Source organism: Pelophylax lessonae (genome assembly GCF_965119305.1).
Source record: "Pelophylax lessonae genome assembly, chromosome: 11".
In the NCBI taxonomy this organism is placed as follows: Eukaryota; Metazoa; Chordata; class Amphibia; order Anura; family Ranidae; genus Pelophylax; species Pelophylax lessonae.
In genome coordinates this window covers 161,171,111-161,293,006 of record NC_138778.1, presented here as the reverse complement: position 1 = coordinate 161,293,006, position 121,896 = coordinate 161,171,111, and the positions used below count along the sequence as shown (strand labels likewise).

At 46.1% G+C, this 121,896-nt stretch overlaps 2 protein-coding genes across 2 annotated transcripts; both read left to right on the top strand.

The window, feature by feature from the left end:
• Positions 1–2,361: 2,361 nt before the first annotated feature.
• Positions 2,362–47,993, top strand: TOP2A (DNA topoisomerase II alpha; the record flags this gene model as incomplete). Its single annotated transcript, XM_082272843.1, has 30 exons — positions 2,362–2,491; positions 11,312–11,467; positions 12,906–12,996; positions 14,092–14,155; positions 14,240–14,385; positions 14,625–14,722; positions 18,035–18,247; positions 18,330–18,503; positions 19,814–19,915; positions 19,991–20,128; positions 21,114–21,252; positions 22,670–22,827; positions 23,792–23,917; positions 24,004–24,114; positions 24,217–24,322; positions 26,087–26,196; positions 26,304–26,396; positions 28,168–28,282; positions 28,367–28,637; positions 28,741–28,972; positions 29,146–29,280; positions 29,368–29,568; positions 31,933–32,128; positions 32,206–32,297; positions 32,940–33,086; positions 36,261–36,344; positions 41,529–41,729; positions 44,246–44,381; positions 44,467–44,616; positions 47,818–47,993. The coding sequence occupies exons 1-30, from the start codon at positions 2,471–2,473 to the stop codon at positions 47,991–47,993; spliced, it is 4,182 nt and encodes a 1,393-aa protein (XP_082128969.1). The 5' UTR covers positions 2,362–2,470.
• Positions 47,994–48,392: 399 nt separating this feature from the next.
• Positions 48,393–62,677, top strand: LOC309567452 (uncharacterized protein; the record flags this gene model as incomplete). The annotated part of the gene is made up of 5 exons (XM_082272841.1): positions 48,393–48,490; positions 53,189–53,334; positions 53,653–53,847; positions 54,685–54,869; positions 62,534–62,677. The coding sequence occupies 5 exons, from the start codon at positions 48,393–48,395 to the stop codon at positions 62,675–62,677; spliced, it is 768 nt and encodes a 255-aa protein (XP_082128967.1).
• Between the last annotated feature and the right edge of the window lie 59,219 nt (positions 62,678–121,896).

Sequence of the window (121,896 nt, the reverse complement as noted above, 5' to 3'; positions counted from 1 at the left end):
GAACTGAAAATTGCTGTTCACAAACGCTCTCCATCCAACCTCACTGAGCTCAAGCTGTTTTGCAAGGAGGAATGGGAAAAAATGTCAGTCTCGATGTGTAAAACTGATAGAGACATACCCCAAGCGACTTACGGCTGTAATCACAGCAAAAGGTGGCGCTACAAAGTATTTACTTAAGGGGGCTGAATAATTTTGCACGCCCAATTTTTTTAGTTTTTTATTTGTTAAAAAAGTTTGAAATATTAAATAAATTTCGTTCCACTTCATGATTGTGTCCCACTTGTTGTTGATTCTTCACAAAAAATTACAGTTTTATATCTTTATGTTTGAAGCCTGAAATGTGGCAAAAGGTCGAAAAGTTCAAGGGGGCCGAATACTTTCGCAAAGCACTGTATGTTTCATATTGCCCAAATCTGGGCAACCTCAGAAGCAGTTGGACGGGTATGATGGTAGACAACCTTGTCATTTTTAACATGCTGGAGAGGTAAATTTATCTTTTTTTTATTTTTCATGTTTTTGATATCAGTGAAATTTTTGTCATTTTTTTATATCACATTGGGTCCCACAGATAGCCTAGATATTGTGACCAAACTTTCTCATAGGAGCAACTTTTCACCTGACACAGGCATACCTCCCACCTTTTTGAGATGGGATTTAGCGACACCTTTTAGCAAAAGTATGTAGCCATAAGACACACCCCCTGCCATGCCCCCTTAAAGGAGAATTATACAAAAAAATGGGAGAAACTCACAGGTGTTTTTTGTTTTATCACTGCTATTCCTTTATATTGGCTTTTGAAGTTTACAAATGCAACAGTTATCAATTGGATGAAAGTTTTAGATCTGGAAAACACTTTTTGATAGATTATTATAATTATTATACAGAATTTATATAGCGCCAACAGTTTGCGCAGTGCTTTACAATATAAAGGGAGACAGCACATCAACAGTACAATTCAAAACAAGAGGGTTAGAAGAACCCTGCTCACATGAGCTTACAATCTAATAGGGAGGGGCTGGTACAGCATATACATGTACTAAATGTAGTGACTGTAAAGGGATGGACTGATGAGGAAAGTAGAAGATTTGGTTGTTAGCTGAAGGCAGGATAGACCTCCCTGAAGAGATTAGTTTAGGATTGCCTAAAAGTGCACAGAGTAGGAGATAACAGATTGGGGTAGTGAGTTCCAGAGGATGGGAGAGGCTCTGAAGAAGTCCTTGTGACAAGCATGGGAGGACGAGCTAGAGAGCAGAAGGTCCTGGAAGGAGCGGAGAGGACTGTTTGGGTGGTATTTGGAGATAAGATTGGTGATGTAGCTCAGGGCAGAATTGTAAATGACTTTGTATGTTATCGTTTTAACTTTATTCATTGGGCAATCGGAAGCCAGTGGAGGGATTGGCAGAGAGGTGTGGCAGACACTGAACGGTTGGTAAGGTGGATGAGTCTGGCAGTGGCATTCATGATAGACTGAAGAGGGGATAGCTGTTGTGGAGAGGTTGGCCAATGAGAAGGGAGTTACATTAGTCAAGGTGAGAGATGACAGGGGGGTGAATAGGTTGCTTAGTGATGTCAACGGTTGGAAAGGGGCGTATTTTGGAGATATTTTCGGAAGTGACGTCTGCAAGATTTGGACAGTGATTGGATTTAGGGCTGAAAAGACAAGTCAGAGTCCAGGAATACACCTGGTATCCTGGAATGAGGGGAGGGATTGATGGTTGTATTGTTGATCTTGATGGAGAAGTCGGGAGGGCTGGAAGAAAAATGATGAGCTCAGTTTTAGAAAGTTTGAGATAAGTAGTGCATTATATATACAACTATATAGATCAGACCAAAATGAGGGACACAGGAGGAGCAAAGAGGGACAGAGGGAGATTGTTCCAAATCAGGGACAGTCCCTGGAAATGAGGGACAGTTGGGGGGAGCTATGCAGTATGCCCACATTGCACACAGGTACACCATGCTGCAACATAACAGCTGGCCAGAAATTCTGATGACACATAAATCATAGAATAAAGAGCTCCCTGCATGCATGCCATCTGCACACACACACTACAGACAGAGAGGAACGATTTATGGAAAACATGGATGTACTTGTATTTGAATGTAACCGATCGGACTTCTAAATACATTAGGAGGGGGAATGAAAACACAAAGATTTCAATCTCATTGGCCCATCCATCACTAACTAATCCCTCCCCCCATTGCCGATTGGTCGGTTCTCGTACACTTTAACTATTGTCATGAAATGCGCACCGATTGGGGAATTCATACCCAGCTCCGCCCTCAGAAGTGTGATTGGAGAATTCAATGGCCGGATTAGCGGCGGATTGGTTGTCGGGTTTAGGCGGGTTGGAGGGGTTTTGAAGTTGGTGCGGTAACGGTCCGCGCTCAGTATAGGACTGGGAGTCGCGTGGAGCCGGTCGGTGCTTTCTGTTGTCGGGTGTGCTTTGTTCGGGAGATTGCGTTAGCCATGGAGACCGAACCGCTGAGAGTGAGTACAGCTGGGATCCCGGTGCGGGGAAGGGAATAATGCAATGTGCGGGGACGGGAGTTCTTTAACTTTAAACGCAGCAGGTATCTACATTGCCGATCACAGGGATAAATATTGGAGGTCATGGCAGTCCTCGTATCCCCGTATAATGCAATCAGGGACAAATCCTAAATAGACTCATTTATCTCTGGCCAATCAAATGATTCATTATAAAAAGTGCGGGGGAACCCCGACATAAGACCTGATCAGTCATTGGTTGTAGGGTGACAACGCTCCAGCAACGTCTCCTGATTGCACATGCTGGGTGTCCCATTGTGTAATGCTCAGAGCACTCTAAGGCTATATAAATCCTCTATAATAATTGGATGACAACAATCCTTTGTGAGACTGTAGATGATGGTTGTGGGGTGACACCTCTCCCATCGTGCGATTGTAGATTATGGTTGCGGGATGACATCGTGTGCGATTGTAGATGGTTGCGGGGTGACATCGTGTGCGATTGTAGATGATGATTGCGGGGTGACAACGCTCCCGGCGTGCGATTGTAGATGATGGTGGCGGGGTGACAACGCTCCCGCCGTGCGATTGTACATGATGGTTGCGGGGTGACAACGCTCCCGTTGTGCGAATGTAGATGATAGTTGCGGGGTGACAACGCTCCCATCGTGAGATTGTAGATGACGGTGGCGGGGTGACAACGCTCCCGTCGTGCGATTGTAGATGATGGTTGCGGAGTGACAACGCTCCCGGCGTGCGATTGTAGATGAGGGTTGCGGGGTGACATCGCGTGCGATTGTAGATGATGATTGCGGGGTGACAACGCTCCCGTTGTGCGAATGTAGATGATAGTTGCGGGGTGACAACGCTCCCATCGTGAGATTGTAGATGACGGTGGCGGGGTGACAACGCTCCCGTCGTGCGATTGTAGATGATGGTTGCGGAGTGACAACGCTCCCGACGTGCGATTGTAGATGAGGGTTGCGGGGTGACATCGCGTGCGATTGTAGATGATGATTGCGGGGTGACAACGCTCCCGTTGTGCAAATGTAGATGATGGTTGCGGGGTGACAACGCTCCCGGCGTGCGATTGTAGATGACGGTGGCGGGGTGACAACGCTCCCGTCGTGCGATTCGTAGATGATAGTTGCGGGGTGACAACGCTCCCGTCGTGAGAATATAGATGATGGTTGCGGGGTGACAACGCTCCCGGCGTGAGACTGTAGATGATGGTTGCGGGGTGACAACGCTCCCGGCGTGAGACTGTAGATGATGGTTGCGGGGTGACAACGCTCCCGTCGTGAGAATATAGATGATGGTTGCGGGGTGACAACGCTCCCGGCGTGAAACTGTAGATGATGGTTGCGGGGTGACAACGCTTCTGGCGTGAGAATATAGATGATGGTTGCGGGGTGACAACGCTCCCGGCGTGAGACTGTAGATGACGGTGGCGGGGTGACAACGCTCCCGGCGTGAGACTGTAGATGGCGGGGTGACAACGCTCCCGGCGTGCGATTGTAGATGACGGTGGCGGGGTGACAACGCTCCCGGCGTGCGATTGTAGATGATGGTTGCGGGGCGACAACGCTCCCGGCGTGCGATTGTAGATGAGGGTTGCGGGGTGACATCGTGTGCGATTGTAGATGATGATTGCGGGGTGACAACGCTCCCGCCGTGCGATTGTAGATGATGGTTGTGGGGTGACATCGTGTGCGATTGTAGATGATTGCAGGGTGACAACGCTCCCGCCGTGCGATTGTAGATGATGGTTGCGGGGTGACAGCGCTCCCATTGTGTTTAGATAAGGGTTGCGGGGTGACAACGCTCCCGGCGTGAGATTGTAGATGATGGTTGCGGGGTGACAACGCTCACGTCCTGATACTGCAGATGAGGGTTCCGGGTGAGACCACCAGATCTGTGTCCCTGGTTATTCCATTTTGGATTGCTCTTTGCAATCTGTTAGCACTCTAAAAATCCTGTATAATTGTTTAATAATCATGAGAGGTGACAGTGCTCCATCCCAGTCTCCCAATAGAACTGTAAACAATAAAGATCAAGCGCCAAGGTCCTCAATGGTTGTAAACCACTATTGGGGGAGCTTAAAGCGGCGTTCCGGCCGAAAAATACTTTTTTTAAATAAAAATACCCCTTTATTACTAATCAATCGCCCTTTACAGTACCACTATTCTCAGATTTAGAAGTTGTACAGTATTGGATTGTATTCAAATTCTTACTTTTAAAAATGCTGTCTGAGCGCGGCCATCTCCAATGTGGGCATCTGAAGCCGCTGTGGAAGCTGCTGTGTCCTTCTTCTTCCTGCTTCCAGTGCAAGCTGGCTACCCAGAATGCACCTGGCAATCACGCATGTACTGTAGATTGCGATCGGCATAGTCGGGTTTCCATAGCGACGGCAGCTTCACATCACAGTACCCACATCCATCACAATGCCCCCATCACAGTGCTGCCATCCATTGTGCTGCCATCCATCACAGTGCCCCAATCAGTGCTGCCATCCATCACAGTGCCCCCAAAAAATTGCACCATCACATTGCCCCATCAAAGTGCTGCCATCACAGTGCTGCTGCCATCCATCACAGTGCTGCCATCACATTGCCCCATCAAAGTGCTGCCATCACAGTGTTGCTGCCATCCATCACAGGGGAACTACAAGGATCTCAATGATGTGATTAGGTTAATTCTGGCTAGGAGACTGGAACTCCGCTTCAAAGTACTAGTGCAACAAGGGCCGGGGCATAACTATTTTGTGCCCTAGGCAAGACTAACACTCCCAACCTGTGGGGGTCCTCGCCCGCCCACCTGCTGGGGGGTGCGGTCAGGGTGTCGTTGGTCTTGCCTAGAGCCATGCAGGTGACAGGATAAGAGAGCAGACATTCAGAGTCCCGCCTTCTCCGCTGACCTCCTGCCCGCCTCCACTGACCCAGCTGTGCCCGCCTCCTCCGCTGGCCACATGCCCGCCTACTCCACCACCTCCGATGTGCCCTCCTCAGTCTGAGCTGCTGCTGACCTCCTATGCAACAGCCATGACAGGCCTCCACAGCTGCTGCTTTCTCTGCAGTCAGTCAGTGCCATAGCCCTGTGTATGGCCCCTCGTTTTTCCCAGCCAGGCTAACAAAGTCAGTGGGCTGTGGCTGCACCCCTAGGCAGCAGTGCGCCCTATGCGGCTGCCTAGTTCGCCTAACGGGTGCGCCGGCCCTGAGTGAAACAATTTTTGCAACAATATTCTAAATGATCTGAAATAGAATATGTGCAATAAAGTAAATATAACCTATAAGAGCCAATAAAAATAATCAATACTTGTAAATTCATATCATGCATAAGGAGCATGTACTGTGAATCTAAAATTAAATAACCTATTAAAGTGATCCAAAAATTCATAACCAATATCCCATATTGTATAAAGTCCAAGATAAATGTTCAAAAAGTGTATAGATCACTGTGCAAATTCTTCTGTAAACAAACTAGCGCAAAACACCCTGTGTGATCCTTTCACCGATCACCTGAACTGACTCACCAGATGGAGTGGCTGCTAAAATGATAAACCAGCTAATGCGCCTTTTTGTACAGAATATCCAGCAGGTCGCTTCTTATTCTAATAGTTGTTCCACAGGCACTCTCATGGGGATATAATTTTTAGGAAGAAGGGAGAACCCATATAGCGTAAATCCATAAAACTTGACACGATTATTTAAAAACAATTCTATGACTCACATTATACAAGTGTCTACCCGACACTAAGGCCCCGTTCACATTGCAGCGACCCGACTTTGCTGGGCGACCTCATAGGTCGCGGCTCGCCCCACGACCTCGGAGCGGCCGGCACGGACTTCATAACATTGAAGTCTATGCAGGTCGCTCCGGGTCACCCCAAAGAAGCTCCGGACCCTTTTTCTAAGTCGGAGTGACTTGTGTCGCTCCTATTAGAACGGATCCGCAGCTTCTCTATGGAAGGCGACCTGTCAGGCGACCAGGTTGCCTGACAGGTCGCCTCAGTGTGAACGGGGGCTAAGAGTCGGTTCACCCTATGGCGACACGACTTCGGGGCGACTTGAATAAGTCGCTGTGCACCGCAACTTCGGCGCGGCTTGCACTGATTTCACATAATGGAAGTCAATGCAAGTCGCTTCGGCCAAAAGTAGTGCAGGAACCTTTTTCTAAGTCGGAGCGACTGGAGTCGCTCCTATTAGAACGGTTCCCATTGCACAGAATGGAGCACAACTTGGTCGCCTGACAAGTCGGAGTAGTGTGAACCGGCACTAAGGATTCAAGCAGAATCGTTACAATGTATCCTTATCACCTCCGCCTGTGACTTTGAAGCCGGGAGTGCCAGTCTGCCAGGAGTAAGGATACATTGTAACAATTCCGCTTGAATCCTTAGGCTCCGTTCACATGTAGGCGTTTTGGGGCGTTTTTCTGCTCTAGGATCAGCTCTCAAAACGCCCAACAAGACAAATCCTATTCATTTCAATGGCCCCTGTTCACATCTGAGTGTTTTGAAGCTGTATACAAAACGCCCAACGCTCAAAAAAGTACATGAGCTTCTTTTTGGGCAGATTACAGGCGTTTTCCATTGATCTCTATTGAATCTAAAAACGCCTGCACAAAAATCGCGGTAAAATCGCGGTAAAAAACGCGCGAAAAACGCTACGCTCAGGTGTGAATGTAGCCTTAGTGTCGGGTAGATAATATGAGTCATAGAATGGTTTTTAAATAATCGTGTCAAATTTTATGGATTTACGCTATGTGGGTTCTCCTTTCTTCCTAAAAATGACATCCCCATGAGAGTGCCTGTATGTGGAGACGGGGGAACAACTATTAGAATAAGAACTGACCTGCTGGATATTCTATACAAAAAGGAGCATTAGCTGGTCTGACACTGTTGATGACAGCGCTCAATCCTTTTATTCCCAGTTGTAGATGCTGGTTGTGGGGTGACGATGCTTGACCTCGGCCTCCCAGCTGCAGACACTGGTTATCCTATTGCTGTGTGTGTAATCTGTTGTCACCCCATTATACAAGATTTTGATTCTGGTTATGGGGTGACAACGTTCATTCCCCGTGTCCCATTTGCAGACACTAGTTATGCCATTTTGTAAAGCTGGGCAAACTGTAGATGACATATCAAGCCTGTATGATAATGGGGGGAATGTAACAGCCCCCATTCCTTGTCTCCAAAGTGCAGACACTGGTTATGCCAGTTGGCAAAGCACTATGCAAACTGTTGGCAATCTATACATCCTGTATAATACCAGGGTGACCAGACTCAGTTGCAGACATTGGCTATGGAGTAACAATGCTTGATCTCAGTCTCTCAGTTGCATTGTGCAATGCACCGCTGCTCGGGACTGTAGGGGACAACGCTGTTTCTCTTTGCACAGATTTGTTCCACGTTGTCACCATCAGGAATCTGGTCCAGAGCGGTGATGTATAGGTGCCACTGTTGTGCATGCTTATAGATGGGAGTTCAGAAACAAAGATGCAAAACAAGGACATTGAGTCCCGGTTCACACGTATGTGATGCAGGAACCCACAGCGGATTTGCGCATCGCACTCGACTCGCAGGCAGTTAACACTGCCATTTGCAAATCACTGGGGATATCAATACAGAATGAACGACACCCCTAGATCAGTTTGCATAATGCAGTGCGAACTGTCAGTTTGGACATGAATCGGATCGCATAGGTTTGAACACCCATACAATCTGATTCTGGTGCAGAACAAAAAAAGGTCCTGTGCGACTTTGGTCCGAATGCATTGGGAATTCAGCCATACAATCTGTATGGCTGAGTTCGTAATGCACAGACATGGCAAGTGCTTTGCAGATCAGTGTGCTCTGAATCACATGTGAGAACCGACACAAAAACTATTTGTTGAAAATAAAATATTGCAGTCATTTGATATTTATTAAAAGTCTCCCTCATAATGGCTGCATACAGCTGATTGGATGCAGTGATTATTTGGCTGAAATGTTTGGCAAAAGTGAAATGTGAGCGGGGACAGCAGGGCCACTCACTGAGAAAATTTAGGCCTGGCATTGTCTTCTGAGATCCACCACTCAGCTACTACATGCTGGGTCCTGTCCAATTCCCCCCCCCCCCCCCCCCCCAATCAGGGGGGTAAGTAGTAGAGCACCGGTTTATGGTACTGGGTCCTGTCCAGTCCCCCCCCCCCCCCCCCCCCATCAGGGGGTAAGTAGAGCACTGGTTTATGGTACTGGGTCCTGTCCAGTCTCTCCCCCCATCAGGGGGGTAAGTAGAGCACTGGTTTATGGTACTGGGTCCAGTCTCTCCCCCATCAGGGGGGTAAGTAGAGCACTGGTTTATGGTACTGGGTCCTGTCCAGTCTCTCCCCCATCAGGGGGGTAAGTAGAGCACTGGTTTATGGTACTGGGTCTTGTCCAGTCTCTCCCCCCATCAGGGGGGTAAGTAGAGCACTGGTTTATGGTACTGGGTCCTGTCCAGTCTCTCCCCCATCAGGGGGGTAAGTAGAGCACTGGTTTATGGTACTGGGTCTTGTCCAGTCTCTCCCCCCATCAGGGGGGTAAGTAGAGCACTGGTTTATGGTACTGGGTCCTGTCCAGTCTCTCCCCCATCAGGGGGGTAAGTAGAGCACTGGTTTATGGTACTGGGTCTTGTCCAGTCTCTCCCCCATCAGGGGGGTAAGTAGAGCACTGGTTTATGGTACAGTAGCAGTTTCCTCCACATGCAGGGCGACACAAGGAATCTGCTGTGACAGATCTATCCGTTCTGGTGCACTGATCCCTACTGCCCCTCCTCTCCCATCAATCTCACACAAGCTCCTGGGATGGACAGGAGAGACAAGACGGCGGGGATTAGCACAGTATTCTCAGGCTCGTTGTTTCCCTGAGTCTCAGGTTGGGGAGGACAACTTTAGGCTGAGGTTCAACGAGGCAGGGATGCAAACGCATTCTACCCATCACCTGCCTGCAATTGAGGGGTAGCTGACCCCTGATATAGGGCATATACATCTTAGTGTAGTGTGAGGGTAAAATTGGGATTTTTGTATCTGTAAAATCTCTTGAAGGATACAGCTGAACTTCTTCATGGATGGGATTGATGCTGCCACCTTCAAGAGCAGGACCCTAGGTGCAACTTAGAACTAAAAGCATGCCCAAGGTGTGGCCCTCTGGTGGTGACCAAAGCCCTGCAAGCCCAACACATGAAAGAACGGAGTTGTATGTTTTCTGCCTAAAGTGTGGTAATACCAATTTATATGCATTAAATTAGTTCAAACTGCATCAAATTCTTGTAATTTAATTAATTATTTTTTAAACACACACACACTCACACAGTTATCTGTTAGTTTGCAGCACTGGGTTTGTAGGATTACTAGCTAGGTGCAGGGCTCAACAAAATCCAGGTCGCAATGCCGACTGTGAATTGCATCCTCCCACCTGGAGTACCTTCTAAATAGAACAGAGAACCAATCCCAGGCAGAACTCAAACTGCTGCTGGCAAAACTTTCCAGCCAAATCTGGCATCTGCCAAGGCAGCTTCGTCAATTTTATAAAACTTGGTAAATGGTATGACCTGAAGACCAAATGGCTGCCTTCCAAACCTGTACATCAGAAGCAGAAAAGTGAAAAGCCCAGGACATGCTCGGTGCCCTGGTAGAATATACAGTAATTGAATGGAGCCTTGCGGCCTGCAAGAACATACGCTTGGATCACCGTTCTATATATCCATCTTGAAAAGGTGGAAGACAGGGCGGCTTGACTTTGTCTAGGACCTTCCAGAATGATGAACAGTGCACTAGACTTCCAAATAGAAGCAGTAGTTGAAAGGAAAAGTCTAATAGCCCTGACCACATCCAGGCAATTAACAGACACTTCTCCCTGGTGAGGGACATTGACACAGTGCAAAACTACATCTTCGTTAAGATGGAAGGCTGACACCCCTTTTGGCAAAAATGATTGCCCTGGACAAAGAACCACCTTGTCCTTGTGCAACGCCAAATGGAGTTACCGGAAAGAGCCATGAGCTCGGACATGCAAACAGCTGAAGTGATGGCCACTTTCTGCGATAAGGTCAGAAGGGGGATGTTGCAGATAGTTTCAGAGGAGCTATTTACGAAATGTCAAACCAAACATGAATGTATTTGAGGGTATATTCACACTGAACGCAGGTTGGAAATCGTGCGAGTTCAGGGGTGATTGGCATGACATCTGTGCGGGTTCATGCACAGATGTCTGTTGAAAGCGCCCCAAAAGTAGTGCAACAACTACTTTTGGAAATCAGTGCAGCGCCGCGAAGTTGGCATCGGACCAATTGGGACAGTGCCATTGCCGGCAGAAGGATGTGATTTGACATGTCAAATTACATATCTAATTGCGCTGGTGTGAACAGGGGCTGAAACACTTTGGAAATCTTTCATGGCAGGTTTTAATAAAGTCTCCCATTTCCTGCCACCTGAACATGTTAGTTACCTGTCTGCCTCTGGCTTGAAACAAGTATGCAGCAAAGCCAATCAAGTCATGTGATGACTGACCTGTTGTCTTGTTGGAGGTAAGTGACAAAGTGCAGCTGGCATTTTCAGAAAATTGGTAATGGCGGTCACCATTTCTCTAATGAGAAGATCAAATAAATGCATAAGCTTCATAGGCAAAAAAAAATTGCATTTCCATGTACTGTGGGTGACCAGATAAAGTGAATGCAGGCTCCTGGGTTTCGGAACATTTTAATACCCCTCTGTAAAATTAAGGGGGGAACAAAAAAGCATCCTGTTTTAGTAATGCATTTGTACTCTGCAAATATTGTAATATCTATGATTTTGTGGTTCTTTCAGCCTCTCTTTGATGAGAACAAGACTGCGGTGCAGAAGGTGAAGAAAGGTGATGACAGACGCCTTTCTGTAGAACGCATTTATCAGAAGAAGACCCAGTTGGAGCATATATTGCTCCGTCCAGATACCTACATTGGCTCTGTAGAGCCTGTTACGCAGGTAAGCGAAAGAAGACCATTTATTCTGATAGGGGGGATGGAAGATCCATTGGGTTTTTGTTTGCCATTACTTGTGGTGCAGTTTATACAAGGGCGCACGCTGCATCTTAACTAACAGAGAAAGGCTACAAGCTTTTTGGTGTAGTGAGGATGGAATTGGAGAAATCCTAGTCACTAACTTTTTGGTTTCTTGGAGTTGCATGTAGATCTCCAGAGAATCTTGCAATTCAGAAATACGAACGATTGGCATTAGAACGATTCCTTTCTTATTCTTAGTACATAAATTGTAGAGGCATGTAAATATCTTCGTTAGACATGGCTTGGTACCCAGATGGGGAAGAATTAAGCCTCGTACACACACAGATTGTTTGGCCAACCGATCGGCCGTCTTTTGTCTAGTGGTGTTTGTTGGTTGAAATGTGCTCTAGACTTCCACTGGACTTTTGTTGGCCAACAAAAACCAACTTCAGAAGTGATGTCATGTGATGGTTGACTTTTCGTGTGTTTTTTCTTCTCTGAGCATGCCCAGTCTTGCTCATCTGATTTTTGTCTGCCGAAATCTGTACTGACTGAGGAACAATCGGCCGTTCTGTTGTTGGCCAACAAAAATTTTATAGCCTGCACACCAGATTTTTTTGGGCCGAAAATTCGCAGTTGGTTGTCGGAAGCATCATACTAACAAGCCTACAATCGGCCGATCAGACGTTGGCCGACAATTTACGGCCGACAATCTGTGCGTGTGTACGGGAGCCTCTGACATCTTTTCAATAGGCACTGGGACAGAAAGTGGTGGGACATCCCAATGATTCAGTTGTTTTCCAATGTAGATTTATTTTCTGACAAATATAATGGGAAAGTATTTTGTATCCCTTGTTTTTTTTTTCTTTGGGTATGAAATGAAGGGAAATGTCACCTAAGGGTTTAAAATGGTTCATAATCTATCCAATGTTAGAAGTACAGCCAAAGCTTGTTTGGCTGTACTTCTCCTGTGGCTCACAGGAGTGCAGGTCGTTCTGCACTCCTGTGACCTGTTTTCAGCAGACGTTGAGCTGAAGCTCGTTGTCAGCTGACGCGGGTCCAGGCTGGGGCAAGATTGCAACAGTAAAGTGGGGATCTGCCCACAGCTCTGGACCATCACCTGGCAACCACTGAGGGCCTGAGCTGGCCACTCCTGCCCCCTCCACAGCCCAGCGATGGCAGGGGGGTTGCAGAATAGAGAGCCGGGGCCCGACAGTCACCAGCACTGCTTACGGAGCTCTGAGAATCAAGTGATTGGCAGTCCTTGATCAATCCGTTCTCAGTCTTTGAGCCGGCGGGGGGCCATATGCAGGATCCACCTAGGCAAGTATGATTTTTGAAGAAAGGAAAAGAAAAACGAAACACTCCTTTTAAGAAAAGATGTGGCTTGTGAATTAAGTAAATGTTTAATTTCTTTCCAGCAAATGTGGGTGTTTGATGAAGAAGTCGGCCTAAACTGCAGAGAAGTGACATTTGTTCCTGGCTTGTATAAAATCTTTGATGAAATCTTAGGTGAGTTTTCATCACACATTTGATGTTTTGGTATTGTATACTTCAGGGCTCAACAAACCCCTGCGCCGGGTCGCATCAGCGACTAGAATTAGCAGGCTGGCGCCTGTGCTACACTGCGGCAGGTGTCTTGTCCCCATGCGAAACACAGTCGAAGGCCCCTTTCACATGGGCTGTCCGATTTAGGTCTGCCTATCAGTTTTTCACCTGGTCGGACCCTCCAGTCTCCTCTAAGGAGCGGCAGATGTCAACGGACATCTGCTGACACCCACCGCTATCCAATTTTGATCTTGCTGGCCAAAATCGGATAAATGGTAATCCTATTTTCCATCCGTCGGATGGCTTCCGATGCCCATAAAGGAGAGTGGAACGGTGCATAGCGGAGCAGATATGGACCTGTCATCCGACTGCTCAGCGGAGCGATTGTCATTTGAAAATGAAGCTGTGTTACAAAAAAAAAACTGCCTCCTAGCTTTTAGCTGATTCCAAGCAAATTTGTCAAGCCCTGGTATGCCTTTTTAAAGAGGAAGTAAACCCTCCTCTGACACTTTTACCTATAGGTAAGCCTATATTAAGGCTTACCTATAGGTACTGTAAATATCTCCTAAACATGCACCGTTTAGGAGATATTTACCTTACATGCAGCCAGTGACGTCACTGGCGCATGCGCTCTGAAGGAACGGCCGCTGGTGCCGTTTCTTCAGAGCCCCGTGCCGTGACCGTCGGCTCCCGCGCGCGTGCGCGGGAGTGACGTCACCGCGGCTCCGGCCAATCAGATGGTCGGATGCCGCGATCCCGGAAGTCATACAGGTGAGCGGGCAGCACGGCGGGGGCTCGTTCTTGGGTAAGTATTTCATAATGAGCTAGTATGCGATGCATACTAGCTCATTATGGGTTTATCTTTCAGGTTGCAGCAAAAAAAAAAGTTTTGAGGGTTTACAACCTCTTTAAAGTAGTGGGCAACATTGTGCAGTAACTCATTGCAGCCAATAGTAATGAATCCTTAATTGGTCTGGCTTGAGAAAAAAACAAAGGGCCATGGTGTCCTCTTGCATTGTATCAGGCTGTTGGTAGCATGTTGTTTTTTTTTTTTTTCAGTAAATGCTGCTGATAACAAGCAGAGGGACCCAACAATGTCCTGCATCAAGATTGTTATTGACCCGTAAGTAGAATGTTGCATTTAAAGGCAGAATATTTTGCCAGATTTAAAGGGACAATTCTAACATTTTGTTATGTTTGCTTCTAGTGAGAACAATACAGTGAGTGTGTGGAATAATGGGAAAGGTATTCCTGTTGTTGAACACAAAGTGGAGAAGGTCTACGTTCCTGCCCTTATTTTTGGACAACTGCTGACCTCCAGTAATTATGATGATGACCAGAAGAAAGTTACTGGTGAGTGCTAAAAATTGAAGTCTGAACACCTTATCTTGCTCTTGTTTCCACAAATATCTTTTTTTTTTTTTTTCTTACAAATTAGGGAAGAATGCTATACTTGTATTTGGATAGAGTCGAGAAATGTTTAGGAACTGTAACGTTTCTATTGCTGTCTGTAACCCGGTTGATTTTGACTTTATTTACCCAATTTATGTATCTGCACGGCTTTGCATGAGGTATTTTTCTCTCTATTTCAGGTGGTCGTAATGGATATGGTGCCAAACTGTGTAACATCTTTAGCACCAAATTTACAGTGGAAACTGCATGTAAAGAGTACAAGAAGGTCTTCAAACAAGTATGTATCTCAGGGGCTGAATAAATGTTTCCCTATAGTGACAAACAACCAGGCTGCCTTTTAATGACCTAGCATGTTCTTCACTGGCCCTCTGTCTAAAGTGCTTGGAATAATTGGCCCAGAATTAGTATGTAGCTAATGAGTAAACAGTACTTGCCCTGGGTCAATGATGCAAAAATACTGAAGGCATCAAATTGGCATTGTAGACAGACAATTTCATATTTTGGAAGCAGAGATCAGAAATGGCTTCTTCATTCAGTTCTGGCCAAAACTTTTGAGAATGACACTAATATTTATGTTCACAAAGTTTGTTGCCTCAGTTTTTATGATGGCAATTTGCATATATTCTAGAATGCAATTGCGATTTATCTGATCACTCTTCATAACAAAGGGCCTCTTTGCTATGAAAATGATGATGATCCCAAAAAAAATAAAAAATTTCACACTGCATGTCTGTCCTGCCACAAAAGGACTAGCTGACATGTCAGTGATTCTCCCATTAACACAGGTGTCAGTGTTGACAAGGACAAGGCTGGGAATGCTGATTGTTAGAATAAGACTGGATGCTTTAAAAAGAGGGTGGTGCTTGAAATCCTTGTTCCTCTGTTAACCATGGTTACCTGCAAGGAAATGTGTAGTCATCGTTGCTTTGCACAAAAAGGGATTTGCAAGTTAAGATTGCGCCTAAATCAACCCTTTATCAGATCATCAAGAACTTCAAGTAGAGCAGTTCAGTTGTGAAGAAGGCTTCAGGGCGCCTGAGAAAGTCCAGCAAGCACCAGGACAGTTTCCTACAGTTGATTTAGCTGCAGGATTGGGGCACCACCAGTGCATAGCTTGCTCAGGAATGACAGCAGGCAGGTGTGCGTGGAGACTTTTTTGGAGGATGCCCACTTCTCTTTAGGAAAAACATCAGGGACAGACTGATATTCTGCAAAAGGTACAGGGATTGGACTGCTGAGGACTGGGGTTATGTAATTTTTTTAGATGAATCCCCTTTCCGATTGTTTGGTGCATCTGGAAAAAAACCTTGTCCGGAGAAGAAAAGGTGAGCGCTGCCATCAGTCCTGTGTCTTGCCCAACAGTAAAGCATCCTGAGACCATCCAAGTGTGGGGTTGCTTCTCAGCTAAGGGCTCACTCACAATGTTGCCTTTAAATAAGAATAGTACAAAAACATCCTCCGAGCAACTTCTCCCAACAACAGTTTGACGAACAATGCCTTTTTCCAGCATGATGGCGCACCATGCCATAAGGTAAAAGTGATAACGAAGTTGCTTGGGGAACAAAACATCAAAATTTTGGGTCCATGGCCAGGAAACTCTCCAGGCCTTAATCCCATTGAGAACTTGTGGTCAATCCTCAAGAGGCGGGTGAACAAGAAAAATCCCACCAATTCTGACAAACTCCAAGCATTGATTATGCAAGAATTGGCTGCCATCAGTCAGGATGTGGCCCAGAAGTTGATTGACAGCATGCCAGGGCGAATTGCAGGGGTCTTGAAAGAGTCAACACTGCAGATATCGACTCTGCATAAACCTAATGAAATTGTCAAAAAAAGACTTTGTCACTTATAAAGAGCTAGTAATAATACTTCAGTATAACATAGTAACATCTGACAAAAAGATCAGAAAATGATATTTGTCATTCTCAAAACTTTTGGCCAGGGCCGTATTACTTTTACGGGTGTGCTATAAATCTTGAAAGACCCAACACTATATTACACTACACTGTATTGCATATTCCACTGCTCACTTCTAGTGAGGATTTCAGGCAAGGCTGTATGGTACTATACCCTCCCTGTTGTCGGAGCTAGCACCGTGCAAGTATTTTTCTAAAGTCATTTCTAAAACAGTTGTAACAAAGTGTCTTCAGTTTATTAAGCGGAGCAATGAGGAGCAAAATTTCATTGTTTGGCTTTACATACATTTATTTCTCAGCTGCTGCTGTACTAAATAGTGGTCTGAATGAAGGACGTGCTGTTTTCCTTATGCTAGCAAAGATAAGCATGTCCTCACCGGTGGATTAACAGCCTGGGCTAATTAGAATGTATAGCATGCCTTGCACATGTTTGGGGTAAATGGGGGTATAAACTGATTATGTAGCTAGCGAAGAGGATTATAGAGGCACAGTAGGACCTGATGGACGATGAGGGGTAGAAAGATGGTAGATTAAGTTAAATGGCATATAGGTGACGACTAAAAAGCTGATTATGGCAGGGGGAGGATTGGCAGCCAGTCAATCATGTCTCATCAGAAAAAGGCAGAGTATGAACTGACTAGGGAGGAGTGAGCTGATCAAGGCCCAGGGAAAGAAAAGGTAAATGATCTGCGGGTAGGCAGTGAGATCTGAAGGTTATAAATGATCTAATCATTAACCATTGGGAGAACAGGTAAAGTGGACTAAATGTGATTGGGTGCAGAGGAGATATGATGGTCTGGGAAGTGGAGATTTCACCTCATTGCAGAGGGAGAAGGCAAATCCAAGAATGGATATTTACTGTTGAGTATATAAGAAAGGAGCAGCAACTAATCATGTTCCAGTTAAGCCCCGTACACACGTGTCAAAAATTGGCAGGGAATTTACGGCCAACGACCGATCTGCCGATTTTCGGCTTGTTAGTATGATGCTTCCGACAACCGACTCCGACTTTTCGGCCGAAAAAAATCTGGTGTGCAGACTATAAAATTTTTGTTGGCCGTCAACACAACGGCTGATTTTCGTGCAGTCAGTACAGATTTCGACAGGGAAAAATCTAATGAGCAAGAGTCTGGGCATTCTCAGAGAAGAAAGAACACAAAGAAAGCAACCCAACACATGACATCACTTCTGAAGTAGAATTTTGTTGGGCGAGAAAATTCGTGTGCAGTCTAGGCACATTCCAACCAACAAAACACCACTCTGGACAAAAGACGGACGACCGGTTGGCCGATAATCGTTGCGTGTGTACTAGGCTTTAGAGTGGAGGGACTAGTAATTGAGTAAAGGGTGAACAGGAGTTAGAGGTAGCTGGACTGAGGGTAGTGGCTATGTACAAACTAATTTTCCTCTTAGGGGAAAAAGAACAGCAGTTAATAGCCCATCCCACTGAATTGTGAAGTTGTGTTAAAGCTGTTAGCACCCACCATGAAATGTTTCCAACAAGGGGTAGCAACATGTAGGACCGCTGCAAAAAGTAGGGGGAGAAGCTGTTAAACATGCAACAGTGGCCTATGTGCTATGTTTGTTTTTTCTTCTTTTTCTTTTCTTGAAATCATAGCCCCAAAATCATTGTATATCTTGTATGTACTTACAATTCTTACTCTTTTCAACAGAGTTGGACCAATAACATGTCAAATGCTGGTCAAGCGAAAATTAAACCATTTGATGGAGTTGAATATACTTGCATCACTTTCCAGCCAGACCTTAACAAATTCAAGATGCAGATTCTGGACAAGGACATTGTGGCTCTGATGTCTCGGAGAGCTTATGATGTGGCAGGCTCTAGCAAAGGAGTCAAGGTCTTTCTCAATGGCAAGAAGCTTCCAGTAGGTGGTGTTTAAAATATTCGAATGTCTTGGTGGCAATTAAGGATTTAATTTTGGTTCTAATGAAATGTTTGCCCCTCAGGTTACTGGCTTTCGCAGTTATGTGGACATGTATATTGCGGATAAGGTGGATGAGACGGGAAATTCTTTAAAGATTGTCCATGAGGTGGTGAACGATCGCTGGGAAGTGTGTCTGACCATGAGTGAAAAGGGCTTCCAGCAAGTCAGCTTTGTCAACAGCATTGCTACCACAAAGGTATATTTTGCTCTTTCTTATTTCCACTTTTCACTACAAAGGTGCTGTCTTTAGCCCCAGGCCCATTTTTGACACATTTTGATCACAAGTTTAAAATCAGTATTTTTTGCTAGAAAACTTAACCCCCAAACATTATATATATAGATATATATATGTGTGTGTGTGTGTGTGTATATATATATATATATATATATATATATATATATATATATATATATATATATATATATATTATATTTTTTTAGTTATTGCTCTGGCGATCGCAGTAATACCACACGTGTGGTTTGAACAGCTATTTAATTTGCAGCGCAAATTCCTTTATAAGTTTTCTTTCGTGCGCACAGCGACGGGGGCAGCTTATATATATATATATATATATATATATATATATATATATATATATATATATATATATATATATATATATATATATATATATATATATTTATATTTTTTTTTTTTTTTTTAATTTTAGCACAGGTTAAAAAAAAAAAAAAAAATCTGACCACTTTTTTTGCTGTCACAAGCAATGTAAACATCACTTGTGACAGGTACTCTTTATGGACCCTAGACCCCCTCCACTACACTTCAATGTATTCAAAATGCCGGAAACTGTATTTTTGAATACTGTCACTTTTTAAATCAGGTGCCTTTTGGCAGCCGAGTAACCCAGGTGTGACGTCATGGATGCCGCCTCCGGGTTACGTCATCGGAAACCCGATTGAAGCCGCATCCGGCTTTGATCGGGACTCCATCCAGCCAGCAGATGTGCCGGCTGGTTGATCGGGTCTCCCGGCGGGACGGTAGACCCGGGCAGGGCTGCGGGAGGTGGGGGGGTATCCTCTCCCGCTCGCTGGGGTAATGATCGAACGGCTCTAAAAAAAAATGGTACCGGGGTGATGCCTCTAGCTAGAGGCATCACCCTGGTACAACCACTTAAAGTCAGCCGACGTAGATCTACGTGGCTGGTTAAGTGGTTAAAGAAGGAACTTTTATCCTGTCAGGTTTGTATGGCCATCTGTATTTTGTTGTGCAGATTTCACCTTTCTGTCCTGCTGACCAAAAGTAATTTGCACAACTCCATACAGAGCATGCAGACTGCTGAATGATTTAGCTCAGTTCCTCTTGGGGACCACATGGGAAGTGAAGAAAATGGCTACAGAAGCAGTAATAAGAACTTGAGAGATTCTAACCCACCTTATCCAAAACCAATTTCTGTCTGGTTTGTGCTTTAATATAACCGCATGGTGGCCATATTTATCAACTTTTGATTTCTGCTCCAGTAATGGTTTTAATTTTGTTTATAACAGGGTGGTAGACATGTTGACTACGTTGCTGATCAGATTATCGCCAAAATCATTGATGTTGTAAAGAGGAAGAATAAGGGTGGAGTGGCTGTTAAACCTTTCCAGGTATGTATGTGGTTCAAAACCGTTTTTAAGCTGCGTTTAACATTTTGAGTTGTGTAATAAAATCTTTTCTTGCAGGTGAAAAACCACATGTGGCTCTTTGTGAACTCATTGATTGAGAACCCAACGTTTGACTCCCAGACCAAGGAGAACATGACGTTGCAGTCGAAGAGCTTTGGATCTAAATGTTCACTGACTGAGAAATTCATAAAAGCTGTAAGTAGTGTTTGGGTGGGGGGGGGGGGGGCGCCGGGGTTGCCTCTCCTCCTTAACATGTATACATTGAGTAACTGATATGCTAGACCTGTTTGTAGGTTTCTTTGAGGGAATTGTGATTTTTGCACTCTGGACAGTAAAATGAATAGCGTTTTGTTACTTTCTTGGCCAAGAATGCGTTGCATCCAGTGACAAATGTTCACATCAGTGATTCCATTTATCAGGACTTGTAATTCTATGCAGCAAGTTTTGTGACTTCCCACTGCCCAGTTCATCTTTCTGGTGCAACAGTAAGCTTCCTGTGTCACCTGTCTACCTCCAGCTTCCCCATTGGGTAGTAAATTGGCATTTTCTCTTATGTCAGTCGCCGCCCACTCGTACAGTCTTCACTTGTGGGTATTGACTTCATCTCCACAGGAGTAGCTAGGCATAAGACTTGTTAGAAACAAAACATTTACATAGACACACCTATGGGGGCTGTCCCACTGGTCTGATACCCCCTGCATCAGCCATCCCAACCCAGTTTGTCTTCTGCCTAGTTAAGGAGTAGATAGGCTTCCCTGTGCTGGGGCTACAGTCTCAGCCTTCTTCTATTTTTTATGATTTTATTTTCTGCAAATGTCATTTTTTTCTTTGCATTACTAGCTGTTTATTTTGTCAGCGTTAGTCAGATCTTCGGATGAAGACTGCGTTTGCGGAGCTGGGAATCGGACTGATCGTCCTGGCTCTCCAGGACAGAGGGTCAGATGGAATCCCAGCCCGCCACCGAGCGTTTAATAGGCTATGCGTTCCGGGGTGTGTTCGGTCCATCACTAGTAGAGATGTTCTGGATTGTAGGGATTGGGTCCACAGCGGCAAACAGAAGCAAATGATTTACTATTTGTCCAACAAATCTGCCATATTGGTTAAATCCACAATAGATTAGGCTAGTTGTGAGCATGTCTTAAAAAAATAAATAAATATTTTTTTTGTTCTCTACTTTTAGGCCACAAGCTGTGGGATTGTGGAAAGCATCTTGAACTGGGTGAAGTTCAAGGCCCAAACGCAGCTGAATAAGAAATGCTCCGCCGTCAAGCATACGAAGATTAAAGGCATTCCTAAACTTGATGATGCCAATGATGCTGGTACATATCCCTGCAGATGTGGAATAATTCTGCTTTGTTCATTTTTTATTCTGGGGTTTTGTAGTTCCTCTTGTAATTGGTTCTATTGTAAACTGAAAATAAGCAGTGTTGGTGCTATATCAGATATATAAATTCTCACACTTTATTTCTGCTGCAATTTAAAATACCATACCCTTAAAGTAGTTGTAAAGGCAAAGAAGGTTTTTTTTTTTTTTTTTTTTACCTTAATGCATTCACTGCATTAAAGTAAACTTTTTGGTGCAGCTCCCCCCTCCCATTTATAATTGTGATCAGTAATGAGCACTTTCTTCCCAGCACTTAGTACTGAACAAGAATAAGTCCTCTGCCATTAATCTTTCTCTAAGGCTTCATGCACACTGGGGCTATTAACACTTGTCTCCTAGCACAATAAAAGCTGCTTCAAAAACGTGCCTAGGTCTTGTTTTTGCAAAAACTTTTGGGTGTTTTATTTCTTTGGGCCAAATATTTTATTCTGGCAATTGAAAAAAAACCTTTAAACGATCCACCTAGAGCCTTTAGACATGTCATGCGTTTTGTCTGCCCAAATGCTCCTCTCCTGAATGAGCTTTTAGTGTGTTCAAATTTCTGCCTCTAAATGCCTATGTGTGCATGGACACAGGCTAAGGTAGAGGGACGTTTAGGGGCAGGGAAAAAAGTATAATGCTTGTTAACCACTTCAACCCTGGAAGGTTTTACCTCCTTAATGACCAGGCCGTTTTTTCCAGTTCGGCACTGCATTGCTTTTACTGACAATTGCGCGGCCGTGCGATGCTGTACCCAAATACAATTGAGGTCTTTTTTTTTTTTTTTTTTCCCCCTCCACAAATAGAGCTTTCTTTTGGTGGTATTTTGATCACCACCTGTGATTTTTGTTTATAGCTCAAAAAAAAAAAAAGCTTTAGGCTCCGTTCACATGTAGGCGTTTTTGGGGGCGTTTTTCTGCTCTAGGATCAGCTCTCAAAACGCCCAACAAGACATCCTATTCATTTCAATGGCCCCTGTTCACATCTGAGCGTTTTGACGCTGTGCGCAAAACGCCCAACGCTCAAAAAAGTACATGAGCTTCTTTTTGGGCAGATTACAGGTGTTTTCCATTGGTCTCTATTCAATCTAAAAAACGCCTGTAATAGCAACGCCAAGATGTCAATGTAGCCTTAGAGTCGGTTCAGGAAGGGTTGTTTTTTTTTTTTTTTTCTTCTTTTTCTTCACCACTTGATCCAGAGGAAGGCAAAATCCCAATAAAGCATGATCCAATTTGTTCACCTGTGTAGGTATAGGTTTGTGTGTAATATAGAGGTTTTCTTCTTCCTTTTTTTTTTTTTTTTTTTTTCCAACCTATGTAACTGTGTAAATGGCAAAGCAGAATTTCCAAACCTTTCTGGATTTCATTTTTCAGGGAGCAAACTCTCCAATCAGTGCACTCTCATCCTAACTGAAGGAGACTCAGCCAAGACATTGGCTGTGTCTGGCCTGGGTGTGGTTGGAAGAGATCGGTTTGGTGTTTTCCCACTGAGGGGTAAACTGCTCAACGTTCGGGAAGCCTCACACAAACAGGTAATGTTCTCTCATCTCGTCAAAATGAAACTCCACCTTGTTCTTCTGAGAATGGACTTTGTATCATAAGGGAATCTATTGCAGAGTCCTTTTGAACACAATGTGATGATTCCATATCTGAACATTTGCTCGTAAGCCATATGGATGGTTCCCTTTCAACTTCCAGTACAGATAGTTAAAGCGGAGTTCCAGCCATTTCACTCACCTGTCCAGCGATGCGGCCGCCCGAAGCCTCAATCCTCTCCCTCGGCGCCGGCATCACTGCTGTGGGCACCCGGCTGTGACAGTTTGCGGCTTCACAGCCGGGTACCCACTGCGCATGCGCGAGTCGCGCTGCTTGTCTTGATTGGCCTGCAATCTTCTGGGACCTCTGGCGTGTCCCAGAAGATTGAAGGGAGGGGGAGAGGAGAACTTCCGTTCAGGGCGCCGCGGCGCTCCGAGCGGAAGTGGGAGCGGGTACCTGTCAAAACTAGGTACCCGCTCCCCCCCCCCCCCCCCAAAAAAAAAATGACATGCCAAATGTGGCATGTCAGGGGGTTAGAATACCTAAAGCGGAAGTTCCACTTTTGGGTGGAACTCCGCTTTAAGTAAACAGACTACGTTTTGGTAATTGGTAGAACCGTCAAATATTGGAGATTTAAATCCGAAACCTATATTTGCTTTCCTACTTTTTTTTTGCCGATCTGACTGCGCACATTATTCTATCCACTCACCCACTCATGGGATGTCATCTGACACTGCAGATCCAATGATGGGTGAAATATATGATCGGACTGCATTCTAAATCCTTGTCATAGTTTATTCAAATAGCTTATCTCGAAAATTTTCTTCATCTATACAAAACACCAAGCTAACATGTACAACATCTATAATATTTGGTGTACCACATTATCTATTATATTGTATAATGTCCAACTTGGGTATAATGTGCTGCTGACTTTTCTGATTGGTCTATACATTTTAGATTATGGAGAATGCCGAAATAAACAACATTATTAAGATTATGGGTCTGCAGTACAAGAAAAACTATGAAGATGAAGAATCTTTGAAAAGTCTTCGGTATGGAAAGATCATGATTATGACAGATCAGGTGAGGAGAGGGTTACAACTTCTCGGGCTGACTAGATATGTTCATTGTGCCCTTTTGCTTAATTCTGAAAGTTTTTTTATGTTTAGGATCAAGACGGTTCCCATATTAAAGGCTTGCTTATCAACTTCATTCATCACAACTGGCCGTCTCTGCTGAAGCACCGCTTCCTGGAAGAGTTCATTACCCCCATTATTAAGGTGCGAAGACTTTACTGCAATGCTTCTAGAATGTTTATACTGTATATGTAGAAAACTAAAAAAATAAAATCTGTATATCTCAATTGCTGTTTTCCCACATAGGTTTCCAAAAATAAGCAAGAACTCTCCTTCTACAGCATTCCGGAGTTTGAAGAGTGGAAGAACGGCAATGAAAGTCACAAGAGCTGGAAAATAAAGTACTACAAAGGTTTGTTCTAAACCCTGTGTGGTAGTGCTCGGCAGGCAAGTAAGCACCGACTTCTCCCATGCTTGTGGTGGTGGGGTATCACAGTGGTGTGGACTTGTTTCCTTTACTTGTCACCCTTCTGAATATCTATGTACACTAGGGGGCAGCAATAATTTTTGTACAGAACTGTAAACCTTTGCCCATAGTCTAAGTAGTAAATGCTTGACTTCAAAGTGTAATCCTGTGAGCCCAGAAATATACCCAGTTTTGTTGCATTACAGTTTACTACAGTGTAACATGGTGCTCAAAAATTCTAGGCAGTTATCTCATGACTGTTCCCTTTTTGGAACAGGTGGAAACATACCCTAGGTGAGCACAGAATCTGAGGAATAATTCGGTATTTTTACATGTGTAGCACCCTCCTAGATAGGTGCTAGGTAAAAGCATAGATTTTGGCTCTGCCTGCTTGTCAGGAGAGTCTGATCATTAGTTTTGCCTGTTACATGTGTCCAGGTGTGATTCACTTGGTCTGAGGGAGTGTCCCCACTGTATCCAATAGGGAAGCCTGTTGGACAGTGGAGGAAACCCAGCCAGTGACACACAGGCTTTTGTGACTGTCCCAGTGGGAGGGCACAACCGCAGTGCATCCTGGTATTGCTCATAAAAGCTGAGGGCACATGTGACAGGGCGTCTTTGGGCTGGAAGCCAGGTACCAGGAGGAGGGTGACGGCTTTCTCTCCTCCTGTCAGCAAGGAAGGTGGCCACAGGCAGTCGGCCTGGTGAGCCAGAGTGTGGTGCTGAGCTAAGAGGTCCAGGATGCTGACGGCGGAGTTGAAGGCAGAGCTACCTGAGGAAAAAGTGTCCATGAGTACCAGGGGGTCTGCCCAGGAAGGGGACCACTCCAGTGGGGTCAGAGGACAAGAGATGGCACACACAGTCAGTGAGAAAGGGGGTGCCAAGTTAGACCCTGAAGAGTGATCTACAGAATAGTCCACCATTCCTATGTTCACTTCAGTGGTAAGGTGAAGCAGCGGCCTTGCCACATTCAATCCAGTTAGAAGTTCCCAGAATTTGTGCATAGTTGTCAAGTTGGAGTATCCCTCTCATCCCTTCTCCTATCCAAGTTCCTAAATAAAATACAAAAAAACAAATCCCCTGGACTGTTTAATTGACTGAGCCAAGAGTTAAAATGTCAAGATTTACAGACTGTTGCTATGGGTAATCCAGGGGAATCAAATTTAAGCAGCTCCCATGGGACACATGGAATACTGTTCAAACTGAAAAATGCATATAGAACTTCATCCAAATATATAAGCTTTAGGATCATTTGCAGTCCTTTATCACTCAAGGGCTCTAGTTCTCCTCCACATTTCCCTGTTCTATCATTGCTATTACAAGGCTAAAGGGTTTTTTCATGTTTCAAGTGATGGATTATCCATAATGTGGAATCTAGCTGTGAGAGGACCACTGTTTTTGTTAGCAGTGGACACACGTTTTTGAAGGAAATTTCATCTTTAGAGCTTTAGACATAAGAAGCCAGAGAAAAGCATGTTCTCTGCTAAAATGGAGCATACTCGGCCACATACAACGTATAAATCTGCTCAGGGCTCCTGCAAGTTATATGCAATTGTGCAGAGGCTAAAATAAATCTATTAAGTCACGTGAGAGAAATAAACAATTCATAACTGGGGTTAATTTCCTTCTTCACCTTGTGCCTTAATTCCAAAACTGTTATGCATTGGCATTCAATTTCCATGTTCTTTACTTATGACTGTTCTTCTTTAGGTCTGGGTACCAGCACAGCTAAAGAGGCGAAGGAATATTTTGCTGATATGGAGAGACATCGAATTCCTTTCAAATATAGTGGCCCAATAGATGATGCTGCGATCACCCTGGTAAGAGGATGTTTTTGCAGGGGGCTGTATACTAGAATGCAGGTGTGGTCTATATACTTGTGCCTTTAGCTGCTATGAAGCACAATTAACACTGGTACTCTGTTTAGGCCTTTAGCAAGAAGAAGGTGGATGACCGTAAGGAATGGCTGACAAACTTCATGGAAAACCGTAGGCAGAGGAAACTGCATGGTTTGCCAGAGGTAAGATTTACCACTCTCAAAGTGAAATTTCACTCTTCTAAAGTCGTCTTCCAGGGCAGCATAGGATGGGGAAATATCCTGCAGTTCTTGATTAATGGAAGTCACATTATTAACTTCACGTTTTTCCCTAGTCATCGCCCAGGGCAGCAAGGTATTTCCTATCCTATGCTGGCAGCAAGGTATTTCCTATCCTATGCTGTCATTGAAATGAAAGTGATACTAAACAGTATCTGTAGCCTTCAATAATAATCTATACTTATCCAATTACCCTATAATGTTTTTCGTTAAATCATTTATTACTTTGTTTTTCTGCCTACTTGTAATGTCCTCTCTGAGCTCCAGAGCCTATCTTTAGGTCCCTCATGTGCATTAGTTTGGAATGAGCAAGGCATATTTGTTGTCATGCGCACTACAGATCCTATACTTCCTAGTCCATCTCATGAGCAAGCAGGAGAAGGGTGGCTACGTTCCTCCATGATTTAAAGCTTGGGGAGCAAACCAACTAAAATAGCAGCAAAAAAAAAAAAAATGAAATTTGGAGGAGACTGGGAGCAATACAGAGTCCGTAAAGTGATTTGTAAGGTCTTGTTTTAAAACAAAAACCTGCTATACTTACCTCCTCTGTGCAGTTGGTTTTGCACAGAGCAGTCCAGATCCTCCTCTTCTCGGATCCCTCGTTCCTGCTCCTATCAAGTGCCCCCTTAGCAAGCAGATTACTATGGGGCACCTGAGCTGCAGCTCCTGTGTGTCCATTCAGACACGGAGCTGCATTTTGCCCCGCCCCATCTTCCTCCTGATTGGCTCACTGAGTGCCAGGGCGGCCAAGGGACTCCTGGACAGAGGGGGGCACAGGTAAATATCAGGGGTACTGGGGGGGGGGCTGCTGCACACAGGACAGCAAAATGACCTCTATGTGGGCCCTGGTATAGCTCCTTTACCGAGGTGGCCTCAGTTTTTTAATGAGTATTTGCCCTAGGAGGATGGATGTTTGGTGTTTTTTCTTTTTGCTCCACTGAGAAGTCTTTATTTTTTCTTTGCCCACTCCTTAATTGAGTGCTTCTGGACAAAGGATGCCTGTGACTCTCAAATGTTAGAGAAAAAAGGATTTTTTTTTTTATTTGCAGAATAGATTGAGGGACATGGACACAGATTTCACCCCATTCCATCTTTCTATTGTGGTCTGCTATGGCTTTGTTACACAATTGAGACATGCTGGATAGAGAAGGGGCTATGCTAGCCTAGGGACCTTTTGGCCGGTGTGCAATTCCTCCCATAAGTGGCAGTACAACCCGATAGTCTTAAGAATTTCTGTTTCTCAAGGCTTGGCCTTCTCTTACCCTTTTGTGAAGCCTTAATAGTTCTGCTTGAGCCTAAAGAGGTCCCTCCTACTCAAGCAGGCATTGGAAACCCCTGAAAAATCCAGCAGGGTACAGAAGTTGTACCATTTTTATTCTGTGCCGTTTAGTGAGCTTTTTTAACATGTGTATATAGGGATGAATGGAGAACAAATAACCCCAGAGGCTCTCCTTTTAAAAGCTTAAATTATAACCACTGTTACAACTGTCAAAGTTGAGAGTCCCGGACCATTGAGTCTTGCCCCACTCCATTCAATATATATATATATTATAATTGTGCAGTTTGAAAACCGACTAGGAGAGTTCAGTGTTTTGGCGCTTGTATGCGTTTCTCTGCATTTGTGTTTGATTGCTCATATAATAGGACTTCCTATCTATCAGTTCTTTTTATTTTGCACCTTTTTTGCCATCCTCAGGAATTCTTGTATGGAAAAGCCACAAAGTACTTGACCTACAATGACTTCATTAACAAAGAACTCATTTTGTTCTCCAACTCTGACAATGAACGTTCCATCCCATCCATGGTTGATGGTATGTATGTGGGTTTAATATCTAGCTGTTGTGCTATATATATTTATTCATGAAACTCCTATTAAAACTTTACATTGGCTCTAGGTTTGAAGCCCGGGCAGAGAAAAGTGCTGTTCACTTGTTTCAAGAGGAATGATAAGCGAGAGGTGAAGGTTGCTCAGTTGGCTGGTTCCGTTGCTGAAATGTCGGCATATCATCATGGTGAGGTCTCATTGATGATGACCATTATCAATTTGGCACAAAACTTTGTGGGTAGCAACAACCTGAATCTTCTACAGCCCATTGGTCAGTTTGGCACCAGATTGCACGGTGGCAAAGATGCTGCCAGCCCTCGATATATCTTCACTTTGCTTAGGTAAGTTTTCTGGAAGGAATGAAGAGGAAGTAGTGGTACAGATTTTATCACATGACTCATCTGTACATTCCCTCTTTATAACCTATGCTTGTTTCATTTCCAGCCCTCTTGCTCGCCTCTTATTCCCTCCAATGGATGACAGTGTTCTGAAATTCATCTATGATGACAACCAAAAGGTCGAGCCAGAGTGGTACATGCCAATCATCCCCACCGTACTGGTGAACGGTGCAGAGGGTATCGGTACCGGCTGGTCCTGTAAAATCCCAAATTATGATATCCGGGAAATAGTGGGCAACATTCACAGGATGTTGGATGGAGAAGAACCCCAGCCAATGGTGAGGCTTGTAGTATGAATGATCAAATTGCTGAGTTAACATACATATGTCTGATAGAATATATATATATATATATATATATATATAAACTTCTCTTTCTATATTAAAGGGTGTGATGGTATCAATACTATCTCACTCTAGCTCTAAATGAGATTGTCTCTTTTCTTGAACAGCTCCCAAACTACAAGAACTTTAAGGGAATGATCCAAGAGCTTGGTGTTAATCAGTTCATTATTAATGGTGAGATCTCCGTTCTTGACACAACTACTCTTGAAATCTCTGAATTGCCGGTCAGGACATGGACGCAGGTAAATGCCAACAGCACAATTCATTCCTTTTTCTTCATTCCTGTTCTGTATGGTTTATAATCTGTAATCTTGAACCTTTTCATACAGAACTACAAGGAGCAGGTGCTGGAGACAATGCTAAATGGGACAGAAAAGACTCCTGCTTTAATTACGGACTACAGAGAATATCACACAGACACCACAGTCAAGTTCATCATCAAGATGACTGAAGAAAAGCTGGCTGAGGCCGAGGCAGTTGGTCTGCACAAAGTCTTCAAGCTCCAGACACCTCTTACATGTAACTCTATGGTAGGTTTGCATGCTGTAACTTGCTCTGGACTTTTTGGCTAGGTTCACACTAGATGCGGTACAATACAAATTCATGTCTCAAATCACCCCGCAGAGACACCGCGTGTAATTGGCACAGGAATGTGCTGCGATTTCTGATGCAAATTACATGCAGTGTGTGAATCCAAGCTTCAAATTGTCAAACCATACACAATGTTTTATGTCCAGTTATCAAACCCATGAGAAAAAAAAACATCCTTCTGTTCTACTCTTGATAAAGCCGAACTACTGGGTAAGCAAATATATTTAAACACACAAGCCATATACACTGCTTAAAAAAAAAATTGTTTTTTTAATCTGAGTATAGCATCAAGTCAAACTCCTGGGATATTGATCTTGTCAGATAAGTAGCAGATGGGGTTGTTGATCAGTTTCAGCTGCTTTGGTGTTAATGAAATTAACAGGTGTACTAGACGGGCAACAACAAGACAACCTCCGAAACAGAATGGTTTTACAGGTTGGGGCCACTGAAATTTTTTTTCCCTACTTTTTTTGACTGTTTTGCATTTGGCTAGGGTCAGTGTCACTACTGGTGGCATGAGGCAATCAATACCTGGACCCTATAGAGGTTGCACAGGCATTCCAACTCCCCCAGGATGACACATCAATACGTGCCATTGCCAGAAGGTTTGCTGTGTCTCCCACCACAGTCTCAAGAGCATGGAGGAGATTCCAGGAGACAGGCAGTTACTCTATGAGAGCTGGACAGGGCCCTAGAAGCTCTATAACCCATCAGGAGGACCTGTATTTGCTCCTTTATGCAAGGAGGAATAGGATGAGCACTGCCAGAGCCCTACAAAATGACCTGGTGTAAATGTCTGACCAATCAGACTTGAGGATAGTGGCCGAAGGGCCCAACATCTTCTAGTGGGCCCTGTGCTCACTGCCCGGCAACATGGCACTCGATTGGCATTTGCCATTCAGCACCAGAATTGGCAGGTCTGCCGCTGGCGCCCTGTGCTTTTTCACAGATGAGAGCAGGTTCACCCTGAGTACATGGGACAGACATGAAAGGGTCTGGAGAAGCTGTGGAGAATGTTATGCTGCCTGTAACATCGCTCAGCATGACCGGTTTGGAGGTGGGTCAGTGATGATCTGGGGAGATATCCATGGAGGGATGCACAGACCTCTACAGCAGTGGTCCTCAACCCTGGCCTACAGGGCCCACTAACAGGCCAGATTTGCAAGATAACTGACATAATCCCAGGTGATATCATTTGCTGCTCAGTGATTGCAGTACTCTAGTCTGCATCTCCCCAAGGTAATACTTAAAATCTGGCCCACTCGATTACTTCTGCGCGTGGTGGAAGGGGCTACCTTCCGCCGCTGCCTCTCCCGGGCTTTCCTGTCCCACTGCGGTGCCCGGAAGCGATGCCGGCGGCAATGACTGCTCTGTACAAAAGAACATTCCCCTCTCTGGAAACTGTGAGCAACGAGTAGTTTGTCCCTTCTGGTTCCGCTCCTTTTGTTTACCTGGCCACCAGCGGCCAGGAAAGCTGCCGATCAGACCAATCTGTGTCTGATTGGCTGCATGGGAGGCCAGAGGAGAGATTTGGGGTCTAATGGATCCCAAATCTCTCCATAAAGTGGACCTGTCATGCTGTCACAAGGGATGTTGTTCATCCCTTGTAATAGTAAAAAAGTACAAAAAAAAATTTAAAGCGCTCCTGTCCCACGGTGCTTACACGCAAATGCCAACGCATGCGTTACTCCCGCACGCATATGTAAATGGTGATCGCACTACATATGTGAGGTATTGTCGCAAACGTCAGAGCAAGAGCAATAATTCTAGCACCAGACCTTCTGTGCAACTCTAAACTGCTAACCTGTAAGTGTTTAAAGCGTCACCTATGAAAAATTTTAGGCACCATAGTTTGCCCCAATTCCACAAGCGGATGCAATTTTAAAGTGTGCCATGTTTGGTATCTATTTACTCAGTGTAACCTCTTTCACGTTAGACCAAACAAAATTGGGATAACGCTACTTTCATATGTCTGTGATAGATATATCTATCTATCTAAAATTTCCCCCCCAAAAAAGTTGCACTAAACCGCTGCGCAAATACTGTGTGACATAAAGAATTGCAATACCCACCATTTTATTCTCTAGGGTCTCTGCTAATAAAAATAAATATTATGTTTGGGGGGTTCCAAGTAATTTTCTAGCAAAAAAAGTTGATTTTTACATGTAGGAGCGAAGTGTCAGAATAGGCTTGGGAAGGAAGGAGGTGATTAAATAAAGGTGGTGGTCTAAAAAAAAAAGTTTGGACAACTGTGACTAATCACTTGATATGTTTTAAATGTACATTAACAATTGGAATTTTAGGTGCTGTTTGATCATACGGGATGCCTGAGGAAATATGAGACCGTGATGGACATTTTGCGGGAATTCTATGATCTGCGTCTCCGCTACTATGGACTAAGGAAGGATTGGTTATTGGGAATGCTAACAGCTGAATCCTCCAAGCTTAGTAACCAGGCTAGATTTATTCTGGAGAAGATTGAGGGCAAAATAGTTATTGGTAAGAGAATGACAATACAAGATGTACTAAATCTGATCTGTCGGGGACTAGTTTCTAAAGCTTCTCTATTTTTCTAGAAAACAAGCCCAAGAAAGAACTCATCCAGATGCTAGTCCAACGAGGTTTTGACTCTGACCCAGTGAAAGCCTGGAAGCAAACGCAAGAAAAGGTATTATTCATATATCTGTATAGATAAAGTGCTGCATAAAGTGTTGCTTTTATATAAATCCCATACAATATAGAACGATCTGGACTGCCAAACTCTGTTTCCTGGCTGTCTCATACATCAGTACTTGGCTCACTGGCCCAGAACTTCTATACACCATGTAATGGCAGAGTATTTTCTTTGATTTTATAGTAAAGCCTTTTGGCCATCCTGGAAATCTTGAGTGCCAGAAATGTCTACCACACCATAGAGCACCCCGTGTACCATAATTTATAGTTCTATATCAGGCGTTCTCTGTAGACACAGTGGACCTTGTGTCAAGTTTGATGCATCAAATGCTACAGGTAGCTTCAATTAAAAGCTGCTATGGCATGGAAATGGCAATAAAGTCTGATTACTTTGTATACACAGAGAAGCTACTTTCAGGCTGATGTTGGGTGGCTTTGGGAAAGTTAGGCTGGCCATAGATGCTTTGGAATAGCAAAAATTGGTGTTCTCCTGGCAGGGATGACTCCCCTGTAACCAATGGTTCAGGAAAAAAAAAAAAAAACGCATTATCTTTGGCCTGCCTTACATTTCCTACAAAATGCACTATATTTATATATCCTAATGGAAAGCTAATGTAATTGTATTTTGTCTTCTCAGGAACAAACTGGAGAGCTGATTGAAGAGGAGGATACTGAAGCTGAAGCTTCTAATACAGGTCCAGATTTCAACTATCTCCTTAACATGCCCATGTGGTACCTGACCAAAGAGAAGAAGGATGAGCTGTGCAAGCAGAGGGATACTAAGGTCTGCTTCAGCGAGAAACATTTGTGTTTTTTGTTTTTTTTTTGTTTTTTTTTTTCCCCCCTACTCCTTGCCCACAGCCATTTCAAATTCTGTAATGGGTAAAAATCAGGTCCTGTTGTGGATTATATCCCTTTTTTAAAAACTTCATATGTAATAGATTAGGAAGACCTTCATTAAAGCGGTTGTAAACCCTAAAAAATAAAAAAAAAAACCTGCAAGACAAAGGCATAATGAGCTAGCATCGCATACTTGCCCATTATGTGTAACTTACCTTAGAACGAAGCCCCGACACGGACCCCCGGACATCGCTGCGGGCGCTGCCATGATCCCTCGCCGTCTCTTCCGGGTTCGGCGGTGATTGGCTGGAAGAGACGGCTCCGGCGTGGTGATTGGCCGGAGCCGCGGTGACGTCACTCCCGCGCATGCGCGTGGGAGTGATTTTCCGGCAAGCTCCCGGCAAATAAATTGAAGGTCCCCCTGGACCACTCGCGCGAGCGGCTGCACGCACTGTATATATCTTCTAAACCATGCCGGTTTAGGAGATATTATTTGTACCTACAGGTAAGCCTTATTATAGGCTTACCTGTAGGTAAAAGTGTCAAAAAGCTGGATACTACCGCTTTAAAGCGGACTGTGTAGTACAGCTAAGATCTGCTTATTTATGGGCGCCACTGCAGAATTTCTAAATGAATACTAGATGGATAAACGTGGAAGCTACCTGCTGTCCATGCAGTAGTTAATTTTACAAAAATTGTGTATGCTGGAATCTACACTAGGATGTGTTGGGACATAAAGGCTACCTGTGAATCACACCTTTCCTCATGTCATTGCTGTCTCCCAGGGACTGTGTATTCTAGTCCATCCCCCTTGTTAATTTTGTTCTCCCGGTTTCCCTATTATGATCTACACTGATTTTGCAGTGTTTTTACTTGTTTGTTCCTTAGCCTTGCATTGCACATTTTTCCTCCCATTAACCTTTAGTATAACATTGCTATTCAGATTCCATTAACCCAAGTTTCTCTATTGTACATCACAGGATATCTTTATATCCATCACAATAGGGGGGGCATGCTGCCACCTACAGATGGACACTGGCGAAAAGACAGTAGTTCTCCCCCCCAGCTAGACAGTTTTTTGGTAGAGTTGGTGGTCATGTGTGCAGTCTCTGCATACCCCCCCCCCTGCTAGCATTTCTCAAAAGTTCCCGTTGGGAGCCTGGAACTGGCTCTTTCCTGGATATAAAAACAAAATACACTGCGCTCAATAGAAAAGGTTACAAGGATAAAGTATCAGCTGCTAGTATAAAACAGTTGTAAAATCTCAACTATAAAAAGAATAAAAACAAGGTATACAGCGCTTGACACAGTAATCTCAATCTCAGCAAAAGCTTAAGATAAAAGGGAGTCCATACAAACTATATGTCATTCCATATCCATGTATCCATTGGGGGATATGAGGATTTCCTGTAAGGCGTACTGAGATCCCTGTAATGAGGATCATTTGACTCCGGTAAGAGGCCGCACAGATTGGTGTTTGGAGGCTTTATCTTTATAATTACCACCTGGTCTGCGGGATTTCCTCTTGGACTCCTTTTTTCTATATAGACTTTCATTTGAGTGATTTATGGAATTACATATAGTTTGTATGGACTCACTTTTATCTTAAGCTTTTGCTGAGATTGAGATTACTGTGTCAAGCGCTGTATACCCTGTTTTCTTTCCTGGATATGTTGCGTACCAACAGAAATTATGCCTAGTCACCAAAATTATACGTGCTGGATTGGTCTGTAATGTTGCCATTCGGCACCAGACCCTGTGCAATTTTCTATTGCCTGGTGGGCTAGCACAGTGCTATTACAGGTTCCGGGTGATGATCCTGAACCAGACATTCGTGTCCCTGAAGGCCCTAGTGGCCTGCTCACTGGGATGCAGCGTAGAACGGTAAACATTGTTTACTATGTCCTCTGTTTTTCTCTCTCTAATGTCTTTAAGGGGTTTTTCTTTTACATTGCGTCTGCTGGAGACCTACATTGCAAAGCAGTGTTCCATGTGAGGTTGGAAAGCTTTGACACCATTTGGTGACACAGGCCTTTTATCCACCACCTGCTCCTAGCAGGACCTGTGGTGCTTGTGGCATGCACCTGTGGCACAATGGCATAGGCAGAGCTCACTTGAGGCAGCCATTTTGAACACTGCTGTATGTGCTTTAAGGAGCAGCCCTGCCCTGAGGGTATAAAGTATTTGACGCAGGAACACCAGACAGATGGTTCCCTGCTTTCAAGGTGGGTCACTGGCTTAAAAAGCAACCAATTTTCTTCTGCTGGGGTGTGGGTCTACAGCACTGAGGGTAAAAGTTTTTAGTGGGTGTTAATACACTTATTCCCCCCCCCCCCCCCCCACCTGAATGAGATGCTCTTCACAGCCCAAGTTCACTTATTTTGAACAGGCCATGTGTCAGTGACAACAGAGGTGGGAGGAAGGTTCCGTCAGGTAGGGAAGAACTTTGCTATAGCTGCTCTTGCAAAAATTCCTTTGGGATGCTAATTGGTTCCTTGTGATTCTGATTTCCTCCTCTTAATCAGATTTTTAAACTCCCATCTAGTTGACTAGTTATTCTGCATTGGTTGGTACACCTGAGGTCTCCAGTGCAAATCCATTCAGACAGTGCCATGTCGGTGAGGTACATCAGCTGGGTGGAACCAGAAGCCATGCCTACTCAATAGGAAACGGATCTATTTCTGGCTTGGTTTGAAAGCCACATATGGGGCAGGAACGTTTCCCAGTGTGGCAAATTGGCAGGTGGACTTCCTCACCAGAGGCCTTTGGGAGAGGGAGTCCTTCACCCAGAGTGTTTGAGGCATTTTGCCAGGGATGGGGGATGCTGGATGTGGATCTTCTATCATCCAGATTTAATGCAAAACATTAGATTCTGTGCAGGACCTTTGGGGACAATTTGTTCCCTAAAAATTATGCTTTCCCTTCTGCCAATCACCTGAAAAAAGTTGTCAGCATAGTCCCATCTTGTATATGTCCTATGAAGATGTCAAGTGATATACTCCACAAAGGGATTTTACACATAAATAGGCTTTCTTTTTTTTTTTTTTTTTTTTTTTTTTTTTTTTTGTGTTCATGTGGAATATTTCTCACCTCACATCTAACTTTATATTTATTTCAGATCGCAGAGTTGGAAGATCTTAGGAAGAAATCTCCATCTGACTTGTGGAAGCATGATCTTGCAGTCTTTATTGAAGAGTTAGACGTAAGTCAAGTTGGATAACCCAAGCAGCTGGAACTACACTTCAAAGAATTTGAATTTCGGAATTTGCAGAAATCAAATTTTTCAGAATCTGTGCAAATGAGGCATAACACTAATATAATATAATATATATATGTATGTATGTGTGTGTGTGTGTGTTATGCCTCTTTCGCACAGATTCTGAAAGCTAATATACATCAAGCATGCATAGTATTCAGCAAGATTCAAACAGGTTTCCTAAAATGTTTATAAAGGCTGAATGTTTTTTTTTTTTTTTGCTCTAATGCACTTTATGCATGAAAGTAAAAAACCTCTAGAGGTCGCAAAGACCGCAGCGGGTGCCATTTGCTCCCACTTCTGTAAGTCACAGCCAGGTAACCAGAACCTCTCCCAGCGTTTCCCGATCACTAAGCCCGGGAACCTTCCAGCAGTGTAGATATAAGCGATGGCAAGATGCCCACCGCTCCTCTCTATGCCCTTGGAGGACCTGAGAGATGTCATGACGTCGCTTCCGGTTCTCAGGCCGTGTAAATTTTATTTTTTTTCTTTTAAGGTTAGAGAGATTTGGGGTCTTCTAGACCCCAGATCTCTCCATAAAGAGGACCTGTCATGCTATATTGTCGCATTATTCCTTGCATTAGCAATAAAAGGCATCAAAAAATGTTTTTTCGCTTTTGTTCACTGACAGACACAGCTTCAAGTCTTCAGACCACTGGGCTTATGCTCTTGCTCTCTAGGAGTAGGACTAAGCGTAAACCTTTTGGGTTACGCCCCCTGGGGCAGGCCCAGAGGGTATACCATCACTTCCTGCTGTAGTACTTGCAGTTTTTTTTACCTAGTTCTCAGGAGCAAGGATCTGAATCTCTGCTGGGATCTGCGGTACTGGCATTTTTTCCTTCTTTAATTGATTTGTTTACATTCTTTTGTTCCTGTGAGAACTACAATCAACAGCCATACTGGGCGACGCACTGGATATTCTAGATTCTTATGGTCTTCCCAGTCTGGCCGGCCAGCGTGACCCAACTACTAGCTCCACGCTATGTTGGTCGCGACGTAGTCTCACTAGACAAGGGCTGACCGGTGAGTGAAACACCTTGTGAGATCGCATAGCACTGGTCACGACCAGAGTCGCAGCGTACCGCAGACCAAGATGGTGCGGTGGACTGCTGGGAGTGGCGCCCGCCTGGTGGTATGGTGAGTAGCGTCCCCCTTCCTTTCCTGCGGAATTGTCAGGGTGGTCGCATCTGATTTCCGGTTCGGCGGCAATGTTTTTGTAGTTCAGCGCCCATGTTTTTGATTTCCCCATAGACCTGCATTGGTGGCCATTTTCCTTTAGTCAGATGGTGCTGAGACTGTGGGGGGCCTCTAGTGTCAGGTCAGCTTTTCCACTTCCTCTTTTCAGCAGTGTGGCAGATAGTTTTGGCGCTTTCCAGCTCAGGTGGTGAGTCTCTGGGGGTGCACTATCCTTGGAAACTTCCTCTCAGGGACGATCTGTCTCAGGGACCAATCCTCCATCCTGCTTTACGGTCGCTGGCTTTAACGGCATGGCTATTGAAAGACAGAGGTCTGTTAGTCTGTGATTCCAAAGCTGTTGAAGGCTAGGAAATATACTTCCAGGAAGGTTTATCATCGCGCTTGGAAGGTGGACATTGGTGTGAGTCGCAGGGAGTTTCTCCCCACTTTTTTTCTTTCTGTGTCTCGCCTGTTGGAGTTTCTACAATTGGGTGTAGATCAAGGTTTGGCTCTACGGCACTATCAAGGGCCAGATTTCTGCCTTATCTATTTTTTCCAAAGGCTGTTGGCGGCAAAATCCTTGGTTCACACCTTTTGTGCAGGGAGTTGGCCATCTGGCTCCTCCGGTGCGATCCCTGGTACCTCTGTGGGATCTCAATTTGGTACTGTCGGTGCTTCAAAGGCCTCCCTTTGAAAATATTTGAGAACTTCCTCTGCTCACTGTGTCGCAGAAGGTGGCTTTCTTAGTAGCTATTACTTTTGCACTTCGCGTGCCGGAGTTGGCTGCGTTGTCCTGTCGGTCATCTTGGTGATTCATAGGGACAAAGTTGTGTTATGACCCTGTCAAGCATTCCTTCCTAAGGTTGTCCTGGGGTTTTATTTGAATGAGGACATTGTGCTACCATCCTCCAGTAAGGTTTTCCTCTACTGTACGGCTGTCCCGCGATAGCTTGCTGGCGCTCTGTTGGGCAGTACAGTCAACAAGGCTGGACCTAATTGCCCTGGAATCGGTTCGTATGAGGGTGGCTTCCCATCATCAGGGGGATTCCTGGCCTCCATAGACATCAGAGATGCCTACCTTCACATCCAGTTATGTGCAGGACACCAACGGGTTCTCCGTTTATGCCATGGGGGAGGATCACGCAATGGGGGAGGATCACTATCGGTTTGTGGCGTTACCCTTTGGTCTCGCCTCTGCTCTTTGGGTCTTCACTAAGGTGTTGGCTCCGGTGCTGGCGCTGTTGCGACAGCAGGGTGTATCGGTCCTGGGTTCCTGGCCGATCTGCTTCTCCATGCGAAGTCCCCTACGGTGCTGACGACGAATTTGGAGGTCACCATGAGACCTCTGGAGTAGTTCGGGTGGGTTCTGAACCTTCATTAGTCGTCCCTGGTCCCCTCCATGAGACTGGAATATCTGGGCCTGACTTGGGATTCCTCTTCAGCCAGGGTGTTAAAACTCCTGAAACTTCCGTCTGCGATTCAGCTGTTGCTGTCCAGCACATGGTCGTCCCTTCAAACCTGCATGCAAGTTCTGGGACTGATGGTGTCGTCTTTCGAGGCGGTCCCTTTCGCTCAATCCCTCTTGAGGATGCCCCAGGAGGCAACCCTTCTCAAATGGAACTAGATTCCAAACTCTCTGGACATTCGGATCCAGCTGAGCCGATGATCAGGGAGTCTTTGATCTGGTGGCTTCGGTCCCCGATGCCCAAGCAGGAAATCCTTCCTTCCCTTATACTGCACAATTGTACCACAGATGCAAGCCTGTCCGGATGGGGAGGAGTCCTTGGCAAGTTCTCTGCTCAGGGAGTATGCTCCCTGGATGATCCAGGTTACAGATCAATGTCCTAGAGCTGAGAGCGCTCCGACTTTGCCTAGTTCACTGGACTGGGCACCTGCAGCTGTCCAGTGCGCATCCACTTGGACTATGCCACGACCGTGGCTTATGTCATTCACCAAGGGTGTCCTTGGGCCTTGGAAGTGACAGGTGTTCTTCTGGCAGAGCGCCTTGTTCCAGCTCTCTCCGATGTTCACATTCCAGGTGTGGGAAATTGGCAGGCTGATTACCTCAGTCGACAGACCTTGGATGCAGGGGAATGGTCCCTACATCCGGAGGAGTTCGGCAGTTGTGCCTTCGTTGGTGCTTCCAGACGTGGATCTGTTGGCGTTGCATCTACAGGATATTGCAGAGGTTTGTGGCCTGTTCCCGTGACCCTCTGGCGGATGCACTGGTGGCACCATGGGTTCTGTCGTAGGCAAGAACATATACGAAGTTCAATATGAACAACCCTGAGAAGTTTAGGATGGTCATCTGCGCAAGGATGAAGCACACATAATCGTGTGAGTGCGATCAGATGGCCAAAGGTCAGTATCGGCTGCTGTCTACCTTTCCTCCTCTCAAGTTGCTGCCAAGACTTCTTCGCAGGTCTGAGGCGGAAGGGATTCCGGTAATTCTCATGGCTCCAGACTGGCATCGCCGAGCTTGGTACGCCAACCTGATCAGGCTAGTCGCAAACTATCCTTGGAGACTTCCTCTCAAGGAGAATCTTTTGTCTCCAGGTCCAATCTTCCATCCTGCTTCACGGCCAGTGGTTTTGTCGACTTGGCTGTTGAAAGCCAGGTGCTGAAGGACAGGGAATTGTCTGCTTCAGTGATTCCCACTCTGCCTATAGTGAGGAAAGCGACTTCTAGGTTGATTTATCATCGTGCGAGAAAGTCGTATGTTGCGTGGTGTGAGTCTCTTTGGGCTCCCCCCTCGCTTTTACTCCGTGGCCCGGATCTTGGCTTTCCTTCAATGAGGAATTGATCAAAAGCTGGCGTTGAGTACTATCAAGGGTCAGGTTTCGGCTTTGTCAAATTTCTTCCAAAGGACTTTGGCGCCCGTTCTCTGGTGCATAACCTTGATTTGGTGCTGTCGATTCTTCAAAAACTTCCTTTTGCAAGTGTTCGGGGGTTTCCCCTGCCCACCTTATCACGGAAGGTTGTTTTCTTGGTCGCTATCACTTCTGTGTGTCCCTGGCGACATTGTCCTGTCGTTCTCCCTATATGTTGGTTCATGGAGACAAGTGGTACTTTGGTCCGGATCCGCCCTTCCTTCCGAAGGTGGTTTCAAAGTGCTCACTTGACCGAGGACATTGTATTACCATCTTTGTGTCCGAAGCCCAAACATCCTAAGGAATGTGTACTGCATACTCCTGGATGTAGTTTGGGCAATCAAGGTGTACTTGATGACTACTGAGTCTTTTTTTTTTTTTTTTGTAGGTCAGATTCGCTCTGTGTCCTCACGGATGGCCCAAGAAAAGGGCTGCCTGCGTCTGCTGCGACTATTTCTAGTTGGATCAGACAGATGGTGGTGCAGGCTTATTCAATTAAGGGTCAGGCTTTACCTTTCCCTGTTTGGGTGCATTCTACTAGGGTGCTTAGTGCTTCCTGGGCTGTTCGCCATCAGGCATCTGTGCTGCAGGTTTGCAGGCCGTGACCTGGTCGTCTGTTTACACCTTTACCAAATTTTATAAGGCGGATGTGCTGTCACCTGTGGATGCTGCTTTGCAGGCTGCTGTTTAGGTGGCTCCTTGGCCGTCCTTGAGGGTGTTCCTGTTTTGGTTTTCAGGTGGACCTCGTCTTGTTGTTCGATGAGTCCTGAGTTGCCTGGTTGGCTATGTTTGGACTGTTTTTGTTCTGCTGTTCCCACCTGTTCTCATTTGGGTACTGCTTTGGGACGTCCCTACTGATATGCATCAAGAAGACTGCGTCCCATCAATGAATTTATTAGCAGACCAAGGGAGTAAATAAGTAGTTCCTTGTGGTGCTCTACCTTTTTTAAAATCTATTTCATCCTGCTTTGTTACAGGTAATTTTGTTTGCTTCAGTGATTTATTGTGATTTTTTTTTTTGTTCATTACCTCATCTTTTGTTTGGCCAAACTTCATGATTTGCATCTTTTTTTTTTTTCTCTAGCGTGTTGAAGAGCGGCAGAGGGAAGATGATGCCTATGCTACCCAGGGCAAAGTGGTGAAGGGCAAGAGTGGGAGACCACAGGTGAAAAAGCTGCAGCACCAGGAGACTTTCCCATCCCCTCATGGAAGGCGTGTCATTCCAAGAATTACAACCGCTATGAAAGCTGAGGCCACCAAAAAAATAATAAAAAAGAGAATCAAGGTACTTTTAATAGGTTTTTTTTTTTTTATCTGTTTATTAAAGCTTTTGTAAAGGCAAAGCACAAAACAACAAAAACATTTATAATGTGTTTATTTAGATTTTATAGAACAAATTAAGGTACAAAAGCGTGATCCACAACCAACGTAAGGCAAATGACCAAATGGGTGGCAAGGATAGATGCTACATCGGTACAGACAGGCATAACATTTTGGAGCATGTCTTTTAACCAAAATCATGAGGTCTACAAATTCTCGCCTTCCCTAATCAGCAACAATGAAAAATGATTAGTGTGACCATAAGGGAGGGATGTGCAGGGACAGGCAAGGCCTACCTGTACACAATACCGCAGTAAACACTCATCCCAACACTAAAGTAACAGTGGGATGGATCCTTGGTGGGGCCACAACAAAAAAAATTAGACACAAGTAGAACCCTCACAGGGGTTTCTGGCAAAACAGACTGGCAAAGCCTGGATAATGTGCAAGGGTACTGCTTGAAACCAAATGGGTGTGGTTTGCAGCAGCATAAAAAGACAAACCTCTTCTAGGTATATGAGATAAATGTACATCCGAAACCCTAAAGATGCCGCTTTACCAGAACACCCCATCAAGCAATTTGGAGATTTTTGGCCAACCCCAACAGGAGAGGGTGAGGCTGTTGTAGACTCTGCCAGACACTTGGCCCATTCCCTGTGCTGACCCATGATTTGCGGTTTTGCATTAACCATCTTCTGCGCTCCTCTCAAAAGACCATTCCTTCTCTGACAGAGTGGAGGTTTTGGGGTGCCTTGTGTTCAGATAAATGCCAAGTGTAGATGCAGAGTTGCCGCTGTTGCATGTATGTTTTATGCAGATGGGTGAAAGGTAAGTTACATTTATCTGTAAGTAAATCGTTTACACAATGGCAATGAAAATATGTTCGCTCCAGTAAGTCCTATGCTTTAGGTTTTTTAAGCAGTGACCAAGCAATTGATGCCTGTCCAATGCTGACCTTACAATAACTTTGTGTGCAAAGTGTTTGATTGTCAGAGTATGGATTTATTACAAGTTCTTTCACAAAGAGGTCCATTGCAGGGATCTGATCATGGTAGTTTGGGAGGTGCTGATGGGTTATAAGGTCCAATCTCAGTTTTTTAGTTTTGCTTTTAAAATGGCAAGTTCTGCTAGTTGGCCACTAGCTGTGTTGTTGGCTCTGTGACCTATATTGGAAATGGAAACCTGGAGCCTGACATTACAATCTGCAACTTGCGCCACTGTCTCATCGGTAAGATACTTTTAAAGATGCAGCTTTGCTGTATAAATGCTGGTTAGGGTCATAAGCGCCATAACATTTGACCTTGTCCTAAGCCTCATAATGGTCCAATTTGGTTGTGTATTTACTCAGAAGACCATTGTTTCAACGAGCAGCTCAGAAATACTGCTTCATATTTTGTTTTATCCAATGTCTCTAGTCAGTCTACTGAAAAAAGTGCTATGAAGCTCAAGTGGCAGTATGTATGTAGTGGTGTATAGCAGGGCTTGACAAACCCCCGGGTGCCAGGTCGCATTGGCGACTAGAATTAGCGACCTGGCGCCTGGGGTGCACTGCAGGAGGTGTCCTGTCCCTTTTGCGCCCCCCAACCACTCACCGAGTGCACGGACTTCCGTGCCGTCCAAAATTGAGGCCGTGGCTTTTCGGCCTCCTTCAGTGAGAGAACGGGGAAGTGGTGGCCCGGGAGTTTGACAAGCAGTAACTAATGGCTGTTTCCCCTGCCTGTCAATCTCCTTCCCCAAGAGGAGATGAGATAGAAGATTTTGCAGGCTTCATCTCCCTGTCTACTTACCTTTGCTTAAAAGGTAAGTGGACAGGGAGTGTGATTATTATTATTATTTTTTTTTTTTTTTTAATTATTAAAAAAAAAATATTTTTCTTTTTTTATTATAATTAAAAAAAATGATTTTTTCAATTTATAATAAAAAATTTTCAATTTTTTTTTTTTTTCAATTCTAAAAAAAAATAAATTATAAAATAATATATAATATTTTTCTTTTTTTCTTTTTTTTTTTCCCCCTCATCGCCATGCCACAGCCGAAGGCCTCTTTCACACGGGCTGTCTGATCAGGTCCGCCTGTCAGTTTTTCAGGCAAACCTGATCGGACCCTTCAGTCTCTATGGAGTAGTAATCTGCCGCCATCTGATCCTGTCTGCCAAAAACAGATGGATGGTGGTTCTATTTTCTATCCATCCCGTGGATTGGATCAGATGGCATCGGATGGAAACAGTCTGTTTCCATCCGATTGCGCTATAGAGGAGAGTGGGGTTCTAGTCGTCTTATGTGTAAATTTAGTATGTTTTTTTTTTTTTTTTTTTAAATAAAGCTTGGTTGTTTTAAAAAAAAAAAAAAAAACTGGCTCATAACTTTTTTAGCTGGCTCCTAGATTTCAGGAAAATTTGTCAAGTCCTGGTGTGTAGGCACCCTCAAATGTAACGCAACACAGTTAAGTTCTACAAAAAAGTATTGCCATGTGTACTTTTAGAGCGAGGACATTGCCAGGAAGATGGAGTTTGGCGATGACGATGATACAAGAGAGAGCCCAGAAGTCAGTCCAGAAAACAGTCCTGAAACCATGACCCTTGCTGAGAGACTGTCCAAGAAATCGAAGAAAGAACCAGGTTCGTTCCCGGATATACCTATACTGGTAACATGCCTATTGGAATCACAAGTCCTTGCATTTTAATGATTATTTGTTTTTAACAGGTACTAAAGCTAAAGAAACTAAAGGGAAGAAGCAGATGACTCTTCAATTCAAACCTGTGAAAAAAGAACCTCAGAAACCGATGGACTCTGACAGTGAGTTTGAACCTGAAGAAGTGGTACCGCGTATCGTTAAGCCACGACGGACTGCTGGTAAGATATTAATTTTAAAGTTTTATTCTAATTAACTTTAAGGTTTTATTCTATTAGGTGTGAAAGCTGCTACTAGTATTCTGATTTTTCAGTTTAGTCAAACAATGACCACTGACGGTTGAACTAATGTGGTGTTTTAACAGGTAGTTTGTATTCATTGGGATCTGCCGTACCAGTAGTTGTATTTTTAGGTGACAGCTTAGGGTGGTAAGGTGTTCATTGCAAGGCACAAGGTGGATTATCTTTCAAAGACATGAAGTCTTGATCACAGTAGCTTTTTGGGGACTGTTGTCCTGTACAAAGATTGTCAGTTCATGTCACCACAATCGAGGAGCCAGCAGGCAGAGTGATCATCACTGGGGTGAGTTGACTACAGTGAACCTGTTGCACACTAAAACAGTCGCCACCTCCTTTTTTTATATATATATATATATATATATATATATATATATATATATATATATATATATATATATATATATATATATATATATATATACTTTTTTACTATAAGAACTGTAACCAGTATGATTGGTAAAGAAATGTCTAATACTGGCTGTCACACAGGCAGGAATATTTCAGAGGTTCACGCTATAGAATAGTACTCTTCAAAGAGACAAAATAAAGTCCAACTTCAGAAAACCTAAAACGTTTTCTGTTGCAGTGGGGCTGCACTGCAAGGGTTAATGTCTTATTTCTGTCCAGGAGCAGCGAGAAGCACTTTTACTTTATCCTCCTGATACTCCAGCAGATGGTGCTTCCCCCTCTATGCTCTGGCAGTGGACTGTCCCATTGGACCCTGCATTGGTTTTGAGGACAACCAAGATCCTTGGACCACCAGAGCATATGGGAGAAGGAGCTGCAGGGACCAGTGCCTAGCAGTACAGGGGAGCCTGCAGAAATGGAGAATCAGGTAACGCATACCATACATCCTGCATTTTGTTGTATGCTAAAGCGAATCTAAAACCTATCAAGCTGCTTGCTCTGGGGGCATTCAACCAGAGGTAGGAGCCAGCAGCTCCAACCAGGTACCGGAGAAGAGGAGGATCCCGGCTGCCCTGTGCAAAACCAACTGCACAGAGGAGGCAAGTATAACATGTTTGTTATTTTAATAGAAAAAAAAGAGACTTTACACAATCCCTTTAATGCCTGCTGAGCTATTTATGACCGGTCTCTAAATATTATAACTCGGGCAGGGGACAAGGTTTATGGTACGCCTCATTTGCAGATGCCTAATTAATAGTGGTCAAGGTAATGTTCTGCCTCACTACTGGGGTTTTGTGAGGTTATCGAGGCCACTCCCAACATACATCACTAAGGGGGGGGGGGGGGTCAATGGTGGCACAAAAAATCCTTATGCTTTATGTTGGCATGTTTAACAGACTTTAATATCTGTAAACTATTCAGCATGATTGTCATGTGTAGATAGTGCTGTAATCTCCTGTGCTTTCACAGATTGACATTCATGTTCTTTTGTATAAGGCCAGAGTAGTATTATATTGGCTGTCAATGTTTGCCAGTTTTACTTTTGTGCCCATTTCTAACCAAAATCTGACAGTTCAGTTACATGACTGTTTGTCTTTAACCCAGCAACTGTCATGAAATTGTTGATGCCAGGTGTACTTTAAGTGCCCCTAGAATTTTAGAGCAAATGTGACACTTTTTTTTTTTTTTTTTTTTTTTTACCTAGTACTAAAAGATTAAAGGAAAACTTTAGTGGACGGGGTGCTGTCCACTCCACTGTCAGGGTTTATTTGTGGTCCGTGTCCTCTTAATTGTCCTGATAACCAATGTTGCCAGGAATTAAAGTGTGAGTCATAGGTGTGCACACAGGCTGTGCCTGTGTAAACCGTAATCACCCCCTATTCCCCGTTTTAGACCCCTGATATTTCACCAAAAAAAAGAAAATGGTAAAAAAAAAGATATTAAAAATTAAAACTGACACCGTCTGTATTTATACACACATGCGCGTGTGCACCTTAATGCAATAAGCTGTGCACACCTATGGTGTGAGTAAATCCAAAATATTCCAGTGGGAAAGGGGAAGTTGCATTGGCCAAACTGCTGGCATAAAAAAATCCTGAGCAGTTTTAACCTTCCTCCGAACTATCCCCAAAAAATAAATTGCCTTTGAAAATATTTTGTGTGATTTTGGAAGGTCAACAGCCCTTGAAAGCCTTGCACTTGTTCCCACTACACCAATATCTTCACTGTGTCATGCAGGGTGCCGTCTGCATATGTGCACCACAATTCCTCCTTTCTAATGGAAAATCTGTGCTTTGCTGTTCCCAGCAATGGCATGGAGATTGGATCGCGTCCCGATGACGTTTTTCATAGTGTATTGACTCAAAGTAGGCATCAAGATGAACCTTAGTGAAACGGGGACAGGCAAATATATTGTTTTCCATGGCTTTTGAGGGCAGAGAAATTGGCACACTCCGACACCAAACTAAACATAACCTAACCGTATTGTAGCATAGAGGACTGCAGTAGACCTTCAATCTTTTCACAGTACACGAAGGCTTTTATTATTGGTAATTGTTTCATGTAGGGATCGACCGCATTGCCGATATATCGGGGGCCGATATGCACTTTCCCCGATATATCGGAATCGGTTACCATATACCATATTGCTGCTATTTCGGGAAAGCGATGTACCGGAGTGATGCCTGCAGCTAGAGGCATCACCCTGGTACCGGCATCCATAGCCGACGGTCGGCTGTCTTGTAATGACAACAATGGGACAATGGGGCTGAGAAGCCGCTCGGCTGTCTTTACATAGAGCAGGAGGGGAAATCTCCCGCCGTCTTCCGCGGCTCGCCCGGGTATCCCACATTCGGCTCTGGTCGGGTCTCCGTGTAAAAAAAAAAAAAACCCAGAAGTGATGTCGTGACTCCAGGTACTCGGTGGCAAATTAAAAAAAAAAATGCGAGCATTCAAAACAGCCTTTGGCGTTTTTGAATGCTTTTAAGTGCAGAGGAGGGGCCAATATTGGCCGATACCGATATCAGATGACCAAAATATTGATATCGGTCTATCACTAGTTTCATGTATTTGGTTAGCTTTATGATTGTTGCTCCCATGATAAAAGTGGCATTCTAATTTTGCTAGAGCCAGTCGGTACAGGTTTCTGGGTTTCTGCAGCACACTGAGAACACTTTAATGTACAGCAATATGACCTATTTTTTTTTTCCTCTCTAGCTCAAGTAAAATATGTATTGGATTCTGATAAGGAAGAGGATCCTGACGGCAATGGGGAGAGTGGTACCAGTGACATTGATAGTGATGCTGCGTTCGACCCATGTGTAGATTCTGATGATGATGAATCATTTGTAATTTCTAAACCAGCCCGCAAGCAAAAAACTGCCTCCAAGTGAGTAGTCTGTTCAGAATTTATATAGCCATAGTATGTTGCACTGGGTTGCCTTGTTTGATGTACTGTTAGGATTTTAAATCCAGGTAAAGGTGGACTCAAAGCAGACCACTAAATACTGAGAAAATTCATAAAAGGGGCAGTTTCACCTTCCAAAAGATTTGTATATTGGTCTACCATGTCCGGAGTTTGACACACTACACAGCACTTTCTAGTGGGGGATGAGAGACCCCTTTTGTCTGGCAAGTTAAAGCGGAGCTCCCCCTAGAAGTTCTGCTTGTTTGCAAGCCTGCTGTGGCGATTTGAGTTAGAAGTTCGCCCCCCTTCCCCCTGCAGCCCTCTGGGACAAGTTACAGATCCCAGAAGACTACAGGACTATTGCAAGGCGCAGTGTGACTCGTTCATGAGCAGTAGGAAGCCATCTGGAAAGTTGCAAGGCTTCTCTTCCATTACTTCAGAAGGAGGTGGCTACACCCGAAGCAAATTGAAGAATCTGGTCGGGTGAGGACATTGCTGGATCCTTGGACAGGTAAGTTTCCTTTTACCTAAAGTAAGCAGCTACAGTATTTGTAGCTGCTAAATTTAAATTTATTTGGGGGGAGCCTGGAGCTCCTTTTTAAGAGAGCAGAGTGACCAAAGATCTGTGTGCTGCTTCTCAATTGGCATGCTTCATTCACAGCTGATATGGGCCTTGTGCTGCTTACCCCCTCTTCTATGCTCTGCTCTACAGTAGACTGCAAGAGGCTAATACCAAGTCATATTTGGTTACTTGCACTGCTTCATTTTAAAAAATATACATTTATTAATTACAAATTACAAATGATGTTGGGGAAACCAGTCAGGGACCAGCATTGCTGGAGCAGAGTGACGCCCCTAGCAGCCAGGGGAAGAACTCCTCCAGTGAGGCCGGGAGAAAGGGAAAGGAAAGACAGGTGCTGGTGGTAGGGGACTCAATTATTAGAAGGACAGACAGTGTAATCTGTGACAAAGACCGTGCGTGCCGAACAGTCTGTTTGCCGGGCGCTCGGGTTCGGCACATTGCGGATCGGATGGACAGATTATTGGGTGGGGCTGGGGAAGACCCAGCTGTCATGGTACACGTGGGTACCAATGACATAGGCAGAGGAAGACGGAGAGTCCTAAACGATTTCAGGGACTTAGGTGCTAAGTTGAGGACTAGGACCTCCAAGGTAGTATTTTCCGAAATACTACCTGTACCTCGAGCCACACCAGAGAGGCAGAGGGAGATTAGGGAAGTTAACGAGTGGCTGAGGAGCTGGTGTAGTAAGGAGGGTTTCGGGTTCCTGGAGAACTGGGCCGACTTCTCAGTCGGTCACCGGCTCTTTGGTAGGGACGGATTGCACCTAAATGGGGTGGGTGCAGCGGTACTGGGTGAGAGGATGGCCAAAAAGTTAGAGGGGCTTTTAAACTAGGGAATGGGGGGGAGGGTACAGATGTAGAATTAGCCAGTGGAAAGCAAGTTTCAGAGGGCAGAAATGGGGGCATTAGCGGTAGGGTGTTCGGAGCTCCTATACCCAGGGTGGGTATGGGGAAAATTCAAGAGAGCAGCCTAAAAACATCAAATGAGGATATTTGTAACCGATCAAAATTAAGAGGTTTGTATACCAATGCCAGAAGCCTGGCCAACAAGATGGGAGAGCTGGAGCTACTGATGTTTGAGGAGGACTTAGATTTTGTGGGGATAACTGAGACTTGGTTTGACAGCTCTCATGACTGGATGGCGACCATTCAGGGGTATTCCCTTTATCGCAGAGATAGAGAGGGTAAAAAAGGGGGAGGGGTATGTCTGTATATTAAGAACAGCATACAGGTAAATATGAGGGATGATATTAATAATGGAGCTAAGGACGAGGCAGAATCCCTATGGGTAGAGCTTCAAAGGGATGGCACGGCAGGGAAGGTAATATTGGGCGTATGCTATAGGCCCCCCAACCAGAGGGAGGAGGGTGAGGCGGACCTCCTTTTACAGATAGGATTGGCAGCAAGGATGGGAAATGTCATTATAATGGGGGACTTTAATTATCCAGATATAGACTGGGCAGAAGGAACCGCGCACTCAGCCAAGGCTAGGCAGTTCCTAAATGTTTTGCAGGACAATTTCATGGGTCAGATGGTGAATGCACCGACAAGAAACAATGCGGTACTTGACCTACTGATTACCAACGATACAGACCTGATCACGGATATAGAAATACGGGACAACTTGGGAAACAGTGACCATAGGTCAATAAGTTTCAGTATTAATTACAGTAATAGGAAGCAGAGGGGTAATATAAGGACACTGAATTTCAAAAGAGCCAATTTCCCTAAACTGCGCTCACTGCTAGAAAATATCAATTGGGATAGAACCCTGGGAACAAAGAACACGGAGGAAAAATGGGAGTGCTTCAAGAGTATACTAAACAGGGGGATTGACCAGTGCATTCCAAAGGGAAATAAATTTAAAAGAGCAAAAATAAATCCTGGATGGCTAAACTCCAACATAAAAATGCATATTAGTGCTAAGGAAAAGGCCTTCAAAAAATACAAGACTGAGGGCTCATTGGCAGCATTTAAGCTCTACAAAGAGTGTAATAAGAAATGTAAAGACGAAATCAGGGCGGCTAAAATAGAACACGAGAGACATATAGCGGAGGAGAGCAAAAAGAACCCCAAGAAGTTTTTTTAAGTATATAAACAGTAAGAAAGCGAGGCCAGAACACATTGGCCCCATAAAAGATGATAAAGGAAATATGGCCACTGAGGACAGAGAAAAGGCGGAAGTGTTAAATCATTTCTTCTCTTCAGTCTTCACAAAAGAATCGGGGGGCTACACAAACCCAGCTTGTAAGGCCGAACTAAATAATACACCTCAGGAAGTGCCGCCATGGCTAACAGAAGATAGACTTAGAGCCAAACTAGAGAAACTTAACATAAATAAATCCCCGGGACCGGATGGCTTGCACCCGAGGGTTCTTAATGAGCTCAGCCAGGTGATCGCCAGACCATTATTCTTGATCTTTAAGGATAGTTTACAGACGGGTATGGTGCCAGCTGATTGGAAAAAAGCCAACGTGGTACCAATATTTAAGAAGAGGCCGAGATATATCCCGGGTAACTATAGGCCGGTCAGCCTAACATCTGTAGTCTGCAAAATTTTGGAGGGGATGTTAAGGGACCACATACAAGACTTTAGTAATGAAAACGGTATTATAAGTAGTAATCAGCATGGATTCATGAAAAATCGTTCGTGCCAAACCAATCTATTAACCTTCTACGATGAAGTGAGCAGCCACCTAGATAAAGGTAAGCCTGTGGATGTGGTGTATCTGGACTTTGCAAAGGCCTTTGACACCGTTCCCCACAAACGATTACTGTACAAACTAAGGAAGGTAGGTATGGATCAGAAGGTGAGTAACTGGATAGAGAACTGGCTCCAGGGGAGAGTACAGAGGGTGGTGATTAATGGGGAGTACTCGGATTGGGCGGGTGTGGAAAGTGGGGTCCCCCAGGGTTCTGTCCTGGGACCAATCCTGTTTAATTTGTTCATAAATGATCTAGAGGAGGGGATATCTAGCACAATCTCAGTATTTGCAGATGATACTAAACTAGGCATGCCAATATCTTCTATGCAGGATGTGGAAACCTTGCAAGCAGACCTGAACAAAATAACGGGGTGGGCAACTACATGGCAGATGAGGTTTAATGTTGATAAATGTAAAGTAATGCACTTGGGGGCCAGAAACCAGAAAGCAAGCTACTCACTAGGGGGGGAACCTCTGGGTGAGTCTAGGATGGAAAAGGACTTAGGGGTACTGGTAGACAACAAGCTTGGCAGTGGCATGCAATGCCAAGCCGCCGCAAGCAAAGCCAACAGAATACTGGGATGTATAAAAAAGGGGATTCACTCCAGAAATAAAGAGATTATTCTCCCACTCTACAAGACTCTGGTCCGGCCACATCTGGAGTATGCTGTCCAGTTCTGGGCACCGGTCCTCAGGAAGGATGTGCTGGAATTGGAGAAAGTCCAGAGGAGGGCAACAAAAATAATTAGGGGAATGGAGGACATCAGCTATGAGGAAAGACTACAAGCCCTGAACCTTTTCTCTCTGGAGAAAAGACGATTGAGGGGGGATATGATATCGATGTACAAATACTGTACTGGTGACCCGAGCATAAGGAACAAACTATTCAGAGAAAGGAGATACAATAAGACACGTGGCCACTCACTAAAACTAGAGGAAAGGCGGTTTAACCTTAAAGTGCGTAAGGGGTTCTTCACTGTAAGAACGGTAAGGATGTGGAATTCTCTTCCACAAGCAGTCGTATCAGCGGGGAGCATTGATAGTTTCAAAAAACTATTAGATGGACACCTTAAAGACCACAACATACAGGGGTATACAATGTACGGTTAAAAGCAAACACACACACGCATCATAGGTTGAACTGGATGGACTGATGTCTTTTTTCAACCTCACTAACTATGTAACTATGTAAGAGGTGTTTTTAATTTGTGCATTTTATGTCTGCTTAAACTTCAGCTTCTGGGGATGGCCTGCTAACAAGAATAAAGTTTACATAGTATAACATTTTATAGTGCACCGAACAGGTTCACTTAAATGAGTGATTGTATTCTCTTCGAATGTGCTTTACTCGTGGTAGTAAAAAGCCTGGTTGCTGCATTTTTGGTGCATATTTGCTCAAAATACCAGAAATACACCCGTGTTGCATTTTTTAATGCGGTTGAGTTACTTGACCTATGAAACTCACTACAGATGTGGTAAAATCAACACGTTTTTCGGTTTCTTTTTTTCTGTTGGCAAAATGGTGATAACAACCTATTTTCGGCGACTGATATATCAGTGCATCCCTGCTTTAGGCAAAGTAGGGTAGTGTCCTTGTGTGACCAGGTGACAGATTAGCAGCTGCCACTCAAGTGCCTAGCTCTGCATCCTGGGGGGAACTAGGGAAGGGTTACATGCTTCCCTCATACTGCAAATTACTAAGGTATTTCCTCTTCTCTTCAATAAGCAATCTGGGAGGGGTGCAAACTAAACAGGTGTATTGTAGATATGTAAAACCGTTTTGCCTAGGTTCTTTCTGCTGCTCAACGGTGCCTTGCGATCGATATTGGCAGTAAATGCATTTTATATATTGAAAGCTTTGCCTTTTAGTAAATTTTGGTTTAATTTTATCCAGGAGTGCTAAGGCCAGTCACGACAAAGCACAGCCAGCTAAGGCTAGTAAGACGCAAAAAAGGTCTCCAAAAGAATCCGAAGTGCCTAGTGAAACTGCCAAGGAGGAGGAGCCCAGTCCTGACAAGAAACCAGAACCATCCCCAACAGGTATGGAAATATAAGTGAAAAGTGGGGTTCTAGGTTAAATCTACAATGATCTTTAGTAATATTATCTAGTACAGGGTACCCTGTGAAGGTGGTGGGATTTTTGTCATTTCTAACCTAGCAATAAGCTGTTAGTAGTTTGACAGGAAAACTATTAAAAACTATTAGTGTACTACTGTAGTTTAATTATGCATAAATACCTTCAGTAAAATAAAAAATGGATATATACAGATTGGTTCTTGTGTGTTCTGTCACACATCAAACAAGAGTTCAATAAAACCTTCAGTTTCTTTATGGGATATTTAAACCATGTCTTAGCAGGTGCCAGTGATAAAGATGGTGACGAGGATTTTCCTGTGTCACTGCCACAATCCTCCACTGCCATTCCAGCTGCCAAGAAACCAGCAAAAGCGAAGCCTGTAAAGGCTGCCAAAGAGAAACCGGCAAAGCCAGCCAGTGAGAAGGCAGCGACCAAGAAACCAGCTAAGAAAAAGGATAGCGCTGCCACCAAGAAGGGTATGTGGGGAATCCAGTAGGAATGAGGGGCCATATTTTTCTCCTGTGTAAATTATCTTCCAACATACTGATGAGAAAAGAAACCTGTAGTATAGCTATGGCTTCAATACTTGGTCACTGACTCATACAAGAATACTGATTTACAGTTCTAAATTTCTCAAGTTTCCTGTAACGTATAGGCTCATTTGCGGTCATAATTTCATTGTTATGAAGTGCCAGGCAACTATTATTTTCAGGAGGGTCAGCGCTGTGGCTTTTTTTTTTGTTCCTATACGGATGTACATCCTGAGAATGGAAAGGCTTTGTTTAGTAACAGGGGGGTGCAGTTGTCCATATGCTAGTATTGACTTGGGTGGGGATAAGCATAGAATACACGGCACTTTCTATGCTGGTATCTTAAAGCGGAGCTCCAGACTCCCTAATGCGCTTGCGTCAAACACGATGCGCTTTCTAAATGGGCCGGCTGCTGGGAGGGGGGCCAAACTGCTGCAGCGTACTCAGACGGCAATTGGAGCGGGTACCTTTCAAAACCATATACCCGCTCCTCCCTAAAAGGTGCCAAATGTGGCAGCAGAGGGTGGGAGGAGGCAGACAAGCGGAGCTTCCCCTTTTGGGTGGAGCTCTCCTTTTTAACATGCATTTGTAGTAAAGCGTGTGGCAACTATATTTAAAAATATTGGTCAACTAATGTATGATTTTGAGTATTCACAATAATCAAGTCACACTTTTTAAAATAATAATTAAATTAGGATAAATTTAATTTATTCTGGATACTATAGAAAACTTGTACCAATTCTCTAAGTGTAGTAGTGAGTTTGTCTTGTGGTCTCTTTCCAGATAAGCAGCCATCCATCTTAGAAGCTTTGTCCAAGCCCCAGACTTCCAAGACAACTGCAGTAAGACCTGCAGATGACTCAAGTGATGACATTACTCCTCCTAAAAAGACTGCTAAGCCACGTAAGAGGAAGAACTCCGATTCGGACTCAGACTCTGGTCCAAAGCAGAAAAGCAAAACAGCCAAGGTAAGCATTTTCAGATTTAAATGGCTGGATAGGAAAATTCAGCCAAACAAGTTCATGCTCGCTGGCAATCCTAATATTCTGATATGCATACTTTATGAAAATTGAATTAATGGTTTGCAGCTGTAAAGGTAAGTGATTTTTGGAAAACCTTCATACAAATAATAAACATTTCTTTCTCTTACGTCCTCCGACAGTCACCGCCTCTTCATATTCGTCACAATGGGTTATGACCTTTGCTCCGTAGGAGTAGCTAGGCAACAGAATATGTCAATATTAAGGCTTTTAACATATCCCACCCCCAGGGGGTGGTCCCCTCAGTCAATACCCTCCTACTTCCTGTATCCATACCTCAGTTTCAATGTCTAGCTTGTCAGGAGTAGCTGGATGTCTCTATGCTGGGGCATTTTGTCTCAGCCTTTTCTCTTTTTTTGATTTTATTTGAGTTTTTTTCTCTCTCTTTACTTAGCTGTTACTTTTGTCAGCATTAGTTAGTCCTTCTGATGAAGAGGATCATGCGGGCTGGGTCTCGGGCTGACCCCCCTGGTCGCAGGTTGTGGGTCAGTGGCTTCCCAGCCTGCCATCGAGCGTTCAGTCAGGTATTTTTCCTGGCATAATGAACGACCCATCCCTGTTCGCTGCAGGGATGCTATGGTGAGGTGGCTACCTCACTGGACGCCTTGCGGTATCGCTCCGCAGTTCTCCTGCGTCCTGGCTGCGACTGTCCCATGTGCAGTGGCTTGATCGATTGTGCGGGTTCCCCACGCCAGTTAGGAGGTAAGTGTATCTGTGTGGGGACCTGTCTGTTTGGGGGGTGTCAGTCTGGCACTGTGTAACCCTGCCCCTGTTCACACTGTTGGACTCCCTATCTGTCTTAGCTGCACTCTGTGGAATGCAAGGAGGGGGGCTATACTGCACTGTCTCTGTGTCCGATTGTGTGCTGTCTTTTACTGTGTGACAGGCTGTGTGCTGCGGGGCATGAAGTGGATCATGTTGTGCATACTTGCGGCGACCGCTGCTGCGTTCCGCCATTGTTTTTTTACTGTACTGCATGTGTCCTGGTGTTTCACTGTGGGCGGGAGCGGCGTTTTCGGCGCCAAGCGCCGCCATTTTGGCGGCGATCGCTCCGGCCTCATGCTGACACTGCAGGCGGCCATTTTCTTGTAGCCCTCCATAGGCTTCAATGGAGCGCCCTGTATTGCATCACTTCCTCTTCTCCTGGGCGCACCGATCGAGGCAGCAGCGGTGGTCTCTGCAGGTTTTATCCTCTGTCCTGAATCCTTGCCTGAGTTTGTGCTTAGGTCGGCTTGTGCTGGTGTGTGAGTGCGGTGGGCTGCGCTGACCACGCTTTTAAAGGGGCAGTTACCCTTTATTCTCCTGCAAAAATTTTTTTGGGGGCATGGATTCTCAGGAAAGCAAATTTCCTCTCACTTTGGTGGGAAGCCAGGGGGCTGCTGCTTCCCCCCCAGGGGGTGATTTGGCTGCTGTTGTGGCTAACCTTGCTGCTCAGGAAGGGGTTGATAATTCTCCCCCTGGCTCGTCTGAAGAGCCTGCACTCATGGATGAATTGGTTGCTTCTATCAAACAAACACTGCATTTGCAGGATGAGCCATGTCCTCCTGTTTTAGCCTCCTATGGGACGCAGCGGAGACGCAGGTCTTCACAGGTTTTTCCTTGCACTGATGATTTTCAGCGCGCTGTTAGCGAACAGTGGCGCAATCTGCGGAAGCCTTTTGCTGTGCCAAGTAGGTTCAAGCTGCGTTATCCTTTCACGCCCGCTACTGATGAACGTTGGTGTGTGCCACCTCCGGTGGATCAAGCGGTAGCGGTTTTGAATAAGTCTACTGCGATTCCTGCTGAGGATACGCCGGTGTTCCGGGATGCCACGGACAGGAGACTGGAGTCTCTTACCCGTCATACCTATTCGGTTACCGGTTCTATGCTCAAAGCTATTTTTGCTTCACTTATGGCAGCTCAGGCTGTCGCAAATTGGACGCAGGTGCTTAGGCGCGTCCTAATGGCTGACTCTGTCCCTCCAGAGACGTTGGCTATGGTGGATCAAATCCATCACGGTGTCATGTATTTGTGTGATGCAGACTTGGATATAGTTCCGTTGGCTGCACGTGTGCACAGTGTGGCGGTGTTGTCACGCCGCCTGATTTGGCTGAAGTGTTGGTCTGTGGACCAGTCTTCGCGCAAGACCTTGGCTAATCTACCCTATAACGGATCTCGACTTTTTGGCGATTCCTTGGATACACTGATTAAAGGGATCACGGGTGGTAAGAGCACGCTCTTGCCCCAATCCCACAAGGCTAAGGCGGCTCCTGGTAAGAAGACCGCTTCTTTTCGGCCCTCTCAGGGTTCCTTTCGGTCGCACTATAAGGGTAAGCCGTTCAAAGGCCAAGGCTCCCAGAAGAAGCCGTGGACAGGTAAGCAGAAGTCCGGCCAGTCCGGATCCGCTGCCCACAACAGTGCGGCCTGAAGGGGCGCCCTCACCCGGTTCTGGGGTGGGGGGACGCTTGCTCGGTTTTCTTCAACCCTGGCTGGCCCGTGTTCAGGACAGGTGGGTTCAGGAAATCGTTCGATCTGGCTACAAGATCGAGTTTCTCTCTCGGCCGGAGAGCAGATTTTTTCCCTCAAATCTTCAACTGTCTCCAGAGCGTTTGCGGAATCTGCACCTGGCGGTGCTGGACCTGCGGGCTCAGGGGGTAGTGGTTCCGGTACCTCATCGGGACAGATTTCGGGGGTTCTATTCCAATCTGTTCACCATGCCCAGGAAGGAGGGCAAGGTGCGTCCGATTCTGGACTTGAAGGCTCTGAACCGCTTTGTGCGGGTTCGCAAGTTCGCATGGAATCCCTGCGGTCGGTGGTGGTTGCCCTGATTCCGGGGGAGTTCATGGCCTCCATCGACTTGAAGGATGCGTATCTTCACATCCCCATTTTCGAGGGTCACCAGAGGTACCTTCGATTCGCCATTGCGGAGGATCATTACCAATTCGTGGCGCTGCCTTTTGGGATCGCTTCGGCTCCACGGGTGTTCACCAAGGTGCTTGCACCGGTTCTGGCTTTGTTGAGAGCCCAGGGCATCTCTGTCCTGGGGTATCTGGACGACATTCTGGTTCGGTCTGCGACCAACCAGGGTCTGGTGTCAGCCCTGTCCGTCACGATGCAAACTCTGCAGGAGTTTGGTTGGACGATAAACTTTCCAATCGCTGTGCCCGTCGGTTCGTCTTCCCTACCTGGCGATGATTCTGAACTCGGTCCAGGCGAAGGTCTTCCTGCCGGGAGACAAACTCAGGTCTCTTCAGGAAGAAGTCAGGTCCCTCAGGGACGTTCCGTGCTCGTCCATCCGGACGTGCATGCGCTGTTTGGGATTAATGGTCTCAGCTTTCGAGGCGATTCCCTTCGCCCAGTTTCACACGCGGGGTCTCCAAGCGGAGATCCTGTCCAGGTGGGACGGGCGACCGCAATCTCTGGAACTCCAGATTTCATTGAGTCATCGCACCAGAAGGGATCTTCTGTGGTGGCTCCAGTCCCCGACGGTGTCGGGGGGGGCAAGTCTTTTCGTCCTCTCTCATGGACGGTGATCACCACGGATGCCAGCCTGTCGGGCTTGGGTGGTGTTCTGGGCGTTCTGTCCGCCCAGGGAACTTGGTCGGTGGAGGAATCCTCCTTTCCGATCAACATTCTGGAACTACGAGCGGTAATTCTCTGCCTTCGACATTGGACGGACAGGCTGCAGGGCCGTCCGGTTCGGGTGCAGACGGACAATGCCACAGTGGTGGCCTACATCAAACACCAAGGGGGCACCAGGAGTGCCCGGGCGGCTCGGGAGGTGGCCGACATTCTGTCTTGGGCCGAGACACACGTCCCGGCGATAACGGCAGTTCACATTCCGGGTGTGGAGAATTGGCAAGCGGATTATCTGAGTCGCCAGACCCTGGATCAGGGGGAATGGTCCCTACACCCGGAGGTCTTCAAAATTCTGTGCGCCAAGTGGGGATCCCCAGACGTGGATCTGTTCGCGTCACGGCTAAATCACAAGGTGAAAAGGTTCGTGGCAAGGACACGCGATCCTCAGGCGGACGCCTCGGATGCGCTGGTGGCTCCTTGGCATCGGTATCGTCTGATGTATGCCTTTCCTCCGATTCAGTTGTTGTCCAGGTTCCTTCGCAGGCTGGCCTCGGAACCGAACTTGGTGATTCTAGTGGCACCGGACTGGCCACGCCGGACCTGGTACGCGGAAATCGTTCACCTAGCAGTCGAGACTCCTTGGCGACTGCCGATGCGAGAAGATCTACTGTCTCGGGGACTGATCTTCCATCCTGCTTTACAGTCGCTGGCTTTAACGGCCTGGCTGTTGAAAGCCAGGTCCTGAGAGACGGGGGTCTCTCCTCAGAGGTCATTCCTACTTTGATCAAGGCTAGAAAAGCCTCGTCCGGTAAGATTTACTACTGTAACTGGAAAGCTTATTTTGCCAGGTGTGAGTCCAGGGGCTTTTCTCCTCGCTCATACTCGGTGACGAGAGTGTTGGCTTTCCTCCAGTCTGGTGTGGACCAGCACCTGGCACTGGCCACGATAAAGGGCCAGGTATCTGCACTGGCTGTTCTTTTTCAACGCCCTGTGGTGTCTCATTCCTTAATTCACACCTTCATTCAAGGTGTGCGACATTTGGCCCCTCCCCGGAGGGAGCCTATACCTCCATGGGACTTGAACTTGGTTCTGTCCGTGTTATAGCGTTCTCCCTTTGAAAACATCCGGAAGATCTCGTTGCCTCTGTGGTCTAGGAAGGTTGCCTTTTTAGTGGCGATCACTTCTGCTTGCAGAGTGTTGGAGTTGGCGGCGTTGTCTTGCCGCTATCCTTACCTGGTGGTTCATAAAGATAAGGTGGTCTTGCGACCTAACTTGTCATTTCTCCCTAAGGTGGTTTCTGTTTTTCACCTTAATGAGGACATTGTTTTGCCTTCGCTCTGTGCGAAGCCTAAGCATCCTAAGGAGGTTGCCTTACATTCCTTGGATGTTGTCCGGGCGATCAAGGTTTACCTGTCGTCCACTGAATCCTTTCGAAAATCGGATTCCCTCTTTGTCCTTCCTGAGGGACCTCGGAAGGGCATGGCTGCGTCCGCGGCGACCATTGCCAAATGGATCAGACAGACGATTGTCCAGGCCTATGCTTTGAAGGAACGGATTCCACCCTTCCCTGTTAAGGCGCACTCTACCAGATCGATAAGTACGTCCTGGGCCTTCCGGCATCAGGCTTCGGTGGCCCAGGTGTGAAAGGCTGCGACTTGGTCGTCGGTGCACACCTTTTCCAAATTCTACAAGATTGATGTTCTGGCATCAGCTGATGCCTCCTTTGGCCGCAAAGTTCTCTGTGCGGCAGTGCCATAGGGGACCCTTGTTTTTTTATGGGTCCCTGGCTGTTGGGTTTGTTTATCCCCTGGGTTGTTTGCTTTCCTGGGCTGTTGCTCCTGTTGAGCCTTTTCTGTTGCCCAGTAGGTTCTCTTACTGTGCGTGTAAGGTTCCTTTCTCTGATGTGGGTACTGCGTTGCCTTTTCTACGGCTGCGTCTCCCACCCCTCAGGTCTACACTGCTTTGGGACATCCCATTGGTGAAGACTTTATGAGGGGCGGAGACTGTCGGAGGATGTAAGAGGAAACTGAATTTTTGTAAAATCTTACCGTAAAATTCCTTTCTCTGAGTCCTCCGACAGTCCCCGCCCCTCTTTTGGGGTTTTTTCTTGTACACTTACTGCTATGCTACCAAACTGAGTTGGGATGGCTTACTACAGGGGGGTATTGACCAGTGGGACAGCCCTCATGGGTGTGTCTATGCTAAAAAGCTTTTTGTTTCTAACAAGTCTTATGCCTAGCTACTCCTGCGGAGCGGAAGTCAATACCCATTGGTGAAGACTTTATGAGGGGTGGCGACTGTCGGAAGACTCAGAGAAAGGAATTTTACGGTAAGATTTTACAAAAATTCAGTTTTTCCTTTTTTGAATTGAATTTTTCTTTTGTTTTCTGTTCCTGTGAAAACTACAATCAATTACCAGACTGGGCGACGCACTGGATATCCTAGATCCTTACGGTCTTCCCAGTCTGGCCAGCGAGCGCGACCCACCTATTAGCTCCGCGCAAGGTTTGTTGCGATGTTCCTCCTTTCCCTGTCAAGGTGCATTCTATGAGGGTGCCTATTGCCTCCTGGGCCTTCCTTCATCAGGCGTCGGTGGTCCAGGTGTGCAAGGCGGCTACGTGGTCGTCTGTGCATACATTCAGCAATATTTACAACGTGAATGTCCTGGCATCTGTGGATGCTACTTTTGGCAGCAAAGTCGCCCTGCTGTGGAGGCTGCGGCCTCTTAAAGGTGTGTTTTTTTATTTATCCCCCCCGGTAGGTGAGCCCCAGTTGTTCCTGGTTGGGCTCTTTGATTAACTGGTTGGCTAGGTTTAGCCTTTTTGGTTATTTTTTGCTCTGTGCCTACCCTTCATGATGACACTTTGGGACGTCCCAACTGACAAAGCTATGAAGCTGTGTCCGTCAAAGAACGAAAGAACAGGATTTTTGTCTTAACGTTAAAATCCTTTACTCTGGTGCTCATTGATGGACACGGCACCCTCCCCTCTCTGCAGAGTTGGGTATGTATTCTGACACTGCTTGGTACAAAACTGAGATCCTAGAGCAGGAAGTGGGAGTATACCCCCTGGGACTGCCCATGGGCGTAGTCAAGCCTTGTTAACTTCTGTTAACCCTTTTTCCGCCTAGTGTCCTAGGAAGAGCAGCATAACCCAACTGTCAATGAAGATATGAAGCGGTGTCCTTCAATGAACATCAAAGAAAAGGATTTTTTGATAAGCAAAACATAGTTATTGCAGCTTATCGTTCCTTAGGGTCTTATGCACACGAGCGTATGAGTTTATGCTCAAAATGTGCTGACTTTTGTCTGCCAGAAAAAATGCCTTTAATGTGTAGCATATTTGTATGTCATTGAGAGTAAATGCACTCTGCTGGCCAGAATATTTTTTCTGGGCATTGGAATACATTTACGCATATAAATTAGGTTTAAAGGTTCCCCTCTCTGCACGCACCTTTTTGGTGTGTGTGTGGTTTTTTTTTTTTTTTTTTTTTTTTTTGACTCGTAAATGCTCCTCTTTAAATACACCTTAAAAACTCATGTGTCTGCATGCCACATAGGCTAACATAGAGGTTTGTTTTAGGCATAAAAAAGTCTTTTTTTTTTTTTTTTTAGCCCTATATATGGTGTCTGTCTTTTTTAGCCCTATATGTGGTGTCTGCATTAGTTTTTCTGTTCCAGGCTCTGTACAATTATTTTCTGCAAGAAGTGAAAAATACCCGTTAATCGTGCCTGAATTGGTGTCCTTGTACCCTATATTCATTGAATTGATATTTCAAACACTATCTTCTGTTAACTACAAAACACCACCTCCCCACGTAATGGAGGTGAGCATGTATTTAGTCTAGAGTACACTGGAGTGGCAACATTGCTTCTGCATACATAAAAGTATTGTGGGACAAGGAAGGGTTACTGGCAGGATCACAAAGTCAATAGGAAAAAAGACCAATGCGATCTGTAATACATTAACATAGTTTTTTGGTTGAAATTAGGTTTATTTGAAGAAAACTATCAATGTCTTTTATCCTTGTTCTAGAAACCAAAGGAAATGGATGACAGCTTTCATGTTGACCTCACAAATTCAGATTCAGATGTTGGCAGTGCACCCGTGCGTTCCCGGACAGGCCGTGCCAAGCATGTCACATACATAGAAGACTCTGATGATGATGATATGTTTTAAGTGCAATAAGTAATGTTCTCCCCATCAGAACCACTGTGATTATTGGCTCATACATTTCTTGATCCAATGTAAAGGCAGCTATGTTCATAAATTAGTTTTACTATTGTGGAAAGTGATCTCATCAGTCTTTTGTGAGACTTTCCATTAGACAAATTTTTGTATCTTAAAACTAAAATATTTTAAGGCTTAGTTTTAGCCATTGCTATTTATTCTTACTCCTATTAGGATGACAAGTTCTTGTAGGTTGTTTAAAACCAGTTTAAAAGCATTTTAAACCATAGTAAAAATTTGTAAGAATACAAAACTGTTTTTAAAGGTCCACCTACCCAGGCCTGATTAGATTAGGTAGATGCTGCTTGGTTTAATCAACCTCCAATTTGTCTCTTAGGCTGCATAACCTGTCTCTTTAACAGGTCAGGTGTGTGCATCCATCTAGTGACGTCCTTTTCTGAAATTAGATGTACTCACCCATTTAAGCTTTTTAAGGTCTGATATGCAGTTTCTCTCTAATTTTCTGTTTTAGAGGTGTACGTTTTGGTCATCACCTTTGCTTTTTCTGTAATCCTGCATTTATCTAGCTGAACAGTCCCCATCTAAATAATACTGTATATACTCTGTGTTGTCTGTCAACATTGTACATATTATTGCTGTCGTCTGTCTTTTTTTTTTCTTTACATTTTGGAATAAATATCTTGCAACAAAAATTGTGTTTAGTGCAATCATTGCTAGTGTTTACGCTGTCAAGTCACAATGAAGCTCTGACTAAGGAGATATCCTGCCTATATATTGTAGCCCCCCTCACTCATTCCAGTGATGGTCTGGGGAGTCATATCCATGGAAGGACGCACAGACCTCTACAAGCTAGACAATGGCACCCTGACTGCAATTCGGTATTGGGATGAAATCCTTGGACCCTACGCTGGTGCAGTGGGTCCTTAGTTCCTTCTGGTGCATGACAATGCCTGGTCTCACTTTGAGAGTATGTTTTTCACGGAGGATGAAGGACTTAAGTCCCCACACTCGCCTGACCTAAATCTAATCGAACCCCTCTGGGACATTGTTTTGGTCCACCTGATGCCACCATGTTGCACCTCAGTCTGTCCAGAAGCTCAGTGATGCCCTGGTCCAGATCTGGGAGGAAATACACCAGGACACCATCCCTCGTCTCATTAGGAGCATGCTCACGTTGTCTGGCATGCATACAAGCTCGTGTGGGCCATAAAAACTACAACCATTTTGAGTTGCTGCAATGAAATTTCAGCAAAATGGATAAGGCCTGCTGCATCATTTTTGTACTTTGTTTTTTGGGGTGTCTCTGAATTCAGCCCTCTGTATGTTGATGATTTTCATTTCCATCAAAAGGAATGAAAGGATGCCACATCAAACACATTACCCAGTCCATATCCGTATAGATATCCAGCATATTTTTTCCCATTAAGTTCGGATGGGTCTTCAAAGTTTTTTCCTTTTCATTTTTTTGAGCAGTTTAAAGCATTTTTAAAACCAAAAATGAAACCTATTGCAGCTCAATCCTTGGATGTGGTGACTTTTTTTTTTTTTTTTTTTTTAGGAAGACCCCCCCCTGTTCTCAATCTGCCCAGTAACACATCACCTGCATTAGGCTCCATTCACATTTGGCATTTTGGGATCTCTGAAAAAATAGTGCTTCTGCCCACAATCTCAAACTGCACTACAATCACAAAACCCATGTTCGGGTGCCATTCATTTTCAATGGCACCTTTAAATGTGGATTTGCCACGATTATTGCACAGCAAACTGCAATACTTGAGGTTTGTCGCTCAAAAAGGAGCAGGAGCTTCTTTTAGGCAACAAGCAGTTTGCCACACGATTTATCCTAGGAAAGCTGCACAGCGTTTAGTTGCCATTGAAAATTGCCACCCAGACGTGCTTTTTGTAATTGTACTGCAATTTGAGATTGTGATGCCGAATGTTAACAGAGCCTTGGAGTGCTGTGAATGAAGGCACACGGGGCAAACTAAGAACTTTGAAAACGAATGCAGTCATCACATCAAAGAATTGGTAACCTGCAATATAATTGTTTGCTTTTGGGGTAAAAATACTGCTTTCATTTATATTTAATACTGTAATCTTATTCAACAAGTACAGTATTTAAACCAAGCATACTGCAGGGATGTAGTGGATTGTTAAAGGCATATTTTGTGAATTAACCTTTCAGCCACTTTAGCTGACATAGTGAAAATAAGATTGAGGAGCACTCCAGTATGTTTGCAGTCTTTAGAGGAGACCAGAACTGTTGGTGACAGCCAACAGCGATTTATGTCTGCTGCTAGCTCTTAAAGGGGTGGTGTTGATTTAATTATAACCTCCAGCTCTGTACATCATGCAGGGTAACCAGAATCTACAATATTTTTAGCCTCTCTGAAGCATTTCCAACCTATTTGTGGCACCAAGCAAAAAATGGCATAAAAACGTGACAAAATTTACTTAAATGACAATATTTCAAAGTGAATACCACACAACTGTGCAAGTACTCAATAAAGATAAAACAAGTCCATATGTAAAAATCACTTATAGCAAAAAATAAAAGTTTTAGGTTGTGATCCCACTGGTCTGTCAATGAAATATAATAATGTATGGTGTACAAATGTGAACCATATGTGTGTTGGGTTAAAAATTAGATTTTCCCCAGTCATCTTCCAGGACAGCCCTTGAGAGATGGAGCTCCTCCAGTGGACGGGAAACACATTGCCATCAGCTCTTTAAAAGGCGATCCCTCAGGCACCTGGTCAGTTTTTTGTTTCCTCACTCCGGAGGAGACATGTTGCCAGGAGGAACCACCTTTTAGAGGGCTGGATGAGCTCCATATCTCAAGGCTAGTAGGGGAGACAACTACCAGGCAGCCTTGGGTCCCTCACCTTCCGCAAGAAGCTTCAATCGGAGGAGCAGCATGGCCTCGGGTTCCCTCCACAGGTGTTGGAGTTCCCCGTCCCCCCCCCTCTCTCCAGTGCCCAGCAAGGGAGAGGGCAGCGATGACCGCACACTGAGCGGTGACTGCAGCGGAGCCGCCCGGTGGCCTCACTGTATACACCGTGAACCGGAAGACGCGGGGCGTCAATGGCGGCGGTGTCGTCATCACTGTGCGCCGGAGGTCACGGTTCCGGCCTCCTGGCGCAGAGAGGAAGGGGAGGGCTGGAGCTGGTGTTAAAGGGCGAACAGCAGGGGCTGAAGATGCCTGCATGGGAGCGCGATCCAACGGAAGGATGGAGGCTTCACACACCGCAGGGGAGACAAGCACTGGCTCATCACAGGTAGGCTGGCAGTTGCCAGAGCCCTTTTCCTGTGTATTTCAAGCAGCATAGTTGGTTGGAGGGGGGTGAAGCACTGAAGAGTCCTTAGGGACTTTTCAGGGAGGCACAGAAAAGTTTTCATTTTAAAAGGAAAATTTTTTTTTTCTCTTACGTCCTCCGACAGTCGCCGCCTCCTCTAAGTCATCACAATTGGGTATTGTCCACCTGTCCGTAGGACCAGCTAGGCATATAGACTTAGTCAAAAGGCATTAGCATATACACACCCACGGGGGCTGTCCCATCTGGCCAATACCCCCCCTGCATCACCACTCCCAACTCAGTTTTAATCTGCCTAGCATCAGGACTAGTTAGGCTTTCCTTGTACTGGGGCTTCTGTCTCAGCCTTCCTGATCTTTTATTTGATTTTCTTTGAAAATGTCAGTTTTTTTCTCTCACTTTACTAGTTTGTTTTGTCAGCTTTAGTGTTAGTTTATTCTTCAGATGAAGATGGATCATGCGGTGCTGGGATTCGGACTGGCCGCCCTGGTTCTCCAGGGCACTGAGGGTCAGATGGACCCCCAGCCCGCCATCGAGCGTTCAGCTATGGTTCGCCCTGGCAATAAGAACGACCCATCCCTGTTCGATGCAGGGATGCAGCCGTGAGGTGGCTACCTCACAGGACTCGTCTGCGGTGCTGCAGCGTCATGTCCCTGGCTCACGGCACTCCCTGTCAGATGAGGACAGAGGTTTATCCGTGCATAGAGGCTCCCCCACGCCATCAGGTACAGGTAAGTACTTTTCTGTGTGGGGCCTCTGTCTGAGGTGGCAGTCTGTGTTGCTGTGTGTCCCCATGTCTGTGCCTGTGTGACTCCCTGTGGCATCCCTGCGGGGTTCATTTTTGTACAGATATGTCTGTTTGCTGGGGGTCCCTGTCCCTGTGTCACCTTAGGTGCATGTTTGGGGGAACAGCCATGTGTCTGGTGCGGCGACCGCTGCGGACGAAAATTCGCGCGGTCCGCCATGTTTTTTTGCTATGCACACTGTGTGGCCCCTCTGGGGCCAGTATACCGCTTGTTTTTGGCGCCATCCGCCGCCATTTTAGGGGCGGGAGAACGATCAGTTCGGCCGCATGTCGGCGGCCATTTTAGTGAAGCCTCCTATGCTTCCCTATGGGGCAGCCATTTTCCCTGAGGTCTGGCTTATAGCCAGCCCCTCCCAACAGCATTTCCTTTTTCTCTGCGACAGCACAGGCACAGGTAGCAACGATCTGCGGGCTCTGCAGTGTATCCCTCTGTCTTCTTCTGCATACTGCTTCTGGCTCAGTTTTTCTTTCTCCTTTGGGGGTCTTCATTGCTGTGACAGTAGCGGTGGGCTACGCACTCCGCAGCGCTATTTAAGGGGACAGTACACACATTTTTTGCACTGTAATTTTTTACTGTATTGAGCAATGGGTTCTCAGGAAAGCAGATTTCCTCCAGCTTTTAGTGGGGGGCCCCAGTTCTCCTGTGGCCCCGCTGCGACCTGATCTGGCTGCTGTAGTTGCGACTTTAGTGGCGAATATGGAAATGCTGATGTCTGAACGGGATGCGAGAAAACGGCCCAGGCTGTCTCTCTTCTGATTCAGATGGGGATATGGCTGATGCTGCGAGCGTGCCCTTTTCAGGGTCCCGCTCATCCCTGGACCCCCCCGGGGTCTGAGGGGGAGGCTGAAATTGAGGGTGTGGACACATCCTCCCCAGGGTCCCCTGATGAACGGGCGACCATGGATGAGTTAATTGTTTTCTGTAAAAGAAACTTTGCATTTAGAGGATGAGCCCGATCCTCCGGGCATTGTGTCCTCTTTTGGGAAGCACAGAAAGCAGGTTTTTCCCTGCCCAGCTGCTTTTCATTACACTGTCAATGGAATGTGGCACACGTTAAAACGTCAGTTCGTGGTGCCTAGTCGGTTCAAATTGCTTTATCCTTTTGCGCCGGCTATGGACTCGCGATGGTGTGTGCCTCCACAGGTAGATCACACTGTGGCCGTGCTGAACAAGGCTACCTTAGTTCCTACTGAGGATACTCACGGACCGGCGGTTGGAGTCTCTAGCCCGCCATTCCTATACGGTGGCGGGTTCGTTGCTCAAACCCGTTTTCGCGTCCGTTATGGTGGCTCAGGCGGTAGCTGATTGGATCAAGGTGCGTCGTAGCAACCTGGTGTCTGATGACGTGCCGCATGCCCAACTGGAAATGGTGGATCAGATCCACCAAAGAGTCATGTATCTGTGTGATGCAGCCTTAAATGAGGCCCCCTTGGTGGCTCGCCTCTCGAGTGTTGCGGTGCTTAACCGGCGACTGATATGGCTGAAGTGCTGGTCGGCCGACCAGTCCTAACGGTAAACTGTTGCTGATTTTCCCTATGTTGGCTCTCGTCCTTTTGGCGAGGCGTTGGATACCCTGGTAAAAGGCGTCACGGGGGGCAAGAGCACTATGCTGCCCCAGAACCCGAAGAACAAGTCCTTCCGAGGCAAGCGGGGTTCTGCGCCTAGGTCTAATCAGGGGTCCTTTCGTGCCTTTCGGAAACCAATCCAAGGGCAAGCCTTTCAAGGCCCAGGGCAACCAGAAGAAGCCCTGGGTGGGTAAGCAGAATGCCGGCTTGGCGGGACACTCTGCCTCTGCCTGAAGGGGCGCCCTCACCCGTTTCTGGGGTGGGGGGACGTTTGCGTGGTTTCCTCCAAACCTTGGCTGCTCCGGATATCGGACAGGTGGGTCCAGGAAATCGTTCGATCAGGATACAAGATTGAATTCCTTTCAAGCCCGGCAGACAGATTCTTTCCCTCCAATCTCCATCTGCTTCCGGTGCGTCTGCAGGATTTGCATCGGGCGGTGCAGGACCTGCTTGCTCAGGGAGTGGTTGTCCCGGTGCCTCATTGGGACAGGTTTCGGGGGTTTTTATTCAAATCTGTTCACTGTGCCCAGGAAGGAGGGCAAAGTGCGTCCTATTCTGGACCTGAAAGCACTGAACCGCTTTGTGCGTGTTCGAAGGTTTCAAATGGAGTCTCTCCGTTCGGTTGTGGCCTCCTTGAGTCCGGGAGAATTTCTGGCTTCGATAGATCTGAAGGATGCGTACCTGCACATCCCCATTTTCGAGGGTCATCAGCGGTACCTTCGGTTTGCTATTGCAGAGGACCACTACCAGTTTGTGGCGTTACCTTTCGGTCTCGCTTCGGCACCAAGGGTGTTTACCAAGGTGTTGGCACCGTTACTGGGCCTGCTACGGGCCCAGGGCATTGCGCTCCTGGGGTACCTGGACGATCTGCTTCTGAAATCGAGAGCCAGCCAGGACCTTGTGTGCGATCTGTCCATCACGGTACAGACGCTCCAGGAGTTGCAATGGACCATCAACGTTCAGAAATCAGCGTGGTCTCCGTCGCTTCGCCTTCCCTATCTGGGAATGGTTCTGGACTCTGCTCAGACAAAGGTATTCTTGCCGGAGGACAAGCTCCGGACTTTGCGGGACGAACTCGGGTCCCTCAGGGACAATCCGTCCTCGTCACTCAGGACCTGCATGCGGGGCCTGGGGTTGATGGTGTCGGCCTTCGAGGTGATTCCCTTTACCCAGTTCCACGCGCGGGCTCTCCAGACGGAGATCCTGGCCAGGTGGGACAGACTTCCTCAGTCCTTGGATCTGGATGTCTCCCTTGAGTCGCCAGACCAGATTGGCTCTTCTGTGGTGGATCCAGTCCTCGGCGGTGGCGGAAGGCAAGTCCTTCCGCCCTGTGGTGTGGACAGTGGTTACCACGGACGCCAGCCTGTCGGGCTGGGGTGGAGTCCTGGGCGACCTATCTGCCCAGGGCACTTGGTCGGAGGAGGAATCCTCCCTCCCGATAAATGTACTGGAACTAAGAGCGATACATTCCGGGTGTGAAAAATTGGCAGGCCGACTATCTGAGCCGCCAGACCCTGGACCAGGGGGAATGGTCCCTTCACCCGGAGGTCTTTCAGATGCTGTGCGAATTGGGGATCCCCAGATGTGGATCTGTTCGCATCCCGGCTAAACCGAAAGGTGGAAAGCTTCGTGGCAAGACCGCGCGATCCGTTGGCGGACGCCTCGGATGCGTTGGTGGCCCCTTGGCATCAGTATCGTCTGCTGTGCGCCTTTCCTCCGATTCAGTTGCTATCCCGGTTCCTTCGAAGATTGGCCTCGAAACCGCACATGGTGATTCTGGTGGCACCGGACTGGCCTCGCCGGTCCTGGTACGCCGACGTTGTTCGCCTGGCAGTGGCGCCTGCCTCTGCTGGAAGATCTCCTGTCTCTAGGTCCGATCTTCCATCCTGCTTTACGGTCGCCGGCTTTAACGGCCTGGCTGTTGAGACCCAGGTCTTGCAGGACAAGGGTCTATCCTCTGAGGTTATCCCTACCTTGATCAAGGCTAGGAAATCTTCCTCTGGTAAGATCTATTACCGTACCTGGAAGGCCTACTTCACCTGGTGTGAGTCCAGGGGGTTTTCCCCTCGTTCTTACTCGGTGTTGAGAATCTTGGCTTTCCTCCAGCCTGGTGTGGATCAGCGCCTGGCGCTGGCCACAATAAAGGGCCAGGTGTCAGCACTGGCGGTCCCTTTCCAACGCCCTGTGGCGTCTCATTCCTTGGTGCGCACATTCATTCAAGGTGTGCGACATTTGGCTCCTCCCAGAAAGGAGCCTTTACCTCCATGGGACCTGAACTTGGTCCTGTCTGCGTTGCAGCGGGCTCCCTTTGAATATATCAGGGAGATATCGTTGCCTCTGCTGTCGAAGAAAGTTGCTTTTCTTGTGGCGATCACTTCGGCTCGCAGAGTGTCGGAGCTGGCGGCGTTGTCTTGCCGCTCCCCTTACTTGATAATTCACAGGGATAAGGTGGTTTTGCAACCACCCCCATCCTTCCTTCTCAAGGTGATCTTGGATTATCACCTTAATGAGGACATTGTCCTGCCTTCGCTTTGTTCGAAGCCAATACATCCAAAGGAGATTGCCTTGCATTCCTTGGATGTTGTCAGGGCGATCAGGGTTTACCTGTCGTCTACGGAGTCCTTTCGGAAGACGGATTCCCTCTTTGTCCTTCCTGAGGGACCTCAGAAGGGCATGGCTGCGTCCGCAGCGACTATTGCCAAATGGATCAGACAGACCATTGAACAGGCTTACGCCTTGAAGGAACGGGTTCCGCCCTTCCCTGTTAGGGCGCACTCTACCAGGTCTTTGAGTACTTCCTGGACCTATTGGCATCGGGCCTCGGTGGCCCAGGTGTGCAAGGCGGCGACTTGGTCGTCGGTGCACACGTTTTCCAAGTTCTACAAAGTAGACGTTCTGGCATCAGCTGATGCTTCTTTTGGCCGCAAAGTTCTCAGTGCAGCTGTGCCATGATGGACCCTTGAGTTTTTTTTCTCTGGGTCCCTGGCTGTTGGCATTTGCTTTCCTGGGCTGTTGCTCCTGTTGAGCATGTTTTTTTCTCTGTTGCCCAGTTGGTTCTTACAGTGAATGTAAGATTCCTTTCTCTGATGTGGGTACTGCGTTGCCTTTTCTACGGTTGCGTCTCCCACCCCTCATGTCTATACTGCTTTGGGACATCCCAATTGTGATGACTTAGAGGAGGCGGCGACTGTCGGAGGACGTAAGAGAACTGAATTTTTGTAAAATCTTACCTGTAAAATTCCTTTCTCTGAGTCCGCCGACAGTCGCCGCCCCCGCCCCTCTTTTGTGGGGTTCTTATTACCTACTGCTATGCTACCAAACTGAGTTGGGAGTGGTGATGCAGGGGGGGTATTGGCCAGATGGGACAGCCCCCGTGGGTGTGTATATGCTAATGCCTTTTGTCTTTTGACTAAGTCTATATGCCTAGCTGGTCCTACGGACAGGTGGACAATACCCAATTGTGATGACTTAGAGGAGGCGGCGACTGTCGGAGGATTCGGAGAAAGGAATTTTACAGGTAAGATTTTACAAAAATTCTGTTTTTTTTTTTTTTTTTTTTTTTTTAGGTCTTCTTTTTTCATGTTAGTCAAGTTGTTTGCTTATGTACCCCTTTCTTAGAAGGAGCCCTCAAAAGCAACTTCTAAGACTGAAAATAAAAAGTGCCCCTCCTGCGCCACCAGGCTTTCCTCTAATTACTCCAAAACCCTATGCCCAGCGTGCATCTCGGCAGTATTAAAAGCCGAGGAAGATTCGATTTTTTCAAAATTTCTTTCCTCATTTAAAAACTAAGTACAATCTACTTTTTCATCTTTTAGGAAACTAATTGCGGAGGTACAGATACCCAAGACCACTACTCCGCCAGACCCACCCTCTTCACCTACCCCCTTAGCTTCATGTTCAGGGGAACAAACTGGAAACAAGGAAGACCCCCCTAGGGTTACGGGGTTACGGACCCAGACTCCTCCCAGTCAGATTCTGGTCAGGAAGAGGGACAGGGGGAAGCCGTTGGATCTACCAGATATAGGCTCTCCATAGAGGAAGTGGATGACCTACTCGGGCCATTTACGACACTTTGGAAATAAAGGAGGAGGAAGGCCCCCTTATCTAGACACAATAAGATGTACCAGGGGCTGAACAAAAAGGCCAAGGTATTCCCAGTACATCAAATCATGTCAGATTTGGTACTGAAGGAATGGTCAGAACCAGAAAAGAAACCATTATTTTCAGGTTCCTTAAAGAGAAGACTTCCCTTTTGACGAGGACCCTGAGTCAGTTTGGAACCAGTCACCAAAGCTAGATGCCCCCCTGGCTAAGGTTTCCAAACATTTGGACTTAGCCTTTGAAGATATGGGACACCTAGGGGATCCCATGGATAAGAGAGGGGATGTTATCTTAAGCACTCATGGGACACTGCTATGGCCAATTTAAGGCCAGCATTAGCCACAACTTACGTAGCAAGAAACTTTGAATTCTGGCTAAAGCAGCTGCAGGGTACCTGACGGCAGGTACCTCTAGGGAGGAACTCCTAAAATCCTTCCCTATGCTCTTAAAGGCAGTAGGCTTTATCTCTGATGCTTCAGCAGAAGCAGTAAAGCTGTCAGCCAGATCAGCGGCACTTTCTGTCTCAGCCAGAAGAGCACTATGGCTCAAGACCTGGTCTGGAGACACAGCCTCAAAACTACGTTTATGCAGCGTCCCTTTTTCTGGAAAATTCCTTTTTGGTCCACAATCGGACGAAGCCCTGGAACGGACGGCGGATAGGAAGAAAACCTTCCCATTCAAGAAGAGGTCCTTTCAGAGAAAAACTTTTCGTCCCTATAGGGGACAAGCCAGGCAGGACCGAGGTCAACCAGATAGGGGAAGACCGAAAAAGCGCTGGACAGGCCAGAAAGGGAAACCAAGGGCAAACGTGCTCTTTAACCCTCCTGGCCAAAATCCCAAAACTCAGTGACGCTGGATGCCAGGTGGGAGGGAGGTTGGAGAGATTCCTCCCCCAATGGCAGTAGCTAACCTCCAACAAGTTTGTTGGAGTCATCGAGAAGGGTTATGCCTTGGAATTCAGCAAGAAACCCCCCTCGAGACTGACGATTACCAAGCTACCCAGAGTCCCGGCGAAGGCACAGGCCCTGCCACTACTTATAGGGGAAATGATAGACCAGAAGGTCCTAATTCCTGTACCAAAGCAAGAGGAGGGAAAAGGTTTCTACTCGCATGTATTCCTAGTGCAAAAGCCCTCAGGAAAATTCCGGTTAATATTGAACCTAAAGCCTCTAAACAGCGCCATAAGGTACAAGAAGTTCCGCATGGAGTCAATTTACTCTGTAAGGAATTTGCTTCAAAGAGATTGTTTTATGGCAACAATGGATCTAAAGGATGCCTATCTCCAGGGAGTCTGGTCTTGTTCAGAGAGACACAATTCGTCCAACTTCAAGGAATTGAAGGCCGCGGCGAGAGGAATCGCAACCTTCCAGGAGCAACTCAAAGGCCAGCACGTACAAGTGAGGTCAGACAATATAACTTCCGTGGCATACCTAAACAAGCAGGGAGGGACCAGGAGTCCCACCTTGATGAATGTAGCACAGCAAATCTTTCACTGGGCAGAGCAGAATTTGGAGTCCCTCTCAGCTGTACACCTCAAGGGCACTCGGAACAATCTCTTGCGGATTTTTTGAGCAGACAACTGATCTCCCAGGAGGATTGGTCCTTAGACCCTGGAGTCTTCTCACAGATAACATCCAGATGGGGTTATCCAGAGATCGATTTATTTGCCAACAGAGCGAACACCAAGCTACCAGATTTTTGCTCACTCAATCCTCAATCAGCCGATGGCAGTAGATGCGTTTCAGACCGCATGGACTTTCAGGCTATGCTACGCCTCCCCCCCCCCCCCCCCTCTTTTTCTAATCCCAAGAATCCTAGCAAAATTCAGGACAGAGCACACTGCTTTAATCCTGATCGCCCCATTTTGGCCAAAAAGGGCCTGGTTCTCACTGCTACTATCCCTGACGAATCAACAACCCTGGATGTTACCCCCCAACCGGAACCTGCTATTGCAGGGACCAGTACTTCATCCCAAGCCAGCCATGCTAAACTTGGCAGCTTGGTATCTGAATCGGAGATCTTAAGATCTAAAGGGGCTCTCTGACAAGGTAATCAAGACCTTGTTACAGAGCCATAAGCCGGTCACAAGAGCTATTTACCAGAAAGTCTGGAGGAGGTTCAAGTTGTGGCTAGCACAATCTAAAAAGAAAAGTCAGACTCTCCTACAATTTTAGAATTTTTACAGGAGGGTATTGACAAGGGCCTGTCCTTAAGTACTATTAAGGTACAGATTGCTGCCCTATCAGTTTATTTACAGTTTTCCTTACAGCGGGACCCCCTCATTAGAAGATTCTGCAAAGCAGTCTCTAGACTTAAGACACCAGTACCTTGTCGTAAGTTTCCGACTTGGGACTTGTCTACCGTATTAAGGGCGCTCATTAAGGAACCCTTTGAGCCATTTTTAGAGGCCTCCTTAAGATTGATTACCCTAAAAACCGTTTTTTCTTGTCGCTATAAATTCTGCTCGCAGAATTGGCGAACTACAAGCCCTTTCAGTGAGAGCCCTTCCTACAGATTCTTGAGGATAGGGTCATTCTCAGGACCAACCAGGCTTTTATGCCCAAGGTCGCCTCTACCTTTCACAGAAGCCAAGACATACTACCCTCCTTCTGCAATAGACCACCCAATGAAAAAGAGCAACTACACCATTTGAATGTCAGAAGGTGCCTTATAGCCTACCTAGAAGCAACAGGAAGCTTCAGAACATCAGAGACCCTGTTTATCCTGTACTCAGGGAAACGCAAGGGGAAGCAGGCTTCGAAAGGGACTATAGCCAGATGGATAAAGATGGCTATTTCAGAGGGATACATGGTCTTGCACTTGGATCCACCAGAGGGACTCAATGCGCAATCCACAAGGGCATTAGCCACATCTTGGGCAGAAAGAGCATTCTTTTGGTGGTATTTGATTACCACTGGGTTTCTTATTTTTGGTATAAAAACGAATAAAGACAAATTTTTGAATAAAACAATATTTCTCTTACGTCCTCCGACAGTCGCCGCCTCTTCATATTCGTCACATATGGGGTATTAGACTTTGCTCCGAAGGAGTAGCTAGGCAACAGAATATGTTAACATTAAAGCTTTTAACATATCCCACCCTTGAGGGGTGGTCCCCTCAGTCAATACCCTCCTACTTCCTGCAACCATATCTCAGTTTCAATGTCTAGCTTGTCAGGAGTGGCTGGCTCTCTCTGTGCTGGGGCTTTGTGCCCCAGACTCTTTCTTCTTTTTTGATTTTTGTTTGAGTTTTCTCTCTACCTTTTACTTAGCTGTTCTTTTTGTCAGCATTAGTTAGTTCTTCGGATGAAGAGGATCATGCGGGCTGGGTCTCGGGCTGATCCCCCTGGTCGCAGGTCGTGGGTCAGTGGCTTCCCAGCCTGCCATCGAGCTTTCAGCCAGGTAACGCTCCTGGCACAGTGAACGACCCATCCCTGTTCGGTGCAGGGATGATTGGTGAGGTGGCTACCTCACTGGACGCTGTGCGGTTTCTTAACCCCCATTCTGTGCGTCTTGTATGCGACTCTCCCTGCCTCATGTGCAGCGGCTTGTTCGCCTGTGCGGGTCCCCCACGCCATTGTGAGGTAAGTGTATCTATGTGGGGACCTGTCTGTCTGGGGGGGTGTCAGTCTGGGACTGTGTAACCTGCCTCTGTTCTCACTGTTTGTCTCCCTATCACTCGGCTGCATGCTGTGGGCTGCAAGGGGGGGGGAGCTGTGTGACACTGTGTGTGTCAGCCTTGTCAGTGTGAGAAGCTGTGTGCTGTGGGGCATGTTTTGTGGCATGTTTGGGCACTATACAGCGATCGCTGCGGCGATCTAACATGTTTTTTTATACATGGATAACGTGTGCATTACTGTACTGTGGAGCGGCGGTTTCGGCGCCGAACGGCGCCATTTTGCCTACACTCGCTCCGGCCGCATGTTCTACATGCATGGCGGCCATTTTCTTGTAGCCTCCCATAGGCTTTAATAGAGCGCCCTGGCCGCATCACTTCCTCTTCTCCAGGATACACCGATCGAGGCAGCAGCAGCGGCGAGGGTCTCCTCGGGTTATATCCTTCTTATCCATTGCCTGTGTCAGTTTTATTGTCCCTGTGGGGGTCTCATTGTGCTTGTGTGTGGTGCGGTGGGCTGCGCTCGCCGCGCTTGTTAAAGGGGCAGTTAACCCTTTATTATCCGGCATTTGTAATTGGGGCAATGGATTCTCAGGAGGGCAAATTTCCTACCGCCTTGGTGGAAAGCCAGGGGACCGCTGTTTCCCCCCCAGGGGGGGATTTAGCCACTATTGTGGCTGGCCTTGCTGCTCAGGTGCAGATGCTGGTGGCTGCTCAGTCTACTAAAAGACCCAGAGTTTCTCTTTCCTCTGATTCTGAGGGTGAAGGTGATGGGGCTGTTATGGCGGGGGCCTCCTTATCGGGGTCCCGCTCCTCCCTGGAGGGTCCGAGGTGGAGGCTGAAGTTGAAGGGGTTGATAATTCTCCCCCTGGCTCGCCTGAAGAGCTTGCAATCATGGATGAATTGATTGCTTCCATAAAACAAACGCTGCGTTTGCAGGATGAAGTCTGTCCCCCCGCTGCCTTGGCGGCTTATGGGACGCAGAGGAAACGCAGGACGCCGCAGGTTTTTCCCTGCAATGATGATTTTCAGCGCGCTGTTAAGGAACAATGGCGAAATCTACGCAAACCTTTTGCTGTACCAAGTAGGTTCAAGCTGCGTTATCCTTTCTCGCCTTCCACTGATGAAAGGTGGTGTGTGCCACCCCCAGTGGATCACGCAATTGCGGTTTTAAACAAACTGCGATTCCTGCAGAGGATTCCCCTGTGTTCCGTGATGCCACGGATAGGAGATTGGAGTCTCTTGCCCGTCATACTTATTCTGTTACGGGTTCTATGCTTAAGGCTCTGTTTGCCTCTCTCATGGCGGCCCAGGCTGTCGCAAGTTGGACGCAGATGCTTAGGCGCATCCTAGTGGCCGATTCGGCTTCGCCGGCGACCCTGGATATGGTGGATCAAATCCACCAGGGTGTCATGTATCTGTGTGATGCGGACTTGGACCTAGTCCCGTTGGCTGCACGTGTGCACAGCGTGGCGGTGTTGTCTTGCCGCCTGGTTTGGTTGAAATGTTGGTCGGTGGACCAATCTTCACGTAAGACCTTAGCCAATCTGCCTTATGATGGGTCTCGCCTTTTTGGGGAGTCCTTGGATGTGTTGATTAAGGGGATCACTGGAGGTAAGAGCACTCTCTTGCCCCATTTCCCCAAGGCTAAGGGGGCTTCTGGGAAGAAGCATGCTAATTTTCGGCCCCCTCAGGGGTCCTTTCGTGCCTTTCGGTCGCACTACAAGGGCAAACCGTTCAAAGGTCAAGGCTCTCAGAAGAAGCCCTGGTCTGGAAAACGGAAGTCCGGTCAATCCGGATCCGCAGCCCATAACAATGCGGCCTGAAGGGGCGCCCTCACCCAGTTTTGGGGTGGGGGGACGCTTGCTCGGTTTTCTTCAGCCCTGGTTGGCCCGCGTGCGGGACAGATGGGTTCAGGAGATCGTTCGATCTGGTTACAAGATCGAGTTTCTCTCTCGGCCGGAGAGCAGATTTTTTCCCTCAAATCTTCAGCTGTCTCCAGAGCGTTTACAGGACCTGCACCTGGCGGTGCGGGACCTGAGGGCTCAGGGAGTGGTGGTTCCGGTGCCTCATTGGGACAGATTTCGGGGGTTTTATTCCAATCTGTTCACCGTGCCCAGAAAGGTGGGCAAGGTTCGTCCAATTCTGGACTTGAAGGCTCTGAACCGCTCTGTGCGGGTTCGCAAGTTCCGCATGGAATCCCTGCGGTCAGTGGTGGCTGCCCTGGTTCCGGGGGAATTCATGGCCTCCATCGATTTGAAGGATGCGTATCTTCACATCCCCATTTTCGAGGGTCACCAGAGGTACCTTCGATTCGCCATTGCGGAGGATCACTACCAGTTTGGTCTCGCCTCGGCTCCGCGGGTCTTCACCAAGGTGCTTGCACCGGTTCTGGCATTGAGGGCCCAGGGCATTTCTGTCCTGGGGTATCTGGACGACATTCTGGTTCGGTCTGCGACCAGCCAGGGTCTGGAGAAGGACCTGTCTGTCACGATGCAAACTCTGCAGGAGTTTGGTGGGACGATAAATTTTCCAAAGTCGACACTGAGTCCGTCAGTTCGTCTTCCCTACCTGGGAATGATTCTGGACTCGGTGCAGGCGAAGGTCTTCCTGCCGGAAGACAAACTCAGAACTCTTCAGGAGGAAGTCAGGTCCCTCAGGGACGTTCCGCACTCGTCTCTGCGGACGTGCATGAGATGTCTGGGATTGATGGTCTCGGCCTTCGAGGCGATTCCCTTCGCCCAGTTTCACACGCGGGGTCTCCAAGCGGAGATCCTGTCCATGTGGGACGGGCGACCTCAATCTCTGGATCTTCAAATCTCGTTGAGTCATCGCACCAGAAGAGACCTTCTGTGGTGGCTCCAGTCCCCGATGGTGTCCGGGGGCAAGTCGTTTCGTCCTATCTCGTGGACGGTGATCACCACGGATGCCAGCCTGTCGGGCTGGGGTGGTGTTCTGGGCGTTCTGTCCGCCCAGGGGACTTGGTCGGAGGGGGAGTCCTCCCTTCCGATCAACATTCTGGAATTGCGTGCGATAAATCTGTCTTCATCGCTGGACGGACCGGCTGCAGGGCTGCCCGGTTCGGGTGCAGACGGACAATGCCACGGCGGTGGCCTACATCAACCACCAAGGGGGCACCAGGAGTGCCCGAGCGGCTCGAGAAGTGGCCGACATTCTGTCTTGGGCCGAGACTCATGTCCCGGCGATAACGGCGGTTCACATTCCAGGGGTGGAGAACTGGCAGGCGGACTATCTGAGTCGCCAGACCCTGGATCAGGGGGAATGGTCTCTCCACCCGGCTGTCTTCCAGATGTTGTGCGCGAAGTGGGGTCTTCCAGATGTGGACCTGTTTGCGTCACGTCTCAACAACAGGGTGAGAAGGTTCGTGGCAAGGACGCGCGACCCTCGGGCAGACGCGTCGGACTCGTTAGTGGCCCCGTGGCATCAGTACAAGCTGATGTACGCGTTTCCACCAATTCAGTTGCTGTCCAGGTTCCTTTGCAGGTTACACTCGGAACGCAGCACGGTGATTCTTGTGGCACCGGACTCGCCTCGCCGGTCCTGGTACGCAGACCTCGTGAATCTGGCGGTCGACGCCCCGTGGCGTCTGCCTCTTCGAGACGATCTCCTGTCTCAAGGGCCGATATACCATCCTGCTTTACAGTCGCTGGCTTTGACGGCCTGGCTGTTGAGACCGAGGTCCTGAAGGAGAAGGGTCTCTCCCCAGAGGTCGTTCATACCTTAATCAACGCGAGGAAGTCTTCCTCGGGGAAGGTTTATTACCGTACTTGGAAGGCCTATTTTGCCTGGTGTGAGTCCAGGGGGTTTTCACCCCGCACGTACTCGGTTTCCCGAGTGCTGTCCTTCCTTCAAACGGGTGTCGATCAGCGTTTGGCGCTGGCTACGATAAAGGGTCAGGTGTCTGCGCTGGCCGTTCTGTTTCAACGTCCCGTGGCTTCCAACTCCTTGGTTGGCACTTTTGTTCAGGGAGTGCAGCATCTGGTTTCTCCTAGGAGGGATCCTCTGCCCCCTTGGGACTTGAATCTCGTTCTATCTGTGTTACAACGTGCTCCTTTTGAACAGACCAGGGAGATCTCGTTGTCTATGTTGTCCAAAAAGGTCGCCTTTTTGGTTGCGATCACTTCGGCTCGCAGAGTGTCGGAGCTGGCGGCTTTGTCCTGCAAGTCTCCGTATCTGGTTGTTCATTTGGATAAGGTGGTCTTGCGACCTAATCCTTCTTTTCTTCCGAAGCGAGTTGCGGAATTCCATCTTAATGAAGATATTGTCTTGCCTTCGCTGTGCGCGAAGCCTGAACATCCAAAGGAGGTGAGACTACATTCTTTGGATGTTGTTCGGGCAATAAGGGTTTACCTTAAATCGACTGAGTCTTTTCGACAGACGGACTCCTTGTTTGTTCTTCCAGAGGGTCCTCGGAAGGGCATGGCGGCGTCGGCCTCTACCATCGCCAAATGGATCAGGCAGACCATTGAACAGGCCTATGCTTTGCAGGGGAAGGTTCCTCCTGTGCCTGTGAAGGCGCACTCTACTAGATCTCTGAGTACGTCTTGGGCCTGTCGTCATGGGGCTTCTGTAGCCCAGGTGTGTAAGGCGGCGACCTGGTCGACCGTGCACACTTTCACAAAATTCTACAAAGTAGATGTTCAGGCATCGGCGGATGCTTCCTTTGGCCGCAAGGTTCTTAGTGCGGCAATTCCCTAGGGTCCCTTGTTAGGGACCTCTGGCTGTTGGGATAAGTTTTTTATCCCCTGGTTATTTGTCTTTTCCTGGGTTGTTGCTCCTGTTGAGCACTTATTTTTCCTGTAGCCCAGCTGGTTTCCTTCCTTTGGTAAGGTTCCTTTCTTTGATGCGGAGACTGCGTTGCCTTTCGGCGCGGATGCGTTTCCCACCCCTCATGTTTGCACTGCTTTGGGACGTCCCCATATGTGACGAATATGAAGAGGCGGCGACTGTCGGAGGACGTAAGAGAAAACTGAATTTTTGTAAAATCTTACCTGTAAAATTCCTTTCTCGGAGTCCTCCGACAGTCGCCGCCCCCGCCCCTCTTTTGGGGTTTGGTTGTATACTCTACTGCTATTCCACTGAAACTGAGATATGGTTGCAGGAAGTAGGAGGGTATTGACTGAGGGGACCACCCCTTGAGGGTGGGATATGTTAAAAGCTTTAATGTTAACATATTCTGTTGCCTAGCTACTCCTTCGGAGCAAAGTCTAATACCCCATATGTGACGAATATGAAGAGGCGGCGACTGTCGGAGGACTCAGAGAAAGGAATTTTACAGGTAAGATTTTACAAAAATTCAGTTTTCTCTCTTGCGTCCTCTGACAGTCGCAGCCCATTAAGTTAGCTTTCACGAGTGGGTAATGCGCCCCCTCTGCAGGGGCATGCTAGGTAGTGAAAAGTTTAACAAACAAAAGCTTTTACGCATAACACACCTCTAGGGGGCTGTTCCTCAGCCATTACCCATCAGCCACTAGGTGCTGCTCTTCAGTTTCATGCTGCCTAGCGTAGGAGTAGGACCTAGGTTTACCGCTGGGACATATGTCTCAGTTTTTTCTTATTTCTTTCCTCACTCACTATCGCTAGTTAGGGGGATCCCTGGAGGACTACAAGCGACAGCAGCGCTGGGCCTCGCACTGGATAATATAGATCCTTACGGTGTCCCAGCCTGCCAATGAGCGTCGCAGGTCATTGGTATGCCCAGGCCTCGGCAAGACAGTGCTCCTGAGGACGGGGACGAGCCTGCAGAGAACCCATCTTCGCTGGGATGTCTCAACTCCGGAACACCCGTGTGTTGCTAGCTTTCCTTCCTGGCTGATGGCACCACCACTCAGGGTGGGAGGTGTTCCGTATCGGAGCGGAGCCTGCGATCTGTGGAATGGTGAGTGATGCTACCCCGTGTCCCTGGGACAGTTGTCTGTGGGGGTGTTATGTGGGCCCACTCCTAGGGGATGGCAGAAAAAGGCGGTCTCTGTGGTGTCCCCCTTTCGCTGGGGGCGCACTGCGGTGTACACTGCCTGGATGGGGGGTGTGGGGGGCTTAGTACATTCCTGGGGGTATTTCTGAGGTGTCTCTACGGTGGCAGGCTCCTGGGTTTGCACTGACTTGGCGCCGATCGCTCGGCCACCATTTTGGGTGAGGGCAGGCTGTTTGGCCGCCTTTGTGTGGGCAGCATCCATTTTTTCTGTCCTTTTGGCGCTAGTTCGGGCACCATCTTTACTATGGGTGGCCGTCTAGTAAGGGAGGCGGCCATTTTGCGAGTGCTTCCTCCCATTTGTTTTTATTAGGCATCCATTGTACTGTGGCTCAGGGCTTACATCGGCCTCTAGTGCATGAGGTCACGTCATTTTCACTTATCCTTTCACTGCAGCAGCGTGTGTGAGGTCTAGGCAAGTACACTGTGGCACTGATTTTTGGCTGTTTTTCGGGCATTTTCCTGCAAAACTGTACTTTCTCTGTGGCTATAGCTGGTTTAAAGGGGTCCTCCACCAGCGGTGTAGATTTGCGGTGTGGACTGCGGGAACTGCCAATTTAAAAGGCCAGTGTCCCAATATAAAATTTTTATAGCAAATTCCCTGCAGACCTGGTTGGTGCTTCAGGAACCCCTGAATCCTATTCCATGGCCTCTTAATCTGCTGCACTTGCGACCTTGGCGTCCCAAGGTTGATCTGCTGATGTCTAAACGCACTACTCAAAAACGGCCGATGCCCTCTGTCTTCCGACTCAGAGCCTGATTTTGGTTGCCATGGACGACGTCCCCCCTGAAGGGGAGGACAGTCCTCGCATTCGGAGGGGGAGGAGTCCTCCACAGCGACGCGGATGCACTTATTAGCTCCGTTGAGACTTTAAATATTGATGATGAGCCCAATCGGTCAGGTAAGTGGGTTTCCTTCGGGTCCCGCAAAGCCCAGAAGTCGGGTCAGGTTTTTCCCTGCCCCAAGGAGTTTCACGAAACCATGAACGACCAATGGCGTCACATCAAGCATATACTGGCGGTGCCTAAGTGGTTAAAATGCCGTTATCCCTTTGCAGGACCTGTAGACATTCGTTGGATGGTGTCACCAAAGACGATGGACCACACTGTTTTTGGGTTGAATGAATCCACATTGATGCCCGTGGAGGACTCCCCTGTGTTCAAGGATCCAGCGGATAGGCACGTGGAGACGCTTTCCCGTCACGTATATTTGGTGGCGGGCTCCCTGCTCGAACCGGTGTTCGCTTCAGTGATGGTTTCTCAAGCTGTCATGGAATGGTCCAAAGTGCTTAGGCACGCCTTAGTGGCGGAGTCGGTCTTTCCGACTGCCATTGACCTGAGGATCAAATGGCCCAGGCTGTGATGTACCTATGTGATGCGGCCTTGGACGAGGCTCCTTTGGTCGCACGGTTATCTGCGGTTGGGGTCGTAATCCGCCGCGTTATTTGGCTTAAAGTTGGTCAGCTGACCAAGCTTCCAAGAAAACTGTCTGATGTCCCTTTTTATATGGATATTCGACTTCTTGGGGATACCTTAGATGTGTGTGTCAAAGGTCTTACGGGTGGTAAGAATACCCTTTTGCCCCAAACCTTTAACGGTAAAATCACCCCGCCCTGGGGGTCCTTCCTTTAAGGCTCATCGTTGGTCCTTTCATGCCTCAGGGGCATGGGAAAAAGGTAAATCCTTCAAGGCCTCAGGCAGTCAAGCCATGGTCTGGGAAGCCCCAAGACTGGTCAGGCCGGTTCGGCAGCCCAGTCCTCCTCCACCTGAGGGACACCCTCACCCATTTCAGGGGGGGGGGGGCGCGTCTGTTACTTTTCAGGAACCCTGGTTGTCCCAAATTCAGGACAGGTGGGTTCACAAACGTATTCATTCAGTGAGCGGGATCGAGTTTCGATCTCTCCTCGCAGACAGGTTCTTTCCATCAAATCTCTGTCTCCCGAGCGCTTTAAAAGATCTCATGGGGGCAGTGCAAGATCTTCTTGCCCAAGGAGTCGTTGTGCCAGTCCCTCAGCGGGAAAGGTTTCACGGGTTCTATTCCAACCTGTTCAGTTCCCAGAAAAGAGGGAAAAGTGCGTCCGATTCTGGACCTTCAGTCTCTGCTCCGCTTCGTGCAGGTGCAGAAGTCCTGGATGGAATCCATCTGGTCAGTGGTGGCGTTGAGTCCAGGGGATGCGTATCTGCACATCCCTATCTACGAAGGTCATCAGCGGTATCTCCGCTTGGCAGAGGAGCATTTTCAATTTGTGGCATTACCCTTTGGTCTCGCTTCTGCTCCCAGGGTATTAACCATGGTTTTGGCTCTGGTGCTGGCTTTGCTGCGCGTGAAGGGGATTACAGTCCTCGGTTGTCTGGACGACCTCCTGTTGAGGGCGAGCTCGTGTGCCACACTGTCAAGCGATCTTACGGTCACGGTTCAGGGGGAACAACAACTTTCAGGAGTCGGCACGGACAGTCAAGTTCGCCTTGGTTACCTGGGGATGGTCCTGGACTCCGCTCATGCAAGTTTTTTTTTCTCCCGGAGAAAAAACGCTGAACCCTGCAGGGCGAGATTAGGTCCCTCAGGGACAACAATCTCTCCTCTTTACGGGCCTGCATGCAGTCCCTGGGTCGGTTGGTTTCGGCCTTCGTAGCCATTTCCGTTTGCTCAGTTCCCAACGAGATCTCTGTAAAAGGAGGTTCTTGCGAAGTGGGACAAAATCCTCAGTCGTTGGACAAGAGGATATCTTTGAGCCACCTCACGAGGGTGGACTTTTTGTGGTGACTCCTGTCACCCGCTCTGACACAAGGCAAATCTTTTCTGCCTATGCTGTGGACAGTGCTTACCACAGATGCCAGTCTGTCGGGCTGGGGTGGAGTTCTGGGCACACTTTGTGCCCAAGGGACGTGGTCGCGGGAAGGATCCTCCTTGCCGATAACCGTCTTGGAGCTCCGAGCAATCAGGCTCTGCTTGTTCCATTGGACAACTCGGCTTCAGGGTCGCCCCAGTTCGTGTTCAATTGGACAGCTCTATGGGGGTGGCTTGTGTCATTCACCATAGGGGGCACCAAGGCAGTGGCCGAGTTGCTTGTTCCAGCGATTTCGGTTGTTCACGTTCCGGGAGTGGAGCACTGGCAGACGGACTGTCTTCCTCGCCAGTCCTTGGACCAGGGGGAATGGTCCCTACATCCAGGGGTGTTTCGCCTCCTGTGTGCCTGGTGGGGGACGTGGCTTTGTTCGCGTCCCGTCTCAACAAAAAGGTTCGTGGCCAGAACCCGAGATCCTCTGGCGGACGCCACCGACACGTTGGTGGTGCCCTGGCACCAGTATCGGCTGTTTTGTGTCTTCCCTCCGATTCATCTGCTGTCCAGGTTCCTCCGCCGGTTGGCGTCGGAACGGGCACAAGTAATTCTGGTGGCCCCAGACTGGCCTCGTCGGTCTTGGTATGCAGACCTCGTGCAGATGGTTGTCAAGCCGCCCTGGCGGCTTCTGCTGTGAGGCGATCTACTGTCTCCAGGGCCGATATTTTGACGGCATGGCTGTTCAAAGCCAAGTTTCGATAGGAAAGGGTCTATCGGATGCTGCTGTTCCTGCCTTACTGAAGGCTCAGAAAACTACCTCCAGGACGATTTAACATCATACTTGGGTGGCGTATGTTGCCTGGGGTGAGTCTCAAGGGTTTCATGCACACTTATTTTCGGTAGCAAGGGTTTTGGCCTTCCTGCAAGCAGGTGTGGATCAGCGTTGGGCACGGTCAAAGGTCAGTTGTCGGCCTTTGCCAGTTTTCTGCCAGCGTCGCTTGGCGACTAATTCTTTGATTCGCACCTTTGCTCCAGGGGTGCGTAATCTGGCTCCCCAGCGGAAGGCTCCTTTGCCTACATGGGGACTGAATTTGTTTTTTTGTCGGCCTCCCTTTTGAAAACATCAGAGAAAGAGCTCTGCCTGTGTTGTCCCAGAAAGTTGCTTTTCTGGTGGCTGTCACCTCTGTTCACAGCGTGTTGGTATTGGCAGATCGGTCTTGCCAGTCGCCTTTTTTGGTCGTCTCTAGGGATAACGTGGTCCTGCGATCCACTCAGTCTTTTCTTCCTGCGGTGGTGTCTGCTTTCCACCTCATCGTAGTTCTTGGGCGAAGCCCAAGCATCCCAAGGACTTTGTCCTTGAATGTGGTCCGGGCGCTCAGGTTTTTGCCTGTCTGCCACAAAGTCTTTTGGGAAGTCTGATTCCCTGTTTTTTCCTTCCAAGGGCCCTCGAAAGGGTTCCGCTGCAGCCCCTTCTGGTTTGGATCAGACAGACTTTGGTTTAGGCCTATTCACTATAGGCTCCGGTGCCTCCTTTTCCTGTGAGGGCACGTTCTACTAGAGCCATCATTGCCTCTTGGACTTTCCGCCATCAGGCTTCATGTGGCGTAGCGGCAACGTGGTCGTCTGTGCGCACGTTCACAAATTTTCTACCGACTTGGAGTGCCAGCGTTTCTCTTCTTGGGGTGTATTTGTTTAGGGTTTGCTCCTGTTGAGCTTCTGTTGCCCTGTTAGCTCAGGTTTTTCGTCTCTGGCCTGGTTGACACGTTGTCTTTTCTTGGTTACGTCTTCTCACCCCTCACACCTGCACTGCTTTGGGACAATCCCACTCGTGAAGGCTATCTGAACGGGCTGCGACTGTCCGAGGACATAAGAGAAAATAGAATTTTTGTAAGAACTTACTATAAAAAAGTCCTCTGACAGTCGCAGCCCCCGTCCCTCTATTTTTTTGGGGTTGATTGTCTTCCTGTACTGCTTGCTATGAAACTGAAGAGCAGCACCTAGTGGCTGATGGGTAATGGCGGAGGAACAGCCCCCTAGATGTGTGCTGTGTATAAGCTTTTGTTTAACCTTTTCACTAGCCTGCTCCTGCAGAGGCGCATTACCCACTCGTGAAAGCTAACTGAATGGGCTGCTACTGTCAGAGGACTCAGAGAAAAGAATTTTACAGTAAGTTTTTACAAAAATTATATTTTTTGCTGCTATAAAACTAAAAAATGTAAAAAGTTAAATTTCTTCATGAATTTAAACTAAAATGTATTCTGGTGCATGTTTTTGGTTAAAAAAAAAGAGAAAAAAACACCCCCAATAAGCGTATATTTGGTTTGCGTGGAAGTTATAGCATTTTGCATAGATACTGGAATTTCCCCCCGGGCCCCCCCCCCCCCCCCGGTTGATGTAGATCCCGGGGCTCTCCTTAACCTGCACTGACAGCTCAGTGAATGGGAGGATGCTCTCCTCCCTGCTGACATCCAGAGGAAAGCAGCGCTAAGCCCTGTCCATCACAGCCACCTACCTCCTGCCACCTGGGATATGAGCAGTTGTGGCGATGGTAGCCTAGCTCAAGGGGAGAGGAAAGGCTGGGCCCAGGGTGGGAAGGAGAAGGGATCTGGTCAGGTGGCACTGGGAGCAGTATTATAGCATGGTAGGGAGATCAAGAGGAGGAACAGGGAGGGGGGGGGGGGGGGTCTCCATCAACTATTAGTGTGCTGTATAATATTACCATACGACTGAGACCAAGTGATGGACAGCACACTCCACTCAGTACTGCCGTCACGCCTGCTGTTAGACATCATAGGGCCCCGTACAGCCTACCTTCTGGGTGAGGTAGGAGCTGGCTTTGCCACTTGCTCCAGTAAGGGGGGGTGGATGTGGTTGTTGCTGATTGTGCTGTCCGGATCGCACACGAAGGCCTTTAAACAAGTTTCCGGCCCCCTGGGGGTTAGTGACTGGGGCAAGGATGTCCTTTGGGCTCCCTGCGGTGGTTATAGGCTGGGGGGGGGGGGGGCGGAAGTGTCATCTGTGGGTCTTCGCCTCACGTGGCTGGATCAGGCCGAAAATCGTCGTTCCCTCTCAGGTCGGTGGACATATCCGTGGGGGCACCGTGGAAGCTTCATTTTTTTTTTTTTTTTTTTTGAGAAGTGAAGCAGCCATTGTGTGGGAGTACTCTGCCTGCGCGTCTGCGTCACAGCGGGCCCCCCCTTTCCCTTTCTATGGGGCTAGATCCTTTATGGTGGGCGGCCCTTGGGTCTAATGGGTAGTCCTTTTGTGGACCTTTAGCGTCTCCTTGCGGGACTGTGGTCGGCAACCGCCCTTGCTGGTTATGTTCTTAGGGTAAGCTTAGCATGTAGCGACTCTACTGGGTCTGCAGGCACTTCGGGTGCTCTGCGGTGAGGATGATTCCTCTCTTTACTGCAGCTGCCTTCTTCAGATGCATGGAGGTGCCATTAATTCCTAATAGTCGTTCCCCCCCCCCCCCCCCGACGCAGCTGGCAAACACACATGTGTTCGCAGCCAGCAAAATTCAGGGTATTGCAATACCGTGTGGTTTGGAGCAGCGAGATTTTACAAATTGTGTCTGCAATATTTTTGCATGCGCATACAAGGGCGCTGATGAATGCACTGATTGTATCAGTGCAGGAAACTTTAAACATGGGAAGTGCAGCTGCTGCTCGCCTCGGGGCCCACAGATCCCTTAAAGCGGCAAGGTATTCCCTTTTCCTGCCTACTGTGGCAAAATTGTCGCAAATCAGTGGAGTTGTTCTAAACGCAATATGGCAGTGTCTGAACGTTTCGGTAGACATTATCCCTTGTAGAGTCTGAGTATGTGGGCAATCCCACCTGTGGTGGACTCTCAGGTTTCTAGGCTGGATAATTCAGGCCTATTACCGGTAGAGGAGTCTCCGGTTTAAAAGATCAGTTTGACGGGAGAGCTGAGACGTTGGTACGTCACATGTCTTCTGTGGCCGCTTCAGTTCTTTGGCCAGTGTTCGCCAGTGCATGGTTTTCCTGACTTTCCCAAGTGGGCAAAGCTTTTACGCCAGGATCCGGAGCGGGAACAGATTCCTCCTGCTTTTGCGAAGCTGGTGGACTAGTTGGTCCAGGGGTTGCAGGTAGTCTGTGATGCCTCTCTGGATGTGGATCCCTTAATCTCTAGGCTGTCTGTGACGGCAATGATCTTTCGGCGCACGATATAGCTAAAATGCTGGTATGCGGACCAGATGACCTTATGTGATCTTCCCTTGGTGGGGAATCATCTGTTCGGAGCCTCCCTGAAAGGATCTCCTCCGGAGGTTTCATGAGGGCCTGGTCTGGTATGCCGATTGGGCCTTCCAGACCTGCAGACAAACACCCCTTCGGCCTGAAGGGATGCTCACACGTGTCTGGGGTGGGGGAGGACGTTTTCATCTTTTTCCGGACCCGTGGATCTCCCTGATTAAAGACAAGTGAGTCCATGAGCTGTTTCTGTCTGGCTACTAGATCGAGTTTCGGTTTTCTCCTCCAGAGAGGTTCTTTCCTTCCAACCTACCTTTTTTCCTAGACCACATGCGAGGTCTTTTCGTGGCAGTGCAAGCCTTGCTACTACGAACAGTGATTGTTCCAGTCTCTTAATCAGAACGTTTGTTTCATGTTTGCAGGTCCCAGGAGCCTACGGCCACACCCCCCTGAATGCGCCTGATCTCAGGAGCTAAGCAGGGTTGGGCCTGGTTAGTGCTTGGATGGGAATACCAGGTGGTGTAGACTTAAAGAAAAGCGAGGTAAGTCCAATTTTGGACCTCAAACCTTGAACCGCCTTGTGCGGGTACAGATGTTTCAAATGGTGTCTAATCGTGCGACAGTGGCATCCCTACATCAAGGGGAATTTTCTGGCCTTTTCTGCTATTGAGGACGCTTACCTTCATATTCCGGGATATGTCGGTCTTCCACGTTTCATCCACTTGCTGTGGGCAATGAGCAATGATCAAGAGGTCTCACCTCAACCCCTCATGTTTTTCGCTGGTGCTGGCCCTAATGCTGGCATTGTTGTGCCACTAGGGGATTGCGATACTGGTGTAACTGGATGATCTTCTGTGAGCAGTCTCCAACCACTCTGAAGGACAACCGGGTGATTACTGTGGGGACTCTGCAGGAGTTTGGGTGGAAATTAAATTTAAATTTCCAGGTATTGGCTCTGGTTTCGTCCACCTAGTTGGACTATCTGGGTCTGTTCCTCTAATGGGACTAGTTCCAAACTCTGTCCACACGAGACGTCTGCAAGGGGGATTCTTGTAATGTGGGGCAAGAATCCACAGTGTCTAGACACTCTGATCCTGTTGAGCCGGGGTATGGGAGCGTCCCTGACATGGTGGCTTCGCTCTCTGGCGCTTCAAAAGGTAAATCTTCCTTCCCCCTGTACGGGACGGTGGTGACCACAGATGCCAGCCTGTCCTAGTGGGGTGGCATTTTTTGTGCTCAGGGGGTCTGTACTCTGGAAGAATCAAGACTACCGATTGATATACTGGTCACTTCTTCCCGAGGTGGTCCTGCTGACCTCTCGTTTCAACAGGAAGGTGCTTGAGTTTGTGACACGGTGTTGGGATCCTCTGGCCAATGCCACAGACGCTCTTTTGGGACCATTATCGTTTGATATACATCTTTCCTCTTCTGGAACTTCTGCCAAGACTCTTGCGTAGGCTTGAGGCAGAAGGGATTATGGCCATCCTGGTGGCTCCAGACTGGCCTAGTCAGTTTTGGTACGCAGTCTGATATGGTTGATCGCCGTTGCTCCTTGGAGTCTTTCTTTTAGAAGACATCTGTTGGCTCAAAGGCCAATCTTCCACCTTGCCTTAAGCCCTGTACACACCTCGATAATTGGCTGTGAATTTTCGGCCAACGTCCGATTGGCCGATTTTCGGCTTGTTAGTATGATGCTTACAACCGACTCCAGATTTTTTTCGGCCGAAAAGTTGGTGTGCAGGCTATAAAATTTTTGTTGGCCGTCAACACAACGGCTGATTTTCCGTCAGTCAGTACAGATTTCGTCAGACAAAAATCTGATGAGCAAGACTGGGCATGCTCAGAGAAGAAAAAACACACGGAAAGTAAACCAGCACATGACATCACTTCAGAAGTAGATTTTTGTTGGCCCGAGAAAATTTGTGTGCAGTGTAGGCACATTCCAACCAACAAAACACCACTCTGGACAAAAGTCGGACGATCGGTCGGCCGATAATCGTTGCGTGTGTACGAAGCATTACAGTTGGTGGTTTTAAAGGCTTGGCTGTTGGAAGCCAGGTGTTGAAGACTAGAGGGTGGTCGGAATCGGTGATTCCCACGCTGCTGTAAGCTAGTGAATCCACTTCTAGGTAGTTTTACCATTGCATACTTTGAGGATGTGAATCTCCTTGGGGTTCACGCCTGCTCTTTTTTGGTGACTCTGAGTTTTGGCCTTCTCTCAACGAGGTGTGGAGCAGCGTCTAGCCCCGGGTACCACTGAGGGCCAGGTTCAGCCTTGGCGTTTTTTCTTTTTGTCATTTTGGCTACGTTTTTCTGTGTTTTTTTTTTCCTGTGGTTCCAAGTAGCAAACTCCTCGCCTTTGTTCGAGGGGTTCGCTACTTGGATTCCCCAGTGCGTTTCCATTGCTCTCGCGGGATCTTATCTTGGTGCTGTCGGTTCTTCAGTAACCGCTGTTGGAAAATATTCACGAGATTCCTCTGCTTACATGTCCCAGAAGGTGGTCCTCTTGGTGGCTTTTTCTTCTGCATGTAGGGGAGCTGGAAGTTTGTCTTGTTGTTCACCTTACTTGGTGGTTCATGGAGAGAAAGTGGTGCCCCGGCCCTGCCAGTCGTTCTGTCCAGAAGTCGTCTCTGGTTTTCATTTAAAACAAAAGACGTGTTACCTTCCTTGTGTCCTAGCTTAAGCACCTTTAGGCTCGGTTCACACTGATGCGATGCGGGAAGGCTGCGAATTCGCAGCCTGTTCCCGCATCGCACACGCACCCCCGGCAGTTCACACTGCCATATGCGATCCGCTGGGGGTGTCAATGTAATCTTAACGACACCCCCAGTTTGATCGCATATCGCAGTGCGATCGTGCAGTTCGCACAGGATCGGATCGCACAAGTGTGAACCGCTGTGCGATCCGATCCTAATGCGGCAGCAAAAATGCCTCCTGTGCGTGTTTGCTGCCGGTGCGATGCGAATTTAGCCATACAAACTGTATGGCTATACTCGCACCGCACAGCTGATCGCATGTCATGTCGGAGCAGTGCGCTCCGACATGACATGCGAACCCCGCACACGCAGTAGTGTGAACCGGGGCTTAAAGAGCTTGGCTTACACTCTTTAGATGTGGCTCGAGCAATCAGGATGTACCTGGTGATGACTGAGTCAGTCCAAAAATCAGATTCCCGATTTGTCCTTACGATGGATTCTGTTAGGGGCTGGCCGCGTCTGCTGCGACCATTTCCAGATACTGAAGCAGAGCATGATCCCCTCCCTTTGGAGACTAGGTTGCAGGGCAGTATTCCAACATAACCCCAAAAACTCCTCCAAAATGACCACTGCCTTGCTAAAAAAGCTGAGGGTAAAGGTGATGGACTGGCCATCGTCCTTACGATGGATTCTGTTAGGGGCTGGCCGCGTCTGCTGCGACCATTTCCAGATAGATAGGCAGACTGTGGTGCAGGCCTATTTCATTAACGTCAGGATCTTCTTTCCCTGTTATGGCGCATTTTATTAGGGCGCTTAGTGCCTCTTGGGACTTTTGTCGTCAGGCGTCAGTGGTGCAGGTTTGCAAGGTGGCCACCTGGTTTTCCGCGTACATTTTCACATAATTTTTATAAGGTGGATGTGTGGCAGCAAGGGTTTGCAGGCCACTGTTGGAGAGGATTAGTCCTCCTTGAGGGTGTACTTTTTTTGTCAGGTGAGCTCCAGTTGTTTCTGGTTTACCTGGTTGGCTATGTTTTATCCCTATAAAATAATTGATGGTGCGCTATATCAAAAAATTATAAAGTGTGTATACCAATCAATACAAACACAATTCCAAATATAAACAAAATATACAGAAATAGTGAAGAAAAGTCCCACGACACGACTGTGTCAATAGTGAGACCACCAACAGTGATGGTGACAAGTGAAAGTGTCTGCTGTACAATACAAATCAAAATGTAAATAAACGGTGTATAAGTCCCAACACAATTGTATCAATGGTGAAACCACCAACAATGGTGAGGTGCTGACAGGTGATGGTTAATTCGCTTTGTGAATTGAAGTTCCCTCCACCTGCTGGAAAGCCTCCTTACCGGATGGAATAGGGTAAGTGCTTTTCTCTAGTGAAAATGAACAATCCTGGTGCCCAAACTGAACAAAGTGCTCCCCGCCGTGCATTTACAAGGGCCCGTCAGGCCTCTTACCAGATCAAATGGGTATATCAAGCACTGCACACTGCCCTCAGGTTCAACCGATATTGGTAGCCACAATGGATGTAGAAGTCCTATGTCACTCCACTGTTCACATTCGGGTAGGTTTCTGTGTTCAGATAGTACTCATGGCCACTTGTTATGGGTGATTATGAGGATCGTTTCGCTCCTTAAAGAAGAACTTCATTAAAATAGTCAGAGACTGCATAGCAACCAGCAACTGTCCCTCCTTATCCTTCCTCATTCCTCATGTCTGTATATGTCAAGGATTTAATAGTTTCAAACCTCATAATCACCCATAACAAGTGGCCATGAGTACTATCTGAACACAGAAACCTACCCGAATGTGAACAGTGGAGTGACATAGGACTTCTACATCCATTGTGGCTACCAATATCGGTTGAACCTGAGGGCAGTGTGCAGTGCTTGATATACCCATTTGATCTGGTAAGAGGCCTGACGGGCCCTTGTAAATGCACGGCGGGGAGCACTTTGTTCAGTTTGGGCACCAGGATTGTTCATTTTCACTAGAGAAAAGCACTTACCCTATTCCGTCCGGTAAGGAGGCTTTCCAGCAGGTGGAGGGAACTTCAATTCACAAAGCGAATTAACCATCACCTGTCAGCACCTCACCATTGTTGGTGGTTTCACCATTGATACAATTGTGTTGGGACTTATACACCGTTTATTTACATTTTGATTTGTATTGTACAGCAGACACTTTCACTTGTCACCATCACTGTTGGTGGTCTCACTATTGACACAGTCGTGTCGTGGGACTTTTCTTCACTATTTCTGTATATTTTGTTTATATTTGGAATTGTGTTTGTATTGATTGGTATACACACTTTATAATTTTTTGATATAGCGCACCATCAATTATTTTATCACATATTTTTTCATCTGGTAGCAGCATATCACAGACCAGCGCACTTTACTTTTTCACATATGTTTTATCCCTGTTTGGAATTTGTTTCTTGCTGTGTTTGTTTTCCACCCCTCATGCTGATACTGCTTTGGGATGTCCCATTCGACTAATGAAGATATGTCATGTCATTGTGTCTGTCAATGAACAAAAGAGAAAACTGGATTTTTGTCTTACCGTAAAAAAATCCTTTTCTCTGATGTTCATTGACGGACACAGCACCCACCCCCTGTGGAGTTTGGTTATTTATTCTTCTGACACGGCTTGTTACAAAACTGAATCCTAAAAGCAGGAAGTGGGAGTATATCCCCTGGGTCTGCCCTATGGGCGTAGTTAAAGCCCTGTTAACTTTGTTAACCCTTTTCTGCCTAGTATCCTACTACTAGGAAGCGCAGCATAACCCATTCGACTAATAAAGATATGTCCCCGTGTCCGTCAATGAACATCAGAGAAAAGCATTTTTACGGTAAGACAAAAAACTAAGCAATAAAATACTATGATGGAGGATAACAGAAGCAATGTTAAAACAGACATCCGTACTTCCCTGGAATACTTAAGAGTTCCATTCTCATAATTCCAGGAACTTCCCCAGGGTCCTCTTTTGGTATGGCCTCTGCAGATAGGTCACTAGGAACACTCAAACATGATCTAAAAAAAAGACCTAGAAATTATCAGTAGTTTAAAGAGCTAGCTGCTGTTGCAAATATAGAGCAGCAGGTTCTTGGAGCAAAGATGTAAAACTGACTGGGGATCACTTACACTAGGACCTCACTGAATCAGGCCATCGAAGAAATGGTTCAGAATACCTTATGTACTGAAAACTAATTATGCCGGAATGTAATTTAGTTAGACCAGTATTTCTCAACCTTTTTTTTTTTTTCAGTAAAGGCACCCTTTAAAAATTATGGACAGTCTCAACCCATTCTAATAGTTTTCTTTTACATAATGCAGCAACATCTACACAAGAACAACATCCAACTTTAGAGGCGATTTATTCTTCCAAAGCAAATACACTTTTGCAAACTGGTACTGACTAGTATTCTAATGTTTCTTTTCTCCATCGCTCACCTAATGTGATCCCAATGCTGATGGAGAGGGACAGGGTCAAACAAGGATGCTTTGCTGGCGACTAACATCCTCCATCTTAACTGATGATGGCATTTGACATTAGGATGCTGGCAGCTAGAAGGTTGTAATGGTGCACAATAAAAATGTGGCTTTATGTAAAGAAAAGGAGGTATTCATCCTCACACTGCCTTGCATACAATTTTTGGCCAATATTTAGGCATTTTTTTCAAGGCACCCTGATTAAAAAAGGCTGAGTTAAACTACTGCAACAAAAAACTAAAATGTATACATTTTGACTGAGCTCAGCCAAATAAAGTCAACTTTTTAAGGCTAACTTTGTACCTTGCCTCTGGTCATACGTCACAATCAATTAAGAAGGGAAAAACTCCAGTGGACAGATGATTTAAAATTGGACTAAAAACAAACCAATGCACTCAAGGAAAGCTCATTTGGGACAGGCACGTATACTTAGACTTGAGCACTGTCTGTGGCAAACAGCGTTCTATCCTCCGAGCATTCTTATCGGTAGTTCGAGGATCGGCTAACTGCTCTGTCAAAAATAACTACCTTAAAACCTTGCTACCTAGCAAGACAGCTGCTAATAACACGCATCACACCATTCAGATTAGAACTCTCAATGGCACGGAAGTTAGTGCACTCTTCCTCCCTATAGTGAGATGTCAAGGATTTAATAGTTTCAAACCTTAAATCATACAACAACAGTTACCCAAATCAAACATCAATGTGCATATGTTGCACACAGGGAAAACAATAAACACAAATTACAGTAAGTATTAAAATACTACACCCCCCACTGGCTGTTTGTGTTCATCTTTTATGTTTAATTACATGTTCCACCTATGAGGGACCTTTGGAGGATTACTAAACCCTATTGTTTTTCACTGGACTTAGCGGCAACTGCACTTTTTGAAGGGTTTATTCTTGGTTTGGACTATTTTATAAGCTAAGTGATTTATATTTTGGCGCTGCAATTTATCTTTTATTTATAAACACAAATTGACAGGTCTTTTAAGCTGAACTAAATTGGCCCAAACAAACTACTACCTTCACCTACAGGGATCAACAGCAGAAGGTCTGGATTTCCGAATATAGATCTTTAGTTAGACCCCATTTAAAATACAGTGTCCAGTTCTGGAAACCTTGCTTACTAAAAAAAATTGACAAGATAGGATGAGTCCAGAAAAGGGCAACACCAATGGTGAAAGGTCTAAGCCGCTAAACATCTCAGGAGAGACTTCAGGAATTTATTATGTACAGTTTGAAGGAAAGATGAGAAAGGAGGCATGATTGAAGATTTTAAAATACATTAAGGGTGTAAATAAGATTCAGGAGGGCTGTATTTTCAAGATAAAGCTAAGATCAAAATGACCGGACATGAATGACCTCAGATTAGCAGAAGTTCAAAATGAATCCTAGAAAGTATTCTTACTTAAAGGATAAGTTCACTTTTTAAAAAAAATAAACACATTTATTTGCCAGTAAAAAAATGTGCATATATTTTATTATTTTTTTTGGGAGCCTGGAAACTGCAAGGTCAGCTGGCTTGTCAAACAAACTAGTCACATGACACAACCAATTTCTACTCCTCCCACCATTGCTAACGAAAATAAAAAATTGCGGAGACTTTTTGAAGACCCTTTGGGTGTATGTATATATACTGTTTATATGTGTGTGTATGTATATGTGTGTATATATATATATATGCACAGTATCTCACAAAAGTAAGTACACCACTCACATTTTTGTAACTATTTTATTGTCTTTTCATGTGACAACACTGAAGAAATTACACTTTGCTACAGTGTAAAAAGTAGTGAGTGTACAGCTTGTATAACAGTGTAAATTTGCTGTCCCCTCAAAATAACTTAACACACAGCCAATAATGTCTAAACCGCTGACAACAAAAGTGAGTACCCGTAAGTGAAAATGTCCAAACTGGGCCAAATTAGCCATTTTCCCTACCCAGTGTCATGTGACTTGTCAGTGTTACAAGGTCTCAGGTGTGAATTGGGAGCAGGTGTGTTAAATTTGGTGTTATTGTTCTCACTCTATCACACTGGTCACTGGAAGATCAACATGGCACCTCATGGCAAAGAACTTCTTGAGGATTTGATAAAAAGGATAGTTGCTCTACATAAAGATGGCCTAGACTATAAGAAGATTGCCAAGACCCTGAAACTAAGCTGCAGCACGGTGGCCAATACCATACAGCAGTTTAACAGGACAGGTTTCATTCAGAACAGGCCTTGCAATGGTCGACCAAAGAAGTTGAGTGCACATACTCAACATCATATCCAGAGGTTGTTTTTGGGAAATAGATGTATGAGTGCTGCCAGCATTGCTGCAGAGGTTGAAGGGATGGGGGGGTCAGCCTGTCAGTGCTCAGACCATACACTGCATCAAATTGGTTTGCAAGGCTGTCATCCCAGAAGGAAGCCTCTTCTAAAGATGATGCACAAGAAAGCCCGCAAACAGTTTGCTGAAGACAAGCAGACTAAGGACATGGATTACTGGAACCATGTCCTGTGGTCTGATGAGACCAAGATAAACTTATTTGGTTCAGATGGTGTCAAGCTTGTGTGGCGGAAACCAGGTGAGGAGTACAAAGACAAGTGTGTCTTGCCTACAGTCAAGTTTGGTGGTGGGAGTGTCATGGTCTGGGGATGCATGAGTGTTGCCGACACAGGGGAGCTACAGTTAATTGAGGGAACCATGAATGCCAACATGTACTGTGACATACTGAAGCAGAGCATGATCCCCTCCCTTTGGAGACTAGGTCGCAGGGCAGTATTTCAACATAACCCCAAACACTCCTCCAAAATGACCACTGCCTTGCTAAAAAAGCTGAGGGTAAAGGTGATGGACTGGCCAAGCATGTCTCCAGACCTAAACCCTATTGAGCATCTGTGGGACATCCTCAAATGGAAGGTGGAGGAGCGCAAGGTCTCTAACATTCACCAGCTCCATGATGTCATCATGGAGGAGTGGAAGAGGACTCCAGTAGCAACCTGTGAAGTACTGGTGAACTCCATGGCTAAGAGGGTTAAGGCAGTGCTGGAAAATAATAGTGGCCACACAAAATTTTGACACTGGGTAGGGAAAATGGATAATTTTGGCCCAATTTGAACATTTTCACTTAGGGGTGTACTCACTTTTGTTGCCAGCGGTTTAGACATTAATGGCTGTGTGTTGAGTTATTTTGAGGGGGCAGAAAATTACACTGTACACTGTTATACAAGCTGTACACTCACTACTTTATAGTGTAGCAAAGTGTAATTTCTTCAGTCAAAATCAGATTGGAATCCTGCGAGCTACCCCCCTAATCTAGATTTTACAACTGCCGCAAACACCTCACTCCTCAGGAAGTGCTCTGTGCTATAAATACAATAAATAGTGTTGCGCAAGAGTAAAAATCTGCCTAGTTGCTATTTCAACGATATTGGTGACCAATCCAGATTGTACTGTGTATGGTGTGCTATCCAAAAATATAAAATAAACCTGTGTGATATAAATTGTTTCGTGAAAAGTCAATGTTTTGATGTGATTCCAATGCTGAGTATATAAATAAATGTGTAACCCGCTTCAATAATCATACAGTGTTACCAAATATAAAGTGCTGTGTGCTGATACTGTTGTGTCTAAAAAAAAATCCTTGCAATCAATATTTGCTATGTTCTCTCATGCAAACAGAAACCAATATATATATATATAAAGATTCTAATATATATAAATAGTCCATAAAGTGCTTATAGGTGTTATAATCTGTGAGTCCTTAATATAAAGAAAAAGTGCCAGGTGCTTGTGGAATAATCAGCTGCAGGTGCTAAATCCACCAAGTCTGTGGACATGTGGGTATGTTCCCAACCGGTATGCTTGACCGATATATCACCAAACACCATGCACCCCCTCGTGATTGGGCGCTCACCTTAAGACTGATATAGATATGCCTCTAATCGTATACAATATTAACTCCTCTGGGGCACTTCTCCTCCCTTCCACTGAGATACCGAAAGATCGCTGGCAGTATCCTCCTACATGTAACTCCAACACTCCATAGGGGACGATACCATGTGAAAGAGATAGCTCCAGATTGTGCTTATATCGTTTTATACTTTTTATTAAATGCCAAGTGAAAAGTTGTACACTCACATTTCCAGGTGCATGTATGCACGTATGAATCGCTTTAACCGTTCACGAATGCCTTTCGGATAAATAGGGAGCCGCCTCGGCTTGCGACCGTCCTCCTTGGTCTGCCTGACAGCCTCACCTACGCTGGGTGCAATGCTCCGTCCGTCCTAGCCCCTCCCCTACGCGTGACGACACAGGGACCTCGTGTCTTCCATTTACAGAAATGTGAGGGGTGTGCTCACTTTTGAGAGATACTGTATATACAGTGTATGTATATAAATAAATATATATATATATAAATAAATAAAAATATGGCAGACCTGAAGGACCACTTGGTCCTTTTTCTGCTGTCACTCTTCTGTGTTTCTAACAAATGTGAACATTGTGAGTGTTGTATAAACTATATAATGATCAGTTACATACAGTATACAGCACAGTGTCCTGACATCAGGACAGGGACTTCCCGTTCTGCTCCCAGATCAAAATTGTGCTGTGTTGAGCACTGCTCAGCCAGACACAGGAAGCTTTGTATTTTCTGAATACATGACTTTTTATGAATACAAGGCTTCCTCTGATTGGCAGAGAGGTGGGTTTATGTTACAATCTCCACCTCAGCCAATCTAACAAAGATTTGTACTTATTCAGAATTAAAAAGCTTCCTGTGTATAGCTGAGCAGCACTCAGCCGACTCCATTTTGTTCCAAGTATTGAGCGGTAAGTCCCTGTACCGCTGCTGGAACAAAACCCTGTGCACTGTATGTACCTGATGCTACACAGCGGTCTATTAGTGAAGGAAAAAGTTTGTTTGGACCATCCTGGTCCAATTGGAACCCCAATTCTTAAAGTTGGGCCGCTGTGTAAAATCTACATAAAAACAGAATGCAATGATTTCTCATAAACCCATATTTTATTCACAATAGGAAACAATATAATTTTTGAACTGAGAAAATGTACCATTTTAAGAAAAAAAATAAGATAATTTTGAAAACAATGGATGCAATTTGCAAGATGGGACAGGACCATTGTTTACTTTGGTGTAGCATCCCCTCTTATTTAAACAATACTCTGTAAAACTCAGGGACTGGAGGAGACTAATTGCTGGAGTTTTGGAAGAGTAATGTTGCCCCTTTCTTGCCTGATACAGGATTCCAACTGCTCAACAGTCCTGGGTCTTCTTTGTAATACTTTTGTTTCAAGATGCATCAATTATTTTCAATTGATGAAAGGTCTGGACTGCAGGCAGGCCAGTAAAGCACCCGAACTCTTCCACTATGAGGCAATACTGCTGTCATTGATTCAATATGCGGTTTAGCATTGTCCTGCTGAAATTTACAAGACAGTCCCTGAAAAAGATGTCATCTTGATAAAACCTGGATATATCTTTCAGCATCGATGGTGCCTTTCTAGATGTGCAAGTTGCCCTTTCGCATTAATGCATCCCTACTCCATCAGAGATGCTGGCCTTAGAGTGCTGATTACAAGCCAGAAGGTTCTTCTCCACTTTAATCTACAAGATGCGGCATCCATAATTGCCAAAAGGAATGTAAAATTTTGGTTCTTCTGACCACAGAACAGTTTTCCACTTTGTAACAGACCATTTTAAATGAGCTTTGTCCCAGAGAAGACAGTGGTTTCTGGATCATGTGCAGATATGGCTTCTTCTTTGCATAATTAAAATGAGCTTTACCTTGTTTTTTTGGAAGGCACTGTAAACTGTGTTCACAGACAGTGATTTTTGGAAGTATTCCTGAGTCCATGCATTGATGTCCATGACAGAATCTTGCCTGTTTTGAATGCAGTGCCATCTGAGGGCCCGAAGATTGGAGGCATCCAATAGTGCGTTTCGGTCTTGTGCCGTGCGCACAGAGATTTCTCCAGATTCGTAGAATCTTTTGACGGTATTATGTACTGTATTTGCAAATTTACGTTGAGCAACATTATTCTGAAATTTTTTGACAATTTTTTGACACAGCTTTTCACAGATTAGTGAACCTCTGCCCATCTTTACTTCTGAGACACTCTGACTCTCTAAGATGCACTTTTTATACCAAATCATGTCACTGACCTGTTGCCAATTAACCTAATTAGTTGCAAAGTGTTCTTCCAGCTCTTCCTTGTTATAACTACTTACTTTTCCAGTTTTTGTTGCCCTGTTCCAACTTTTTTGAGATGTGTTGCTGCCATCAATTCTAAAATGACCTTATTTTTTTTCTTAACATCGTCAATTTTCTCAGTTTAAAAATGTAATACATTTTCTGTTTTCTATTGTGAATAAAATATGGGTTTATGAGATGTGCAAATGATTGCATTCTGTTTTTATGTAGATTTTATGCAGCGTTCAAACTTTTTTGGAATTAGGGTTGCATTTTAAAGTGACCGAAAGCTAGTGTTTGGTTTTAAAATCAGTTCAGTAATCTTGAAGGTTATTGTTGGAAGCAACCTTGTATTAAAATGATCTTTATGTAGCCACAGCAGATGTTGCACTGTCATTCAAAGATTTTCCTCTGGGGACATACAAGTACCTCTGAAAACGCTGTCTCTGTCAGTCCACCCAAGGAAGCTTAATCCAGTGCAGATTCAGATCTTTCCACTTCTTTCCTCCATTTCTCAATGTCAGCACTGGATCTCCACTAATGTTCCACTTTAAAGAATTCCAGGTATGAATATTTTATACATAGTTGCATGGGTCCAGCTTTTACCACTGTGAATATGTATATACAGGTGCATCTCATAAAATTAGAATATCATCAAAAAGTTCATTTATTTCAGTAATTCAATTCAAAAAGTAAAACTCATATATTTTGTATAGATGCGTTACACACAGAGTGATATATTTCAAGCATCTCAGAAAATTTTAATATTTTATAAGACCGATAAAAAAAATTGGAAATGTAAAAAAAAAAAAAAAATGAAAAGTATGTCCATGTACAGTATAGCCACTTAACGACCGGCGCACGACGATCTACGTCGGCGCTCAGCCCCGGCCAGGCAAACTGACGTAGGCCTACGTCAGCACTTTTTGCCGGCCCTGTGCGCGCTCCCGCGCCCCGCCGCCGCCGATGACTCGATTGGGTTCAGAACCGATCAGTCATCAGGTCCAGGCCAATCATTTTTGGTCTGGACCTGTTGATCGGTCCTGCCCAATCAGATCTCCCTCTAAGCCTGTGAAATGTAAACACAGGCTTAGAGGAGATGTGCCCTCCCCTCCCAACGGTCTTTTTGGATCCAGCGTGAGAGGAGAGCACATCTTACTGTGAGTAATTGCACCAAGCACATCACACACAGCTAGATAGGCACATTTCACCCCCGATCGCCCCCCCAATTAACCCCTACAGCACCTGACACAACACACACTATATACAGCATATAGCATATACCTATATACCTGTATAAGTGTGATTTGTGAACAGGTGTAGCCCTTGCGACCCCCCCTTTTCCACTCAAATTACCCCCCACCCCCCCTAATAAAGATTTAACCCACTGATCCCCCCTGAACCCCCCCTGATCACCGCCGTTAACCCCTACACCCTCTGTCACATCAGCACTAATACAAACGCAATATACGGTGTTATTGTATTTTTGTATTAGTGTCATTGTGATCAGAATTAGCGCAGGCGACTAAGTTTCTGTCCCAAGAAGGTTTAGGGTCCCCGCCACCCGCCCAATAAAGATTTAAGCCCCTGACCCCCCCCTGATCACCCCTACACCCCCTGCCATAACACACACCGTATACAGTATATAGCATTTTGCTATATACCCGTATAAGTGTGATTTGTGGTCAGGTCTAGCGCTTGCGACCCCCCCTTTTCCACTTGAATTACCCGCCACCCCCCCCAATAAAGATTTGAGCCCCTGATCCCCTCCTGATCACCGCTAGTTAACCCCTACACCCTCTGTCACATCAGCACTAATACAAACGTAATATACTGTGTTTTTGTATTTTTGTATTAGTGTGATTGTGATCAGAATTAGCGCAGGCGACTAAGTTTGTGTCCCAAGCAGGTTTAGGGTCCCCCCCACCCGCCCAATAAAGATTTAATCCCCTGATCCCCCCCTGATCACCCCTACACCCCCTGCCACAACGCACACTGTATACAGTATATAGCATTTTCTATATACCTGTATAAGTGTGACTTGTGACCAGGTTTAGCGCTTGCCACCGTTCCTTTTATCCTTAGGATACCCGCCAGCCCCTTCCAATAAAGATTTAAACCCCTGATCCCCCCCTGATCACATCCCGTTAACCCCTACACCCTCTGTCACATTAGCACTAATACACACATAATATACTGTTTTTACTGTATTTTGTATTGGTGTCATTGTGACTTGAGGTTGTGCTAGCTAGCTAGTTTCTTTCCCAAAGGAGGTTTAGGGTCCCCGCCACCCCCCCCAGATCCCCAGCGCATAGTTTAGAAATAACCCCTTGATTGCCACACACACACGCACGCACCTACACTTCCATTTCTAGTATAGTGTTTGAACAGATCAATATCTGATCTGATCAGAGCTATACTAGCGCCCCCATAGTTTAGGGTTCCCAAAACGCAGTGTTTGCACGATCAGCACTGATTCCTGCCAGCACCTGCGTTTAACCCTTTCACCCAGGTAAGTGTAGTAATCAACAGATTACTGTCACTTACAAAAAAACACAAGACACAAAACCGCTGTGTTAGCAGAGTCAGGCCTGATCCCTGCTAGCATTAGCAGTTTTTTTGGTAGCGCTTGAAATAATCTTCGACAACCAGGTGCTTTTATTACCTGTGAGTCGCATCACTGTACGGGTAAATCTAGTTACCAAAATGTCTAAACGTTCGTACAGTGATGAAGCTATTTACAGTATAATGACCATGCCAGGTGAGAGCGATGGGGAAGCCTCACCGGCAGAATCAGGGTCAGTATACGAACCAAATGACAGCAGCGGCTCCCTGACAGATAGCTCCGACGACAGATGGGTCCCTGTTAGACCCAGGCGTACCCGACCCCATTCTGGTGTTGTTGAGATGCAGGAATCGCAGGGTGCTCGTATGGAGCAGAGTGTGGGTACTAGTGCCGCTCATCCTTCTGGCGACCTGGCAAGCGCCAGCGGCCTAGTACACCCTGGACCTAGTACAACCAGCACTGCAGTAAGACCTGGTGACGTGGCGAGTCCCCTAAGTGCAGTTGAAGCTGGTGCGGTGGCTAGCACAAGTAGTGGCCCGCAGCCACCGCGTATTCGAAGACAGGCCCGTAGAGCCCATAGTGCCCTCCCTGATGCGCTGGCATTTCCTAATTGGCAACCCACTGATACTACAGCGCCAGTACTTCCCCCATTCACCGCCCAACCTGGAATCCACGTGGAGACAGCTGGTTTTACGCCCCTGAACTTTTTTGAGCTGTTCTTCACGGAAGATCTTTTCAGATCTATTGTGGATCAATCAAATTTATATGCTCAACAATTTATCGCCGCCAACCCAAATTCGCCCCTTGCCAGACAATTCGGCTGGAAACCTTTAACGGTTTCCGAATTTAAGATCTTTCTGGGCCTTTCCCTCCACATGGGCATAACTAAACAGAGTGAATTGCGGCTATATTGGTCCACTAGCCCACTTCACCATATGCGCATGTACTCTGCCTCCATGTCCAGGGCGAGATATGAGCAAATTCTGCGATTTATGCATTTCAGCGACAATGAAATCTGTCGTCCTCGGGGAGACCCTGCATACGATCGGCTCCACAAAATTCGGCCCCTCATAGACCACTTCAATCAGCGGTTTGCAGCCTTGTTTACCCCCGAACAAGTTGTCTGCGTTGACGAGTCCCTGATTAAATTTACTGGCCGCCTTGCTATGAAACAGTACCTCCCCAGCAAGCGTGCCAGATACGGGGTCAAACTGTATAAATTGTGTGACAGGGCCACAGGCTATACAGTTAGTTTCCGGGTCTATGAGGGAAAAGATAGCTGTGTGGAGCCCCCGAACTGCCCAGACTACATAGGGAGCAGCGGTAAGATCGTTTGGGACTTGGTGTCACCCTTATCCGGAAAGGGGTACCATTTGTACGTGGACAACTTTTATACAAGCGTGCCACTATTTAGTCACCTGCTCGAATTACAAATTGGCGCATGTGGCACCGTGCGACCTAATCGCCGGGGCTTCCCCCAACGGCTTGTAGATTCCCGTCTTAGTCGGGGGGGCGAGAGCCTGCTTGAAAACGGACAAATTGCTTGCGGTGAAGTGGAAGGATACACGGGATGTTTATGTTCTGTCCTCCCTTCACGCAGACACGACAATCCAAATCACTACGGCAACTGGCGTTGTGGAGAAACCCCTCTGTGTCCACGAATATAACCTTAACATGGGAGGGGTGGACCTTAACGACCAGATTTTGGCGCCGTATTTAGTTGCCCGTAAAGCCAGACGCTGGTACAAAAAAGTGTCTGTTTATTTATTCCAATTGGCGATGCTGAACGCCTTTGTCCTATACAAGGCGTCAGGACGAACTGGATCTTTCCGGGAATTCCAGGAAGAGATCATCCTTGCCTACCTGTACCCAGGAGGCATGCCTGCCCAACTTCCCCTTCCAGATGCAGTGAGCCGGCTGCATGAGAGGCATTTTCCTTATGCCCTCCCGAGTACCCCTACCCAAAGATGGCCCCAAAGAAGATGTCGTGTCTGTCGCAGGCGCGGATTTAGGCGTGACACCCGTTATTATTGTCCCAAATGTCCTGACCAACCTGGTCTCTGCATCGGGGAATGTTTTGAGCGCTACCATACACTAGTGGAGTATTAGTGTAGGGTACAGCACGACACAGTGTAGGGCACACAAACACAGGGTCTCGAAGGATGTTGGATGTCCATCGACATTTTGAGAGACCCAAGCTGGAAGAGAAGATCGCAGAAGATCGCAGTCCCTCCCAAATCAAGACATGAAGAAACAGTTAGAAAGAAAAATAAAAGGATCCAAAAACTGTTGTTGTGTCAGTCATTTTATATGTCCTTCTACTCTTCTTACTGTACATTTAAATGTCCTTTGTTTGTTTTTTCATTCTTTTGTGACCTGTTTCTCCTGCAGGTACTCGTCGGCTACCACGCATTGATTTTATATATTCTGACACAAACAGTGTTTGCGCTCAGCATATATGGATACCTTTGCTGATAGCAGCTGTGGTGATTTTCTGATTTCAGCACTGCAGTTAAAATCCTATTTTGGTATACGTGGATAGTGCCGTGTATACCCATCATTAAATTCAGTGGGTGGTTGTTTGGGCGGTTAATGATGAGTAATACTACGCATTATTCTTGTGCTGATTTCTGATAGGTTCTCTTTTTTTCCGTTCAGCCCACAGGCTGCATGAAAAAAAAAAAAACCTATATGCCAAACAAGGACTAGCAATGTACTGGTACGTTGCTGGACTTTGAGTGGTTGTACCAGGATGATGCCTGCAGATTTAGGCATCATCTTGGTATCGTTTTTTACAGCCAGCGGTCGGCTTACATGTAAAAGCAATCCTAGCAGGTAATTGGCCGCTAGACTGCTTTTACATGCAGTGGGAGGGGCCTCCCCCCCCCCCACCGCCGCCTTCCACAGCCTTCCGTGGTTTTTCTCGGGCTCTCCTGTCCCACCGGTTAACCCGAGAGTGCAGCCGGTGGTTCAGTTATCTAACCATAGAGCTAATTGAAGATTAGAATGGCTCCAATCATCTCTATGGCCTAAGATGCCAGAGGCTACGAGCATTTCATGACTTCTTTTTCGCCAGAAATAAACAGGGCCATTGGGAAATTGGGAAAGTATTTTATCACACCAATTTTGGCGTGGTCAGAAGCATTAAGGTCAGAGGAGAGATCTAGAGTATAAAAGACCCCAATTTTTAAAAAAAAGAGTACCTGTCACTACCGATTGCTATCATAGGGGATATCTAAATTCACTGTGATAGCAATAAAAATGATTTAAAAAAAAAAAAATTAAAGGAAAGGTGTCAAAATAACATAAAAGAGCAAAAAAAAAAAAAAATCGAGCTCCGCCCCCTTTCCCCCGTGCTTGCGCGCAATGGCACACGCACGCGTTGGTCTAGTGTCATATGTAAACCGCAATTTCAGCATGCATGTGAGGTATCGCCGCGATCGCCAGATCGAGTGCAGTAATTCTTGCAGTAGACCTCCTCTGTAAGTCTAAAGTGGTAACCTGTAGAGACTTTTAAAGGTTTTTAAAAATGTACGTACGTTTTTGCCGCTGCGCAGGTGTGCGCAATTTTTAAAGCATGTCAGGTGTCTATGAACTCGGCATAAGATCATCTTTTAAATTTTACCAAACAAATTGGAATTATATAGTGTATTTGTGCAATAAATTTAAAAAAAATGTATTTTTTTCGCAAAAATTGCGTTTGGAAAATCTGTGCGCAAATACCGTGTGACAAAAAAAATTGCAACATCCACCATTTTATTCTATAGGGCCTCTGCTTTAAAGAAATATATAATGTTTGGGGGTTCAAAGTAATTTTCTAGTAAAAAAAAAATATTTTTTCATGTAAACAAAAAGGCACAGAAAAGGCTTGGTTTTCAAGTGGTTAGAAGAGTGGGTGATGTGTGGCTAAGATTGAGCGTAAAATGCCGGGACTGTTCAAACACCCCCCAAATGACCCCTTTTTGAAAAGTAGACACCCAAAGCTATTTGCTGAGAGGCATGGTGAGTCCATGGAATATTTTATATTTTGCTACAAGTGTCGGGAAAATTATTATTTCTTTTTTTTTTGTTGTTTTTTTACAGAAAGTTGTCACTAAATGATATATTGCTCACACATGCCATGTGTATATGTGAAATGACACCCCAAAATACATTCTGCTGCTTATCCTGAGTACAGGGATACCCCATGTGTGAAACTTTTTTGCAGTCTAGCCGAGTACAGGTCCCCGAAAACCAGTCCCCACTTTCAGGCTTTCCAAAGGCGTAAATTGTTGATTTCACTCCTGACTACCTATCACAGTTTCGGAGGCCCTAAAATTCCAAGATAGCACAAAACCCCCCCAAATGACCCCATTTTGGAAAGTAGACACCCCAAGCTGTTTGCTGAGAGGCATGGTGAGTCCATGGAATATTTTATATTTTGCCACAAGTTCCGGGAAATATATATATATATATATATTTTTTTTTTTTTACAAAAAGCTGTCAGTAAATGATATATTGCTCACACATGCCATGGGTATATGTGAAATGACACCCCAATATACATTCTGCTGCTTCTCCTGAGTACAGGGATACCCCATGTGTGAGACTTTTTTGCAGTCTAGCCGAGTACAGGACCCCGAAATCCAACCTCCACTTTCAGGCTTTCCAAGGGCGTAAATTGTTGATTTCACTCCTGACTACCTATCACAGTTTCGGAGGCCCTAAAATTCTAAGATAGCACAAAACCCCCCCAAATGACCCCATTTTGGAAAGTAGACACCCCAAGCTGTTTGCTGAGAGGCATGGTGAGTCCATGGAATATTTTATATTTTACCACAAGTTCCGGGAAATATATATATATATATATATTTTTTTTTTTTTTACACAAAGCTGTCAGTAAATGATATATTGCTCACACATGCCACGGGTATATGTGAAATGACACCCCAAAATACATTCTGCTGCTTCTCCTGAGTACAGGGATACCCCATGTGTGAGACTTTTTTGCAGTCTAGCCGAGTACAGGACCCCGAAATCCAACCTCCACTTTCAGGCTTTCCAAGGGCGTAAATTGTTGATTTCACTCCTGACTACCTATCACAGTTTCGGAGGCCCTAAAATTCTAAGATAGCACAAAACCCCCCCAAATGACCCCATTTTGGAAAGTAGACACCCCAAGCTGTTTGCTGAGAGGCATGGTGAGTCCATGGAATATTTTATATTTTACCACAAGTTCCGGGAAATATATATATATATATATATTTTTTTTTTTTTTACACAAAGCTGTCAGTAAATGATATATTGCTCACACATGCCACGGGTATATGTGAAATGACACCCCAATATACATTCTGCTGCTTCTCCTGAGTACAGGGATACCCCATGTGTGAGACTTTTTTGCAGTCTAGCCGAGTACAGGACCCCGAAAACCAACCTCCACTTTCAGGCTTTCCAAGGGCGTAAATTGTTGATTTCACTCCTGACTACCTATCACAGTTTCGGAGGCCCTAAAATTCCAAGATAGCACAAAACCCCCCCAAATGACCCCATTTTGGAAAGTAGACACCCTGAGCTATTTGCAGAGAGGCATGTTGAGTGTTTTGCAGATCTCACTTTTTGTCACAAAGTTTTGGAAATTGAAAAAAGAGGAAAAAAAATGCATTTTCCTGTTTTTTCTTCATTTTCCAAAAAAAATGAGAGCTGCAAAATACTCACCATGCCTCTCAGCAAATAGATTGGAGTGTCTACTTTGCAAAATGGGGTCATTTGGGGGGGTTTTGTGCCATCTTGGCCTTTTATGGACTTCAAAAGTGTGATAGGTAGTAAGGAGTGAGATCAACAATTTACGCCCTTAGAAAGCCAGAAGGTGCAGATTGGTTTTCCGGGTCCTGTACGCGGCTAGACTGCAAAAAAGTCTTACACATGGGGTATCCTTGTACTCAGGAGAAGCAGCAGAATGTATTTTGGGGTGTCATTTCACATATACCCATGGCATGTGTGAGCAATATATCATTTACTGACAACTTTGTGTAAAAAAAAAAAAAATATATATATATATATATATTTCCCGGAACTTGTGGCAAAATATAAAATATTCCATGGACTCACCATGCCTCTCAGCAAATAGCTTGGGGTGTCTACTTTGCAAAATGGGGTCATTTGGGGGGGTTTTGTGCTATTTTAAAATTTTAGGGCCTCCGAAACTGCGACAGGTAGTGCAGAGGTGACATGAACAATTTACGCCATTAGAAAACCTGAGAGTGTTGATTGGTTTTCGCGGTCCTGTACACAGCTAGGCTCCCAAAAAGTCTCACACATGGGGCATCCCCATACTCAGGAGAAGTGGCAGAATGTATTTTGGGGTGTTATTCCACATATACACATGTCATGTGTGAGAAATTTATCTTTTAGTGACAACGTTGTGTAAAAAAAAAAAATTAAAAAAAAAAATTGTAATTTTCCCGAAACTTGTGGCAAAATATAAAATATTCCATGGACTCACCATGCCTCTCAGCAAACAGCTTGGGGTGTCTACTTTCCAAAATGGGGTCATTTGGGGGGGTTTTGTGGTATCTTGACATTTCAGGGCCTCCAAAACCGTTATAGGTAGTGAGAAAATGCAATGAAAAATGTACGCCCTTTGAAATTCTGATGGTGGTGATTTGTTTTCCGGCTCCCGTACACAGCTACGCTCCCAAAAAGTCTCACATATGTGGTATCCCTGTACTCAGGAGAAGCAGCAGAATATATTTTGGGGTGTAATTACACATATACCCATGGGATGTGTGAGCAATATATCATTTCAATGACAACTTTGTGTAAAAAAAAAAAAAAAAATTATTTTTGTCATTTTTCAAACACCTGTGACAAAAAAATAAAATATTCAATGAGCTCAACATGCCCCTCAGAACATTCCTTAGGATGTCTACTTTCCAAAAAGTGGTAGTTTGGGGGGGTTTTGTACTGCCCCGCCATTTTAGCACTTCATGAAATGAGATAGGCAGTCAGAAATTAAAGCTTCGTAAATTTCAGTATTTACACCATAGTTTGTAGACGCTATAACTTTTGCGCAAACCAATAAAAATACGCTCATTGATTTTTTTTTTGTCAAAGACATGTAGCTAAATATATTTTGGCCAAAAAAAATGACATAAATTGAGTATATTGGATATTTTTTAAAAGACAAAGTTGAAAATGTCATTTTTTTGCAAAATTTTCGCTCTTTTTTTATTAATATCGCAAAAAATAAAAAGCGCAGAGGTGATCAAATACCACCAAAAGAAAGCTCTGTTTGTGGGAAAAAAAGGACGTAAATTTCGTTTAGGTACTGCATTGCATGACCGCGCAATTATCAGTTAAAGTCACGAAGTGCCAAGTTGAAAAAAGGGGTCTGGACCTTTAGCAGCCAAATCCTCCGGGGCTTAAGTGGATAGTATGCACTCAATACTTGGTCAGGGCTCCTTTTGCATGAATTACTGCATCATTGTGGCATGAAGGCGATCAGCCTGTGGCACTGCTGGGGTGTAATGGAAGCCTAGGTTGCTTTGCTAGCGGCTTACAGCTTGTCTGCCTTGTTGGGTCTGGTGTCCCATCTTCCTCTTTATATACCCCCACAGATTCTCTATGGGGTTTGGGTCAAGCGAGTTTGCTGGCCAATCAAGCACAGTGACATCATGATCATTAAACCGGGTATTGGTACTTTGGGCAGTGTGGGCAGGTGCCAAGTCCTGCTGGAAAATGAAATCCATATCTCCATAAAATATTTGAGTTTCATTTTTTGAATTGAATTGCTAAATCAAATGAACTTTTTGATAATATAATTTTATGATATGCACCTGTAACATACCTGACCAATGCCTCTGGAGGCTGGATATCACTGAAGTAGATAGATATCACTACTCCAGTGAGCTCCACTTGTATCCGGGTCCTGTGATGAGCAGCTGGCTTGATGCATTCTGAACAAAGGAGGTCAGTCGCTTAGCACAGGTAGCACAGAGAATGCGTTGCCTTCATCCAGAAAATGCAAAGCATTCTCTAAACGGCATCTGACTATGTTCAGAATGCAGCAGGTAAGCAGCTCAGCATGGGACCTGGAAGCAAGTTAGCGGTCACTGGGGTAGCAGTGTGTACTGTACAGTGATTTCCAACTGCCAGGGGCATCGGTTACATATTCAGCTCCCAGGGGCATTGGCCAAGTTAAAGCCAGACCAATGTAACTATGTAAAAATATACCATGCCTTGAAGTGCCAAGAACTGCCAACCTATATATAACGGCTTTGTGACCTGGTAAATCAACTGGGCCAAAGAAAGTTTACCTACCACTGGCTGACCGACCCATAGTAAAAACTTTATTACTTTGACGTTAAATACCAGTGTTACGGCAGCAGCTAGCTGCCATAATCCTGGTATAATTTCTTACTATGGCCAATCCTGTCTAACATAAAAGTGGTCCGGCGGGCCCATTCACTGTGGGATCACTTTTAGAAGCGGCGGGAGTGGTTCAAGGTGAATGGAGAGCAGGTGTGTTCAATTTGGTGTTATTGCTCTCACTCTCACTCTCTCATACTGGTCACTGAAAGTTCATCATGGCACCTTTTGGCAAAGAACTCTCTGAGGATCTGAAAAAAAAATTGTTGCTCTACATAAAGATAGCCTAGGCTATAAGAACATGGCCAAGACCCATGAACTGGGCTGCAGCACGGTGGCCAAGACCATACAGTGGTTTAACAGGACAGGTTCCACTCAAAACAGGCCTCGCCATTGTCGAACCAAAGAAGTTGAGTACATGTGCTCAGCATCATATCCAGAGGTTGTCTTTGGAAAGTAGACAAATGAGTGCTGCCTGCATTGCAGCAGAGGTTGAAGGGGTGGGGGGGGGGTGTCAGCCTGTCAGGGCTTAGACCACACGCCGTACACTGCATCAAATTGGTCTGCAAGGCTGTCATCCCAGAAGGAAGCCTCTTCTAAAGATGATGCACAAGAAAGCCTGCAAGCAGTTTGCTGAAGACAAGCAGACTAAGGACATGGATTACTGAAACCATGTCCTGTGGTCTGATGAGACCAAGATAAATGTATTCAGTTCAAATGGTATCAAGCGTGTGTGGCAGCATCCAGGTGAGGAGTACAAAGACAAGTGTGTCTTGCCTACAGTCAAGCATGGTGGGGGGGGGAGTGTCATGATCTGGGACTGCATGAGTGCTGCTGTCACTGGGGAGCTACAGTTCATTGAGGGAACCATGAATGCCAACATGTACTGTGACATACTGAAGCAGAGCATGATCCCCTCCCTTTGGAGACTGGGCCGCAAGACAGTATTCCCACATAACGACCCCAAACACACCTCCAAGACAACCACTGCCTTGCTAAAGAAGCTGAGGGTAAATGTGATGGACTGGCCAAGCATGTCTCCAGACCTAAACCCTATTGAACATCTGTGGGTCATGCTCAAACGGAAGGTGGAGGAGCACAAGTTCGCTAACATCCATGTGGCAGTGCTGGAAACTAATGGTGGCCACACAAAATATTGACACTTTGGGCCCAATTTGGACATCTTCACAAGGAGGTGTACTCACTTTTGTTGCCAAGACATTATTGGCTGTGTGTTGAGTTATTTTGGGGGGGACAACAAATTTACACTGTTATACAACCTGTACACTCACTACTTTACATTGTAGCAAAGTGTCATTTCTTCTGTGTTGTCACATGAAAAGATATAATAAAATATTTACAAAAATGCGAGGGGTGTACTCACTTTTGTGAGATACTGTATACGTGATTATGCATTTCCGGATATGGTGTGGGCGCTCACACGCACGCACTCCCACCAAGCTGTGCTGTCACTGGCTCCAGCACATGCCGATCACCAGGTCCCGGCCAATGATTTACTGTATGGACCTGACTCGCCAATCGGCGGAGCATGTCACAGGAGAGATCTCGGTGTATGTAAACAACACAGAGCTCACTAAATTTTTTTCATCTTTATCTGCCTGGTCCAACTCTTTTCTACCTTGGTTCTTCTTCTCACCCCTTGATAACTTCTTCTCACTTCCTGGTACACATTTACATCTCTGATATATCTATTATATATGACCGTGGTCATTTGTTGGCTGCTATCCTACAGGAAGTAGCTGTATACTCACCTACATGTATACTCTTTCATTTAGAGACTGGCCAGGTGTTTGATTGGTATACCCACAATACATTCTCATCGCTCTCCTTGTGTCGAGCACAATGCCTCTGTATCCTGCCCCTTCAGCTCCCATGTCGGACTATTTGGCTGCCGCCGTGTGGCAGCACTGGTTTTAAGCACAATGGCGTGGTTCTATATGTGAGTATGATGTCTCCCCACATGGGTCCTACTTTGAGTATTCATACTTCACTGGCCACCAATCCTGCATGTTAATAATACAATGATTTTTTTCAGACATGTCTGCATACATACACTCCTGACGAGTGGGCAATGCGACCCATGAAACGCGTTGAGTTTCAAGACATATGTATTGATGTGCATACTGTTACTGATATGTTTTTATGATATTCTGTATGACCACGCTCTGTTATATGTATGCCAAATATTCATGTTGTATTACTTTGTATGTTGGTTCTACACAATAAACCAGATACATTTCAACTTGAGTATGATGAATTTTGGGTCCACCTCAAATAAAGTCCCGCTGGGCAATTTTCTTTCTATATGTATTCTACTGGGATGGATGTGCACTCAATTATAAAATGGCAGTGCAGTTCCATTTTATCTTGTTTCTAGTTGTCCTGGGTGAAAGACACCCACATGCCCGCTTTTGGTCCTACACTGCCCCATCTTTGCCAATGCCATACCCCAGCATGGCAAATAGACATTTCATACACTAGTATTATTTTACTACTATTCATTATGATGATTGTTAAATATTGTTCTCTACACACGCTTGGATACAATCCTTGTCTTCCAGTGCTCCCTCTGGTGGTGGCCTTTGGCCTAACTGGGAGCTGCAATGCACTATTAGGGGAGGTTCCTCTCCCCTGCTGTCCCCTCCTGATGCATCGGCGGGGCCACCTGTGCATCGGCGTCATATTCCCGCGATACAAGCATCACGTCCGCTATGCGGTGTCATGGCGTTGTAATCTGCGGAGAGACCATCTCCCAGGTGAATGGATGCCGGCGCTCACCACCGGTGTCCTCACATGGCACATCACCCTGTGTGGCAGGCAAATGTCTGCAATCAAACCACCTGTGACATGACGTTGGGGGCGGGACATTTGCAAGACATTTAAAGTGAGGATGAGTGAGGACAGGCAGCCTAACTTTTGAACACAGGGTGGATGCCAGACATCAGTATTTATTCCCTCACGGTAAGCACACAGCTACCTTGTATATATTTTTTTCATAGCACTTTCAATTCACTCTCCACTCATTTACTTTTGCCTTTTTTTTTTTTTTTTTTATTTATTTATGCCCTTACTAACCATCACCTCACACATGATTTTTAGGGTGATTCATTTCCATTTGCTTTCACTCACTCTCTAAGCAAAATTTTTTTCATCTTTATCTGCCTGGTCCAACTCTTTTCTACCTTGGTACTTCTTCTCACTTCCTGGTACACATTTAGGTCTCTAATATATCTATTATATATGACCATGGTCATTTGTTGGCTGCTATTCTACAGGAAGTAGCTGTATACTCACCTACATGTATACTCTTTCATTTAGAGACTGGCCAGGTATTTGATTGGTATACCCACAATACATTCTCACCGCTCTCCTTATGTCGAGCACAATGCCTCTGGATCCTGCCCCTTCAGCTCCCATGTTTGACTATTTGGCCGCCGCCGTGTGGCAGCAATGGTTTTAAGCACAATGGCGTGGTTCTATATGTGAGTATGATGTCTCCCCACATGGGTCCTACTTTGATTATTCATACTTCATTGGCCACCAATCCTGCATGTTAATAATACAATAATTTTTTTCAGATATGTCTGCATACATACACTCCTGACGAGTGGGCAATGCGACCCACGAAACGCGTCGAGTTTCAAGACATATTTATTGATGTGCATACTGTTACTGATATGTTTTTGTGATATTCTGTATGACCACGCTCTGTTATATGTATGCCAAATATTCATGTTGCATTACTTTGTATGTTGGTTCTACACAATTAACCAGATACATTTCAACTTGAGTATTATGACTTTTCTTTCTATATATACACCCCATAATGACAGTGTGAAAGACATTTGTTTGAAATCTTTGCAAGTGTATTAAAAAAAAAACCAAAAAGAAAAAATCCCATGTACATAAGCCTTTGCTCAATATATTGTCAAAGTACCTTTGGCACCAATTACAGCCTCAAGTCTTTTTGAGTATGATGCTACAAGCTTGGCACATCTATTTTTTGGCATTTTCTCCCATACTTCTTTCTTGCAGGACCTCTCAAGCTCCATCAGGTTGAATGGGGAGGGTCGGCGCACAGCCATTTTCAGATCTCTCCAAAGATGTTCTATCAGTTTCAAGTCTGGGCTCTGGCTGGGTCACTCAAGGACATTCACAGAGTTGTCCCGTAGCCACTCCTTTGTTATGTTGGCTGTGTGCTTAGGGTCATTGTCCTATTCCAAAATGAACCTTTGCCCCAGTCTGAGGTCCAGAGCACTCTGGAGCAGGTTTTCATCAGGGATGTCTCTGTACATTGCTGCATTCATCTTTGCCTTGATCCTGACTAGTCTCCCAGTACCTGCCACTGAAAAACATCCCTACATGATACTGCCACCACCATGCTTCACTGTAGGGATGGCAGGGCTGCCGCTAGAAATCCTGGGGCCCCATACAGCCTACTTGACAGGGCCCCCCCCCCCCTTACACCGAAAATATCAAAATTATATTATCAATCCCTCTTCCTAGCAGAAATCCCTCCCAATGACCCCTCACAAAGCAAACCCCCAAATCCCTCCACAAATTCACAACCCCATCCCCGTACAGAGTGCAGGGGTCAGGAATGCATTACGTACGGAGTGCAGGGGTCAGGAATACATTCAGGAGAATACTAGATACAGAATGCAGGGTTCTGGAGTGCATTATGCACAAGGTTCAGGAGAGTGCTAGATAGGGAGTAGTGCCTTACTAAGCTGACCAAGATTTCCCATAGATGCAAATGTTAGACAGGAAGCAGTGCCATACCAAGTTGACCAAGATTCTCCATTGAGGCCAATGTTAAGAATCGGGAGTAGTGCTATACCAAGGTGGCCAAGATTTCCCATTGAGGCCAATGTTAAAAATCGGGAGTAGTGCCATACCAAGCAGTACATAGTAGCGAATGTACGTAAATGCCTCTGTACTGCACCTCTTCCCAGGTGCTACAACCTCTGCAACACACACACCTCTCCTCTGCCCTTATTTTCCCCAAAGGTCACCCATCTTCCACGTGATTACCTTTCTAAAATACCTTTCTGTTGCTGGCTGCCATCTGCCTTCTCCTTCTTCCCTATGCACGTGTTGCTTGATATAGGGGATGGGTCTGAGTAGCAGTCCCACCCATTACCGACATCACAGCATGAATTTGACAGGTGCAGTCTCTCATTGTAGCTGCATAGTGCACACCCAGCTGGTTTTTTAGCCAATCCCTGGCTGTTCTAAATGTTCCCACTGCTGCAGGTCCTTCTGAGCTAGAAGGTAACATTTATCACCTGAATTATGCCGGACAAAGCCTCTGTACAGCGGGACAGTCAGTGGCGGAGCTAGACTTTTGAAACAGGGGTGGCAAAGGGGTGGCAAGGTATTATTTTGGGGGGTCAATATACATGCGTGTGTGTATATGTATGTATATATATATCTATATATATTGTGACAGGAAGTCAGGTAAATCTGGGAATGTAGTCACTGAGAGGAGACACATTCCCACCTGCTTAGAAAGTCCATTAATTAATTTAGGGTGTTGGCTACAGAGCTAGCCAGCAGGAAGTTGAAAGGCCTTCACCTGTTCAGAATGAGGGAGTTAAGGCTCTATAATTTGTTCAGAGAAAGTCCTATTGTTTGCTGCCTCCAGAAGCTGTGTCCTGAAGCCATGTGGGCTGGGAGCAGGAGGACAGTCAGCGTGTGCCTCCCGACAGGATGTGTGGGCCTGGGAGAAGACCCCCCGGAGTGATGTGTGCCCGGGACGGTAACCAAGGGTGAATACGTCTCAAAGGTGAGAAGACGAACTGTTGATGTGAAAGAAACAAAGGACTGTGTTGCCCTGTGAAACTATTATAAAAGGACTATTGAGTGTCCACTGTAGGACAAGGAAGTCTGCCCGACGGTAGGTTGGAGACAGACACTTAGGCAGGTTCCAGTTGTGAGAAGGTAGCCGCCCACAGAGGCAAGGATTTATTTTCTGTTTTATTTTATTTTGGATGTTTTGCTGCATACAGCCTGGTGAAGAAAACACCATTTAATAAACCACACTGTTTGTTTGCAAGCACTTGTCGGCTACCTCTCTGGGAAAAAACACCCCCCAAGGGGTCATCCACACCCGCCACCGAGCTAATCCCTTACATATGGTGGAGGTATGCAGTGGGCATAAGCAGAGATCCCTGCAAGGAAGTGCAAATGTTTGATGAACTTTATCTGGTGCATGAGATTGCACAATCTATGTGTGCAGGAGAGAAGATCCTGACAGAAAAAAAAAAGTGTTTTAAAGAGACAGCGGTCTCAAAATTATTTGATGAACTTTGTTGTGTCTGGTGCAAGTGACTGCACAAACTGTGTGTGCAGGAAAAGAGATCTTGCAAGAGAGAGAGAAAAACTACATGGGTTAAAGAGACAGTGGTCTGAAAAATTTTTGCTGGACTGTGAAAAATTTGTTTGTGGAGTTATTGAAGATGGGGCGTTCAAAACGCCTGAAGAATGCAAAGATAGATGAAATGAGAGACCGGATTCTATGGATGGAGGGGATGTTACCGTCTGAACCAGCCCCATCCATGCCTAAAGAGAGTCTACTAAAGAGGAAGGGTGTTGTCCCTAGCAACACTGATGAAACTGCTATGGAGACGCAGTGTGCTCAGATGAAAAGTAAACCCAAAATGGGGGAGATGCTGAAACAACGGAGCTTTGCAGCTCAACAAAAGGCTCATCAAGAGAGCATGGCAGGCTGGAAACAGAGACGCCAGCAGCCAATGGAGGCCATCGGTTTGGAGGAAACCGAGTATGTGTGCAGGGCTGAGTTGGATGCCTTGCAACGGAAAATGGAAGAAAAGGAACAAGCCTTGGAATTGCTTAAAATGGAGCATAGAAACTTGCAGGAAATGAATGAACTACTCAAGTCTCATGTGTTACAGTGGGAAGAATCCACTGCTCTTCTTTTGGTCGAGTTGCAAAAACGCAGAGAGACTATAATGGAGAAAGATACCATCCTCATGGAAAAGGAAAGTGAAATTCAGACTTTGCAGAAGCAAAGCATGTGTGAAATGTTGGAGTTGCGTAATCAGCTGGAAAAAAGTCTTCAGTGTTTGGAAGTTACAAAAATAGACCTGCAGGAGTCGCAGGAACAGAATGTCGCTCTGAAAACGACATTGTCTCTCAGCGACAACGAGAAAAGTGAAAGAGAGGCTAAATTACTGAGTACTGTGTATGAGCTCACTACTTTGAGCAATGTGGTAAATGAATGGCGTGCGGACTGTGAAAGTTGGAAAGGGGAAGCCCAACGTGTCCAGCAGCAGTTAAAGGAGAAAGAAGCCTGTGTGGCAGAATTACATTCTTATTCCCAGATGCTAGCCAATGAGGTGAAGGCTCTTATGCAGGGAAAAGGAGATTGTGAACATAAGAGGGAAAAAGTAGAGGCACAGCTTCTGGAATCGCAAGTGAAGGTGTCAGAAGGTGACCGATTGTGTGCTAAGCTGTCAGAGAAGGCAAACCGACTGCAGGTTGAGTTGGACAATGTTACAAATCAGCTTTCTCAAGCAGACAGCAAATCTAGAGAAATTGCGGAAGATTTTTCTATCTTGGAATCGCAGCTGCAAGACACGCAGGAACTCTTACAGGAAGAGAGGTGTCAAAGGCTGAGTTTTAGCACAAAGCTCAAACAAATGGAAGATGAGAAAAATGGCTTCCTGGAACAATTAAAAGAGGAGGCGGAAGCAAAGAAAAACCTATCAGAGCAAGTCGCAACATTGCAAGCTCAGATAGCGGATATGAAAAAACGCATGGAAGAAAGCGTTGGTTCATTACAGTGTGTTGAAGATGTGAAAAAGAAGTTTGATCAGATGCTTGGTGAAGAGAAGACTGTGTCTGCAAAATATGCAGAAGAACGCGACCGCGCAGAAGCGGAGGCGCGTGATAACGAGAGCAAAGCCCTGTTCTTGGCTCGCTCCTTGGAGGAAGCTCTAGAGGGTAAAGTTGAACTAGAAAGAGTTAACCAACAGCTGTGTACAGAAATGGAAGATTTGGTCCGCTCCAAGGATGATGTTGTGAAAAGCGTTCAGGAGCTAGAAAAGTCTAAGCGAGTCTTAGAACAGCAAGTAGAAGAGATGAAGATTCCGTTGCAGGAACTGGAAGAGGAATTACAGGCAACAGGGGATCTGTCCCAAAGAGGGGATAGTGTGCCTGATGCAGTTTTTAAAAGGATCAGTGTTTTGGGGTCTGTCCTGAGTGAGCCTCAGAAATGTGATGACATATGGCTTGAATCACCCCTGTGGAATAAACCGTTCCTTCAAAAACTTCAGCAAACAAAGGAGCTGTGTAAGAAATGTGATGTTTTCTCAGTTCAGGCTGAAAACCTAGTGGAGAAAACTAAAGCGGAGAAAACTAAAGCAAGTGATATAAATCTGGGAGAAAAAAGCAAACGCCACCTAGTGGAGAAAACTAAGGCTGTTGATGAAAACGTGAAGCAAATTAAGTTCAAGTGCCTTTCAGGGAATATTTCCAAAATGGAACTGGTGAAAGACAGGTGGCAGAAATTTGATCGTGATCTTGAGATACATTCCATGTGGAATTCAGATAGAGAAAAGGAACTAGGTGACCTTGAGCGGTCAAATAGTTCAGCAGAAAGTGCATTGAAGAAACCTGTAAAAGAATGTGTTGCAGTTCCATGCTTCTTCACTGATGCAGAGAGGAGGTCTATAATGGATACCACCCAGATCGCTGGGTTCAACTGTGTTGTTGCCTTTAACCCCTATGTTGGTGGAAGGAAAGTTGATGATGTTCTGGTTGGCTACTTCTGTGAAGAGTTTGGCAAGAAATATAAACTGAATATCAAATCAAATAGTAGGCCTTTACTGCGACTCGCTCAGGAGGGCGAAAAGTTTAAGAAGTTGATGAGTGCAAATGCTTCAGATCTGCCTATGAATATGAAATGTTTGAATGATATTGATATCTCTGGGAAAAGGAACAGGGGTCACTTTGAAGAAATGTGTGACAGCCTGTTGTCTCAATTGGAAAATCCTCTGCACAGCATCTTAGAGCAAGCAAAGCTCAAGAAGGAAGATCATTCCCTTTTACAACAAAAAGTCAATGATTGTGTACAGCTGTATGGAGAGGCAACTCAAGTCACAGAGGGATGTCAAGAGTCCCTACTTGGAACAAAGCTTAGTGAAGCAAAGGTTCTCAAAGTTTTGTGGAAAACATTTATGGATTGCAGAGAGAGGCGTCTTAAGAATGTTGAAGACCTTAAGACTAGCCCAATTGAGTTGCCTATGGATCACGGTCCTCCATGGTGGATTGGACAGACGGTTATGAGGGACAAGCTGTCTGACATTTATGAGAAAGCTGTCAATGAAGATGACAGAAACGAGAAGGAGCAAAATGATGCCAAAAATGCAGTTGAAGAATGTGTATATGAGATGAGAGACAAACTGTGTGGCATTTATGAGAAATCCGTCAATGAAGATGACA